The 121,896-nt window shown below is 42.2% G+C and overlaps 1 protein-coding gene across 1 annotated transcript; it reads left to right on the forward strand.

Annotated features, from left to right (window-relative positions):
- Positions 1 to 49,090: 49,090 nt before the first annotated feature.
- LOC306706210 (neuropilin-1a-like) lies at positions 49,091 to 121,584 on the forward strand (the record flags this gene model as incomplete). The annotated part of the gene is made up of 18 exons (XM_079173185.1): positions 49,091 to 49,181; positions 50,065 to 50,239; positions 71,960 to 72,141; positions 80,006 to 80,233; positions 85,053 to 85,223; positions 90,666 to 90,832; positions 99,096 to 99,251; positions 100,189 to 100,333; positions 103,040 to 103,215; positions 103,453 to 103,608; positions 107,024 to 107,168; positions 112,069 to 112,254; positions 113,441 to 113,485; positions 117,200 to 117,337; positions 118,874 to 119,187; positions 120,111 to 120,207; positions 120,298 to 120,342; positions 121,310 to 121,584. The coding sequence occupies 18 exons, from the start codon at positions 49,091 to 49,093 to the stop codon at positions 121,582 to 121,584; spliced, it is 2,892 nt and encodes a 963-aa protein (XP_079029311.1).
- Positions 121,585 to 121,896: the final 312 nt, after the last annotated feature.

Here is a 121,896-nt window from a genome sequence, read left to right on the forward strand (position 1 = left end):
GCGGCATCAAAGCCGGATCTGGATAGGTCCACGGCGGGCTGGTCAACGGAGTCTGAGCTGAAGGAGTTTCTGTTGAACCTGCATGATACTCGTTTAATTTCGCTGGGAAGCGGACCCAGTGGCACCGATGATGAGCATTAGCAATAACTATATAGAAATAGCAAATCACTTCGCTGATGGTCTGTTTTAGCTTTCCTCGTGTCGAAGGATAATCCTCAAGTCTGTGAAGCTTGTGCTGTAGCACTGGGGTCCCAGAGCTTGTTGTAATCTTCATTCAGGAAACACTTCCCGATCTGATGTCCCCAGACACCACAGTTCCTCCCGTTTCAACGACTACGGTAGTGTAGCCGCTCATTACTTCTCTGCCTTCCTCTTAATGTGTTTAAATAAACATTTAACCTCCACCATCAAGAGTAGCTTTGTCCAACCCCCCAAAAACCTTGATAAAGGGATGACTGCAGGTCTTTGATCTCAAAGTCCAGACGGTTTCCTGTCCCAAGAAGGCAAACACAGGAAGTGTTGTATTTGGGGCTTTGACACTGTGGCAACAATAAGGGCAGAGTAAATCAGTGCTTCGTGGCAGCAGCTCCTAAAAGACCCATGGGAAACTTCCATAGCTGCAGAAAGGAAACCGTGACATCGATGTAATTATATCACTAAACATGTTACTAGCTAAGGAAGAAACACTGGTCTGAAAGACATCAAATATGGTTAAACTTTAGAAAAGAAAAGGAAAATAACAAAGTAATACTTTGCTAATAAACTGTACAAACATTTGTGTTGGGAAAATGTGCTTTGCATCTGTTTTGGAACACATCCACCAAAACCACCATCTTCTCTCACTGACCTCTTGCCTTGCCAAAAGGCGACGATTAGTCTTAATGATGATTATTATATCGTATAATGGAATGAGCTTTGAATACTTAAGGAGTTTTAAAATCCCTCCTTAATGTAGCAAGCATCCTAACAGCTGTCGCTCCATAGCAGCACTCATTAACCGATGTCACCGTGTAATCTGGAAGCACACCTGGTCTGTGTAATGTGAACAGTATATTGATTTCACATCTGTTTCCTTCATCTGTCAATGGGTTTGAATCCAAACGGACAGCTACAGTAATAGAGCGCTCCCTTATTATCTGAATTGACACGGAACATCACTTTCATTACTTTTGTGCTTTTAAATCAAAGCCAGATAATTGGCACAGTGAGGTTGATTTGACCCTTCTTACTGATTTATGGGTAAATAAGAAGGCAGAGAACTCAAATGTATATTAACTGTATCATTGCCTTATTCAGGGGGCATTGTGATATCTTTGTTTTTTAATGTATTTAAAACTGAAAAAAGCGAGCCAGTGTCTGGTTTGTCCACTCAGGGCTACTGTAGAAACACGGCGGTGCAACATGACGAACTCTCAATCTTACAGAAAATGCAAGGTTCAGGTGCTTAGACACTACAGAAAACATACTTTAATTCATTTTATTAAGTTAATTAATATTTTATTTAATTGCTGCCACTAGATCCTCCTAAATCCGTCACACTGGGCCTTTAAATACTGTGACCCATGAAGCTGTCAAACCCTTTAACCTTGCCAGTGTGGGTGTCAGGGTGCATCCATTTAGCTACAACCAAAGTGATAACCTCCACTTTCGACACAACCTATTCACATTTGTACAAATACCAGGCTGTTTAATGTCAAGTGCATGCAAAAAGGCCCTTGACCTCAGGGTCATGCATGGCTTATGTGCATGTAGTGACTCTCCACAATATATGGAGCGTATTCACTATAGGTTAGTGTGCAGGGACTGCGTGGATTTAGTTTAGAGATGAAAGAGCCAGCAAACATGCAGTTTAGACCAATCTTTCCCTAACATTAGGATTCAGACACAGTCGTGTGAGAAGAACCAACACGAATCTTCAATTGAAGGTCTGACATTCACAGAGGCTCATATGATTTCATTTCTCAGCACGAGACTCTGCAACGAAGTAACCGGACAAATGGAGGATGTGAGGCCTTCAGTTTGCACAAGAACCATTTTAAATCTTTGATTACGATCAAAGCTCTTTAATACACTACGATGCATTCAAAAAGAGAAGGGAAAAAAACGTACCCAACCACAAATCGGCAACTCTTCTGCCTTCCTTGTGACTCAAATGTTGAAAGAGCAAAGACAAGTGTTGTTTGTGAAAGCCCCGTCATGACACGCACAACGCTGACCAGCTCCCATGCTTGCGTGAGCCGAGGCTGACGGCCGACTAATGACTCCCGACGAGGGTTTTCGCTGCAAACGGCATCATGAATTAGTCATCGCGTTCCCTCGAACCTGCGCATTGATACAATCTCAGCCGGCCGCCGCAGCCTCCCGAGGGCCGCAGAGGTTACGTAAGTTGAGAGATAGCAGACTGAGGCGAAGACGTCTCGCAGTCAAGAGCTGCAGACTTGTGATTTATGGTTTGCAATCTGTTAACTTGCTGGTTCTGTTCCTATGTAAATATATTTGATGCACTGGAATTAAGTGACACACTGCAGATGTTGGATTTGTTGGATTCCTCACTGAATCAACATCTGTGTGCTTTTATGAGCAATTAAACATTCGCAACGATTAATAAACCGTGACCGCGCAACAACAATACTTTAACCGTTTAACCATAACACTGCCTGCATGTGCCGCGGGTTTTGCCGCAATCATACCTCAGTTCAGATTTATTCCACAGGACATATTTGCAAAGTGAAATGGTTTTAAGGAAGTGTAGAGGAGGAATCCGGTGCTGTGTATGGGATGGATATATAACTCTTCACTAAATCACACTAAATTCAACACCATTTGTAGTGAAGTGAAGTCTTGTGTTGCTGACTATAAATCTTAACAAAGTCTTGCAATTTCCTTTAACTTCAATCAATCAATCTTACAAATATAGTATATTCATTTTCTTTTTTTTGGCATCTTGTGCTCGTGAAAATACTTCATCACTTGCTTTATAAATACGAGAGGTCTACCACATCTTTAAACTCAATTACTAAAACAATATGCCACGCTAATGGAAAAATACTCACTAATTCATTACCGGCTTGTGTTTTATGATGCCTGCAATAATGACTGCACATTACAATGTTACCAAAGGCCCTTAATGAACAGAATCTAATGTAAAGGAGTCCACAGAGTACAACATGAAGTGTAATTACTTTGTCCTGCAGTGAAGAATGATGCTCATGGACACAAAATGGCAAACGGGGTCAGGTTTTTGCCGCACAATATAATTCACAATCAATGAAGTTATTTCCCCAGTGCTTTTAAAATAATAATCGGTATATTTCCATAAACATAAATATCTCTAGTGCGGTAATCCACACTAGAGATTCATTATTTAACCTGCTGATAGTATGCTCTGAAATGAAGGCTTTCACATTTGTTGTTCGTACCCTAGTTTATTGTAATACACGAGGAGCTAGCATGTAGCATTAGCAGAGAAGTGTCCCCTGTAGAAACAAAACTGAATCAAATTATAGCGCCATGAATCCATATTTTTTTTCTTTCCCGACATTGAATCAAATGAGTTTGAGTAATCTGAAAAGTTTCAGCTATAGTCTTAAAATCAGGAGAATCATTTCTTAACTCATTCCACTTTTTCATTCCTTAAAAGTGAAGCCAATGCCAAAATGCCTTTAACCTGCATTCTCTCTAATGTCCACCAGGGGGCGACTCCTCTGGTTGTATAGAAGTCTATGAGAAAATGACTCTACTTCTCTCTTGATTTATTACCTCAGTAAACATTGTAAACATGAGTTTATGGTCTCAATCTCTAGTTTCAAGTCTTCTTCAATACAGCATGATGTTCATTTAGTAAATGATGGTCCATTTAGAGTCAAACAGACCATAAAGCAGGGGATGCTTTAGGGCGGGGCTACACAGTGATTGTCAGGTTGCTGCCTGTTTTCGTCTTTCACAGTGTTTTTAGTTCATGAAAGTAAATTTCTGCCTAAAAGACAAGATGGCGGTGGCCAAAATGCTGAACTCAAGGCTTTAAAACCTTTGTCTGCAAACTAAGGGGTGACGACATGCTGACATATGTCCAATTCTTATATACAGTCCATGCTTTTAGCTCATTGTTTTGTTTTGTTTTCAGGGTTCAGTCTCGCTGCTCTCAGCTCGGTTGCAGCATCAGTCTTTAGCAAATCGGTCGGATAGATTCACTGTCAGCTGCGCAGAACTGCCGGTGGAGACTAAACCAGAGATGAAAAGGAAAGTGAATAATAAACTGACTATTTATTAGTTGGACAAAAATATGACTCCAAATGAATGCTAATGTTGCTCCACTCTATAAGGTGAAATGTAAGGGCTGAGTTTCTATCGTCTCGTTTGGGAGTTCTTCTGCACCGAGTACCACGCTGGGAAGTGTAGTGCAGAAACACCAAGGCAGTGAATCTTTAGCACTAGAGATGTCACGGAAAACGAGGGGTGCACAGATACTAAGCACTTATCACAGAGACAAGTAAGCATTGTCTGTAGTCCTGGCTCTCTCCGGTTTATGTATATATAACCACAAGATATAGATTTGTTGGTTTGAATACTGAAGATAATGCTGGACTGGTCCCACTTGTCCCCATGACTTCGTATCAAAGCGTGAAGTCATGTCTTGACTGCATAGTGGGTAAAAAGGGTGACACATTTATCACAGATTGTGAGATACCCAACTGAGCATTCATGCACTCGCCGCATTCTCACATCCAGAAACGGGTCATATGGGACGTGGGACCGCTGAATCTAGAGAGGGCATCGCGACCCGCTGTGCCTGCGAAGTCACATAAGAGTCACAATCTGTGCCGCTTCTGCTTCGCAAAGGCATCGGTGGGCTCGGACAGATGGGAGGGAGAGCGGCGTCGTCTGGTCACGCCGTGGCAAGAGGGGTGCCAGGGCGACCTTTGTGTAATTGGATAGATGGTCTCTGCGTGACGCTGAAACCTGTAGAGCTGTGGGCCAATGAAATAATACTGAGCTCTGCATTAAAGCAACAGGTGTTATCCTAATCTTTCACCTGCTCCAATAAAGTATGAATTAACATGCTAACTGCTTTAGACGAAGATACATTTTAGTGTCGGTTTTATCGCAGAACAGACGACATTCACAGTGATTTCATCAATAACTGTTTCTCAAGTTAAATTATTTTTATTTGCCAAAACGTTCAATAAACGTTTTGTCAAAAAGCATTCGTGTTCTTTATACAACCAAGATTTTGTACGTTTTGGTCTGAAATATTTAAGTGGTTGTTACTTGGCCAGTTTTTAATATTCACTGTCGTCCTCTTGTCAATAACAGAGACAGATTTCTAAACGACCTGGATTGGTGAACCTCTGCAATTGAGCCGAACATATTCAAGGTTTTAATAAAACAAGGTTATTTTATGCTATTGCCTTCAAGATTTATATACCTCTCTGATGAGTTGAATTATCCTCCAGGGACCAATCCTATCATTAGTTTGTCGCTTGGCTCGGTTTTAATTTTGGACGCTGGATTGTGTCCATATCAATTTCCGTCTACATTCGTCATCTTCACTTTACGCTGGTGGCCAAAACGTGAACTCTCACGGTGACTTTTAAAATCTGCGGCTTTCTCTGCGTTTCTTCTCCTGCCTTTGTTCCGTCTCTTTCTCTGATTTGGATAAGGAGGGTTAAGGAGGGCACAGAGGGGGGGGGGGGCCCCCCCAGTAGATGTGATTAAAACCAGATGGATCGGGGAAATTGGGGGTTGAAGAGAGTGAGACATGGAAGAAGGGACAGACAGGCAGAGCGAGAGAGAGAGAGAGAGAGAGAGAGAGAGAGAGAGACTGCTGGATGAGGGTTATGGCACTGCATTATGCATCTCAGATCATCAGCCCGGGTAGCTTGTTTTATGGGTTGGTGTCAGGGGTGCCACTCCTGCCTCGCACTCGGTGGCGATGGGCCTGTTGCCATGGCAGCAGCAAAGCCATGCTCATTAGCATGGCCCCACGGAGAAAGACAAAAAGGTGCCGACTTTGACGGACGGCATGGCGTCAAATATTAGGTTTACTGTTGACAGAGGCCGCCGACATATGAAAAACTCTGCAGGAATGAGAAGATGGAATGGGACGTGTGCATGTGAAGGGAATTCATTTCATATGCACATTGATCTCTGCTCATTGAGATCCAGCCACTCTACATTTATAAGGCCTCTTGTGCTACTAGACTGTCATTTGAGAATATATTATACACCCAGAATTTCATTTTCCAAGAAAGCTGCCTCAAAATGATTACTCACTGGAAGCATGTTGTGTCTGTGTGTGTGTGTGTGGTGTTTTCTTCAACTATCAATTTCAGTTTCAATTTCAAAACTTTGTTTTATATTTTTCTTATCTTATAAGAAAATCTTCCAAAATCTACAATGTTTTAAGGCTGGACTAATGGCAACACGTGAGGTGCCTGCCACCAGCGAGACGGGGCCAGACCTTATTTTGGCATAAACGTTGATAACAAAACAGACTCTTCCCGTCATGGTATTATATTACATTACGGTCATTTAGCTGATGCTTTTATCCAAAGCGACTTACAAATCTACGGCTACGGGAAAAATGTTGGGGTTAAATGTCTTGCTCAAGGACACATCAACATGCCACCAGTGGCGCCGGAGCCGGGGTTTGAACCGCCAACCTTCTGGTTGAAAGACGGCCCTGCTCTCCACTCAGGCACGAAAAGGATGGAAGGACTGTAGTCTTTTGTCGACTTCCCTACCCTTTTCTGTGGCACTAAGCCCTAAGCTCACTATCCTACTGAAGATGTAAATCTTTAAAAATGTCTCACAAATACATAGTTTTACTGTCAAAAAAAGCTCTGAAATTCCCTTAAACAGCTGGGGGCACTGTGGGCACGAGCGTGACACAAACAGAAATAGTTTCCACATTAGTTTGGGACTATTTTCAGCTGTGGATTAATCCACATTTCATGCGCTAGAGAGAATTCCCAATAGCGGGACAGTGTGTGGGGGGATTGATTTAAAATAAGCTGAAGTGTGAGTGTTCATGGTGAGGAAGGAACATGGTGCCCTGGTGCAAACTCATCAAGGTGTCAAGAGTTGATCCCCCTACGGGGAAGGCGTGCATGAGGACTTAGGCTACGGTCTGGTTTTTCCTCGCCCCGGTAAATTGGCACATCTGGGTGATACCATTGAATGTGCGTTAGTATGTCGGATGTGTTTTCTATTTACACACCCTATGACGGTCTTACACACAACTCTCTCTCTCTCTGTTGCTGTTGTAGCTGACTGGGAACCGTTTCGTTTTGCGCTCAGCATTTCTTGCACAACAAGCCGCTGTTGTTGGCAGCTTACGGCTAAAGGTTTCCGAGCTGAACTGGCACGTACTGGCTGTAAAAGTAATCTGACTACGACAGGACAGAACCAGAGGGTAAACAGGTTGGTTGTGGATGTTGACTTTCTTGTTGTTCACACAATACGTTGCGTGAATGGGAGTTTAAAGTCATTGGACTCGTTGTAATATAAATGATCATTATAAAGTATGCATGCTATGATTCTTCGTCATTTGCATCGTACCTTTGTATGTTGTGTGTTGCCGGTGATTGACAAGAGCCTTTCGCTGTTTGTGACCTAAATAAATTTTTCAGGAAGGAAGATGAATAAAAATACCAATTTTCGTAAAGCGTCAAAATTTGAAATATCATCGGGTCATTGACGTCAACCAACACAGACTGTGACCTTCAAAACTTTTGCTTAAAGGAAGCAAAAGCACAAAAAATTGCTGCTTTCTTCTTCTTCTACAGGCATGATTGACGGCTTTGCACGGCCCTCCGCTCTGCTGCAGCAGTGCAGCGTGGGAAACGGCGGAGAGTCTTCAATACCAGGTGATCACGGCCGGGCAAACAACATCAAACCATAACACCCGAGCGCCAGAACATCCAGAACAACCGTCCCTTCAGTCTCACGATCACACTTCAGTACGTACAGCTCGGAAAAAGAAAAAGAAACAGAGCCTCTCCCCGGGTGTGTGATCCTTCTAATGGAAAATGGTGTATAATCGAGAAGAGAGCCGGTGAGCTAATGAAAAGGGTAGCGAGGTGACATTTTCATAGTGACGTCTGAAGTAGGATGACATTTACAGAGAAGAAGCCCCAAAGACAGTCTTTGAGAAAGGGCCTCTGTATATTATAGAGGAGCAGCTCAGGACGACGTGGATGTGAAGCTGATATCAACATGACTCAGGCTCTTTGGCGCAGCTGTCAGTTTCCTCTCCGGGTAGGTCGTATCATTCGGCTGGGTAGTGTTGCACAGATGGTTTTTTCATGTTTGCTGTTAAAAGTGAAGGATTGTTTCTCAAATGTCATACATTCAATTTAAGAAAAAAAATCGGACTTTTATTGCACAGTATCTACATGCCAGCAATGAGTACATTATTTTTTTTTTGTTGATGAATTTAGAAATAACTATGGAAGCCCATTCCCTCCAGCAAAAAATAAAATAAAAATCCACCCAAAAAAAAACAAAAAACATTATGACGTTTTTTTAGAATTTATTTTATTTTATTTAACTGGGAAAAAGTTAAAATAAAAAAAAGATCATGATGATTTTTTTTTATTATTTTATTTTATTTAACCGGAAAAAAGTAAAAAAAACAAAAAAACATCATGATCTTTTTTTTTTTTTTTTACTTTTTTCCGGTTAAATAAAATAAAATAAATGAAAAAAAAACGTCATAATCTTTTTTTTTTTTTTTTTTTTTGGGTGGATTTTTTTTTTTTTTTTTGCTGGCGGGAATGGGCTTCCATAAATATCAAACCAAATTGTCTTGGTTTAGTCTGCAAGTATGCAAAGGAAATGACTTTCTGTGGAGCAATAGATCAAACTGACTCAATGAATCCGTGTGAAATCTTGTTGAATATGGAAGATGATTTAACCTTTTTATTTTCTCCACAGGTTTGAAGCGCCGATGGGTCAAACAATGCATGACAACAAATTACCTTCAAAGCGTCGGTTCCAGGTAAGTTGATGGCGAATGGATTCTGCTGTGAGAACTCTAAAGCCACACAAACAATACATTTTAGCAAAGTCAACAATACCGCAAGTTTATCTCATAAAGAGGAGGTGGAGGATGGAGCTGCAGCAAAGTACCAGTGTCATGTTATACTTGCCTGCATAATACACCTGAGAATATAATTGGACGTCGCCAATCAGCTGGTAGCCAAGCCGCTGAATGGGCCAGCGATTGTGAAGAAAGAATGAAACAGCTGATGCCAATCAGCTAATGCAAGCACAAGGTAATTCTATTCTATGCTTCTGCTTCTTGTACTGTAGACTAAATGTCCATGACATGCTGCCACTCAATGTTACATGAATGCACGACACCAGAAAGCCCCAAAATAAGGAACAACAAGTAGTAGTGGTAGAGTAAGGGTGTAGGAGCTGTTTGTAACTACAACGTGGGAGTCTGTGGCATGATGTAGGAGAATGATTAACCCAGTCTCCAGTAAAAATGATGACATAGTAGATTTCTGCAAACCACAGAATACGTCGAATGTCAAAAATGTTTAACCAAAAATATGTTTCATAAATACGTTTCATATCAGCCTCGAATCACTCTTGCAGAAATGCACAATGCCACTTGGTTAACGCTGTGAAATGATTGGTTTGGTTTGGTTTTGGTTTAGTTTTAACAATGTAATGCAACAGAACAGGACACAAACAGTGGTTTCCTGGGTTAAAGTCCTATATGCTTGATTGACCCCTCCACCCAAATAATTCACTTTTTTTTGCTTGTTATAATCCTTACTATAACCTTCATAATTATATCGCTCGTTGTACGATGGCACTTGCTCTGACCGAATGAAACAACGTCAATATTCTACGTATTCCTGGTTTGCAGAAAACAGCCAACAGTTTTTCCTGCCGACTGGGCTGGAGTAACTGATGCTTGTTTAATTATGTAAACTTTTCACATCAAGTCAGTTAACATCTCATATTAATGGAATATTCATATTTTGTACTGTAAATGTATTCATGTGTATATCTACGTGAAGAGCAAACCATGGAATCGTACACTCTTTTTCAATATAGACTGAAACTATGACCTTATAAGTGAAAGGTATTGAAACACACATACAACCACACCTTTCACATATAAAGGGCATTCACTTTAATCGTCTCCCTCGAGAGCGTCCTTTACCCCGAAACCTTTATCCCGCACAACGTTTCCAGTCAGAACTTTGACATTTCTTCGACATCAAAACTGAATATATTCGTCGTGATCCAACTTAAAAAAAAGCAAAAAACTAAAAAGTATAAGGTCAAACCAAGAGCACCACAGTAAAAACTTTGTGAAACAGAGGCATTAAAAGTCCAACCACCTCTGGTCTGGCATGACATTTTGCTCATCGTCAAATGTGACTTGAGTCGCGTGAAATCTTCGCAGAGGAGCGCGAGACATTTTCTCACAGAGGACACGTCCACGGGGGGAGAACCGGGTCATTTGAGAGACACAGATCAAGGGAGGGAACATTTCTCTGCCGCATGGGGGACTTAATCAGGACAGCTTTTTTTGAGACTGTGATCCTTCTCTGGAGGATGGAGGATGGCGGGGTTGGAATCTTTGATGTCCCTGCCAGCCGACTATCCGTGTATTCTCCTTGGTGATAAATGAAGTAATAAGCATGTAATGACACTGGCTTGCTTGAGCGGGATATGCGACAGATGTTTTCTTAAATCTTTATTTGCTTTTGTGGGATTGGCTGGTTTGAACGGGAAGAATTTCTTACATGGTTTATAGGGCTTTACCGTGAGTGGAGGCCGGAGTGTTAACAGAGTAAAACCCAGTTGTATTAATATAAATGCTAACCTTTATTTTAAGTGATGGAGGAAAAATATAGAGTTTATTTCTGCTGCATTACTTGTGGTGTTGTGTTTCATTGTGTTGATGCAGCTTTAGATAACCTCTGCTATGCGGATGACAATACGGAGCTTAGCTGCTTAACATCGCTGCGCTAATTAAATCTGGTTCCTCTCACACTGGCTTACGACTTTCGGCTCACTTGACTCGATATGTTGTTTTGAGTTCAATACCTTTATCCTCACCTGTTCTTAGTGCTCTTAAGTGTTTATGGTTCAGCTAAAATACTAAATCTACCTGTACTGCTAATGAGTTGGGGACAGGATACAGCATCCCTGTAGTTTTTCACAATAAAAGCATGCTGTTGGTTCGTCATGAATGATGACTGACTGGAAGTTGTATGTCAACATTAGTTGTATCTTTACACAGAGATATGTCTGAGAATCTCATATAAGGAGTGTTTTGGAATGCTGTGTTACCGTAAAAGGGAGAAAAATGAAATTATTAGTCATTTGATTATCTCCTTATTTAGGTCTGGTAATATTATGCAAATATGGAAATGAATGCATAAATATATTATCCTTCATTCATTTGTATTTTATAAATAATTCCCTTTATAGAAACCACAACCAAGACATAAACAACCGTTATTGCATGACTACTGGAACACCTGCATGTGTTCCTGCGAGGGGAAGAAGTAAACAGAATGTCAACCATCTCTCAGCTCTCTGGAGATTTGGCCCCAAGAGGTGATCTGGCCGACACCACGGTGTGAACCCAGCAGCAAACACGGAGCTAGCGCCCGGACTGAGCACATCCCTATAAGCTCCTCTACAGCGAGGGTGTTTCTGTGTACCAGACTCTTTTTATTATATATCCTTTTTAGTGTGTGTGCGTGTGTGTGTGTCTGCACTTTCAGCCAGGTGACTCTACAGGGATTCAATTAGAGGCAAAAGGTTGCTTTGTATGCGCGTATATATATATTTATTTCTCTGGTCGGCAGACAAAGACCTGAGCGTTTATAAGCGCTCCCTTACACACACACACACACACACACACACACTGTATCATCAGTCTCAAAGTCTTCTCTTGCACAATCAATATATTGCTGTGTCTCTCCATCAATAAGTGAACAATTGGCTCAATGCTACGGCTTCGGCAGAAACTGACAACATGACATTTACATGAACGATGACACGTAATGGTTTATGTCTCCCTGTACTATTTTTGATAGATGTGACACGCGCTGCCGTCTGCAGCTCTGCGGTTATGGCATCTCTCCATCTTATTGTCTCATAAGTCATCAAGCTTTTGAAGGGCTCTTGCCGCCGTTCTCATGCCTCTGTGTGACTCTGCTGTGTTTGTGCTCGCTTTGAACAGATAGTTTGTTTTTTATTTATCTATATAAAGACTCTCTCTCAGACCTTGAATACGTTTTTCTTTCCTCCGTGGCTGGATTTGTCGGTCGACCTGTCACTTTCTGACACATGCAAACATGAACGCTGACGTGAACGCACACACCCATGTGTTCATACTGCTTTCATGGGCACATACAGGCACACATGCTCTTTCACCCCATCCCTCTTTTTGTCTCTTTTTGTCTTTTTTTCGCCCTCCTGCACCCTTTGTCTCTTTGTCTTTTACTCTCTCCTTCACTCTCCCTGTCAACTGCCACTGACTCGCTGTCTTTCTATATTCCGCTCTCCGGCAACAGTAAAACCATTTCAAGGTCCTCCGGTCTTAAAACACTGGTAAGCTGTCATGTCTGCTGCACGGAGGTAGAGAGGAGTGGAGCTTGTTTACTGCAGACCAAAAGACTGAGGCATATAGACACATGCGTTTTATGTGCACACACACACACAGTCAGATACGTGGACTTGGACATGCATGCTGTTGACACGCGGATGCATTTGCAGAGACATAAACATGTGTGCTGCCAAAATGCACAACATGTTCTGCCAAGATGTACATAAATATGCCCATACCGCATATCACTAACCTGTGCGCCAGTTGGGAATACTGTGGACATACTCATGATGATAACCCCACACAGACACATTCTGTCCAAATAATTGTGTGCATTGAACATCATCTTGAGTGATTTGATAGCTTTACAATGTAGAAATAAGCTGCATCAGTCCCCCCAAAAAACACACAAATAATTGTCTCTTACTACTTATTTCAATCAGGTTTTTAAATATTGACGTCCCAACATTAAAAAAAAGCAACTTGCCTTTCCAGAATTGATGTCACGGTTACTTTTGGAACAACTATCTGGCAAAGAAATGGTGAAAATGGTGAAAACTATTCACTGTGACTTAATGAGAGAATGTTTCTGGAAAGACTCACTGATTTCATCTTTCTACCGAGATAATTAAAATATAGTGATGTGAAAAGCATGGATACAGTGCTGACTCACTGTTGCATAAATAATTTTTAAATCAACATATTTCTTTGATCAATGTGAAAAACTTTTAACAGCTCTGTAAAAATGGCGTCCGCGGGGCAGGTACGTCACTCGCTGTACATTAATAACCTGACGCACCAGATGGTTTGGTAAATAGAACCGTCAGAGGAAGCCTTCATTCCAAACAGCAGGCGCTTTCAAAAAGATGAACCGTGTCGTCAATCAAACGCTGAGCAAAGCCAGTCGGGAGAAGAGCAGAAACCTCTTCTCCATGTAGAAAAAGCCTTGAGCGCCGGTCTTTGCTCTTCTTTCAGTTCTGATGTAGCTGATGCTATTGCAGCATCTACGCTAACCTCTTTAGGAGCCACCATCTTATTGAACACACACACACACACGTAAAGCACACCCGTATGCCAGTAGCTCCTCACAGGACGCTGATTGGTCCAAACGGCTGTTATCCGGACAAAAACACATTAATGAAGCCTGATGAGACGGATTTTTGTGTTACGCAATATCACAGAAATCCAGCCTCCCTGCAGCGTGAATACGTTGAAACCAATATCAGGCAGAATGAATGAAGTGAACAAAAATGTAAATTCAGTCTGATTGTCAAGCTACTTCCATATAAGATTTCTTATTTCATGCTGAAGTAACTTCATCTGTCACCACATTTTATAACCACATCACTGTGGCCTCAATACTGTCAAGTACGTAAAGTACATTTTGTGCCACGAAAGTGTCGTGAAGTGTCACCAAAGTGCATCGCGACCCCAAGTGTTGCAAATGAATGTATGATAATGACATGGTAATTATATTATAATCATAACCAGTTCATTTTCTTCATTTTGTTGCATCAGATGGCACGGGATCGGGATACTTGGCGCCCCGAGGTGCATTTTGTGCACATAATGCATTCCGTGCCATGAAATATACATTTTGTGTTCGGGACATACTGTGCACGAAATGCAGCGTGAGACATTTGGTGCTCCGTATTAAAGCAACTCCATCTGAGGAGTGCAGCGAGAAAATGGTGACTTCATAGATGAGGGGTGACGAGCAGAGTTATGTTTTACACTGTCCTCCACTTCAGTGTCCATCATCACCATGTTTTCAGACAGAGAGTCACTGTGTGGCGCTTTCATGGGTTTGTCCCTGGCAAAGTAAATTTCGTAGCAATTTGTTCCAGCCTCGTCTTTATCACATTGTTTCTAATGAGACTTTGGTCTTTCCCCAGCCGAAGGCTTGCTTGCAAGACAAGTGAAAACAACTGTAATTACTGTGGTTTCTCCCTTTTTGTTTTAACCATCTATTGTTGTGTCAATTATCACCTTCAGTCCCTTTAGTGACCTTTCTCCACGGCTTACCGCAATAATTTTACATACATTTTTCTGCGGCTGAGAGTTCATGTGTGTCAAGCGGGAAGAAATTATTTCTAATATAGGTCAACAAGCCTTAGGAGTCACAGGACCACTTGGCTGTGGGTATTTTCTGGCCATACTTCACGGTTAAAAGTAAAATGATTTCCAACTTTTGGTTTTTGGGGCACTTCGCTGCAGAATCAAAACTCGCTGAGCTCGGAGAGGTCGCCGCAGCTTTCCGAAGACATTGCACGGCAGTTCTCCACTGGCCACACTTGGTGTGTTTTCGGCGTATAAGGCATAACATATTTCTCTGTGTTTATCCTCTTCCTCTAACAGTTTCATATGGTGCACATTAATCAATATATTTTGTGATCCTTACTGGCCTTTCTGTCAGAAGATGTGAGCCAGTTTCTTTGACGCGGTCGATGTCGCATCTTTAAATATAAATATAAAACAAATAACACAAAAGACTACTTTGGCACATTTTACCGTCCAACAGAAGTCTTTAACCTCTTTCAGCACTTCTTGTATGTGTTTCTTAAATTTAAGACGTCTATAAAAGCTTATTTAATGATTGTGAATCATAACATAAAATGTTTATTTGCAAATACTTTCCTGCTTGACCAGCTCATATTCCAATAAAGAGGGCTGCTGAGTTTTGGGGCATCTATGTCCACATTACACAGAACTCAAATGGTTTTTCCACAATGTATCCATTCAACACTTTTGTTTTGGCTTTTCAGGTTTTTACATTTTTTAATAAAAAATACCCCTGAAATCATGATGTAATGACTATTATAAAATGTACTAAATGATTATCTGCAGGTATTAAATCAACTGTTTTCACAACATAAACCTGTTTCCTCATATTCACAACTAGCGGAGAGCGTGCAGCTTTTTCCAGTCAAAGGTTTTCCTCACATGCTGGAAGTCAAGTTTCATTGCTCTTCACTTCTTCGTCTGCAAACTTTTTGTAATTAAGTAGTCTGACACGATGATAACCGTGCAACCTGCGGATACATAGTGATAAATGCAGTGTTAGGCTGCCCACATGAATCATGGTTATCATAATTGTCCGGGTACATGCCCCCACTCTCCCAAGAAATGTATAATCGAGTCAGTCGTACAAAACAATATTTACGTTCACACATCCTTCATATAGCCTATAAAGAAAACACTAATTCACTTGCCTCAGTGGCTCCTTCAAATGAGCACTTATTAAAATCTGAGGAATAACTCAGTAACTCAGAATATGTTCCTCTCCAAATTTACTCTGAGGAATTGTTAATATCCTCTTCTGTTTATCTCGACGGTCGTTATTTGTGTCAGACAATTTTGGCTCGGAGGTGAATTCCGGGCACAATGTGCCACAGAAGCCACACTGTCAGGGACGATCACGAAATTTGATGGCGAAGGTTTCCCCCCGGGATGTCATTACTTTAAACCCTCCTGCAATACATCAATTTCTAATTAACATTTGCATACTAGATCATCGGGGGGGTGCCTGCAAGGAGAGGAGGGAGGGAGGGAGGGAGGGAGGGAGGGTGCTGAAACTCGCACACATACATTTATGCTAATTAATTGAAATAAAAAAGAGCCCGGAGCCTAAGCTGGGGCGGAGCAATGGAAATGCTTCAACACCCAATGGGAGGAGCAGGGTGGATGCTCGAGCGCTGTCAGCGACACCCGGTGCATCCAAAAACACCATCTCTCTGGAGACCTGTGGCAGGAGTGTGTCGGGTATGTTCTGTGTGTTGGAGGATGTTTGTTTGTTCCATTATGTCCCAGATAGCATGTGGGCCAGATCAGGGATATCTCTTAAAGTACTAACAACGTTCATATGAGCCACATATGGCCAATATGCAACCAGGAAGTTTATGGTATTGCTGGTACTGCTGCTTGCACCGCTGTCGGAGGGCGGTCGGTGCTGTTCGGAGCCGACCAATTGCTTTGGCTCATCGCTCATCAACACCAACGATGTGAAGAGGAGTCTGGTTGTAATGCTAGTATATCCAGCATCCAGCAGAAAAAAATGTAACTGCAGTTCAATGAGCCACAACCCTGAAGCCCCGCCCCCGCTGCTGCACAGAACGCCATTCACCGGTTTATTCAAAGTTCATTAATAGTGTTGCATGTCTTGAGATATTGTGAAGGACACACGCAAACAGTCAGAGATTCCCTGCTTTATAGTTGGATGCTTCTTTGCAATGCAAAAAGTCTCCCCCCCCCCCCTCGGGCCGATCCCTATAATGTAGAAAATGCTGGAGCTGAGCATTTATACATCATTCCACAAATTGTCATTAAAATCCAGTCAACAGCATTCCGCTGATAAACAGACTGAGGCTGATCCATCATTTTTTTTTTCATCTTGGGAACAATAAGCCACCAGCGCAGCAATATAATTTTACCGATATTATCTTGAAATAAAGTAGGAGGATTGGATGTATGGCCTCAGCGTCTTTCTGCCTGTGTTGTGTTATGTGCAAGGCAGCGCATGTGTTTGTGCGAGATGATGGTTGGAGGAGACGACAAGACAAGTGAGGTGTCATGACTTTGCTCCAAGCCGAAGGTCTGCCGGAAACAGACGTATAAGCCTCGTCCTCAAGTTGTTATTGTTGCCTCATATGAGTGTAACGTGGAGTTCGGAGCAAAGCGGATGATATATTTCTACTTTGTATGCAGATGAGCCAATGCAAGCAATTTAAAGTCTCGAGACCTTGAGATTTGCACTCAAGGCAAACTCATTCTGAAGCCGTTTTGGTTTATGGAGTAAGGAGGTTACAAAAGCAACCCAAACTCATCTTCAGTGATACAGACACTAGGATGGTGGACCACCAAGCTATTTTCAGTGAGTCTAAGTCAGCCTCCATACCGCATGCAGCAGCCAATTGTTTTCACCAAACAGACAAAGGTCGTGACTAATCGGTGAAAGTAGTGGGGCATTTGGTAGCTTAATGGTGCCCTGTGTGGAATGTATCATCTATCATGTATCATCTTCCTCAGAAAACATTTTCAAATGTGAGTTTTTGAACTAAATTGTGTACATTTACTAGCTAGCAACAACTCAAAAGGTGTGAATCTCTAAAAGGTCCTTCAGCTTACAATCAACAATGAGGAAAAAAAGAGATTAACTGTGGATAGACAGACACACACACACACACACACACACACACACACACACACACACACACACACACACACACACACACACAGGATCAAAAGCATGATTTACCCAAAAGCTTACGCCTGGCGGAGATAATAAACCACACTCTAGTAATATCTATCATTTTGAGTGGTGTTGCTCCAGCTCTGCCAAACTAGGGTAAGAAAATATTCGTATTTTGAATCATATTTTCATACGACTTCAAATATTTTTGTATCTGAATCTGTCCAAAAACATCCGTCTATGTGATTAATAAGGAAAAAAACCTCCTCGGCTTCTGCTGCCTTGAGTGTGACTGACCTCAGGCTGCTGCTTACAATCGATCATTTTAACAAGGCAACCATATCGAGGGTCAAGATATTTACATCATTATTTGGCCGTGATTGTCAGCTCGCTGCGTTGAAGGTCACGTAAAAACAAGCGTAACGCCTTCACACACGAGTAGTACGGAGATATATCGGGATCCCCTCCTTTCACAGTGCTGACACATGTGGTTCAAGGACAACAAGACCCTTTTCAGAATAATGCTCCTAAAAATGATTCACCCCCCTTGTACTGTGATGAATCTACTCTCCCTTTGGGATGAAATTACATGTTGTGTGTCAAGCTGAGGCAGAGTAATGTGCTCTGATTATCAAGCAATGCACCGAATCTTCGGCTATCTCCAAGGAATGCTAATCACTCTTCTATTGGATTTCTTCTGTGACGCCTGCCATTAATCCTCACCACGTTTCTCGTGTGATGAAATTGCGGCACTCTTTTTGAGCGTAATTAACTCCCATGATCGCTTTTGAACCCCACTGCATCGAGTGCTCTGATCGAGAGGAATTACACCGGGCTACTGCGAGTATTTAATGGACCCACGAGTGTCAATTAATGTAGAGAAGCTTTTCATGGCACTTTCTTTTCATGTCCAGTAGCCCAGGTTTTTATTAAAAAGCACTTATCCCGAGTCTGTGCTTTAGAAATGAACAGCCTTCTAAGGCATCACAATGAGCCGGGTCCTGTTGTGATTAGCCTGAGGGTGCTAGACCTCCATCACTTTAGACCCAACTCCGCCTCTGGTTTGAATTCACTGCTTTGTGTCAGGATTTGCGATGAGATGAGAACAAGTCGTACACTTCCAGCAAGTTCGACCAACTCTGATATTCTGGCCTTGAACAAAGATGTATTTGTGAAGAAACATTTGACCAGATTCCCCAAAACATCTGCTGACTGCTGAAGTGATAGAAAACTACTTTAAAGTTTCTCTGAGGTCATGAAACAGTCTCAATGTAATGCTGATGCCTCTATATGACTAAGTAAACAAGACCATCAGAGGTCTATTTCTATAAAGTTATTCTGAATGTTTGTTATCGTTCCAGCGGGTCAGATCCTGACGTAATCAGATGAAATCATGCAGGTTCACCAGAAACTCCACCTCATGAAGGGTATCTGACTCCAGAACACTGGTTGTCGAGGGGTTAAGACACTTTAAGACACTGACCACGAACCGCGAAGTACTGCGCCACTTTCCCCAACTCTCGCTCCAAAAGTAGTGAAAATAAGTTGACTTTGGAAAAGGGACACCACTTGTTGACATCATTAGAAGTCAGAAGGGATGTTGGGGGTCAGATTTGATCCTCTGCTCCTTGTTTAATATCCTAATTTCAGCATCTACTCTTGATTTAGTTTTTTCTTGTGCTGTTTGTAAAGTGTTATGGGAAGCTCTCGATGCCTAGTGTGGTGATGGAGTTCAAGGAAAAACTTCCAAGAAGTGTGTTTTTGAACCGGCACATGAACTCAAAGATGTTGGGGATGGAGGTTCATGCGTGACCTAATAGTTTAAACAGAATGTGCAACACAATAATCGTGACTCAAAGGGTTCACGTACCAGCGTTTTCTGAACTTTTACTTTTGATGACAGGCAGCTGAGAGTTTTGACTTTCAGATTGGTTCGTCACACAACAAAATGTGTTGTTTGTCACTGCATTAGAGGAAACCTATGTTGACAGTACTTTACACACCCATTCATTCACCGCAGCTACCTCCCTGTAATGTTTCGCCGGCCTACAACAATGTCCCATAACTTCCTGTTGTGCACGGAAACACGGGGCGTTGTAAGCTGTTTAGTAAAACAACCAACCTTTTTTGTTTCTCTGGACAGTCTCGTGTCGAGACACTGCTACATGTGAAGTGCCCTCATAAATACCGTATATGGGTGAGTTCAGGCTAAAGATGAGAAGAAGCATGAGGTGGTCCTACGACAGCTCCAGCCATCAACCTCAGAACCACTGGAGTGATGCACTCAAGCTTCCCCGTCTGCTAACGTGTCTGTTTTTATTCATGCTCCGGTGATGAGCACCGACATCACAGCATCTGGCTGAACAATTATCCCCACAATACCCAGAGGAGCATGAGATTATCCCCCCCCCCCCCCCCCCCCCCCCCATTGAGTACTCTCTGATTCAGTGTCTCCAGAGGGTGGCGAGGTGCTGGAAACGCAGCGTCGTAGCAGCAGATTGTGCTAAATGACAGGTTGCTGGATGCTGACTTTCAGCAGGAATTATTATTTTATTTATTGGTTTCTATAAGAACTGAGTAATTCTCTCTCATTCGGTGTCAGTCGATTTGGGCCCTTTTTATTGGAATCGATTTTGGTTCGTCTCAACTCTGTGGCGTTACATCCACTCACTTCTGGGACATTAACCAGGATAACCACACCGCTGGTCACCACGCAGTTCAAAGCAATTAGGGGTGAAAGTGTTAATTAAGGCCGCGCTCAAAGGACGCTTGAAGGCACCTGTCGATTAAGGAGAGAGTGTGTCTGCTGAGCTTTTCCAGTCCAGGTTTCTGTTGCCAGGTAGCTGCAGCCCTGAATCCTCTTCTGTTACCTCAAGGCTAATAAAAGTCCGCTGACTATAGCCCCGGGGTCGCACGAGCTGCACCGACTGAAGACTCCAAACCGAATAACAGCTGCAGTGAGGATGGATGTCATCTGTAATATCTTGCTCTATCTTTTCAGGGATTTGTTTAATAGGAGGTTTGCAACCATTGTTTAATGAAGTGACATTTATTTGCCACCATATTCCTCTTTGGTTTGCTGCCAACTTATTAACTACACTGAAAAGACTTTCAAAAATACTTTTATATATACTTTTAATATGAAAACCATGGGATTTTAAAGGGATAGTTCAGGTGCTTTGAAGTGGGATTGAATGAGGTACTTATTCATATCCAGTGTATAGACGATGGTCAGCACACCCCACGTTTGGAGACATTAGTACCAGAACGGAGCCAAAGCAACACAGGATGCTGCTTTGGATGCCGCATATAAATATCTGTATCATTTCAAGTGCTTAGTGTAGTTTAAGTTCATATTGGGAACTGAACTGAAAGAGAAACTATACTGTTATTTTGTTTGTCACAGTTTGAGTCTGGTGGCTTCGAGTAGAGCGTAGAGAAGTCGTAAAGGGCCGTCTGACGGTGAAAACAGTGGACCCTTAAACTGATAGTGACATTTTTAGGTGTCTAAAATAAATGCTAAAAGTACTTTGCTTTGCTCCCGTGCCGGTACTTCTGTCCCGCTCTTCCAAACTGGAGGCGTGCCAACCGCCGTGTTTTGGTAAAACACTGACTATGTATAAGTATCTCATACAAACCCCCACTTCAGAACCACCTCACTGTCCCTTTAACGGGAGATACAAAGGTACAGATCTATAACGTCTATGAAGTGGACAGGGGTTCAAAAAGGGGGTGAATTAGAGGCAAATTGTGTAGTTCTTTGAATAAAAGCATTTTTATTTAAATCCTACTGTGACCGTGATGAACCAAGTCGACCTAACGAGGAAAATCTGTTTTTGAATTTGTGGTGCAGCGAACAAGTGTGATTCTATGAGGGAGGTTTATCATGGAGCAATGTGGATGAATAGGCAGTAGCTTTTGGAGCTCCTGATATGGCCAAATGCATTCTAGGTGTGTGTGTGTGTGTGTGTGTGTGTGTGCATGTGTGTATTTGTGTCGGGGGGGGGGGGGGGGGTGATGGGGCGCCAGGCACTGGCAAGCGTTTAAAAGATAATTGTTAAATATTCACCAAATCACTCTTCCAGAGTTTGCCCAGCCTCTAATCAAAAAGCGTGGTGGGCATCTTGAGTAATTGATGCATAGCTAATGACTTGGTGATTAATAGCCTGGCACTCCGCTCGCATGAAATGTGGCTGATCGAAAGATGGGGAAGGGGGGGGGGTTGAAAACAAAGACCCTGCAATGTTCTGTGACGCGTTCAAGGCCACGGAACAGTGTCGAGCCGTCGCTCGTATAAAAGCCATCTAATTAGAGAAGAAAAGCACAGTGCTGCGAGTGTTAATAAGTGATGGGTGTTAATTAGGTTTGTCCAGGCATATGGAGATTTGCTCTCTGGATTAGCATGGCTGTGAATGACGACAGAAGGGGCAGGGAGTGTTGGTTTAGTTCACCGAGCTCTCATTGGCTGCGAGGCCGCTGCGACGGCGGTGTGTCCGATCTCCGGTTGGTGTTTTGGATGAATAAGAATCGGTGAAAAGTCTTTTCAGATTTGTAAAGGTCACAGTTTTGTTCCCTCTCGACAGTGGGGTGCCCGGGTTTCACCTTCCACTCAACAAGTGCCAGCCAAGAGAAGAAAGGACACTAATTACTGACATCCTGTCCGCGCTAATACCCTTCTCATTCAAATCAGGCTCAACGCTTTCCCTCCTCTGTACGCCGAGCTACACAAAAGCAGCTATTAAATAACCAAGAACATGTCCTCTGCCAGGTCACGCGAGCAGATAGATGAGATCTGCGGCTGCATTTGAGGATCCCCCCGATGTGAGGAACAGCAGTACCCGATGCCATTATCCCATGCTGTGTGACAAGCGAAGACAGATGGGCCTGGGGGACCGGCGAAGCGTCGCCATCGGTCTCTCTCTCTCTCTCTCTCTCCCCGAAGAGGCTATTGGTGGATCCAGCATTGTGCTGGGCTAATATTAGCCACAGATAAGGACACCTGCAGAGTGAGGACATGTGGCACCAACCAGAGATATAAGGGGGAAACCTTGAGTGCAGCTATATTTAGCCTGGAGAGATGAGAGGAAGAGGCATGCTGCGATGCTCTCTGTGTTGCAACTGTCGCAAATTTGCATCGCTTCCTGCATGAATAGTTTTGGTGCCAAATATTAGCGGGCGTGTGTTTTGCATTCTGACAGTTTATTCGTTACGCCTCCAGTGTTATGGCCTTTAGTTTGTCCAATCCACCCCCCCCCCCCCTGCTGCCTTTAGAAGACCTCTCACTCTTAAATATTACATTTTCTTTGCTCTGAGCCTCTAACAATGACACGGATGGGTTTGCATTGTAGTTAGTTGAAACCCTGGTGCGTCTCATACTGTACAGACACGAAAAAGTTTCCCTGTGCGTCGGTATCAAGACTGCCCATGGGTCGTGTGTTTTTTTCAGTGGTCAGGTCACTAATTTCAGGATATCGATTGGCTGTTTTTATATTATAATATCATTCAAAACAATGGTTCGTTGATGTATATGTGTGATGTGAGAGAACGTCCTTCACCCAGAGGACGTTGGGTGTTCATCACCACGTCTCTACCCCCCAAGCTGTGCCTTGTTTCAGACGCATTCTGCTGTTGCAGACGTGCGATGCTGTTCATCAAACGGGTACACCAGACTGGAAGCACAGGTTGGCTGTCACCTGAAGCACACCTAGCCTGTAATCAGTGTAGCGCTCCTCTTCTCCTGCGTGCATGTTAATCTAAGGCAGGATTGAGCCAATGATGGGGGGAGATGTAAAGAGGGGTTCACTACTGTTGTGGTCGTCAATCTTTTTTTTGGCCAAAAACAGGTGCACATTTGTAGCTTTTTTTTTTTTTGATATCATTTAGCTAACATGTTAGGAATATGTTAATGGCCACAGACACAGGGTGCATGATGGACAATGTGCAGAAGACTCGCACAATGGTATTAAAATCAATACAACATATGTCCTCTCAATATGAAGGGACGCCTTTAACGAGCAATTTTCATTGATGTTCAATTTTAAATATGTGTAATTAAAAGATAGAACAAACCATACGATTAATAATCGACATATCCTCTCCTGTCAAGACATTTCGGCTCTGTTGCAAGACTCTCTTGTTTTATTTTCACACACTGAACTCCTCATTAAAGGCAATACATGCATGGAAATAGAAACAGAATAGATGTTGCTCTGTTTTGGTGACAAGTGGCCAGAGAATGGACAGCAAATTAAATATGTTATATGACCCATGGACGCTCAAATAGTAAAGCTCACAGCTTCTAACTGCTTCACTATTTGAGCGTCTTCTGTGATTTATTGGCCTTTTATGAGCAGTTGGTACAAAGTGGATTAACATGACAGACGCCTCTCCCTGTGGTCATTGAGCTTATGTGTCACAGTGTTGCTATTTGACACAAACTCAACTTTAAATTCATGTTTAAGGACATCAAAAGAAAATTATCTTAATATAGTATGCCATTAAAATGGTGTTAAGCTGTTTGCCTGATAATCACACAGAACAGTGTAGTTCACAAGCATCATGCCCCGACATGATCCCTGTTCATAGTGCGTAGCTCAGTGGGTGAACATGGCATGTTGGGTCGGGGACTAATGCTATAAACATGCTCTCAATGTGCATTGGCACAAACATTCACCAAAATGCTGTGTTTTTGTTTCATGAATATTATTTATTTGGCTTTGGATATGCATTTGAAACAAACATACAGATGTAAATCTTTGACCCATAAACTGCATTTCAATGTTCTGAATTATCAAACGGGTGAACTTTGACCGTACCATGAGAATATCAATCAGTAGAATATTCAAGCTGCGGAGCACATTTCACACGATGTTTGAAATTTTAAAGTGCGTCAGAATGATAAAAAAAAAACACTTGCAAAAAGATCACATGCCATCAAGTACAAATAGTTTATATATCACTTAGGAATGAGAAAATACAGAACATTTCCACTTGTCAGCTGTAATCAGCGGTTGGTGATCATATCAAATGTTTCGCCCACATGCAATTATGGTGTGTGATATTTTCCTCGTCTTGTTTTCTCTTGCACTCTTTCGTGCCTGTCACTTTTAGATTATTTTTTTCCTGGAATGTGTGATTTATGTGTGAGGGGGTGCGCGTCCTCACACATTATCAGCACACCTGAGGGTGTGCATATGTGTGTTAAAGACGTGTTTACCCTTGTTGTCAACATGAAGTGTGTGAGTGAGTAGTAATGGGTGAGGATTAGGACTTGATGAAATTGATGTTTCATCTATGTTAAGTTTCAGTGAGAGATGAGATTAGACACGTAATGTAGACAGAACAAGGACAAAATTACAATGTTCCCCTGAGGGTAGACGTCAAGAGAAGTGATTGAAACTACAGTGTGTCATACATATATACATATATATTGTAATTTGCTACACAAGCTCCTGTCCTGAACACACATTAGCTGTAGTTCTAATTTTCATAATGGTGAACATATGTTAGCACAGCTGTTAGCTAATAACTGCGACAAGTTCAGGTTCTGCAAGTTGAACGACCGATTCTACGTGTTGCAAGTTTACATCCTGAGGTTGAGATTTTCGCAATTCATTAAGGAGGATAAGTCATGTTTATATAGTTATTGGAAATACCATATCTCTCTTTTAACCATTGACTGTATATAAGAAGTGGACGTAGTCGTCGTAGCGTCACCCATTGGTTTGTGGACTCCCGTTTTGAAGCCACGAGTTTGACGATTTCGCCGTCGCCATCTTGAATTACCATGTTGTTGTTTTTTTCCGCAAAAATTGAACCGAAGTTACCATATTTAGAATGAGGGGGAGTGACGTAGAGACACCGTATATGTCTCTGGTAGGGACCTGTCAATCACAGTAAGCCCCGCCCCTAAAGCATCCCCTGCTTTATGGTCTGTGTTACTCTAAATGGACCATCATTTACTAAATGAACATCATGCTGTATTGAAGAAGACTTGAAACTAGAGATTGAGACCATAAACTCATGTTTACAATGTTTACTGAGGGAATAAATCAAGAGAGAAGTAGAGTCATTTTCTCATAGACTTCTATACAACCAGACTTCTTTTTGCAACTAGAGAGAATGCAAGTTTTCGCACTTCCGCATTGGCTTCACTCGTCAGAAGAGAAGGAGGTTGCCGCCTGCTGTCACCATACACAAGTGTGAGAAGATGAATGCATTCAGTGAACGTGCTCATGATGAACCAGACATGTGTGCTCTTGCATTGTTCTTGTCGAGCATCATGTTCGATCATCTCCCTGCTTGGCTACATGTAGCTCGGGCCTGCATGTAGTCTGCCTCATCTTAACCACACACTCCTACACACACACACACACACACCGTCTGCTCACCGGCTGCTATCATCTGCTGGCATGAGCACACACCAGCTCGTGCCCTCCGGGGGGTCGGAGAGTTGTGGGTGGGAGGGCAGGTTTTTTTCTGGCGGGGCCCTCCGCTCCTCACCCCGTACACTGGGCTGTCTGTCTCAAACTTCCCTCCTGTCAACTCAAGGACTCCTCTATCAAGTGTCTGTCACTATCGCTCCAGGTCTGTCTCTGCAGATAGATAACAGATGTCCAAGTCGGGAGTCGGTGAGTGACACACCGCCGCGGCGATGGGTGGGTGGGATTATGCAGCGTGTAACAGGATTACAAGTGAAATGCTAGCTGTTGTGTGCTGCTGTTGGTGTGCGAGGCACAGTAGCCTACTCGGATTACCAGCAGTGTTGAGAGCATGTCACGCTTTAAAGTGAAATCTACATTGACAAACCTCAGAGGAATGACCGTGCCTTTCGGAGAGTTTAGCTCAAACGTCTTTAAAGGGATTCTTAAAGCAGAAGAATCCATTTTCTCCATTTTCTCCGTTTCATGTGAAAGTGTTTTTTTGGTCCTGGATGTTTACATTACTCTTTCCTTCCTTCGTGTTCGAAATCCACATTATTTCTTTGATTGTGTTTGTTGTTATAGCTATCCCAGATATCAGAGGAAACCTGAACCTTTTAGTCATTCATAGCATATGTTCTAGGAAGTATTGTCTTAGTAACTTACTAAAAAGCACAGCTCCCGAACTGAATTCTGTACTCCAAAACAGGTGCAGTCGCTGCTGAAGCTGTGCTTTTTTTTGTGGTTTCCATTATTTCGCCACCATCTCTCCAAAATAAAATGGTACTACAGTAATGTCATTACAAAACAAACATGGACTGTAATGTGCGTAATGTGATTTGGATCCTTGTAGAATTGTGAAATTGCATGTTGAGTTATTTGTCTAAGAAAATGATGCATGTGAATCTCACAATAACTCATTTATCAACCTTTTTGTGCAATTTGGGAAAATGAATCACACTCTTCAATGGTTCATTTTGTTTTTTGACTCTTGAAATGGAAAAACGGACGGAGTGCGGAATAGACTGACCCAACTTCTGACAAGATTCAAGTATGCCACTTAAAATAGCTGATGTTTTCACTGAGGGGAGACAAAGATTCTGCACATATGCTGAGACAAGATGACAGAAAGAACATTTGAAGGTGAAGAAATCATATTGTATATTTGCTCTTCTTGGGGGAAACGGAAATGCACGTACAACTCCTGCACAATGTTAAAAACAAGTACTGCGTATGACAGCTGCAATATTCTCTGCACAAATGGTTTATTCCAAAAAATGACTGTGAGATACAAACTCAAAGCGACATTAGCATTGACATAGTGCACAGTCTCCTGCGTTATGAATCATTACACTCGGGAGGCAAAAGCCTCTAGATATTAGCCGAGATGTAAAAAGTAAATGTTATGTCATTGTTATCTCTCGTGCAGAAGCTTTTCTTTTCCTCGTTTTGACATTCACGCTTTTTTTATTTTATTATTATGTTGATAATCCTCATGAAACCTATAATTACGTGTTGAATGGATCTTCACCCCACCAGGGAAATCAATTAAATCTCAAAGGCTTTTTTGTTTAATTTATGAGATGGGATTTTAATTCCACTGGCTAATGAAAACTTCCATTCAGATTTCAGTCATAGATCAGCATATCAATAGCATTGATGCAAGGCATTTTACTACATTAACCGGCTCGATTTGGAGCACGTGTCTCTGTGTTTATGCATCAGAGATCCCTTATCAAATATCACTATCCAGCTTGTCAACACATCCTATTTGCACCATCATTTACATTTCTTTAGCTTAAGCTCGTACACAGAACAATACGCCAGGAGGTAGATTCGGATCGTTCAGTTGTTCTTTCAGGGCTGTTGATGGACACGTTTGGGGTTGCAGTTTGAACTTTCAGCTCACAGGGTTGCCCTCGAACCACAAAACCATCCTTCAAAGTAGTGTATTTCAAAGCAGCCGATGATCTTCAACAGCAAGTGTAATTTATGGGTCACACTATATTAACTCTGAGACTTGATGCGGGGCATTGCCAGTGACTGGGGCGAGCTGAATGAATTGTTGAATGGACTCCCCTCGCTCGTTGCAGGTGGAAGTGAATTCTAATCCGACCGTAGTGCTGCCCAGCTTACTAATAACCCGCTCGGAGTGCAGGATGGAGACCCCCCGAGCATCCCTGCCTGCTGTGCCCTGAGCAGTGAATAAAGACCAGGACCAAGGCCAAAGCCTGAAACCAGACTCGGAGGTTCCGACCTTGAGGTTGCAAACTCTCCAAGTGTACTCGCTGAGAATAATAATAACTAGTCTTTGTGTGTGTTCTAGGTCACGCTGCTGCTGCTGCTACTAATACAAGTACATCATTGGTCTCATCCACTCAAATGATCAGCATCCTCTCAGTACTGTACACGTTTTACTTGAAGTACTAGGATTCTGAACACCTTCTCAATCTAGTCAGGAATATCCATGCAGATTACTCACACATACTGCAACTTTAAAGGAATATATTTTGGGGGGAGGGGGGGGGGGGGGGGGGGCATTGTTGCCTTTATTGGATAGGAAACAATAGAGAGGTGAAATGTTAAAGGGGGAAGAGAGATGAAGGGGAAGACGTGCAACAAATATAACTGGACTCCAATCAGGAATGTAGCGATTACACGGGGAGCATCTTAAACCCCGACACCTCGCCTACACACACACGACGCCATCTCCAACGTGGAACTGAAGGCCTCACATCGCTCTACTCAGAGCCACATCAGACTCTATTACCCCACAGAACACTGGAGTATAGATACAACCCCAAATTCACCCAACACCTTGTCAAAACATGTTTGGTTTTTACTTACCACGTAAACAAATGTATCTTTTCACAATGCCCACATGTGTATGTGTGTTTGTGGATATGCTGCATGTACATATATCCCTCCAAGCCATTCACAGTTTGAAACCAGTGTATTATACTTGACAGTCAGATCTCATAAGAAATGTGTGTATTTTTGTAAAAACCTGTGACATTTGCTTGGCATTTGAATCCACCTCCACGTCGCCGTCACGCAGGACGTTCAGGAATCAGATTAGCCATTTATATTGGATTCAAATCTCAGGATCAGAATTTCCCTCTTAAAACACCCTCGAGTTGAATTCCCGTTGACATTTACGTCCGGCGATTGCTATTTCAGATAGACGTGACACCTATAGCATGTCATTTAGATGTCATTTGGATAGCGGATTGCGTTTCAACTTCCACAAAGATTACTGTTGAAATTCCCCCTCGCCTCTTCTAGATGGAATTGAGAAGATGCGAGCCTCGGTGACGCTGCCTGGCAGACTGACGCGTCCGTTACATGTAATGTTGTGACAGTGGGGAGTCAGTTGCAAATGAGAGCCTGCATATGTGAGAGTGTGTACTTTTGTGTGATTAGGATTAGATGAGATCAGTTTAAGTGCATGTGTGTGTGTGTGTGTGTGTGTGTGTGTGTGTGCATGTGTGTTTGCAGATTTATTTTTGTGTTCTTAAATGTCTTTATCTGTGTTTATGTGTATGTGTCATAACAAATCATGGGAAACATGTTTGAGCTCATTCTGTGTTCACACGTCCATCACTGCCTCACAAATAGAAGCGTCTCGTCTCTGGGTGACAGCAAGCAAACGGCCTCTCTTGTTTACGAAATGATTATGTTGTGCAATCAATCATTTATTTCTTGAATGGCCTACAATGTCGCCTACATATTATATGTATGTGTCACTAACTTGTTCTTTGCAATTTTATTTTAAGAGCAGAAGGAGGAAAATTGTGATCCTTTGCCCTTTGTTAGCACAAAAAAACATGTAAAAGTGCCCTCTAGGATTCCCAAAGTCAAGATTGTCAAGTCGAGTTGTTGCAGAAACATGCTGAGAGAGTTGCACATTCTGCAAGGACAACAAGGCGCTACAAGCAGTTGCATACGGCGTTGACATTAAAGCATTCCTTTCACAAACATCAGGTTTACCAGTGAAAATCTGCAGTTTCACAGCATTTCCTGAATCCGAGCGATGATGGACGAACACCCAGAGGATCAACCCAATAAATTAGCGTAACGGCAGCCTAATCATGTTAGCGATACCCACAGACATCTGGTAAACACTTCAGCCGGAACCATGCAAATGAACTCTGGCATAATGGACGGCCAATTAGGATTTTGACTGATGGGGCGAGCAGGGGGGGGGGGGGGTTGATGCATTTGTGTGTTTATGAGAGAGACGTGCGTGTGTTTGATTACATTTTTTTTATAAAAACAACATACTGTGTGTAAAACTTGAGTGTGTTGTTTGTAGAGATTGTATATCTTTGGATGTACACACGGTTACTGTACACGCCGCTCTGTCTGCATGCAGACGTATGATGTGCGTTCATTGCTGTTTGCATGCACGTCACCTTCATATTCTCATATGTATTTTTTCTGCGTCTGCGTGTGTCCAAAGGCTATAATGCATATGTAGAAAGTATGTTAATACAGACACTTGGCTGAATACAGAAAACGTGCAGAAAGGTCTGTGGGTGTGTTTTTGTATTTGTGTGCACACGTGCACACCCCTGCAGACTCGCTCGTCTGCGTGTGACAGCGTTACAAATTTACATTACAGAGCTCACCTGTTGACGTGCAGGGGGTGTGTGTGGAAGAGGGGGGGAGATAACTATCAAAATTGCCATGGTAACTGTCGCCCTGCCGTTCCCGGTGACCCACAATGCAGAGAATGTGAGGGGGGGGGGGGGGGGGGTGTAGCGCTGTTGCTTGTGGGGGTTGGATGTTCTTTTCCAGAGGTATAGTTGGCGACGCAGCGGGTAGGTGACAGGGATTACAGCCTCAGCCGGTGGTAAATAATGCGGCCATGCTGCTCGTCCCCGCTGCGGAGAAGGCTTCTCCGTATTTCTGAGTGGTTGCCTAGGCAACTAGGAGCAGAGAGTGGCCCTAATTTTTGTGTGTTGGACTCCCGGAGACAGATGAGCCGTGCAGCGCGTTGAGGAGGGCTGTCCGTGTATGTTTGTATTGGGAAAAAGGAAAAGATACAGTGAGACGTGGTGGATACAGCTCACTCGTATACGTACGTGAGTTATGTGTGATGTTTCATCTCAACTGAACTCTCTGTGTGTGTGTGTGTGTGTGTGCGTACTCTTCCACGAGGAGGTCAGAGGTCAGCGGGCCGGCTTCGGCAGGATGGAAGTTTGCCAATTACGCTGACAGTCGACTCGCCGCAATCTGCTGCTTCTGCTCCGTTATTGACTGAGGCTTCGTTCTCAGTTTAAATCATTTGTTGCTTTGATAACAAATGCTTTGGGATTTTGAACAAAATCCTGGTTACAAGTGAATAAATTGGAAGTTAATTAACCCCAATTCTCCAATGTACAAATTCATAAAACTGCAACTGTAAAATAGCGTACGATATGGACGCAAATACAAGCTGAGTGGACAGTTGGAGACAAATATTGTCTTAATTAATGTATTCTGGATTCTTGGGTCCTACCCCCGGTATCAGCTAAATGCCAAACACACCTGCCACGTCGCAGAGCATCCTGTCAGCGGCCAGATGTGTTCTACAGGCAGGAAAAGTCAGGGTACAGTATCTGGGATGTTACATAATTGGACAGCGGATGTGATGTATGTCCAGATGCCGCCAATGTGTGTTTTTACATTTTTTTTTTTTTAAAACAGGAGGCCGCTGTCGAGAAGTCATCGTTGATTATGTTTTGGTCACGTAACTTCTGTACCCATAGTTATTTTAACCCAAACCACAATCTCTTCTTAAACCTAAATATGTAGTTTTGTTTCCCAAACCTAATGAAGTTATTCCCTGTGAGGACGGAGGTTTATTTTAAAAAGACTGTGTACATGTAACAAGCGTAAATTGATGCTTGTTGCCGGACTTTTGAAGGAAAATGCACAATCATTTGTAGTCGCTTTTTGCAACGATAGAACCGTATGTGGATACATTTCACTGTGACATGTAAACTCCATATGCAGGTGTCTTTCTGCTCATGTGCATCGGTGCACCCTCAGAATTATGAGGTAATTAAACAATAAAACAAATCCAGAGTCTAAAGGTGTGTTCAGACGGGATACGTGCAAACCTTTCTCTATTGCACGGACACACCGTTGCCTATTGTCGCACTGCCCTGCAGAGTTTACATCCACCAAAAGTGTTTGCATTGAAAAGTAGTAGTGTAGGTCTCGTCTTCTGTTACCAGTGATCAGATAGATCTGTCACATTCAGCTGGGACATAAATGTCTGGATATCCAGAAGTCTGTGTTCTACATCTAAACGTCACATCCCAAATATTATAAGACTCAGAATGAGTTCACTTGTGTGTAAACCTAACTCCTCTATATTATCCTCCACAAAAACAAAGAATACCCTACGTCGCTCTTTTGTCCTAAGAAGACAATAAGACGAACTGAAAGATGCCGGGCTAATTTAAATTTTTAAAGAGTCAATATGTTGCCTAGGAGACAGTAATGCACTGCCCAGTGTCTCATCTCCCACACTCAATAATTAATGTGCTTCATACTCATCAACAAACAACCTTGAGTGGTGGAAGTGAGTCGTTATTTTACTTTCCAAAATGTTAAACTGGTTTAGTGTCGGCACAGAGGGAAAGACTATTTTATCCCATCTTGTTGGTAGACGCCATCCATCCATCCATCTATATATATATATACTGTGTGTGTATATATATATGTGTGTCTTTGCTCAACAAATAAATTATGGGGATGACATTTTGACAACAACAACAAACAAGTTCAGTAACATTAATAATATCTTTCACTTTCTGTCTCTCTTCTTCCCCTCCTTCTCACCGGCTCAATATTTCCCTGTCCCTCTCTGAGCATCTTTCTCTCGGCCTCTCTGTCATGTGGTGGACAATAAATCAATAGTGTATCATTGAAGGAGACATCTGTGGGAAAGTGAGGGAAATGGGAGACCTCAGGGTTGAGGGAGGAGAGAGGCCGGGCATTTGGATCATCAAATGAAGTCTGTCCCTCTGTCTTTCTCCCGTGTGTGTGTGTGTGTGTGTGTGTGTGTGTGTGTCTGTGTGTGTGTGCGCGCGTTTCATGGGGAGCCATAAACTGTCTCAATAAGAGATGAGATAAAAAATGTTACTGCTGTGCGTGTGTGACTCTGTCTGTGTTATGATGTGAGCCAGAACTGTCAAACTGAGAGATGACTTAAAAATGTGACGTGTGTGTGTGTGTGTGTGTGTGTGTGTGTGTGTGTGTGTGTGTGTGTCTGTCTGTTTGGGAGAGACAAAAATGAATAATGGGATGATTTAATGAAAGAATCGTACTTTCATACACAGCATGCGTGCACACATGACTTTGTGTCCGTCCATCTAATGCATCTCTCTCTCTCTGTCTGTTATTTTGTCTCTTTGATGGAAGGTGGGCTTCATTCATAATGCATCACTGAGGGGAGTGCATATAAAACATTACCAGACCCCATCAAATGCCAGACAGTAAACTGTCTGGCATCGGTCCCACTAGCACCGCCCAAGGCAGCCTGACAAACACACACACACACACACACACACACACACACACACACACTCACATGGGAGTAAACCAAAGTACTTGTATTCAAATATTGATCCGCAGGCTTCTGTTTCCAATGCAGCCACACTTATGAAATTCACTTCCAAATACTTCAAAGAGAGACATCGGCCGAGGGTGATGAGCTGCAGCAAGAAAAGACACGTGTTGCTTTACGGTAAAAGGGTGTGTGTGTGTGTGTGTGTGTGTGTGTGTGTGTGTGTGTGTGTGTGTGTGTGTGTGTGTGTGTGTGTGTGTGTGTGTGTGTGTGTATGTTTGGGAAGGGAGGGGGGCGTATTTTTGCACGTCCCTTAAATAGATTTTATGTTGTATCCAGAATCAGCATGACGATTTAGTTGTTGGTTCATTTTTGTGTTGAAATCTGCAGTTATAAAGTGTGTTGTGTAACTTTTTCCACAGTTACATCGGTTTGTTTTTTTAGCCTGTTTCACAACATTTGCATGAAACAAGGGAATTTGTGACAATCATGAATAAGTGATCGTCCAATCATAGCTCAGCAACCCTAACTCGGGTCGGCAGGTCTGTCAAGCTTTCTCCACATGCTGAAGCTCTGACTCCTCAGTATAGGAGTTTGGTTCCAAAACCAAGACACAAAAGTAGAAGTGTAGGGATTAGATTATGTTTTTATCTGCTTTAGTTGCATACATTGCAGCTGTTAGCATGCCCAGCTAACTAGCGTACGACCTACTAACCTAGTGTTCGTTAAAAGGGTAAGTTATTCTGTTAGGTGAGCTTAAAGGTGAGTGAAATAGTCATGGTGCTCACATGTTGTAGTTCAGGCTGTTCTCCTTCACTGTTCGCATTTGTGCCTTCGAAAGCTAATGCACTGTAATTATTTTATAACCCATGAAATCGTGAGCCAGGAGGTACGTTTGTTTTAATTTTTATTTAAAGTCCTCTTTCTGTGTGTTACAGGCTGTACAAGTTAGCCCTCGTATCATAGTAAACGATGCTTCTATTTCATATCCATATCCAATGTAGATCATCAGCTGGTGGAGAGAATTTTCAACCAACTTCAGGAGTTTTTAACGATACACTAGCTAGCTTGTCATTACAGGCTACAAAATCCCAAACCCTCTTTTTTTCATATTTCAAGAGGATAATATGTCACATTATCTTGAAAGAAGTCATGTTGGCCTTAATTGAATCTGATATCAATCATGTAGTTTTAGTTGCCAAAACATAACTATACTTTAATGCAGATGCAATATGACAATGTTATTGAATGAATCATGTTGAAAATGATCATAAATGTCCGATAGTCCAGGATCTTGATCTGAATTCAGAATCATCCGCTATCAACATTCTGCTTTAGTCGAGTGATTATTGTCGTATACATTGAAAGTACAGTTTTACATTCAAATGCAATGAAATGCATCTGCCCCGGTTCTCTCATCCCTCAAAAACAATATATGATAAGAATAAATAAGAGACAACAATGAGACATTTATTCAAACTAATTAATAAATCCTTTATTCATTTTAAAAGGTTGTGGGTTTCTTTAAAGTGCTCGCCGTTCAGTCGTCGAACCACCAACAATAATTAATAACGGCCGCAATGGTCATAAAAGATATCAGATAATAAAGCTGTAATGTCTCCAAAGGGAGTAATAGAATCTGGCTTGAGAGCGGTTGGCAGTTAATTCCATTTAAAAGATGCATGAATGCAGTCCTGCCAAGATTGGTACATAAACAAGGAGTATAGTCGTTGAGTAATTATTGGGTCTTGTACCGTTATTGCACCATTTAAATGAGAGAGACATTTGCGGTAGCTTGTAAATGTTGGCGCTGGATAAATATAAGATTTACATGTATATATATATATTTACATTTTTGAGTACAGGCACAACACTGGTATGTCAGGGTTATGTCTCAGCACTGACTGAGTGAGAGAAAGACTTTTGCTGTTGTTAAATGATCGTTAAATGATCTATCATGCCCACCTTCCACAGCTCATTGCTTCCACCATTGGTGCTTTTAACATAAGTTGTGAACTACAGATTCACCCGATGTAAACACAAGTCCTATGAGGAGACCGAGCGGACATGCTAACACATGCTCAGACGGTTGGTGTTTGCACAGGAGTCATGCGTGTCTTATTTTTTTACGCCCACAGACAAGCTGACCTGTTTAGGACGTGTGATGCATTAGCGTATAGATTTATACACGTTTGCAAGCGACCACGCTTCCTAAACTCCCCGACTGAACAGAATAAATGTCTGCTTTCATTCATTTCTGTGTGTGTTTGTGTGTGTGTGTGTGTTAGTTGTGATTGTAATTTGCTCCAACTATTGATTGGCCTGTAAACAATCGTCTGGTCTGACCAAATAATCAATGTGATGGAGTGACGGTGTCTCCGCTGACAGACCAGCTACTTTCTCAATGAGCCATTGTCTGCCTCCGAATCCAAAGATAACACCGTCGTACATCAGTCGTCTCCTCCTCCTGCCCTCAGCAGGCTTCATCCAGGTGGATGGATATGTTTCTAGCGATGAGGTCAATTTTGTGGAAGAAGTTAAAAACCCTAAAACGCTGCAAAAAGTATCCACATTAACGACGGTGGCCTGATTCTGCTTCTAAATAACTTTTGGACCTCAAAACCCCACGTTGCCTAAGCGCAGCCTCGACTCAGTTTTGTCTTCATTCATATGAACACTTTAAGACTAAAAATTGCTTGTTTTAAAAATTCCTTATTCCGCTGTACATTTGACCATTTTGATAGATATCTTCACTTGTGTTTTTTTACACTGGCGATAGAATGCTGCTGCAGAATCAAAATGTACTTTTTCATCACATATCTTTTCAAGAACTGAAATGGGCTTAAAACACAAAAACTGTAATTTGTAATGATTTTCTGGGGAAAATCAAAGTCTTTTCTAAGGACGTCTGGATTCGATGTCTGAAATAGACTTGTTTGTACTTTCTAGGCCCCCCCCCCCCCCCCCCCCCGCTGCTCTTGGATCCTTTTCAGACCAAGGTGTCCACTGATGGATAGCGCTCTTTGTCCACCCCCATCACCTTCACCTCCACATCCCAGATATCCACATGTGGCACCTCTCTGCACTGCAAAACATGTCAACCAGGACATTTACTGTCGAGTCCTTGAATCCTGTTTTAATTCGAAAATACAGAAAACGAGATTCCAACGCAAGCTCTTGTCAAGACTTAATTAAAGAAACAGATCCTGCAGCAGGCTGTGCTCGAGGAGGGAACCATATTGTCTCACGGTTTCTCTGCTTCTAATCCAACTCGACATGTTTCTAGAACTTTAATCAAGTGGAAAGGTTCCGACGGTCTTGTGGAGTGATCTGTTGTGTTTAAAGGAAATCTACTGGAGAAATCTGCATTTCCACATATTAAGGGATTTTTTTTTTGGCAGATTAAACGACTTGTTGAGATGGATTTTTCTCTTCAGCCGTGTTGGCGGCGAGCTGAACCCAAAGCCTGTCTCAGGGAGGAGAACAAATCGGCTCCTTCATGGCCCAGTGAACCATCGACTCGGTAACCAGCAGAGTCCTTCAGATAGAAAAGATGCATGGTGCTTTAAACCATTGCAGCCCTCTGCTCTCTTGCCCCCCACCCACCGTCTTTCCATTCCCCGCGCTCGGGCTTGAAACCGCTGCTCCATGACACGGGGGCATCACACGAAGAATAAAAATGAGGTGAGGCGGCTGGAAAATTGAACATGTTGTCAGGACGCCACCGCTGTTTTTGGTGATTTAGGAACTGCAGGCAGGCTGCAGTCGATTAGGGTCATTCATTTAGGGTAATGTAAATACAGCGATACGGGGTTGGTCATGTGAAGAAGGGGAATGTTTGCTGAGGTTATTGGTAATGGGAGTGCTACAGTGTGGTATTTTTCAAAATGGTGGTCAATGGGTTTTCTGTATATAGACTGGCAGGATTATTACAGTGTAGCTTTTTTAAAATATAGGCCGTACAAGGAGAAAAACCACTTGACGTCTGCCACTTTCATATCAGCCAAGTTGTGCGGTCGTGCATACGTTCCGGTCATAGACGGCACCAGTGGGAATTCAAATTTGTAACCCGAGCAGTGCTGGTGCCTTGCTCGCTTAAGCCATAAAGTAAATTATACTCTGAAATGTTTTAGAAGCCGAGTAAGGCAGATATACAGGGTAATGTATAGGTTTTCACCTTAATCAGGGCGTATTATACTTGATTTACACTCGCACACAAAATACAAGTCTAGAAAGTGACGACACAATAGAAATATCTTCCTTCTGATCTCTGGTGTTCTTTTTTTTTTTTTCACTCACAAATGTTTTCCCCCACAAATGAAAACAAATATCAGCAGATTATCTTAATGCGGCGGCTGCAAAGCGAGCGGCTTACACACAATCTTTTATCTGCGTTTTGTGTCGTTGCCTTTGGTTTAACAGGAGAAAACAAACGAGCGCTCAAAAAGCCAGTTCCCAGATATAAAAGGCTGCATATTTCCCAGCTTTATTACAGATGTGAAATAATTGCTTTTTTTTTTCCAACCATAGTACAGCCGAATCTCTGCAGTGCTTCAAAATTAGATGTGACCATGCATTAATTAAACTTTACAGTGTTCCAGTCAATTTCCTCAGTTAACCGTGTTGATCATGTGAATTCACAAAGAATCTTTCTTTCTTGTAAAGAACGGATCAATCCATATGTATGAAATGGAAGTGTGCTGCAGCCGGATAATTGTGTTTTTATATTTACATAATGATCATTATGTCAAATCATCTCACAGTCATCGTTTTGCTTTGAGGTTAATATTTACTTTGATTATTTTTCCAGTTTATTTGAATGTTTTGTATCGGTTTCTATAGAAGAATCTGACTTTTATTCAGATGTTGCTTCAATTCAATTAAACCTGTTATTATACTTGTGCAGAACAAAGAGTCTTGTCATTCCAGGAAAATGCAAATTGCTATAGATAATAAGAAATATATTAATTAAACATACAGAACAAACAAAGTAAAGTAATTACTAACAAGATCAAATAATATCCTTGCTGTGGGTGCATTTGTTTTGCAGAGTGATGATCTGAAATACAGAAAAGTTCATTATTTGAACTGATGGAACGTAACCGATCAGAAGCAGCCTGCAGGGTGTGTGCGTTCTCATGGTTTCCTCTCATATAAATGTTAAACATTAAAGGAAAGTAAATCACTTGAGTGAACGACCTGCTGGAATGTCCAATAAAACAACAGACGGCGGTCGTGACTCGCTGTCCCTCACTCGGGTCGTTAGAAGTCGACCTCGCTGCTCGGGGGCCGACCTTTGACACCTTGATGGCCGCCACGCTGTAATTTTCGTGTTGGCGTCTCGGGCTGGTTGGAGCATGTTTGAAAAGGACTGTGATAATATCTTATCTGTCTGACACACACACACAAACAAACCTCTCTCTCTCACACTTTGCCTTCACACATAATACACAAGCTTAAACACACACACACACACACACACACACACACACAGTTTCGTTGTTACACAACTTCTCAGTCACCCACTTTCCTGTATTGCAAACACATGGTGCACAAACTCCCACATGTCTCATCACCCCTCTTATCTTCGTCCTTCTCTGTTGTAATGACACACACACACACACACACACACACACACACACGCTCCCCAAATGAGTAACAGCCCCCCGACTGCCGCTCCGGGTCACTGATCACACGCTCCGTGACCTTTTAGGTAATGATACTTTAACTTTCCTTTTCCTTTCATTGATCAATTTCGATCCGTTTGACTTCCTTTTTAATGAGAAACTATATCTTCCGGAAATCTTTACAAGTATTTCAAAAGCTGCTTTAATTAGATTTTTTGTCACATAGTGAAAATATAGAGTTCCTTCTAAAGAAGTAACATTTATCATACGAGCAAAACTGACCAGTATTTCACTGAAATCATTTTAGTTCGTTTTTGTTTATTTTTGTTTGTAATCTCCTTTTGTTTGATATTTAGCTGTTTGTTCTATTTGCTTTTGGACGTAGTTATCTTATTGTCTTAAAACTTGTATTTCTCTGTGAAACATCTTTAGTTTTATATTAGACTTTAGAGTTAAACTCAGTTAATGTGCCTAAATCAGGACTGCGTGGGTTTGGTTAGATCAGACTCAGCTGCAAAAATAAGCAAAGAAACACACACGCGTCGACACATTTTAAGGCAAACATTGCTCAACTCTTATTGGTGCACGGAGAAACATGACATCACCCTTTTCCCCCGCTGACCCCCCGGACACACAAGCCAAAAAAACACAAAGAATAAAAAGTGTGCGTCGATGTTGGAATGGACTGAAATAAACTAAAAGTAATTCAACTAAACAAAACAGAAACTCCCTTCAGTGAAGTAGATCATAGAGAGTTGTGAGATGAACTAATTAGATTCTCAGAAAAGAGAATTACCAAGAAAAGTTGTTCTTTCAGTGAAAGAGGAACTCCTGGAAATAGCTCACATCTCTGTCGATTCACAGTTTTGAAAAGTGACTCCATGTTTTCAGTGTCCTGTCAAATCAGATCATGTTATTGTAGAATATACGGTGCTGTGTAATGTATTGTAAGCTTTCTACAGATGTAATCCAACACCACAGACTGCCCTCCTCCCGCTCTCCTCCCGCACTAACAGAGACGTGGGACAGCGTTTTCTCTCTTTGACGAGCAGCGGCTCTTCTATCACGTGACAAAGTATCAGCGTTTGTAGAAGTGTCAGATTTTGGGACGTGCACTTAAGCCTCCCCCCCCCCGTATATAGCCGCTCAGTGCCAAAGCGAGAGCTTAGGCTAAATCGGCGAGGACTGTGCCAAGAGAGCGAACGAGAGGGAAGATTTCAAACAGCTGCCCCTGAAAATAAGAGCGGCGAACATCATTCAGAGCAGAAATGTGTGAGGAAACGCGAGTGGTGTTATTTTCACTGGAAAACCTGATCTGGATACTGTAAGAGGATCAAAATCTCAGCCGAGGACTTAAGCGATGACTTTACGTCCCAGTGTTGAAAAAAAAGTTTGACTCCAAATTTATATATATATTTGTATATGTATATCATAAAAATGATTTTAATTTTAACAGTTTAAAAGAAAACAAAAGTATTGCTGGAGGTACTTATAACTCCTGGAATGTATATCTTAAAATGAAAACCAACATCTTAAAGTGTATTAAATACACGAGGAGCACTTACTGTTATTATATAATAATATGTTGTATTATATTATACATGATGGGACAAATTCTTCAAAAAATGAGTACATTTCAGGTGAAATAAAATCTGCAGGCTATTAAAATGTGTAGGTTTACCTTCTGTTATCATGAAACAAACGATCTGTAATTACGGTGGATTAAAACACTTTAATACAGGATTAGATTTGCCTTTGCCTGTCTGCTGAATGCTGCTCCAGTGAACCTTGTTTGCTGAAGCTGTTGCTTAATATATTTGGCTTGATCTGGTAAACACTGACTCACTGTAATGTTGCTGTTGTTGGATGGAAACCCTCTCTACATGAAGCACATGTGGGCCCACTGAGTTATGGAGCCCAAATCCCACAGACAGGCGGAGAAGGTGAGACTTTCAGCTGCCTGTGACACAGATGTGACTCAGCGTCTAATGTCACGCCTCTTTAGATCAGGGACAAAGTTGACGGAAATCATATTTTTTTTTGCAACAGCCTTGAAAATCTCTGATTTGTTCTGCGATGGGGAAAAGGTGATTCTTGAGTTCGTAACATTGAGGAGAGTTTTACTTTCTGAGTTTGTGTCGTGTTCTTTCTCTGACTGAACAGATTTCACATTTTCAGGCAAACCGAGAGGTCGAAGACGACAAATGATCAGAATCAGCTTTATTGGCCCGGTGTGAGCACACACACCAGGAATAGGATGTACTCAATGTACTTCTACAGAAATAGAAATACAGCTAAAATACAGAATAGTCATTTATATAATATAGACACTTCTTGGGCCGGGTCAATACTGTGAAGGTATAGAATGCAAACTGTATTTAAGGGTTAAGACGTCAAATATTATGGTTTACGTAATATTTACTCACGAGCAAACTGTCAGTGGTGTGAAATAAATGTGTCCTCTGCTTCCTTGTGTGTGCTTATGTGCTCTTGTATGTTTTCTTTAATGCCATCAACCTGAATTTCAGTCCCAATGCACCCACACTTTTATTTACCACGACAGCTGGACGATGGCAACGTCGTCCTTTTTCAAAATCGCCTCCTTGGTAATGACGGTAATTATCATAATCTGAGTCCTCAAACAAGGCGTTTTTGGCCAGCGTCGTCGTCCATTTCACTCCTCAATCCAGAGCCTCATCAGTGGGTCCTTTGGGAGGTGTAACTGGCAAGGCCACTCCAGAGCCAGGCTCTTTGTGTGTTTGAGTGTGAGTGTGTGTGTCTGTGAGAGAGAGAGAGAGGGAGAGAGAGAGAGAGAGAGAGAGAGAGAGAGAGAGACACAGCACAAAAGCTTGCTTGAGGTCCCAGAGCGTGAACCAGAGAAGGCCGTCTGGAACAGTGCCAGGCGGTGAGATCTTATCGGCTCTGCCATGACCTCGTGTTGTGTTGAAATATCTTTTCCAAATGTGTGTATTTTGTGCGTGTGTATCTGTGCATGCGTCTACATAAGTGTGTGTGTGTGTGTGTGTGTGGAATCACGGGGTGTTGACGCATGTGTTCTCGAGCTATGTTTCAGTTTGGGTGGTTTAATTCATGGAGGAGAGCTCTGAGTGGAGTCGGGCTGAGGGTTGTGTGCATCTGTGACTGTGCACATTTCGGCATGTTTTTGTGACGACGTGATCTTTTATGTGATCTTGCGTTCATTCACACATGCATGTGCACACTTCCATGTGTCATTGCGTGTGTGTGTGTGTTTCTCTTTGTATACGTATTGGTCTTTTGTTTCTATTGTATCTCTGCGCTCTGACAGGTATGTGTGTTTTTTAATATAAGAAAATGAATTGAAACGTATTCATCGCGAAGGACATTTGGTGCCAAGGATGCTCACAATATACAATAAAATATACGTATACATTGTAAATGTATACTATCATAGAATAATTTGAAAGCAAATCATCTTTACATGACGTAATATATTTGCATTTATGTTACGATATGACAATATTACCATCAACGAACTTCAAAGAGGTACATCAGCTGCACAAGCATGCTGTCATTTCATAAACGGTATTAATAGGTGCATCACACAGCAAGAAGCAGATATGAAGAGAACGATCTGAGGCACTGCTTTATGTATTGTGCACCCTTTATGCGTAACATATGCGGGAATTTGAGAATGCGGCGTGTAAAGAATATATGTTTCAGTGCACGTGCGTGTGTGAGTGCATAATGACAGGATACGTGAACGCAGCACTCCGTAGCTTTGAGGCCCAGTGTTGGCCAAGCATGTAGCTGCTGTTGCTCTCAGCCCACCGCAGCAGGCTAATAGATCACTGTCAGTTTCTCCTGTAATTACAGAGATATGACTGTGTCATTATAGAAATACCGCCCCTCCTCCGTCATTCCATGGCCATTAGACGCATGTGCGTGCATGTGTGTGTGTGGGGGCTTCTGCTCGAGCGTGTAGGTAGACGTTAAACTGTGAGTGTTCATGTGTAACTGCACGGGCGCTACAAAGTGAAGGCAGTTATCATTGATAATATATTCAACCTGTTTTGGAGCTGCACACGAGGCTTTGAAAGTATGTTAGGTAGGTATAGAGGGCAGAAAACCCCCCCCTGTTCTCGCTAGCATCTGTTCCACTAGCTTCTGTAACTCAACAGTTCTGGATGCGATCTATTGTTTTACTGGAAGTTAAACAAAGCTACAAGCTCCTGTCCATTGGAGGTAGTTAAGTTTACTACAAGCTACCCAAAGAAAGCAGCTTAAGACCGCAAAGACAAAATGCAGCAAAATCAATGCAATGTAGCATTTTGTCGCGATAGCATGCTACTTTTGCGTGCTAAAAATTAGCAAGCTACTGGAAACTCAACATGATATTGAAAATAAATAAGCTCCATGAGAGATACCTGGAAATGTACTGTAAACGTGTTGCGTTACTTCTCTGGAACAATGTGAACTGGACCACATGACTTGAACACCTCTTTATATTTATATGAAAGAGAAAAACGTATTATTAGTTTGTTAGCATTCCACAAGTCTTTGACAGTGTGCTAATGGATACGATTCATAGTTGAAGCTAATAAAATAAGCATAAAATCCCTTTAAATTCCTATTTAATGTAGCTGAATAAAAAGACTTGAGGATAAAAAATTAAATAAAAAACCGTGACTGGTTCTTTAAGTATTTTCCTCGACTGTAAATTCTCACTTTATCTGGATGGTATGTTGCTCAACATAGAAACAGGGTCCTGAATAACTTGACAGTTCTTTAGGTTTGTATTATGGTTATTATATATTTGGCATTTTTATGTTACGATATCGCAGATGGGTCTTGATGAGAGGAGAAGAACATCGTCACATGTGCCATCTTATGCAGTATTTAGCTTTTACTACGCTAGCAGCAAACGCAAATCAGATTTTAGGATGTGAAGCTAATTGATTAGATATTTCTTACTGAACTGCTCATTTGGCATCACAGTTGACTTCTCTCCTTGTGTTTTTGTACACACAGGGGTTTTTTCTTTGTAGTGTTTTTTTCAAAGATATTTTCCAACACATTTTCTCACCTTTCATTCTGATGATTCAGCCAAAGGGAGCTCTCTTTATCCAGCCAAGATTTTGGAAGAACTCCAACTGCTGGTCACCTAATATCGTCTATAAGAACATGAAGAGGACTTTTACTTCTGGAACCCTTGACGTGCTTAACAGATGAAAAATATCAAAATAAAGGAAAACGGATGCAGTTAAGGGAAATTGCCGTTTCTAGACAACACCTCTTTGACAGGTTTAGAAATCTATATATATATATTAACATAAAGAATATCCTTTGATTAACATACATTCTCATTGTCACACAAACATACGGTTGCGGTTTTAAAAGCCCACTCAACACATGCCCCACTCTCTGCATCTCACTCCCCGTCCTCTAACACTCACCCACACGCTCAAATTCGCCTCAATGCAAACACACTCCCTATAATTAATGAACATGAACGAGCATTAAAGTGATTTATTGAGCTGTTATTGGCCCTTTTATTAAATCCTGATTAATGGCTCTGAATACTTGGAAGTACTCTGCATGAAAAATACCAAGTTGAATGTTTGAACGAGAACATCAGCATCAGCGTCAATACGAAAGGAAAGTGTTGTCATCAGTCCTCAAAAGCTCCGATTTGTTTTTCATCAACAAGTTCTGTTCTCACTTTAGTGTTTGCGTCACTAACATGTACTATGCCACTGATGCTATTTCAGTCATGCTTGGCAGTGCTGTGAGTTGCGTTGTGCTGCCAAAGATCCTTTTTATTGTCTCCACTCCCGACACGTATACAAGTGCAGCGAGACCAAATCCGGAATCTCAATGAGCATCTTGTTGGAAACGCTGACTGGAAAACATTAAAGTCTGTTGTGATTTTCGGATCGTAAGACATACTGTTTCTGAGAAGTGAGCCGTGTTGTCTCCTCGCTCTCTGCCAGACCCACTCGGTTGCTCATTTGCTGATCTCTTACTGTTTTCGTGTCACTCAATCACTCCCTCACGCTCGCTCTCGCTCACTCACTCACTCCATCATCCTCTCTGTTTGCGTTCATATTCTCACACACAATGTACTTGTCTTTCTTTGGAGCGTGACAGACATTATTTTTAGATCCTTTATGTGACAGTGTGTTGAAGCAGATGAACGTCGCTAAACTTTACTGCAGGGACCATGTTAAGAGTATTTCCAATACGTTACAAAATCTCACAGTTTACAGCCATTTTCAATTTTGATGAAGCAAAGCCATAGAAAGCCTGACAAAGGAGTCAACGGATTAGTAATGCAGGGGTTTCACGAGGTTGTTGTCTGAAATCCCGGCGGTATTACTTTTATAGACCAGCTGCTGGTCTGTCAGCTAGCAACTGCTCCTGTTGCTGCTGTGTTCATTTATTCTTTTTTTGGGGGTTTCACATTTCTTCATGATTCATAATGCGTTTGTTCACATTTTGTTGGCGAGTTGAAATGTCTTTCTATTTTGACGATATTCCTGAAAAGGCAAGTTGTTTCATAGATTTAGATTCTACAAATTGTTGACAGGACTTCTCTATTGAAGGTGTTCTTTAAGCTGGTTTATGGTAGTAAACAATAAGGTTAGGCATTGCAATCAAATGGGTAAGGTTTGGTGTTGACCTTACGTTAAGGCTTACATCATGTGAAACCTGGAGGTTTTTATGGTAGTCCCCCTTGTGGAGTCCTCCAGTAACACACGTAGTACATATAGGCATGTGAACAAATCCGTTCACGACGCAGACGGTTGTGAACCTGCTTGTTAAAATGCAAGTATATCTCCGGTTTCCAGGATGGGCCAAGGGTGCCACAGTTCCCAAATGACTGTGGCTATTACTCTGTGTTTCACCATAAAGATGAGGTGACACTGACATTAGCTACATTTTTACATTACTTGTTCATACAGACAGCAGCAATGAACATTGGAATAGCCACATTAAAAACCCTGATAAATATGTTGTTATACCGTAGCAAAGATGGGTGACATGACAGCTCTTAATTGCCGGTCGCTGGTGAGATTTGATAATGTGGAGCTCAACCTCACTGCTCAAATTGGACACACACACACACACACACACACACACAGAGACACACACACTCACTACCCCAAACACCCGACTGAATTCATCCTGATGATCATTATAATTAGGCTACTTAGGCTTGTCTTTGGCAGTAAGTTTATTTGTATAAATGTCATGGAAACTGGTCTTCTTGGTTTATTTATGCTTTGTGCACTCAGTGTGTATATATACAGTACTGGGTTTGTGAGTGGTGTGTTTTTTGTAACGTTTTGTACCATTAGAAACCTATATCCTCCTATATATAACATCATATCTTCATGAGGTAATAAGAACAGGTTTGCATTGTTCAGACAATCCAATAGGTTCTCAGCCCATACAAATCACCACATTTGGAGATGAGTGGATTTCATTGGACGGCGACGCTATGCTTATTTCTGCCAAAATATTTAAGTATAATCAACTTATATTTGGCCCTAATTTTACATACAATTCACCGCTGTTGTTATTCTCTTGTTTAAATCTCCCCGAGACGGCGGCCTTAATCTGAACAACTGCTGAAGTGATTAAGCTGCAGACAGCAGACCCTGTAGAGGATGTGAGTGCTGACATTCAGGAGGACCATCAGCTCCTGTTTGCTAACAAGTTTTCTTAAATGTGCCGTTATAATGAATTACACTGCAGTAGTACAGTGTGGCGAGTCATTAGCAGCTCTTATATGTGTCTAATAATCACATTTTTATCTTTATTTAGCCAGGAAAGTTGTTGAACGAGCACGCTCTAATTAATAATATGCAGTTACACCTGGGAGATGTGTGGCTGTTTACCACAGACAGGCTTTAGAAACGCTGAGGTCATTAGAAATGTTATTATTGTATGAATATTTCCCTCATTTTATCCATTATTTCATCTTTCAATTGTATGTTTGGTATATTTGTATCTGTATTTCTTCATTTATATTTGAAATGATGACTTAAAAACGTAAAGATAGTCTCAAAATCACCCTTCAACAATGTTTTGTATAAACTGTGTGCAATTGCGGCATAAACTCTGAAAACTCCCAAATGTCCAAAAACAATAAGGACACCTTCTCAGTGTCCTGGAGCTAAACTTACGTTGCCCGGGGACACCTTCTGCTTGTCTTGTCTCCTCTTATGTTATGAACCTGCAGCTTTTGATACAAAATGCAACATGCTATGTATTGATTAAGCGCATGAAATGCTTCATCTTCAATATCGCTACAGGCAAAACAGTGAACATTACGGAACGATACAACTTGATAACCGTCATAACGATCCATCTTCCTTTGCACTCAGCTCTTCCCTCTCGGTCACTGTTCAGCCTTCTTCACTCTGTATAATGTCATGATGTGGCTCTAAAGATAACCCAATGCTCTCCTGTCACACGTCATCGTTATGTCAGAGAGCATTATTGATTCTTTGTTGAGGTTAAAAATGGAGAGAGCACAAAATCCATCGCAGGTCATTAAAATCATAGTAGTGATTTCTCGGTTTCCAGGACACTTCATATCTATTTTGGAATATAACTTGTTTTTGTATCTCTATAAATGTACAAGATTACGTTTTACTTTTGGCAAATTCATTTAGGGATTCGTTGGTAAAACGGAAACCAATGCAATTGACAAAAATAGGATCCAGCATGCACCTCCAAACCGGAATATTGTGGACTATATTCTGCATTTACATCTCCAAAACAACCAAAACCGATGTGAAATCAGAGTGAACGCATTCGGTCTGTGGGACAAACTATCACATGTAGATCAACCCAAAACAATAGAACGAATGCATCTCTCTAGAATCGTTTGCTCCTCGTGTGGACAAAGCTCAGATGCGGACTCGCGCCCGCTTGGTGGACACTGCCCACACCTTGTACCAGACTCACACGCCAGCGGGGAGTTTGCGTGCGCAGTTTTCTCTCTCTCTCTCTCGCTCTCTCTCGCTCTCGCATGCGTCGGGAGCGCACAGAGGGCGCACCGGGTTGTCAGTTTGCTCCGGCTCCTTGTCGCGGTCGGTCGGTCTGTTGAACGCTGCTTGGTTGCGCGCAGTGGCGTCTCGCAGCAGGAATTTGGGGAGTGGAAATTCCTCTGTTACTTTCACGGCTCGACTCCTATTCCTGACATTTCTGCTGTGACGGTCAGTCAGTCGCTGCGAACAGAGAGAGAGAGAGAGAGAGAAAGAGAGAGAGAGAGAGAGAGGTGGAGAAAGAGCTGGACTGAAATAAGGAGCGAAGATCTTGGAGAGCAGCGCTCAGATGTTCCTCGCAGTTCGTTTTCACAGAATACCGCTGAACTACTGATTTCTCCTTTTCTTTTGGGTAAATTCTCCTCTTGGAAGTACGATTATCGATCCTGTTTGGTGTTTGATAAAGAACCGAGGGCGCACAGCTGCCACTTCTTGCGAACGGATTTTTTTGATTCTTGTTTTCTGCTTTTGGATTATTATCTTTTTTTTATTATTCCAGGAGATGGCAAGTTGTTCCCCGACAGGCGCAGGGATCTGGTGCTGAAGCTCGCAGGATGCTGGGGACCCTACAACAAGCAGATCTCTCACTTTGAGACAATTATTTTCTCTCTTTTGGACGTAAACCCCACTGGACGTTTTCTTGCGTGTCTTTATTTTCTTTTACATAATGTCTGTGTCGTACAATCTAAGGATGCGTAGTGGATTGCTATTGTTCCTTTTCACCCAAGTCATCCTGGTTGCTTCGTTGACTCAGACCGGTAGGTGTTTGGTTGTGTGTGGATACGTTGTGGCTTGACAACAGGCAGGCTGGTTTAAACATTGATCCGCTTTTGCATCATTTTTGCACCATTGTTGCCTCTCACCTGTTATGCATCGGCTTTCCCTCTGAGAGCACGTCTGCAGGGGTTCAACACTGTTTGCACTATAATTACGCTAGGTGAATAATAATTAAGGATATAATACAAAATAAACCAAAAAACGGATTATATTTAGCAAAATATGCATAAAGTACCTTACAATCACTACAAACTGACAATGTATTATCACAGATAGGTACTTACTATGTGAAGATGTCCTGATTGTAATACAAATATTACACATTTTCGCGCTTCAGCCGTTCAAAAACGCATTTTCTGGAGCTTTTGCCGCCTTGCCACTGAAGCCTGATATGGGCTACAAGCAATTTCATAAATCATTCATTGAGAAAATTAAATTGAATCACACCGCCCGTTTGCGGGAGGAGCAGCAGCCAGCTCACCTCACCTTCATGTGCGTAATCACACCGTGTGGCAGGCGCATACCTTACTTTATACCCCACCTTTTCTATAATAAAAATAAAAATAGTGTAACTGAGTTTTATCACCTTCTTGAGGCTGATGGAATCATACGGGATGTGGATTTATAGTCACAATGCGTGGAGGCGAAGAAATCAGTGCTTTCCTGTCAACATCATTTCTGCTCTGGTGGATATATGGATTTATGGTGATCCCCCAGCTGGAGGTCTTACTATCCTCACTCCCTTGCTGATGCAGTTTAAGCTTTCACACTAAAATGTGCTGTCAGTCAACATCCTGAGTGCCCAGGAAAGTCCATTTCTCTCTCCATTAACTGCACAACTTTCTTCCTTCTCTTGCGGCGCAGATAAATGCGGGGGGACTATAGAGATACACACCGCGGACTACCTGACCTCCCCGGGCTATCCGGGCGCTTACCCACCCTCCCAGCAGTGCGTGTGGGTGATAACAGCCCCGGAGCCTGGTCAGAAGATCCTCATCAACTTCAATCCGCATTTTGATCTGGAGGACAGAGACTGCAAGTAAGATTTCAACCCCTCACACTCTCTCTCCCTCTCTCTCCCTCTCTCTCTCTCTCTATTCTCCTTCTCTCCTCAACCCTGCCCGGATACAGTGTGAAACTCTGCCACCTATTGGTCAAGGAGTTCTACATCTGCTCCCAGGGAGCTGGAGGTATGAGGATGAGATGGGGCTACTGGAAATTACTTCAGAGGAAGTGGGATTTGTTGGGTTTTGCATTTCACACTCGATGAGGAGGGTGTTTGTCTTACGGGCATTTGGGTTTTTGGCACGAAATAAGTGATTGCACCAGCTTTGTATTGATGGAGTTCAGTTTGCTCATAGAAAAATGGTGTTTGCTTTTCATTTGGAGGCAGAGCTTACCTGTTTGTGTTTGGAGGAGGAATAGAGTTTGTCTGGCTCGTTTGTTTGCAGGAATAGAACCTTCAAGGATCTAATTTGATTTTTACAAATTGTTGGAAGTGCTGCTGTCAGGTCTTTGTGAGTCTGAGGATGTTTGAGACACAAACGTGAGCCGAGGATTTAGTCTGAAGCAGTTATCTCGCCTTGTGCTTGATCATCCACCTTCACTATTTTTATTATAAGTATAAGTATTATTTTTATCATTATCTCTGCCAGGAGATACTGAGATTGGTTGTGTGAGTGTGTGCTTGTGAGTATTTGAGCTTGTGCGTCTCTGCGTCTGTCCACGGCTATTCTTACATGCTGCTGCACCAAACCGCACAAAATGTGGGTTTCTCGTTTATGTCTGAATGCTCAAGGACATCTCGTGGTTGCGGGGATTCACACTTCTTCATAACACCTTTTATTGCCCGTTTGATACCGCCGTTGATTGACTGCCGATTGCTCACTCACTACTCTTACTAAAATGAGAGTGTCTGTTGTGTGAGTGAGAAACGCGTCTGTTACACTTGCAGTCTAGACGGGGGGTTAGCCAATTTTGGGTTGAATACATTTTAGTCAAACATTAGAGCTGTGGTAGCTGCAGACACATCCGTTAGAGATCTGCACTCTATTGAGTGCAACAATCTACTATTTACAATTGCAGTTGCACTGAGGAGTCGATTAATCGATTGCCAGGGAATTAATTGGCAACAATTTTGGTAATTGATTCATCGTTTAGGTCATTTTGGGCCTGAATTGCCGATCACTTGTTCCAGCAAGACTTTGTGCTTAATTTGTCTTTTATCTTCGTAAAGCTATTTTATTTGTTTTTGTCAAACAAAACCAGTGATTTGAGGACATCACTATGAGCGCTGGAAACTTGTGAGGGACATTTATGTCTGTTTTCTTGCATTTTATAGGCAATTGATGGAGAAAGCAACTGTCAGATGAATCTGGCTCTGCACTGGCCAAAGCAATGGCTGGCTTTTGGTTAAAAAAACATTCTTACAAGACATTCACTTTTCCATACAGACACTCAAACGTGCATCACAAATCATTCCTACACACGTCTGATGGTGTTTTCCTGAGCGTTACTCCACTAAACCTGTAAAAAAAACGCCCCCATGCAAACACACACACACACACACACACACACACAGACACCCGTCTCTCTGACCCAGAGACACACACTGGATTGTGTGCATCCACACAACAGCCCATGTGTTGCTCTCTCTTCCATAAATAAGCCTGTTTTTATGTCGGCTCCTCTGTCTTTTTTAAAAGCTCCATAAACGGCTCCTGTGTAAATCAGGGCCGGCTGTCCAGCGCCGTCTCACAGATGGGGTCCTCCAATACTATTGGATCATGTTGCACCACCAGGGGACTAATAAACCACGAGGACATTAGAGCCACTCTGGACAGATAGTGGATATTGTGTGTCTTTCAGGGGATAACGGGCCCTCCTCAGTGTTGTAAGCAAACGTTCAGGAAAGCTTTCTTCGGGGAAAACCTCATTCTGCAATGAACTTATTTTGTGTGGTAGCCCAGGGAGCAGTATAAGTTTGTAATGACGCTGTTTAAGTGCTTAATGAAATGTAATAAATCTTGGTCATAAAATTTTAGCCAGCGGTTGGCACTGTAGTCACACCACCAACAGAGTATTATTGTCTGCTTAAATTACTCTTCCATAGGTTAATGTGCTGGAATAAGGCAGTTGTAAAGTGAAATATGAAGGTTTAGTCAGTTTAGTGATATGTTCTTATCCATTATGAGAGATGAAAAGATTCTTGGAGCCGCCAAAGAACCAGAGGAGGGTTTTCAGGATGTCAAAATGTATCTTTTTAATGCATTTAAAGAGGCTCTTCTAGTTCTTTGTCAGCGTCCAGGCTCTTTGTTTGAATGTAATGAGGCTGTAAGCGTGCAGTCAAGAGAAATACTTCCACATTAAGATTGAAATCTACAGGATTCAAACCCGTGACCGTTCAACGGCCCGGCCGACCCGGCAGCCAGCTTAACATGTCATTTGGCGGTTTTGGTTTTCTTCGGGGGCCTCCGTTTTGCTCGGTTGGTTTCATTATTTGTTGTGTGAGTTTATGTTGGACGATGGCGGGGTGTAGCTCATAGCTCTCTGAATTGGCAGCAGCAGTGTTGTTTTTGGGAGCGAGTCAAATGTTCGAAATATGCCCATTGAGGGGGGCCTTGAGCCTTTGGCGAGACCGCAGACCCTCTTAAAAATTTTCCTGAGATGATATTTAAGAGTTTTATTTCACTGTTTGATGCCAAAAGGCGCAACGTCAGCTTCAAAACATGGTACTGCAGTCAGTCCCGGTCCAATCCCGGCCTGTGTTTGGAAACAACAGCAGAATATAATGTTTTAAGGTTGTGCATTAACCTCTGCTGGTAGACCGGAGAGACATGGGACAACCAGCATCTGCTCTGCTGAAGTGTCCATGAGCATGACCTCGGCTCCCAGTTCCAGATCTGACCCTTGACCTCTGATTTCTCTGCAGAGAGGAGTGATTGTACTGGAAATGTATTCCTCAAGAATCAAATGAAGACTGGACGACTTGACAGAAAGTTAATCTGCAGCAATTTTGACATCACTTAATGCTTTAGGTAATTAATTAAGCCGACATATTCAAACATTCTCTGGTTCCAGCCTCTGAAATGTGAGGATTTTCTGCATTTCCCTGTTTCATATCATCGTTAAGTGAACATCTTTGGGTTTTGGACTGTTGCTTGGACAAAACAAGACAATTTGAAGATGCCACTTCGGGTTTCGTACATTTTTTTTTTTTATGGGAATTTTAGCCAAACGATGAATCAAATTATTCAAGAAAGTATTTGGGCTTATTGATCTATATTGAAAATGATTGTTAATTGCAGCCCTTATTTATATGTGTGAGGTTCATTAAGTATGAATTCAGCTCACAAACTCAATTTCAACATATAATCAACCAAAAAAACATGCTTTAAGTTTGGACGGTGGTAAAACATGGGTTTTCAGTGCTTTACTTTTTGAATAAAGTGTTTCATCCGTAGAATGTCAGAAAATAGTGAAAAATGCCAGAGCACAAGGTGACATCTCCAAGTTGCTCTTTTTTACAACCAACAGTCCAAAACCCAACAAATAAAATGTACTATCAGAAGAAAAGCAACAAATCCTCATAATTTGGAGGCCGAAACCAGTGGATATACAGTATATGTATATATTTTTCCTTCAGGCCTTATATGTGACATGAAAATCTAAGCGATGATCAGAATTTGTGTTGAATTCTTGTCTACCATTAAAACAAATCCACTTATCTTTTCAGCTCTAGATAAAATGCTATCTAAGGAGCCGTGTGTATTTAGCTTAGCTCCTATGAGCCTGTTGGATTTCAGTGTCTGCAGGGAAATCAAGCCAGTGGCCTTTAGGTTACAGGACACGTTCAATAACACTACCATCCCACAGTTTTCATTCATATATACTCTCCTGATTGAAATTTATTGTTGGGATGACACCCCCCCCCCCCCCCCCCCCCCCTCCATCAGATAGCTTGTCGCTGCTTGCCCATTTCTCCCAGTCCCGTAATTAAATTACTGGACCAAAATGGCACAAACACGTTCCAGTGCTGAGAAACATGTCTGCAATTCAGCAGCCAAACAAAGGAGCCATATCGCTGGCTTCCAAAAGCAAACGCAGGCTACATTTCCGGCATCTGTGTGACAAAATATCTTGCCGGTGCACCCTCATGACCCAGGGTTTGTAATTATGATCCCTAATTACAGCGCTTTTAAAAATACACATTTGTCAGCCAGGGAAATGTCTTCTGCTGGTGTGATTCATGAAGGAGGGAAGTTTGGGGGAGTTTTGTACTAAAAGTAGTCAGTTTGGAAACAATGACACAATATCACAAGAAAAACAACAATATAAGATATAACATAAAGTGTTGCTCCATGGCGCCAGATAAATAACCCAAATGTACTGGTTCATAAACTTGTAATTCCCAAAAAATAGCATCTTTCAAGATGGACTTGGGGGTTGAATAGATTAATTTGTGGTTCACGAGGCCTTCGGAAGCTTCTGTAAAAGCAGACAGTCTGGGTGATGATTCCATCCACAACCTTTGACTTCCACAAAAGTGACACAATCTGCGCTCAGTGAACAGACGTTGTTTTTTTTTCGACGAGAACCAGTAACACTTTTTGTTCAGACACCCCGAGATCCATCGGCTCTGCCTCCGTAGCCAATCTGGATGGGCACCAGAACAAGCCTTGTCTCACGTCCACGTCTGAAATAGCGCGGCCGATAAAGTGAATCCCCGTGGAGCGCGGTAAAATAGAGCAGAGGCATCAGCAAGGAACATGCGTCGGTGGACGGGATAATTTGGGACATCTTTTTAGGAGTTGGCTGAACTGTTTCCTCCCACATGAGCCTGTACTGGCACAGTCCTCACCTCACACATACAAGACACACACACACACACACACACACACACACACAGCAACCTAACTTTCTGTCATTTGTAGTATGCTTCATGTGCACTCTGTGGTGCAAACACAGCTACAGTGTGCATGCTCTTGGGCAGTTTTGTGCCCACAGGGACACAAAGAGACACAGAAAATAACACTCAAGGGAAAATCTAAGAAAAGAAATTGCTATGGCCGTCACAGTCACCAAATCTCAACCCAACACCTATTATGGGAGATTTTGGAGCGCTGTTTCGACCAAACACAGACTGATTAAACATCCTTTTCAACGTATGTGTTCATCCAGAATTTAATATACTTGTAGAATATATGCAAAGGAGAAATTAAGTCAGTATTAGTAAAAGAATAACAAAAACGTTTTCCGAAGCAGAGGCACAGTCACAGGACCGCAGCCTGGAGTCTTCACATGAATGGAAACACACATTTGGAAGGCATTTGCGTGGGTCTGTGTGTATGTGTGGGAGCTGTGTTGTTTACAAAGTCAGTTGTTCATTTGGCCTTTCAATCATTTCGTGTTTTCAAAGTTCATCTGACTCTGCTTATCAAGAAAACTTGAACAAATCAAGCATTTTTGAAGTATTTCAAATATACAGTATTTTCTGTTGAGGTATGGTAAAAAGAACGGATGGATGAATAGATTGCTGGATGATAATGGATAGATGGCAGGATTGATAGGTCGGTCCATAGATGGATAGATGGATTGCAATTGGATGGTGGCTGTGGATGGATGGATCTGCAAATAGATGAATGAATAAATGGACGGATGAATCGAAAGAGTTTTCTATGGAAGGTAGGATTTTGACAGTCAGCAGATGGCGAGATGGATTCATGGATCAACTGAACAACGAACTGATAGATGGATGGACGATTGCATTGGTTGCTAGCTGAAGGATGAAATTGATTGTTGGACCATGGATTTAAGGATTTGGGGGTGATTTTGGGGGATTGAATTTCATGGATGATAGATAGGGATGGATGATGGATGAATGGATTGCTGGGTGATAGATGGCGCTATGGTGAGGATTGCTGGATGAGAGATGAATGGATTGCTGGATGATAATGGATGGATGATTGGATGAATAAATCAATTTGTGGATGATGGGTAGAATGATGGCCGACCGGAGGGCTGACTCAAAGGGATCGATTGAAGAATGGACGTATTGTTGAATGATAGATGGAAGAATTGCAGGACAGATGGAAGGATTGTGGGACGGGAGTACGGACTGCTGAACGGATGGATATACATTTGGACAAACTTCAGCTCCCAGTTCATTCCTGATCACCTCTTCTTGTGAAAGTGCGAAACAAGCAACTCTGCCGTCAGTTGTTTAGTCTCGTGTTTGTGCCGCAGCAAAAGAAATTCTGATGAATCGCAGCCTTTATGTGGCTTTATTTCACCAGCGGTCCTTTGCTCAGCATTCAGTCTGACTTTGCCAGTTTCAAAGACAAATAAAAGCACCCCTTCCAGATGGTTGTATTTTTCAGTTCCAAAGCCGCCGCACAAAACAGGAAGACTAAATGTGCTGCTGTCACAGATCGGTTAGCCCGTGGCGCGCTCCCAAGGAAAGTTAAGGCGTGAGCCATCAAAAATAATTTGGTTGTTTGTTCTGTGTTTTGCAGCGATGTGTTTTTTTCTATTTGTTACTTTGGAGTAAAAAACAGCCGTGAGAATTAGGTCAATGGCAGACGGATATTTGTTTTGCTTTCTTGTTTGTAGTCTCAATGAGCAAATGTCCTGTCTTATGTAATATCAGTTCCATTTTTTACTTCCGTATTAAACTGTAAACATTTGTAATTTCTCATGAACTGACAAAACATATTTCTGCTCTGTTTGGTTCGGTTTGGTTCCACTGTGATTGTTAAAAATAGAGGTCTTACCAATTTGTGAAACAGCCATTAAAAAAATGCTCACAGGATTTGGGTAGAAGAACAAGAGATTAACAGATCTACAGATCAACATACCTCTCCCTTTTCTCACGCCATCTTTGCTTTCCAAAGCCACTTCATTCCCCACGCTGCAATGGGGCCTCGGTTGGGGAGTCGCTCCTGCTGAGTTTAAACTACTCAAACAGAGGACATGAGTTTAATCATAATTTGCGTCATTCGGTGTGATGAGAGCTTGGATCATTAAAGGGAACGAGACAACAAGAAAAAGTGACAGATGTAGAGGAAAGGAAGAAATAGAGGGGTGGAAAGAGAGAGCAGACGAGTACAGACAGACTCGGAGTATAGAGGGCTTCAGGCTGGTCGGCATGGTCAATCTCATCCTGACCTCGGTGACAGACCTCTCGCTGTCTCTCTCTTCCTCCTCCACCCTCAGGCTGTTTTGTCGTTTTTTTCAGACTGTCACCTCCTGCACCATCACTTTCCCCCTCTCTCTCTCTCTCTCTCTCTCTCTCTCTCTCTCTCTCTCTGTCTCTTCTCACTCTATGAACTCCATGTGCACCCGTTATGTTTTCATTCCCTTTTTTTTTCTCCACTGCTCCTCCATTTAGATAGACGATGCTGAATCCTTTCGGTTTATATTTGAACCAACATTATCAGCAAAGACTTGTTTGAAACATTTCATTCTGCTAAAATAATTAGCTTGAAAAAGGCTAAAGATACTTAGTAAAGTTACTCAGTATAGTGACTGAATAATTGGACACTTGAGGGAAGAACTCCACAAAAAGCTGAAATACAATGGCCTAAAAGCATCGCTAACATTTTAGCAAACGATTGCCTTTCAGACATCCAGCCGAGAGCAACATTAGCATTCATGTGAAGTCATGTTTCTGAGGAAAACGAACTGGGTCTTTAGCTGCTAAACACTCTCTATGCTCATAGTCAATAAGTGTTACAGGCAAGTGGGTTACAACTGATTTATTTTCTCCAGAAAATAGCTGCCTGCTTCATCTGAGTGATGATAAAACCTGGAGCTAAACATGTGAGGTTGAACCAGACGTGTTGAACTTCCCTGACGTAGAATTGAGCAATTCCTCCAGCTGTTAAATCTGACATTACTGGCTTTAAATATCTACTCGTTACATTCAATGTATCAACTGAAATAACGGTACCAAGTGGAATTGAAGCTTCTTCATGCAAACAATACATGCATTTGATCCTTTCGGGATCTCAAACATAGTGACTATTGCCAATCAGCTCAATCATGTCAATGCGCCGTGTGATTGGCCCACTCAGCAGCTACATCTCTTACACTCTGTGGTGTGGTGAATATATTTGATGGAGTCGGCAGTTCAGCGTTGGTATCATAGTTTTTAAATGATACCCAGCACTAGCCAGGATTTTAGTCAGTTAAGCTAGTAGTCAACAGCTTGGTGGAAGACGGAATTACATTTTAGCATTTACATTATTTAGTTAACTTCAGATTTCCTCTATAAGATCATGCACATTTGATTAAACTGTTGGGTTTTCCTTTATGTAAAGCAAAGGAAAGCCAAACTAAATGTTTGAAAGCATCAAAATGAACTTACAGTGTTGTATTTATCCCTTTTATTCATTTGACGTGGTTGTAGAATATATCGATCAATGAATGAATCATTTCTGGTTTCCACCATTAAATAGATCCGAGTAAGAATAGAGTTCAAACAGTGGCTGACTTTCACCAGCTGACTCTTGTCTCTCAGCAGCAAATATTTGTCCAGCGGAAAGGAAGGGTGAACTTTGAATCCTGCTATTGTTTCTCTGATGCAACTCCACATTGTTTGGACTTGCTTTTCTAAACAATTATAGATCCAAACTCTGCGTCCCACATGAATCGGCTCACACATGTGGAACACACATGTACACATACAAAGGCTGACTAAATAAGACGCACACGGAAAGATACTCTCTCTATATAAATATGTGGACAAGCAATACAAAAATGCTCACACACACACAATAAAACTATAAAATTGCTGTAGAAGTAATCAGACCTGTTGTGGATTCGCTGCTCATCAGTGAGTCGCACATGTACACACACTTACACTTTCACACACAAATGAAAACACATGTCAGATTAGATCCTTAACGAGCAGAGTTCGGCGATGTGCGTGTGTGTGTGTGGTGGTGGGGGGGGGGGGGATTATGATGAGGGAAACCCAGTCAGCAACGTCATGCACAGCTGCAATCCCAGGATTTACAGGACCCCACTCACTGATGCACTCCAGATGTCCCAGAAGCAACACACACACACACTCTTGTGCACGATAAGGGGGCATCTTTTAGAGTCAACATTTGGAATTAATAGTGACGATAAAGCTTGTTTTGGCTCAGCCTATTTCAATCCACTTGGAGCATTGGATGTACAGTAAGCAGGGAAACGACCGAGATGAGTGAGCGGATGGATTGCAGGATTGATTGGATGGAGATGTTAGGAGGATTTATCCACCCTGGCACGGGCATCTCATTTAATGTGATGACGGTTGGACGTGGCTAGTTTTAAATCGTCGGGGTCTTTGGAGTTTTCAGACTCAGGCTTCATCCGTACTTTGTCTTTTTTTTTTATATCATCGTTACTTCGGTCCTGATCCCACATAAAAGTAATCAGTAATGCCTTGATGCATGCGTGGCATGTCCTAATGCTGCATCACCTTCAGACGAGAAACAGCTCAGAACAACGCAGATGTTCACCAGATGTGTACTTTCAGCGTAAAGCGTGTTCTTAGGATAATGCTTGCTGTATTTTTCTGTACCAATAGCACTAAAATGACACCAATGATGTTGCTCAACTTGGAGTTTTGAAGTACTTGGCTTTTACGCTTGCTTTGGACTCCATGGGAATCTACTTTGGACGTTTTTTCCTGGAGCTACAGCAGCTTTGACGCCTCAGCGAAGCTCTCAGGGAAAACAGCCTCCGGTCCAGAAAAAACCTGTCCAATTGGCTCAAGTGTGAAAATGGTCTTACATGAACTTTAACAGGATTAAGATATCTCTAAATGTATTGTATTATAGGAATTCAATATGGCTTTGCTTTCTTTTTCCCCGACAGTTTTTAATGTAGATCATAGATGGAAAAGATTGATCGATCTACTGACAAGCCTTGACCTACTTTCTCTATGAAATGCAGAAAATAAGTTGCATGTGTTTGAGCAACACGTTCTCCTTTCATCTCATCACATACTGACTCTTGGTTAGAACCCTTGGCGTCTCATAGCTCCACTGCAGTCGCAGTAAACAGCTGGTTAACGTTGGGAATTCAAACAAAAACAATTCAGTTTAGGCAGCAAAACTACTTAGCTGGGTTTAGGAAAAACATCACAGCTGGGCTTAAAATATGTACGTAAACAAGCATGAGTATGGAAAACGCACCGTAAACTTCACTTTAAAATTACTCAACAGCACTGAACACCCGTCTCCTGGTTGACGGCCCTGTGTTTGTCTGACCCACATACCCTGTTTTTGGTATTTATACTACGTCATCACACTCCCAGAGTGTCAAATAATGACGCGGGTGGGTTAACACTGTACTTAAAAAAGTCTGGTGCAGTTCATTCAGACGCTTAAGTGCACCTTGTGCGTCGATGTCAGATGCTGAAGAGCGTTACAAAGCATCGGCATACGACGTCCTGGAAATGTGATGGACTGGTTTTAGAGTCGCGAAAGTCAAAATAAATAATTCCACTAGTAATCCACCAAATATAAATGACTGTGACTTCCCTTTCGTTCATCGGATTCCCAAAACCTGCCTCCTTGTGAACTTTAAAAGGCCCGTGAAAACTCAATGTCACGCTACGGACAGTTCACCGCCAGGATACGACGGTCAGAGGTCGGTCAGGAGGCCAAACTGTGTTTTGACCTTCTCCTGGGAGGATGAGTCGGCCTGGGAGGCTTTGTCCTTTTCTAAATATGCGCGACGGGAAAGCCGCCCCCATTGGAGCAAAAATGGCTGTTCATTAGCAGCATGGACAATAAAGTCTTTTTCTTTCACAGCTTGTAGAGGAATGCGTTGTATCTGTCTGGGTAGAAACGCCCCAGGGTGACCTCCCATTGAGATGTATGTAGAAGATACACACACACACACATCTTGTGGGCAGATGATGAACAGATTAAAATGTGTGGGAGGCACACACACACACACACACACACACACACACACACAGATATGCATACAAAACAAAAATGAAACGCTCATACATGGAAGTAACAGACATGAATGTTTTCAGTCTGATGACCCAAATCTGTGTCATGAGCTCCAAGTTATTTTGAATCAGACTGCTGACTGAAGGAAACGCAGGAAATGGGTGTGTTACTCAAGTGTTGAGAGCAAAACCATCAGTGTGTCACTGGAACACCATTTGTTCTGGTGTTCTAGGCCAACACTTTAATATAGTGCACACCAAAATGAGTGAGGAGCGGTGGTGTTTCGATCCTTTCCCAACGTAGTAGCCCAATGTTGCAATTATCAATTAGAAGTGAAATTTCTGCATTAGAGTCCTGTTGTATATTAACAGCTTTAAAAAGAAAGGATCTTTATTATGACAAATGTTTGATAGTTAAATCAGTGGAAATGTTTTCTATTTATTAAAGTTTAAACAGTTTACAGATAAACACAAGGTAAAAACTACAATATTTTTCTGTGAAGTCTAGAAAAGTATAAAGTTGCACAATATAGAAATACTGTACTAACACAAACACCTCAAACAAGTTCATAACAAAATGCAGAAATGCAGAAAAAACATGACAAAACATGAATTTTTTTAATTTGCATGAGGAAGAATGCAAACAGCAGCATCGCCATCTTTACGTAATACAGAATTTAATGTAATTATCTAATTTCAACTCCGACATGACACTGAAATATGTTCCAGATGCTGCAGCAATATGAAGTTGCTAGTGCGTCCTCATGATGCTAAAGTGTTAGCCTGGAGCTCCAAAATCAGGGATTCACAAAGAACAGAAGACTCATTCTGTTTTTTTTTGTGACTGAAAAGCTCATTTGGCAAATGTGCTTATCCTCTTCTAACTCGGTTTATTTCTCAAAAGCAGCTCGTTAAGTTACAACACCAGCAGGCATTTCTGCGTAATATCATCATTCTCTGAAATGAAGGCTTTTTTTACAAGCTCCAACTGCTCTTTATCTTTCTGTCTGTCTGTCAACTAGACTCTCTGCACTGCCAAAGTGAAGCAATCCCTGCAGGGCATTTCTACATGTGTGTCTGAATAGAGCTAGCTAATTAATGTCACATGTTCTTTTGGGGGAACAAAAGAGGCGAACGTACGGCCTCTCCGTGAATGCAGACGAACTTGTCGAGGGCCAACACATGTCAGAGTGCAGTGGAAGTGACACAGTGTTTATTGCTTTGCCCCTAACTCACTTTGGAGAGGTGTGGATTGAGTGTCGCTTGACAAAGGGCCTTTTTCCTCCCAAGATCTCACAGGTACAGCCGGAGACATTCGGCATTTCTCTCAATTCAGATTAAGAAATAGCCTTCTGTGTTTGTGTAGGTCGAAAGTTTACCAGACAGACTCTGTGGTGACATAGATTACGTTGCAATTACACCTGGATTCTTGTATTTTTTGTAGTTGCAACACTTTGACCCCCGAAGAAACTTCTCTGCTCCCCAAAATGGCGACTTTGACGTTCGTTCTCCTCAACCTTCTTCACAATAAACCCCCCTAATTTTCCACCTCATTTCATCCTTCAGGTTTCCTAAACAGTCTGTCTAAGAAAGAAAGGGGGGGGGGGGAATAGTGTTCTCCTTCTCGTCTGTGTCTGTTCCTAAATGAGACCAAATTCCGCCTCTTCCCCGTCTCCGTTTTAATTTCCCAGCAGGATTGTGCATCCGTGTGGCTTTGTATCTGCACGGCCGAGGTGAAGGATGAGGATATTCATACTTTTTCTGCTTGGCCCAATTTATTATTTGGGGGCAGAGCGGGGGAATTTGTTGTCGCTGTTACTCGTTTTAATAGGATTTGCTTGAAAACATTTTCGTTTTTGGAAGCGTACTGTAGATATTGAGTTTACCAAATAACGCATCACTTAATCAAGGTTTGAATGTTTTTGTTTGTTATTGCTTCTGATAAACCTCATGGCCATAAAATGAAATGTGTGTGGGTGGATGGATGGCACTAGTAAAAGTGAGTGTGTGCTGTGAGTGTGTGTACTTTTTGTGTACGAGAAAATGGCTTCTCATGAGTGCTCATGGCTCTAATGAGTAGCTCTGCAAACAGTGAGTGTGTGTTTGCTCTTGTACTTATATCTTTGAGGGGACCATTGTTTTGATGTTGAGAGTGAGGACTATTTTACCCAAAGGGCTATGTCAGGGTTTAGACTAGGTTTTAGGGTCAGATTTAGGTTAGGGGCAAGGACTGAGTTATGGTAAAGAAATTCAGAACACCAATTTGTCCCAGTCTCATCGGGAGTGACAAAACTCACAAGCCAACCGTGTCTTGTTGAAATTACTTATTTATATCTCACTAATTTTCCACAGCAAATGTGTTGCGCAGAACACAGAATGCTAACCCCGCTCTCCAAAGTCAAAATCCCAAAATGTAGCACGTCACTCACTTAAAGGAATATAACTTAGGCAACAAATGACCATTTAATGAACCTAGTTTTGAGTAGACGGGTTTGCACAAGCAACCATTGCTCATTAGCTATCATTGTGTAAATAAGCAACCTGCCAGTTTCTCCAACCCTTTCCATGACTTTGTGTCAAGCAGCGCTTCCTATTTGTTTGTACCTGTAATCATGAAGGAAAGCGTCACATAAAGGAGGAAGGATTTTAGCGAATACATATAAAACTTCCAGGTAACGCAACATTTAACCTCTTTTCTTGTGTCTGAGCTCAAGCCCAGCTGATATCCCATAGTGCTTTGAGAAGCAGTAGCATCCCATAAAAAATGAATAGGGGCTGCGTCACATCCAGTGGCTCTCAACACTTACAGAAAAGTAGGTCCTCACAAGCACAGAAGTACCAACTTGGATTTTTTTTTTTATGAATAATAAAAGTGAGTAGTTATGCAAATATTTGTGTGAGCAGGAAGCTGAGTATTATTTGTGAGAAGACAATATGAGATGCATTCAGGTGTGTGTGTGTGTGTGTGTGTGTGTGTGTGTGTGTGTGTGTGTGTGTGTGTGTGTGTGTGTGTGTGTGTGTGTGTGTGTGTGTGTGTGTGTGTGTGTGTGTGTGTGTGTGTGTGAGTGAGTGAGTAAGAAAGCCAGAGGGAGATGATGTAGATTTTTTGGTTAATACGGGGGAGGTGAGAAACGGGGAGTGATGGACTGGTGTGTGTGATGGCAGGTGGCGTCGTAGTGTGTTTTCTGCTCAGACACACGGATGCAACACACACACACACACACACACACACACACACACACACACGCACACGCACACGCACACACACATGTGCCATCTGTAGCCTCCCAGCAGAGCACAGAACGACTGGTCAGGCTGAGCTTATCAGCACCAAAACACAGAAACCACTCGAGTATTACAAAATCTGAACATTGTTGCCTACGGCTTCTCAAATATGTGAGTGTGCGTGGACTTGTATTACTAACAATGTGGGGACTTAAATCTGTATACCCTGTAATATGGTGACCGTTTAACCATTGAGGAGTTTCGCCCAATTTCATAGTAGCACACTAACAAAGTGGGATTTCATTGGCTCACTGGACACTTTTCACTGTACACACACATGTGTGTATGATTGTCCCAGTATGATTGAATGTGCAACAAAGCCTGCACGAAAGAGTCACAGAGCAACCAGGTTATAGTCCTTATAATAATAAACTTTATTTATAGAGCAATTTTCAAAACAAAGGTTACAAACTGCTTCACCAGATAGCAATGGAAGACAAACGATGATACAAAACACATTCAAATTGTATTGTGTTCGTATACTGTTTGATTTACATGAAGCTGTCGTAGCACCTGCACATGAATGTTTTTGTTGGATGTTAAGAACTTGAGAGACATTAACTTGTGTTGTCTGCGTAGTAAATTCATACTGAATGTGCAAACTCAGCGCGCTCAGTGATTTAAGATTCTACCTGCCGGAGCTTTCACAACACAAATGACAAACTACTGGAAACAGGAAGTCACAGAAGAGGAGTTCACCCTAAAACTGCTGTTGGCATGTTTTGAAACTTGTATTTTGAACAAAGGAAGACTCCCTTCTTCCACATTGGAACAACACTCTCTCTTATGTTATTGGCACAATTGCTTTTCCTGTCAACAACTCGTTAACACCTTTTTCCGGACCTTGTTGAAAGCCATTCTCGATAAGGAAGAAAAATAAGGCAGAAGTAAATTACAATACTTGATCAAACTTTAAACTCCTGAAAATGTGGTTTGGGTGTATCAAAAGTGGAATGTTTCATGTTTAAAGCCACATGGTTGACAGAGAAGTTTTTTTTGGCGGAATCTTTTAATGTCTGGAGAGGAAGTTGGAGAGCAGACAGTGTTTGCACTGACAGATCCAGATGAAAGGAAAAAGACGTGGATGGAATAAATGGACGACGGAGGGAGAGGGGTGTGACGCTGCTCTGCAGAAACACTGTGTCACTCCCAACTTTAGCTTTCCTTTGCAGGAGGTGAACGTAACAAACAGCCCAGACTTCACCCCGTAAACGCTCCCGTGATACCTTCCAGATGTGTGTTAAGAGGTTAGCCGGCGGGGCGGGGGTGGGATTGGGGGGGGGGGGGGGGGGGGATGCAACACAACACACCGCGAGCATGTTAACAAGCCGTAGTGTTTGAGCGGAGCAGGGTGAGGGCGTCGGCTTGTAGCGCAGTACTCCGGTAGCTTGGGAAGGAGGCGGGAAAGGAATGCGGGGCTGTGTGAAAATTCCCCTTCTCCGTCTGGATCTGATTTATTTATAGAGATAATCTTCCACATCCCCATTTGTGTTAAATATGGTAATGTCGTCAGTGCCAGGTGGTCACTGCTTTAGTCAGTTTGCTTTGCACTTATTTACTGTGTCAGAACTTTTAATGTGATTTTCACTCTATTTTATTTCTGTGGGTTAAAGGCCTTCACACACTGTTTTTTTTGTTTAATTAATTCTCACGTCAATATATTATATTTGTAAAGTCCCTAGAAGTGGATGATCTTCTAAAAGAAAATGCTATAAATTGTAATATCGAATCGCAATACTTAAAAATCCCAATATATGATGAATCGACAACAAAGTATTGTGATGTTATCAAATCGGGATTGAAGCATATCAGCCCAGCCCAACTGTTTAGTGAGAATTTAGTGAGTAAAACGTAACCGTGTAATTGTAACTGAGCGGCACATTCCTCCCTCATAACTGGAGGAAATTGCACCCTCGGGCAGAGAACATTAGATCTCACGGTCAAGGGCGTGTTTCTCGGTAGAAAATGCGAATTTAAAAGCTTTGTAAATGAACTGATTTGGTGTGTTTTGTTTCAGCTAGTGGTATAGAATTCCTCCATCAACATTTCTTTCCTCCAGATTTCTAGTTTAACCAACAATCCTTCAAGATGCAGCAGTGATTTTATATATCTCTTGACCTTCCGTGGCACTTCCTGCCACTGGTTGCTTATTAGGTTTGACATTTAGCCCACTTGCACTTGCTGTTGCTGGCTAAGAGTGCCAGTTAACGGCGTAAAATGTTAATTCAAACATCTGCTCTCGGAGTGGGGCCCCCCCAGATGGAATGGCGATTGTTTCGCCCTTGAGCAAGGCATTCGCTACGGACAGCTGCACTTGGAGGGCATGAGCCGGTGTGGTTTAATGAGTGTTGTGAGGAGATGGGAGAGGAGGCTGCAGGGCTGCAGACCGAGCGACTCTCCTTAACTAGAGTGTGAAGACACAGACCCCACTTCATTAAACGGGCCTGTCTCGGTAAACACCGACTGCCTCCAGGACCGGCTGGAGTGACTGAGTGAGCGAGTGTAGCCATCTGCATGCCGACAGACACACACACACACACACACACACACACACACACACACACACACACACACACACACACACACACTCCATCTCTGGCGCTCTCTCTCTCTCCCTATGGCTCTTATTTTATGATCTGACATGGCAGGTGGGGGGGGAGGTTTCATGCTATGAATAAAAATGCCATCACCTAAACATCACCGTCGGCGCTAAGACTTCACAAGTGAGCACACTTAAGTCCATTTCTCACTGGGCGTGTAAAGCTTTCTGCGAACACAAGGAGAACAAGACTGAGAGGGAAAATCAAGTCAGCGACGCAGAGATGAAAAGAGAACGGATTTTCTTTTTTTTCCTACACCTCCTGCTCAAATACCTCGATTTAAACATCAAGAACACTGTTTATGCCCTGAGCTGTCAGCGCTGATGGTACGTTATAAGTGTAAACAGACTTGCCTGAGAATAACTGTATGTTCGACACGACAGCGATGTTGTTTGATAATTTTAATAGATATTTTCACAGGATGTTGTTGCAGTAATCTGCAGGTTATTTAAATAAATGACTTGCAGCATGTTAGTTTACACCAGGGCGTATAGACAACAGTCAAGTTTACAATGTTTCTTGGTCTTTATGGGTTTGGTAGCTACTTGTTATTGACTGCTGATGACATTTCATTCGTGGTGAGTTTGCTACGAGCAACTTCTCCGGTATGATTGTGTTAGAGTCTGATGTTTTGATAAAGTGTCTCAGAGGGAAACATCTTTTTCTGCTGGTTTTCTGATGACAGTGAAAGAAACGTTTTGCTATTTAGAGTTTCCGCCGGGCCTGCAGCATCAGGGACACTTTCTTAAAATGCATTTCTTTAACCAAAATGTGTTCTTCAAGTAGCGAACTCTTTTAAGGACTAACTCGATAAAGAGTGTGTGTGAAATAACATTTATTTTTACAATCAAACACTTGAAATGATGAAGGCGCTTGCAAATGACAAGGAAGTACACAATGTAAACCATAAGGGCCCTGAACGTTGGCGACAACTTCGACTCGGGCTCACTTCAGGTGAACTGACCTTTTTAAGCTTTTCTCATTTTAATGATTAGCCGCTCCTTAACAGCAACTTGTCCGGCGGGAACAGTGCTAACTGTTCTTTTAGTATTACCGAGGGGTGTCTTTGTGGCCTATTATGGTCCAAGACCAATACCATTTAACACCAATGCCCCTGGCTCGATTCAGGCCCGGGACCTTCTTTGCATGGCCCCTCTCTCTAGTTCCTGTCTGCCTCTTCATGCCGGCGGCATTATGTGTTCTGGCTGTCTATCCGTCCGGTCCATACCTCAGGAACGCCAGGAGGGAATTTCTCAAAATTTGGCACAGACATCCACCCAGACTCAAGGATGAACTAGTTGTATTTTGGTGATGAAAGGTCCCTGTGAACTCTTTGGCCATAATGAAATTCATATGCTAATTATGCATAAAGCATTAAAAGACTTGAGGATTGTGACACACCTGCTCAAGACCTCAGAAACCTGTAAGTGGTAATCCTTTAGATTTCACTCCTGGTTCATTTCACAACCTATTTGCTGGTGGTGACAGCAAATGTAAAAGAAGCTGGAGGAGTCGCCTGCAGCTCTTCGTCTCACAGCGACTGCTCCATTACTCCCTGCAAGATTTCACACTGATCCGCTGTCAAAACATATCGAAAATGACCGCTGTCTTGTCTTGTAGATGCATTTTGGATGCGGTCAATGTCAAGCTCACTGACAAACACATCGCGTTACCTGTGATATTTTGAGATATACTGTATCTGTGTCCAGCAGAGAGAGACTCCATACAAACGCCATTAAATCAAGATGTCTGTGAGAGATTTTAAGGAAGAAAAGCAAGATTTCCCACGTCAAACTCATGAAGAGACTCTTTGAGAAACCGCCGCTTAACAATCCGTCCATCTGCACGCTAACGTTGTTAGCCGTGAGAGAGAAATCAGCAGTCGGACGGCTGAATTCCTCAAGTCCGAGATGAGACGGCTGTCTGAGCTTTGGTCCGAACTCGCCGAGGAAGTCGCTGACCGTGTGGGGACACTGTGGGTGTTTTTGTCGAGTTCAGCTGTAGCAAAAATGTTCAAACCTAGCTCTGTTGTTTATCTGGTTACGTCAGGAGCTCCGTTTAGTTTTTTTGTGTGTATTTCTGTCTCATTGGACACACATTCCACACATTCTTACCTGAGAGCTTTCACCGCTGATCAGCAAGCCGCCGTGCTGAAGGAGTATTTTGATACTCTACCCAGCTTCCTTAGGAATACTCTCTGTTCTCTTGTCAGGAAAAGGTCAGAGGTCAGCTTTAACACGGTGACCCCCAAAGCTGGTATGGAGTTTCTGTCTTGCTCAGGTCCAGGCTGTCCGTACTTTACCCTTTTCAGCTAAAGATACTCGTCAGGCAGAGTTGTTTCCACAGCTGGTTGCAAGAAGAAGAAACTTGTTATATCACTTAACATGTTATATAGAATATGATTTATTGGTATAGTACTTTTAAAAAACAGTCACAAAGTGCAATAACAGAAAGCAACTGTCCAAACAAGGAGAATGTCAGATGGGAAAGTCAAGGTCAAGGAATGCCAACGAAACAGCGAGATGAAGACTTTAAACATAGTTTTTAGAAGATTCTTATAGACATGAGATGTTCCAGAGTCTCACTGTCTGAGACATCGTAGACTACATCCACTGGCTTTTCCCATCGTGTTCCGTCAAGAGGGGGAATCTGAGGCTGGGTGGGCAGCACAGATTATCCGTCCAAACATGTCTGATATGTGTGACCTGGTACGTCTGAACAAGTCCTGCAGTGTGAAGGGAAAACAGACAGACCATAAGTGGCTTTTTCCAAGTCCAGACAACCGCATACTATTGCAATTATCGTGACAGAAAAAAAAGCATGTGAGGGTTGTCTGTGTGTCTGTCACCATTCATGCTTTTTGCGGCGTGTTTATAGTCTGCAATACAAACACACACATGTGACTACGCTCAGAGCTACATATATGTAGTGTGAAAAGTGAAAAAGACTACATGTGGTGGGTGTGAATGTTATTTACTTAGTTTACATACTTATTTTAAGCCCGACCGTGATGTTTTTCCAAAACCTAACTAAGTGTTTTTTGGCCTAAATCTAAACGTAAAGGGACATGCAACAAAAATAAAACAAATGTTGTCATGACGTGTGGAATATCTTTTAAATGTGCTATTTTTACGCCTTCATTAGTCATGTTTGCTAGCTGGAATTGTTGTTGTTGTTGTGACTCACTTTCCTTTTGTTTATGTGGATAGAACACAAATAGTTATCATTCAAGTGCATTTTTCAGAAATATCCCTTATTCCGCTATGTCAGCTGCTACATCAGAGTTATTTCCTACAGAATTACATGAGAGCAAACTATTTAGTTAGGTTTAGACCAAAAAACGACTTAGTTAGGTTTAGGAAAGTGGTTTGGGTTTAAATAACTGTGGAAGTGGGGTTAATTAGTGACAAAATAATGTAACGTTTAACGGAAAAAACAGTGTTTGTTAGACTGATTCACGTGCCCTGTGTGACTTCAAGTTATATACTTTACTGGTTAATGATTACGTAAATCACATACGATTTGATTTGATATTTATTGTATTATATCTAAAAATGACGGTGCATTCATTTTTCGCAACGGCCTGCTCAAACACATCAAGTATGCCTGCAGAAGCTGCACACGAGGCACTTGTTTTTGCAAAACAAAACTGCATGTACGAAGCATAGATACGAGTACAGACTTGCTCACACTTGAGACGTTGTGGAGCGGACAGTGGGTGGACAGACGGGGTGTCGGCGGGTAAAAGATGAGGTGCTGCAGCGGTGGTGGGAGGTCCGCACAGACAGCAGCGACTGATGAGGTCTCTCAGTGCGCTCAGTGGGATCCTCAGAGCCTCACCGCGCTTCATATTCCTGTCATCGCTGTCTGTCTCTCTCTCTCTGTCTCTCTGTCTCTCTTTCTCTGTCTCTCTCTCTCTGTCGCTCTCTCTCTCTCTCTCTGCCCGTCGCTTTCTCACCCCTAGAAAGAAGAGTAGCTTCTGCTTCAATCTCCGTTCACACTGCACTATACAAAATCTGATTTATTTTCTCTTATTTCCCAGCGCACAGTTGAGACGGAGTTGTTTTCTTATCAGCATGAAAAGCAAAGAAAACATGCACACGAGGTGATTCCTCACTTCGGATGTGGACTATAGTGGATATATGGAAGAAAATATGTGCTCGGATGTCTTACTTGTGGGAAACAAATCAGATTGTATCTGAACGTGAACACAATCTCGAGACGCACACTCGCACGTTCTTAGACTCTTTGACAATAAATACGACCTAAGAATATTGATATTTGCAATATAGAAGAGCACATGTTACGTTTCCCCCCCAGCATACATTGAATTATTCACCATACAGCTGCTCGATCTGCTCAGAAGAGCTAAAAAGGCCAATCAGCTGACCTAAATTGGTATTTGGGGAAACGCCTCAAATAAGTCCCCGGTGTCCAAATCATGTCTGAGAAAAACAGATATGAGATCTTTTGTTGTGGTTTCAGGGTTCGGGTGTGTCTTTTAGGCTTCACTGGCTTGTGACAAAGTGCATTCAAGAATAGATTTGAATTGATGACATATTAGAGTCAAATGTTTTTACTGAGGGAATCTTAGATTTCTCTTTGTATCAACAGCCGTCAAAACTCTAAATGTACCAGTGCATGAAAAACAATGTTTGTGCCTCCTCTTAAACATTTGTAGTAAATTGATTTCTGGACGAATAAAAATCCGTCTCAGACACATAAACTACTCGTGCATATGTTCAACATCTGTGTGCATTTAAGCAAAGACGTGTAAAACACGTGCTCTCTCTCAGCCATTAGGGCATGTTCATCAATAACAACAAAAAGTAATAATTATGAGCTCATATTCATCCAAAGATCAGCACATCTGTCATTAGCACCATCCTAAACCTGTGTCTCCTCTCTCCTCCTCCAGGTACGACTACGTGGAGGTTTACAACGGCGGGGACGAGCTGTCGCCCATGTTGGGGAAGTTCTGCGGGAAGATCGCGCCGTCCCCGATCATCTCCAGCGGCAGCCAGCTCCTCATCAAGTTCGTCTCTGACTACGAGACACACGGGGCGGGATTCTCTGTTCGCTACGAGGTCTTCAAGACAGGTGTGTTAGCTCAGTGGCCTCGTTACGAACCCGCTGAAATGCCCTTGTTGTTGTTGTTGTTGCTGCTGCTGCTGCTGCTGCTGCTGCTGCTGCTGCTCGGGCATCGGGCTGCAGCTAAAAGCCAGAAGCGGAGCTGCAGTTGCTCCGCTGTGTTCTACACGCTCCGCTGAATGTGATGAATCGCCTCATGGAAAGCAGCCAATTTAAATTCAATTGTAGTTTAGCCAGGTTTCCACAGGTTTGTTCTGTTGCTTTATGGATCAATGGCGTGCTCCATATTGCTACTGTGAGAAATAATCAGCAGTTCATTTATTTATTTTTACATATTTTACATGTTTCAAGAGGCTGGCAGGGGATGAAAACAAATCAAATACACTTACGTTTTGTGAATTCCTGTCCTCTGTGACTTAAAGGGAAATCTGGGGCCATATATTCTGCAGAGTTTTGGTTCTGTGCAAGTTATCTGATCACTAAAAAGATGCCTGAGGGGAGAAGAAACATATTAGTTGTAAACAAACTCTACAGGTTAGCTGAAAGAGGAAAACTGTAAAATGATTCCCATAGCTGTGGGAATCTTTCAGGGACGGGATGAAAACAACCACCACTTAAAAATATGAATAAGTATTATGACATGCTGTCCTCATACTGTGTTCGTAGCCAAACGTATGTAATCCACGTGATCATTAACCAGGAAGTATAAAGACAGCACAAAGTCAACGTCCATTTATTTGGCACATTACTTCCGTACTTACGTAACACCGCTTCCGTAGATATTTTAACCCAAACGACGATCTTTTCCGAAACCTAACCAAGTCGTTGTCGTGCCTGAACTTACGTTTATTTTGAAAAGAGTAACGACCTGAAATTGCCACGTGTTGCTGGACAAAACATGAGGAATAACTTTTCGTAAGATATCATACTAAGGGTTGCACACGTCAATGTGAAAGCTGCGTGTTAAAACATGTGACGGTCCTCGTGCAGTCGAACTACTGCGGAAATGTGAATGATTCTTTACGCCACATGAATTTCACGCACAACAAAAAAACATCCGCTTTCTTCCGAGCTCCTAAAATACCCTTTCAGAGAATAAAGTCCGAGGTTGTCCAAACAGCCCGAGCAGAACCTGAACCTCTGGCACGCTGACCCCTAAAGCCTGCAAGTTACATAAACCCAAAGACCCAGAATGCCATTGGAGGAACAGCGCGTTCTTAGCTGGGGCAGGATGCAAGCGGGACAGACCTACATAAACACTGGCCGGGCCGAGGAAGGAACCTTGTCCTACATTTGTATTTGCTCTTCTCTCCTGGGTCCACTTGAGTCTCTGCCAAACGGCGAGTCTCCGGTGACCACTTCAGTTTCCACCAATGGGGGTTGGAGATAAATCAGATAAAGAAAAGAGGGACATGCGATTACGTGAGATTCCTCTTCTTCATTTTATTTCAGTTGTTTGCACCCCTGAGGGCAATAACCATTCACAGAATCACAGGATCCAGGAATAAGTATTCCCAGGAGGACTTGTGTTGAAAGTATTGTAAGATAAAAAATGGAAAGGCAAGAGCTTTTTTTTTTTTGTATTTAAATGAGGAGCCGGGCAGTAAAATGAGTGAGGTCAGGAGCTCCTGCAGACTCTGCACTAACGTCTGTTAGTCACTGTCGACACTACAAAGCGTGGCCCCACTTCTGTTCAACCTTTTTAAATCTGCTCGTATCGACTTTAATTTCAGGGTGCAAAGTGGAGTCGAATGACAGGATGTTATTAGAGAGTCAGTGTAATAAATCTTTAAAAGTAGGTCAGCAGAGTTATCGGCTTAGAAGCGGCGTTGGTCCCGAACATTTTCCCCGGTGGAATTTGTCTTTTTTTTTCTTTTCAAATGTAGCTTCCACATAGATCTGTGATGATTCATATTGGAGCTCCAATCGCTGATATAATGATCACATTTATAGTGCATTCATACTGCAGTCTGGGTCACCATGACTTTTACTTTCTGAAAAGATCCAACTTCTTATTTTCTTTTCATATTTGAATAGACAGCTGTGATGGTGGCGTGTCATCATGGCACAACGTTGTCCTGAAGACACCGACTGCACGTGGAACGACCACAGAAGCACTTTTTGAGTTCTGGCATCTGGAATGTTGGCAGCGCGATGGAGTCACAACCGTGCACGATGCAGTCAAGAACCTTTACAGATGTGTCGTTGGGATCAAAAGAAGTTTTTTGAAGATGGGTGGTGTGGTGCGAGAGCAGGAAGTAGGGCGGTCGGGTGCCATTGTTGTTGTTTTGTTTGTGAAGCGCTTACTGAACAATCAGCTGATGAGGATCATGTGATCTGATGAACGCAATGCTCCATCTGAAAGTCGAGATATTTCATTTAGAATATTCAAATCGTCTCTTTGTGGATCGCCGCTTTGACTTTCTTGTCTTGAAGCAGTTAGTCGATGAATAGAATCCTTTAATGTTGGGTTTGAACGAGGTATAAACGAGGCGTTTCTCCTCACGCCGCTGCTCCTCTCCCTCCTCGTGTTTGTGGGAGAAACAGAGCAACTTGTTTTCCTGTTGTTGTTAAGAACGTCCGGCCGCCGTCTCCTCTTTACCGTCTGCAGTTCAGCTTCAGGACGAGCTGGGAATCTTCTGTGTGTGTGTGTGTGTGTGAACGTGTGTGTGTGTGTGTGTGTGTGTGTGTGTGTGTGTGTGTGTGTGTGTGTGTGTGTGTGTGTGTGTGTGTGTGTGTGTGTGTGTGTGTGTGTGTGTGTGTGTGTGTGTGTGAACGTGTGTGTGGCTTCATCGACCCTTTCTGTGTGTTTACACTGGTTATCTTTTCATGTCTTTTGTTTGTCTTGTGTTGCTATGAGCCTGTAGCTGTCAGTCTGTTTTTTTGCAATTCAATGTGTATCTGGTTTCCATTGTATGTGTGTGTGTGTGTGTGTGTGTGTGTGTGCCTGCAAAAGACAGGTGCACAGGACCCCAGGCTCATTTAGCTAATGGGCTGTTTGTCCTTGGAGGCAACAGGGGTGACCCGCAGATGAGATGGATGCTCTGGCACAGAAGAGGGGGTTCGAAACTAGGACAGCACGTGTGTGTGTGTGTGTGTGTGTGTGTGTTGGCCTCAATATGGGTCCTCTCCCCTCTAACAAGTTAAAAACAGCGCGTGTACTCACTCAGGTAATCCCCCTGCCATGTTACTGCCTCTTTTCTCTCCACATTTCAAATCCATTACAGCCAGAGCAGCATGATGAAAGTCGCTGCTAAATGGAGCCGCTGCTCTTGTTACAAACAGGCCTTCCACTCTATTGAGATCTCCCTATTTGTCTCCCCCTCTCTCTCTCTCTCTCTCTCTCTCTCTCTCTCTCTCTCTCTCTCTCTCTCTCTCTCTCTCTCTCTCTCTCTGCATCTATTTGCATCTCATAGTGAATCAAATATTAATCCTTGAAGTATCGGAATTTGATAACAATTACGACATTTTAGATATTTCAGACGTAGAGATTCAGATATTTTTTACATTTTAAATATTTAAATATTACAATTATATATTTCAATACAAATAATGAAATAATGATCTAAAAGAATGAGTTATTCAGTTTAAAGTCTGCTTGGTTTGACATGTTTCTACATTCCTTTGTGTATCTGTCTGTGGCATCGTTCCTCCCTCGCTCTCTACCTCTCCTCCCTTCTGTCCGTCTCTCTCCTCCACCGTCTGTCATTACGTTGAAAATAACGACGACCGAAACCGCACCGCGAGAGGCCGTAACCCTCGCTCAGACGACAATCTCCGCCTGGCTGTAAAGATAGCGCTCTGCAGCATTTGTGGGTAAATCTCTGGATTAATGAGCGTTGGCTTTGTAAAGCTCTGGCACATCCACCTCTCATAACCATAACCATAACTCCACCCTCCGCTGACCACGGAACACACATCATTCATAAATGATAGCCAAGTGAGCCCTTCTTCAGCGACCTGGAACTATATTTGCACCAACTGTCTCGTTTTATTGCAGGTTTTCAAACGAAACACACCAGCTGATGGAAGGGCCGTTGAAAAAAAAAAGAAAAAAAAGATGAAAGAAAACAAAGATGGATGGACAGAATGAGAGATGAGAGCAATGTACCATGTTGAAAGTGAGGAAAGTGACATGAGGCGATCTACAGATGTGCTCGAACGCACGATATTATGCGGCGTCTTTGAACAAATGCGTTCAAATATGCAAACAGGCTGGCACGCTTGATGCTTTTGGGGTGTAACTTTGTCTTTTTGAGACATTTAAACAGCGAGAATGGTTTTTTCGTTCATCCAAGGAAGTGATTTTTATGTCTTTGTTTGCAGCTTTTTAGTTTTTTTACAGATAAAATGTACTTTGTCGGACAGTTCAAGCAACAGACCAAGGAGCAAAGTATTGCTGCTAGGATTTCACAACATGTTCAAACAATTTATACAAATTATTATGACTTCACACACTTTGAATTTGAACAAAGCAGCCAATCACAAGTCATGTCAGAGGGAGGGCGTTCCAGACGCACGTCCCCTCAGTGAAAGCCTGCAGGAAAAGTTGCTGTTCCTGTTGCATTGGCCACCACGACATAGAAGTAAAACTAAAGTTAGGCTATAAAGGAACTTCACCACGGTCACATGAGTGCGAGTACACACAACGAGGCCTGGAAGGCGGAGTAGTCGGCGTGATGACGTTTTGTCGTCTCATTTAGCCTTTTTAAAGTCACTTCAAAGATTCAAAATTCACTTGAGGGGTATTTACTCTTACTTATTTTATATCTTAGAATAAAGCAATAGAATCTTGTAAGCTTGTGTTAAGCACAGACCTTATTTGAGGCATCGAAACAAAAACATTTAAGACGAGGGAACCAGAAGTGTAAAAATGTTACGTTATTTCCGGGTTTCAGGATTCGTTCCTGCAGCACTCTGTAATGTTAGCATTCTGCTAACCGTAGCCGGCCCCAGCTTTAGTGCATTAGAGCAAAAAATGTGTGTTGTTAGTTTTTTTATTTTCCTATATGAACTTCAAGGATATTTTTGCCCTGAAATCTCATTTATTTCTGACCTTGATAGACACGCAGCAGCCTAGATTTCCCATGAGGATTTCTAGATTTACTCAGCCCATCTGCACATTCGACCCACACACGCACACACACACACACACACACACACACACACACACACACACACACACACACACACACACACACACACACACACACACACTAGAAAGTGTGCCAGCTGAGCAGGATCGAAGCCTGCCTCATCTCTTCCACATCATTCATCATGTCGCCCTTTTAACGACACCACCTGTGTCAACAGCATGGGGTCCACTGGAGTGTGTGTGTCTGTATGAGGATTCATGTTTACAGGCACGCCCGGATAACATGCAGGTCACATCTGGCCTGGCAACATAAGAACCCCAAACACACACACACACACACACACACACACACACACACACACACACACACACACACACACACACACACACACCTCATGCCTCCAAGGGATGCCTGACCCTCGTCCACGCCTCGCGTCGTCTTTCACCCGCAGAGATCAGTCGGCGTCTCGTAACATCGCTCATGTCACTTTACGACAAGAGAGGTGTGAACCGCCGGTTGACTGATGCGAGCCGACGCACAGATTTTTCACGAGCCGGTATCGACTGCAGCGTGGATGTGACTGTGGAGAAAACAACTCGTGTACAAAAGGACGACGATGGCACAACAGCTGCCGCGTAACCCCGCCGCTCTGTTTGTACTTTTATCAGGAGACGCTTGGTGTTGTATGTCACTGCAGGCTTTATTAGTGCAGGTTTTATTTCATCATTTACAGATGAAAGATAGCCAGGAATGTTTTACTAATGTGCACTGTCCCACACCAAATATACCAATAAATAAATCTTGCAATCTAGAGGAGCATGTGACGCTTTCGGGGGAATGTTTGAGGTTTTCGTGCAGCTAAAAAGTGAAACAAGATATTTGCAAAGTCTCTCTTGCAAAACGCTCTTAAATGTTATTACTTCAATGTTATTATTAAAACAGTTTTCACAGTATATCATCACAAGCTGCATGGCAACCTCCAACTGTCCTCCCACTGTATGTTGCAGATTTATGCACAGAAATAAATAAACTAATGTTGCTCTATGTCACATACGGATTGAATGTAAACAGAGCGGAGAAAGTGAGAACCGTTCAGCCGAAGAGAAGAATTTAAGCTGACAGAAACGCAGCATTCACTTTAATGAGAAGGCGATCAAAATATATACGAACTCAAAATTCGAGGAATTGTCTCAACCTCGTTCATGATGGAGCGCAACAAGCTCACGCTACCACACAACAATGGTGAGATGAATATAAAAAAAGTGAGAGATGTAAACACCGCACAGCTGAGGATTTTATCACCTGAAGGTGTTACGTGCAAAATGCATGAATGAAAGTGTGAGGAATGAAACATCATCGTCCGAGGGTGCAACAATAACAGCAGAGGCGATGTTTGTGTTTTTTTTTTTGCTTCTTTTGTGTGAATAAGCAAGTAAATCGTTATTCATGCAGCAGTTTTCATAAATCTGGGTTACACAGAGACTCGTGGTTACACACGGTGAATTATAAAGGCTGTGCATTCTTACAAGAAGTCAGAGCAAGAGAGCTTCATTAAAAAGCCTCAGAGAAAAAAATATAGGCCTTCTAGATAATATTACAGAGTATACAACAGCAGTGATATTTGGCTTCACTGTGAATACAAATTCTGAGGTCGTGGTTGAATGATTATGTAGGGTAGAGTTCGTGTGCATTTGGATGTGTCTAATGAGCCAACAGGGTTGTATTTGTCCGTGTATCAGTGTGTGTTGTTGTTGTTTGTTGACCATGATTGGTTGTAAACAGCCTCTCAGTGTCCGGGACTGTCAATGAGCTCCCCCCCCCCACACACACACACACACACACACACACACACACCCGTCACAACACAGACTCAGACGGCTCCGACAGGCGAGGGGACCAGGTTATGTTTGAACGAGTCATTTGATCTTTTCCCGGGTGTATAGGAGTAAATGTGGGTCATTATGCTTTTTCACAACCGCAAGTTTGAAACGCATGTTTATCAGAGGAAAAGAAATCTGCAAAATTACACTAAAGTTTAAAAAACTGAAATGATCAAATTTTGGACGATCCTTGAACGGGTCGCTTCCATCAGGCCAAATCACATCTAAGCCTGTAAAATAAATAATGACATTTCATCAAAATCACTTCATTCTACATGTCTCAATTATAATTCTGACTTTAATTTTTAATTGCATGAGAAAAACGAGGCCACAGTGAGTAAAATGTGACGGGATTCTTTCATGATACTGTCATTAGCTCCTTCTCAACAGTAGTGAAACAACATTGGGAAAACATTTTCCCTGAATCTCCATCATTGTTTAGGAGAAAATCTAGTTTGTAGACTCACAAGGTAATCTTTATTCTGTTGTATTATTTATTCACAGCTGTACAAGAAAGGTCAAAAACAGATTTTGGTCTATGTCTGCATTTCCAAAATGTCTATGTCCTTATTTTTGCAGTAGGAAAAATATACAATACAGACTATAAAGTAAACGGCATCAATCCAGACGTTCACAAAGGTTTCTTGAAAGGATGTTCTGGCAGATTCGACACTGAAAGACGTGCCGCATGGAGCAGCTATGAATAGACAAAGTCGGTGTCTCAGCTTTCAGGACCACAAACGACTCATTTTGCAAAAGAAATGCTGGAAGCCACTTTAATGTGTGAACACCGACCCCTCAGAGTTCACACCTCTGTCCGAGCGACAATTAGTCACTCTGTCCAAACACGTCTTGACACTTTAAACAACTCATCAGCGTCTCTTTTTCTCCTCGCAGGTCCAGAATGTTCCCGGAACTTTACGGCCCCCAGAGGCATCGTCAGGACGCCGGGCTTCCCCGAGAAGTACCCCAACAACCTGGACTGCACCTTCATGATCTTCGCCCCAAAGATGTCCGAGATCGTGGTGGAGTTCGACAGCTTCGACATGGAGCCGGACACCACGCCGCCGCCGGGCGCCCTCTGCCGATACGACTGGCTGGAGATCTGGGACGGCTTCCCCGCAGGTGAGGAGAGAGAGAGAGAGAGAGAGAGAGAGAGAGAGAGAGAGAGAGAGAGAGAGAGAGAGAGAGAGAGAGAGAGAGAGAGAGAGAGAGAGAGAGAGAGAGAGATGTTTTCACTTGTTTTACCTCCTTAAACATTCATCTTTAAGATTGTTACTGTGGAACACATTTCCTCCAGCAGCAACACTGAAAAAGAAACACTAAAAAGATGTTTCTTTTGGCGACTAAACTTTAATTTTATGAGCATTTTATGAACTATTAAGACCCTTTCCTTAAGACATACATTCTAATGGGTATTTTTTGCTCGCTTCATTTTCATTTCTGAAGCATTTTCCGAACACTTTTCCCATTTTTTGTCTCAGAAAAAAACTCTTATGGCTCAAAAACATAACATAATAAGACTGGATGCATTTCCAAGATAGAGCAGTGAGATCAAATGGGGGGGGGGGGGGGGGGGGGGGGGGGGGGGTGAAAGGTGAGAGAATTGAAGGAGAAACAACGAGACAGCTTCTCCGCAGGTGAAGGGTAAGAACGGGGATAATGGGATGCAGATGCAGATGCAGAGGGTAGATGTGCGGAGCTGTGGAGCGGAAAGAGAGAAAAGAGGATGAGAGGCGCTCGAGGACGGCCTCCCCCTGCAGATGTTGACAGAAAACAGACAGAGACGTGTGGAGGTGAAGGGGAGGAGGAGGAGGAGGAGGAGGAGGAGAACAAAGGATGGATGGCTTCCCCGCAGGTGGGACGAGCTCTGATTGAGCGATGGAGGCGAACGAGGAGAGCGGAGGCGGAAAAAAAAAATAGACACAGACGAGAGGAAGACGTGGGCTGAAGTAGGGGAGCGGAGGAAGGGTTTGTGCTTCCACCTGTTTCATTTTTGGGACACAACGCGTGTTGTGCATACATCAGCAACAACAGGAGACATTTGCACTTTTGAAGTAAATGTTCTCCTGTAATTTAAGAACCTTCAGAATTCTTGTTTTCTACAGAATTTAGGAGAAAAACAAAACTTTAAAAGGTTGTGATTTTCAAAATAAAATCAAAACTCTGCCGGTAGTCAGCACGTCAGCGTTCTGGATAGATATATATAATGGGAAATAAGAGATTTTAAATGGTTTTCACTAAACTCGGTTACGACAGTTTGATCAGAGTTCTTAACGAGCTGCGTCAGAGAGAGTTCTTCTTTGGGGGAATCTTGGGTCAGGATTATGCCACTAAAAAGGAGAAAACGTAACCAGATTTCTTTTGACAGATTAAATGTTTCATGCACTACTGTCAGGGTCGAGCAAATATGACAAAAAGTACTTTTTATAAAAGTTACCGCCTGCAGCTTTAAACCAACCGTGGATAATATTCATTAATGGCTCCGTTGTTCCTCAGTTGTGTTAATTTCAGTCTTGAGACCGTGCACACATGGAGGGTTGATGTACTGACAGAGACTTCCTCACAGCTTGCTCATTGTTCCCTCACCGACCACATTTTTGGGAAAAATCCGTCTCTCTGCACACGAATGACGGCGCCATGTCCTGCTCTTCCCTCTGTTCACACTCCTCCCCTCGGTTGGACAGCGTTTTCTCGGGCTGCCATTGTTGTCCAATTAGCCGTACAGTGTGCGGATAATGGTGAGAGCTGCACATACCTTGGACGGGGCCCGAGCGGGCTGCCAGGGATGCTCACAATACTCGCTGCTGTGCCCGAAGCGTCGCCTGGTTATTGCCAGGGAGGAGACTGGCATGGGAACACGAGGGACACAGAGACTGGCACAGGTAGACAGACAGTGACACACACTTTAAAGCCGTGCCAGCATACATAACATGCCAGGGCTCTTTCTCCAGTCAAACGATCTGTGTGTGCGTTTGTGCATTCAGGTGTCTGTTTGCATCAATGTGTGTGTGTGTGTGTGTGTGTGAGGCCACAAAGCACCGTATTCCTGTGTTTGCTTGGTGAACATGTGTGTCGGCACAGATAACAAAGCAGGGTGAAGACCAGGATGTTTTCTTCATCCCATCAAACGCATTCGCAATGTTTAACACGAGCATCAAGCGTTCCCATCATGCACTGCTGCTGCTGTTGCTGTTTCGTTTTTCTTTGAGAGCTTTAAATATGTTCTTCAAAAATGATTTTCTTTTCTTTGGGGATTTAATCAGACAAACAAACATTTAGATGTCAATATTATTATATTATATTCTTCAAAATAAGAATCTAATAATTGGATTTAGGTTTTTTTTTACAGATTTGTCCGCCAAAAAAAACCATAACAATGGAAAATGATGAACCTAATAAATATCCTAAATAGAGAGCTGTTTCTTTGTTGTTGTTTTTTACAAGGAACTGGTTCCTTTGTTTGGTTTTTACGGAGCTTTCAGGTGGTTTAAAGCAAAAACACAGTAAGTGAACCTGAAGAATGTTCTGTTCTCTTTAGAAAGGACCTTAAAAAAGCTTTAAATCTTTACACTCATACGTACGAGTCCTGGAAATCTTCCTCTACTTTTATTTCAGATACGACCGTTTCCTAGATAAATGTAAATGCAGCCTGAAGGACTTTTTCCGTTTTATAGCTGATTGCATTGACAGCAGCGAGACCATTTCACGCTGCGATAAAGCTGGAATATTTCAACATGTAATCCGTCGCAGATTGTCGACTAGCTGCTTTAAACTGAAACTGATAAACATAATCCACCAGATTACACAAAACTCAGCATTCCAATGTGGGGGGGTTTTTTTGTGCATATTTTGCCTCAAATTGCTAGAAAAGTGTAATTTTTGCAACATGTATGACTTCACTCTGCACTGAATGTTCCCTTTCTCGAGTCCTCGAGAGGCTGCAGATAAAGTGTCTCCATGAAACAGGAGGCACCACAAAGCCTGGCATTGTTTCTCACGGATAAGAACACGGAGGAAATGGCCAGCAAACTGTGGGCAGGCAGCGACGCAGCGTTGGAGACACGAGGCAGTCTGTCGTATAAGGATATGAGGAGATGATGATGTTACGGTGCAGGGTAGCCCCGGTTTGTGTGTCTCATGTTGCGTTTTAGTCACAGAGCTCAGCATCTCTCTTTTCCTGAGAGATAAATCCACAGCAGTGCTCCAAAAAAATAAAAAACGTCCGTATGACGACGCAAAGAAGAGAATATCGGTCCTGTGCACAATGAACAGGATTTAACAAACTCTTATAATCGTCTATTTTCATCTGTATCAATATTATCTTCCAGTATTTGTCGTGCATATTAAGAAAGGAGATGTCACGATCGCTTTTACGGCTCTGAGCGGTATCAATTTTGGAAATGAGCCCAAATGTCTTTTATTGTGCAGCTGATGGACTGTTTCTGGTAGCGTTTTGTTTTACAGATCCATAATTTACGAGCCAATTATCTTTCTGAAAAAAAAAAGGAACGGCATTATTTGGCACTTATAGGGAAAATAGAGAAAGTTAATTTAATTTGGTACACTTACAATTAATGAAAATATACTAAATAGTAAGTCATTGCGAGCATGTCCACTGAGCATTCATGTGAGATTAGTCTACAGGCAAGCGTAGCGTTCAACAGATGGAAAATACACTTTCCTTTTATAAAATGAACATTCATTAATGGAGGCTTTCAGTACATATCTTCTCTATAATTAGTACCTAATTACACTTACACAAGAATTGAGGAATCACGAACCCTTACAATAAAGCAATACTTGCGTGTTTGGAGGATTCTGCAGAAGTGGACGGTGTGTTGTAAACTTTGGGGATAGATTGCTGGAGACTTATCTCTGTGAGGAGTGGAGGCTTCGCTCTGTGACTCGAATGTGAAGACAGAAACATGAGAGGGAAAAGCTGGGAGCAAATGTCGTCTGGTCGACTTCTTTCTTGAGACATTCAGAGTTTTCTGACTTCATATTAACAGAATATGAAGTATTGAAGTCTTGTATGAAGTCTTTTTGAGGCTTTTTTCTATCTGCAGTACTTCACTCTTCTCACAACGCTGTGTCTGATCATCTCAGAACTTCACGTTTTCAAAACAGTATATAACACCATTGTTGTAATTGTATGTCAGTTGTTCCGTAACAAAGAGTCTTGAGAGAGATGAAGCAAACACTGGGCTTTCCCCAGGAGGCCGCTGTACGTGCCCCGTACGAAACCTAAAATAATTGCTGACTTTGCGTAAATCAGGAAGTGCCCTGAAGGCGTTTGTTTACGGTAGTTACGTTGTTTTAACAGAAACTATGATGTTTCTTTTGTAACTTTAAGCGAACCAATCGTTTCACAGCGTTAACAACGTGGCGTTTCTGCAGCCGTGATACGAGCCGGATACATAATTTTGGTTCAGAAACTTTTTTCTGGCTCCTGGATTGAAATGAGAGCTTAACAACATACAGCTTTAACACGATATCCTTCACTGTCGCTAGATAAAGGAGATATTCTTTGCTGCACCTGACGTGATTTTATGCATCCAGTTTATTTATAGTGTTGGGATAATAAGTGTCAATGCAATACGTTGTGGAGATAAGCGTTTGTGCTATCTCAGCTTTATTCCCGTCTCAAAGGTGTCCGCTGACAGGAGATCAGCTGCTCTTTGTGTTTGTCTGAGGACTCCTAACAACACAGCAGATTAAACAAACTCACTTCACGTTTTGGGGGCTTTTCAATCTAAATTTAGTTTGAGGGCAGAAAAGGACAGAGTGAATAATAAAAGCACTCTGCAGTTGATGAGTGATGACGCTGACGTTCTCCTTCTGGTCTCTCCTCTCCCTTTCTCTTCTCTTATTTTCCTTTTCTCCTCCCTCCTTTCCACTTGAATCCTCTCCTCTCCATCTTCCGCTCCCTCCCTCCCTTCAGTGGGTCCCCACATTGGCCGGTACTGTGGCCAGACGTCCCCGGGCCGTGTGGTCTCCTACACCGGCATCCTGTCCATGACCATCACCACCGACAACGCCATCGCCAGAGAGGGTTTCGCCGCCAACTACACCATCCGCGAGAGGAACCTCCCCCCGGGACACGAAGACGAGGGTGAGCAGCTGGAGTAGTGATGGGAAATTGAGGCGTGAGGCGTGGGGGGTGGGGGGTGGGGGTTGATGTGAAGGTTAGACATGTGATCTGGCATTCGGGAGGACCAGGGTTCATTTCCTGGATGTTTCTGTGTCTCGTTTGTCTTTTACTGAATCCTTCAGCAAGAAGCCGAATCTCTGTCGGCTACAGGCGCTGGTCTGCGTGTGACCTCTGACCTCCGTGTTACAGGGAAAGCAAGCAGAGAATTTCTCCGTTTTATAGCATGCAGTAAAGAAAGAATGTGACTTTTTCTTGTGGACGGCCGTGTCCTGAGTTCGTGGTTTAAGGGGAAGAAATAGACGTGATGGCCCTCCATCAATAATTCATCAAAAATAAATCAATTCGTTTTTTCATCCGTAAAATGCAAATAAATAATGAATTAGTAGCATCATAATGTCCAAGGTGACATCTGCACAGCTTGTTTTTGTCCAGAACCCACAGATGTTAAATTTACAATCATATAAAATAAGTAATTCCTCACAAATGATCAAAATTGATGTAATTTCTGGGTAATTTTGTAGTTACAATTATATATTTCAATGGTTATAGACAATTTATTTATATTTGCCTGCTCCTTTGTCACAGTTAATTTCAATTATTTCAGACTCCTGAAGAAATAAAACTATTTTTGTATCTAATTTTTAACAAAATAGAACAGTTATTGACATAAGACTTATATATATATATATATATATATAGATAATAGCAATCATAATAGTACTAATAATTGAACAGGAAGTGATATATATAATAATATATATACCCCTACATATATACAGTGTGTGTATATATATACACACGTACAGCATACCCATACATATACTTTCCCACATATACACACTCATGTACACAAAAGATAATTATAAGAGGAAGAAGGAAAAAAGAATAATACAAAATATATATATATATATATATAACAAAATAAATGGAAATAAAATAAATAAAGAAGTATTTCACAAGTTAAACGGTCGTAAAGCTTCGTGTATCACCTCACAACCACCCTGATTTATCTTTAGACCCCCTGGGGGGTCCTGAACCTCAGGTTGCAGACCACGGCTCTGAACTATTCTAGACTATGTTGAAACATGTTTGCTGGCTGACGGGAGGTTTCGGGTTTCTGCACATGTCAGTCCAATAAATGTAAGAAAATATAGAAAAAGGAACGCAAATCAGTCGTGTCAATCGTATGTCGATGTTTCTCCTGCACCTTCATCACGTGATCCTGATGCGAGTAAACTCGCCCCTCTGGTGTTCTGATGCAGGATCTGAATTTAACCACACAATAAGTTTAATCTTATTTCATAGCTGTAACTTTTAATTTAAAATGTGATAAAAAAGCAGCTTATATTTCCATCAGTTTGACCCACTTTTATCATCTTCTGTTGAACAATGAATTAGGCCGATTCCACACATCGGGATGTTATCGTGAGACGAAGAGTTTCTCATGCTCGGTTATAGACGGAGTTCTTTGTTGCGTTGAGTCCACGTGGTCTTTTAAAGAGCCGGTTTTTCTGCACCAGTCGACCCCGTGGAGAGTTCAGTTATGTCGGGCCCGTATGGTTCCTGCACTCTTGTAACCTCGACCCCTGCGGTCACCCGTTTAGGAATGTGAGTGTGAGTAGAGAGGTGAGTTTACGTAAGGTCCCGTGGGGGATAACACGGGCACTTTGGGGAGAAATTAACGTAAAATTCCTCATTTTACTGCTCTAAATTGAAACACAATCACTTAAACAGAAAATACAAACACAGTCAACTGACTTTGAGTCATGGTTATCTTTTATCTGAGGCTTCACATTCCTCGACTGCACACAGTCGTCAATTAAGCTTTTTATTTATTGTCCTCGTGTAAAATAGCAAAATTCTCAATGTGTTGCGGCAATAAATGCATGATAGACAACGTACACGGGCTTTAAAAACTGAGCTATTCAAAGTATGAGTCGTGTGAAGTTATGTCAAACCAATATTACCTTTCAGTAAATGTTCTGGAGCTTTCAATCGTATCAAATGATCTTCATCAGCAGATGGAGTATCCAGTTAATAGAAAAGAGCAAATGTGAGTTAAAATGCTTATAATGACAAAGAAGTTGTGTTCTAAGTCGGTATGTACGTTGAGCTAAAGATATTTTTATTTACCTTTTTAATATGAAAAAGTAGATATTTGATGCCACATCATTCAATCACAGCACAATGCATTGACCTGGATGATGTTCTGAATCACACATGTATGAAGACGTTTCCCCAGAGGGGCTTTCAGTTGTCTTGTTTTGTTTTTTTGCCTTGAGCAGAACATGTGGGTGATGTTGGGCTGTATGCATCGTGTGTGTGTGTGTGTGTGTGTGTGTGTGTGTGTGTGTGTGTGAGAGACATCCACTGTTGATGGTGAGCGTTAATGACAAGTAACATGGATGTAGTCTATATTTATCAAATGTGTCTGTACTGTATGCGTGTGTGTGTGTGTGTGTGTGTGTGTGTGTGTGTGTGTGTGTGTGTGTGTGTGTGTGTGTGTGTGTGTGTGTGTGTGTGTGTGTGTGTGTGTGTGCGTGCGAGAGAGATAAATCTGTCCCTCTAGTCATAACTGGGATGACTGAGAGCATCACTGGTGTTAAACAAAGCTTTAATTGTCTTAGCTTAAGTAACATGCTCACACACTCACACACTCAATTACTTGCCTACAGAGCTCAGCAGATTGAATTAAATATCCTCGCCACACCAAATCACATTGTCCTTTCAGCCAAGTGATTGTACTTGTGGACCCCATTTCCACACATTGAGGCAGCAGTTGAAATAGTTCAGCTGGCAAAATAAATGGATAAGTTGGCTAAAAGTCTTTGTTAAATGGTTGAGATTTCCAGATATGAACACTCCGAGTGGTAGTAGGCCTGGAGGCCTGGAGGCAAAAGACACGTTTTTTTGCTTTAACTTATTATTATGAAGTACTTTTTTACTGCTCAATTTAACGACTATAGAATGACACCATGTGCTTGCACTACGCAATTCTGTCTGCCCCCAAGGTTTCGATCTCCCTGGAAAATGAAAGGCTCAGCCGCCGCTGCAGAATGCATATAACGGAAACACTGGGGGTGTTTTACTCTGCCTTTATCACAGCACTGAGATCAGGGTTTGGGATTCTTCCGGCTGCTAGCGGTAGCCACGTGGCTAGTGCTAGCAGCCAGAAAATGAGGAAGCGAGGACCATCAGAGACAAACATCTACGTTGGTTTCTGGCACAAAAGAAACAACTGTGTTTGTTTTCTGTATGTTAGCATTAACCATGTCGCTAACCCTAGCTATGCTGGAATGAACAGTGGTGTAACTCTTTGTTCTGTCACATCTGATCCGCTTGTCTTTACATCGCTTACAAAACAATAATATCACTCAGAAACAGGAGGGGGGAGTTGAAAAGTGGTTCAAAATTTCATGACATTATTCTTGCTTTATAATAGCGTTAAAGAAAACAGCGTTTTACAATCCAATCAATTAAACAACTTTTGAACATGACATAGAAGGTTGGTAACCACAACTTTTTATAATCCAATTTATTTCGATTTTTACATCAATGTAAAAAGCATAGTATAAAATTCCTCCTCTTGAGAATTTCATCAGGAACTTCCATTGAAGCAGATCTCACCAGCCTCTGAGGATTCAGACTCTGACGTCCTGCAGTGAATTAACGATTGTCTCTCGCTCCGTCCCGGCCATCACCTTCAGAAACGGCCTCCAGCCGGTCCTTTGATCAGCTTTACGATCGATGAGGGGGGGGGGGGTGTCATTTTACGTCCTTTCTTTCTTTTTGTGACGGAGAGGTGGAGGAACTCGTCTCTCATGCCCACTGTGATGGAGACACGGAGGGCTGTCTCATGAATTTAAATGAGAAAAGAGCAAAAGAGAAGTTTTTTGGATCGAAGGCTGAGGCGGGAAGAAAAACAGAAAAGTGAGAGAGTTTCTTGTTAAAGTGATGTATCGGCTGGCTGAAGTCCAGCGGTGTTTCACGTCCTCGTTGTCTCGCCTCCAATTTCAGAACATTTTCTGGCAAGAGAAGAGGGAGGAAGCGCTGAATTGGATGATTTGGGCCTGAAATTTCTCAAGATAACAAATATAGATGATGAGTGTCTCTGCAGGCTTTTGGTGATGTCGCAAGAAAACTTTCTCCCTTAGTTTATTTGTGGAACTTGGAATGATGTAAGTGTGTTTGTGTCTGTCTGGTAGACCTTGTGTCTCCAGACAGGCCTCCCACACACATAAATACTCACGTTTCCTTTTGTCCACCCCCCCCTCTTCCTCCCCTGCTGTTACAGAGTGGACGCAGAGACACTGACATGTAGTTTAAGTTTGTCCGAATGCTGTTAATGAAACAGTTTCGTCACCCTAAAGGATTGTCTCGGTCTGCGGAGGAGTGCATCGTCCTTTAGTTTGAGAGTGATGAAATGAAAATCCTCTAAATTAGAGCAGAAATCCAAACATTACATCATCTGCAGAATGCGCCTGTGTGGGTTTCTGTGTATTGTATGTGAGCATATACACACAGAATAAAAACATTATGTCAAAGATGAAATGATTCACGATCTGCAGGAAATTAATTTGGATAATCGGATGATCCTTCAAAGTAGAAATAAAACATTCTCATGTGAAGATTTGCTACTTTTGTTCTGTTTTGTATCATTTTAAATTGATTTATTTAGTGTTGGTGGAAAAAAGCAGGCTGAACAGCAGCTGTGATGGTTTTTTAACTACTTTTTAAAATGTGGATTAAATAATTCATGGTCTTAATGAGAGAACGGATCATACATTATTATATACTGCAGCATCAGGACAGAATAGTGGTTTGAGAGAAGCTGTGAGTTTAGCTGTAAAGTTATTCTTTATGGGGTTATTAGCGGTTATTCTGTTGTATTGACTCTTTACTCCGGCACATTGGATTTGAAACAATAACCATGAGGTTAACGTGCTGACTTTCAGCTGTTTGCATCCATATACTATTGTTATATTATCAGCCCATCGTGGCCTTTCCTGCAACAAAACATGTTTTTGAGATTAAAACGTAATTTGGTGACAAATTATCAGTTTTCAGCTGCAAATATCTGCACGCAGAGTAAAGCCCCTTTCCCACCTATTCTCCTTATCAAACATAAAAAAACAACTGTACACCTTCTGAATTCAGGTTTCTCTCCCTAAAGCACACTTCATTCAAACACCACAGAAACACTTCTCTGAGCTGCTTCTCTGCCGGCGAAGCAGAACCATTAAATTAGCAAAATAAAATGACGAAACCACCAAAAAAAAACCTTTCTTTTAACCCATCTTTCCACGTCAGAAGCTGTTGGTTTGTAAAAGTGATTTAAAAAAAAAATAACAATCAGGACTCTTGTTGAACTCTTGTTAATGGAGTTTTTCTTGTCTTCGGCAGACTTCGCCTGCATGGAGCCGCTGGGAATGGAGTCGGGGGAAATTTCCTCAGAGCAGATCAGCGCCTCGTCCCAGTACAACTCCAACTGGTCCCCCGAACGCTCGCGTCTCAACTACCAGGAGAACGGCTGGACGCCCTCAGACGACACCGTCAGGGAGTGGGTACAGGTCAGTCACGTTTCGTATTTGTGTCACACTGGTCCTCGTTTTAGAGTCTTGAGCTCAAAACGTTTGCGTTTGCTCGTTCATGGAGAAACGGCGTTCCTCGGTTTGAACTCCACGGTACCGCTGAGATCTTGCTCACATCTGGTCTGAATATTGTTCACTCATTTGTACCACTTTCTCTGCACGTTAGAGGGACACGGAATGGTGGAAAAAAAAATAAGCCGACATGCATTATTTATTCTAATCGGCCCTCTCCAGCACAGTCGACTTCTCCTGTCTTCGTTGTGAAATCTGACGTAGCCTGAAATCACTGAATGTGGAAACAGAGCAGACCACTGTTTCATTTAAACACATTTCATATCTTTTTTTTTCGATATTCAGTTTGATGAACTAACTGCTGTTCAGGTTTGAGAAGAAGGAAGCGCTGATAAGTTGACTCCTAAGTTGTGTTGGGCTCATTACGGTCTTCAAGATTAGTCAAAACTCTTTGGCATAAGTTGTTTCCTGCGTTCATGAACAAACATGCAGAAGAGTGCAGTCCATCACGTTCAGCAAAATCTACAGGAACCAGAATCTGATTTGTTTGGATTCCGCTTGAATTTAGAGTCCTGGCTCTCTGACCTATTGTTGACCTTTGTAAACAACAAGCATGTGCTTTTCTTTATCTAGTTTAGACCGAATAAAACCCACCCTACGGTGAGACAGATGGAACCTGTAAGGTGCGGCTGGAGTCCCGGACTGTCCCATTGTCCAGGACAGGAACTCGTAGAGGAAGACTCACAATGGCCCTCGCAGTAAGAACAGACCCTCACTTCCTTCCTGTGGAGGTTACGACAGGAAGTAGGCAGGAAGACGGCATCGGCGCTGGATTATTAGTATAGTGGCTCTCTATTGTCTGTCTGGGGACTTCTTTTAGCTACCGGGCTGCAGCCGAACCCTCCGGGATGTCATGATATGAAGCATAGAGGTTGATGGGTTTATAGGTGGACAGAGCCTGAACCCAATACGCTTAAAATATGTAGCTTATTTACATCGGGTTCGTTTTGACTCCAATTTACAGAAAGCTGAAATATCCCTGCCAATAATGTGTATTGTAAATCAAAATAATTTCATTTTGGTTTGATGAACAAACGCTCCTTCTGTATGCAAATCAAATTTTCCTGATTTTACTGTTCTGAGGCCTGGAATAAAAACAAACCAAGTCTTTGGATACTTTTGAAGTGAAGTAAAGTGGCCCACACACACTTCATTCCCATTTCTAAAAATAAAATGCAGAAGTGAAACACCTGGTAGAGTTTGCTGAGCTTGGATTTGCCTCCTCGGCAACACTGGGGCCTCCCCGCCGTTGGCCTCCGACCTTCTCTCAGTGTTTCCTCACTCGGACCCACTTACACTGTAGATACTGAAGCAGGGGACGACGCTCCTCATTCAGATCGGGCCGTCATGAGATTTGCACCGGCAACTCGTCAGTCACACGCTCCCTCTCGTCACGCCCGCGGCTAGAAGCGATACCGGGTCCAGTTTGTTGTGTGTGTGGACAGATTTCTATATGTGTGTGTGTTCTTCTGGTGTTCAAGTAAAGCTTTGTCGGCAGTCCCTCCTGCAGACCGTCCCCCTGCCACAATGATTTATAGCCTCAGAACCGGTGCTGTTGCTCACCCTCTCCCCGACTCGGTGAGGCGTTTGAGTTATGACTGGTGGTTTTTGTGAAGAGAATTTTCCATTTGATTTGATTAAGTGTGGTGCGGGGCCAACTCCGCACAGCGGGGTTTGCCTTACGGCTTTCCATTCATCTTGCTTGAGAAGAAAATTATGACGTTGTTAATTCTTGCACGCCCGCCTCCTCCCCTGCAAACACCTCTATTATTCATTCAACGGCATTTATATTTTATTGATACTATTTTCAGGTTACTATTCATAATGTTTCCCGGTGGCAGCAGACAGTGAGATCATTATCTAGCTTTTGTTATATATATCTGTAATCATATTACGCACTGTAGTGACTCGTTTCATGCACGCTGGAATGTCTGCAATAAAATGGAAACCACATATCTGTAAACCACCTTTTAAAGATTGACAGAGGAATTAAAGCAGGGCTGGTATCCTCTTAGATTGTCATATTGTAATATGGCAGTTTTGTCTTTTCCTGGTTTGGAAGCCTGAATTACAATAATGTAAGTAATAGACTGTACTAGCTGTTATATGTTTTGCCTTTACCCACTTAGTCCTTATATCCACATGACTGATGGTTATTATAAAAAATCTCATTGATGGAGAGGTATTTGGAGAAAATTATTGTGATATTTGATTTTCTCCATGTTGCCCAGCTCTATGCTCAGGAAGAAATGCTACAATGTTTCGTGTGCAGCAACAAAATCTCCGAAGTAGAAGGTTGTACAAAGAAAAAATTGAAATGGAAATTAAAGCTACTACGCAGAACTTTAATTTTGTGTTGATGTTGGCGGTCCCTGTGGACAAAAGCGGTATTGTTTCCGAGCACCAGAGTCCCTTTAGAAAACCTCTCATTTTTACTGCAGCAGAGTCTTTGCTCACTCAATCCTGGTTCTAGAGCGGCGAGGCGAAGCTTTGCTCCGAGTCCAGGTCTTATGAGGCAGGGTTGGAGGCACAGCTGGAGTTTGAGCTGAAGGATTTTTTCGCGAGAGCCTGCAATCAGAAAACAGTTTTGGCTATTGTGGCGGGGAATCGGACTTAATGACAATTAAGCACTAAGAATAATATATAGAAATAGCCAATCTTCTTGCTGATGGTTTCGTTTGCTTATGTAGGTCATGTAGAGGCATCACAATTAAATTCAAACGGTTTCATAACCAGTTAAAAGTTCCATTTAGTAACTTTTAAGTACCTGCACTAACTCCATCTTAAACGTACATCTTAAAAGTAAAATTACTTTTAAAAATGCTCCAAATATCTGATCAGATACAAAAATGACAACGTTGCATTCAAGCCTCATTTGAACGAATGTGGCTCCTAAATGGCCGGTAAGTGCATCTTTACAAGTGAATTGACTTTATTGGCTATCATGATGTAAGCCCAGGAAAGGCTTCCTTCCCCTCCTGCCTCCAGGTATTTATAGACGCCCTGCCGTTTGTCTTCAGGATCTGTCTGACGCCACAGGAAGAGCTCAGCTACGTGCATCTGGAGAACACATTTGGGCCTCGTGTGAGCGGGGTTTGTTGTCGTAGCCGGAGCAAGAGGGGGGGGACCTTAAAGACAAAAGATCCCCCAGAGAGCGCTAAAGGGTCTCGTTATCCACTGGTAAACCTCTGGGGGAATGCTTCAGATAACTTCCAAACCCAGGAAATGTCAATAACACAAATCAGACTAACATGGAGACGTATGTGTGAGGCCTTGTCTGAGGTTTTGTTTTAGCACTTTGGTGGCTGTGGTGAAAGAAGTCAAGTGTCTACGCATTGTGCGAATCATACATTACATTTATTACGCAGTGAGCGGGTAGAAACAAAAAAAGAGTGATGAAATGAGAGCTATGTCATTCATCAAAGAACATAAAGCCCCAGAACCAAGTAGATCTAATTAGTCCGATGTTCATTCTGGATAGAAACCTCGAGGCCACTAAAAGAAAGTATTTCAGAAACGAGAACAAAATTACTTATTTTTCATCAATGCCGAGGAGTCATTTAGAAGGTTTCTAATGAGGCTTTATGGGCCCAGCGCTTCTCAAAGTCACTCAGCAGACACAACTGTGTCAAAGTTCCAAACAAAAACAATGCTATGTGCAATGCAATGCTCTCTAATTAGCTGTGATTTCATGTATTTTTTAGGAGACAGGGTTGTCTAATTAGTTTGTTGCAGGGGGATGAAAGCCTCAAGGCTGCAAAAACGGAAGTATTTCTGAAATCAGAAAAAGACGTCCTACTTTCTGATTAATAGAAAGGAGTCGTTTTGAATCTCAGCAATTTAACTTTAATAGTTTTTAAGATGTAAAAGTCATTCAAAAGATACACATGAACCCTGATTCAGATATGTCTGCCATTGTGCTCACTGATGGCTGTTTCTGCTAGTTGGAGAAATAACAAACAGTGTTGATAGTGCAGAGGATTAAGAACCTGGATGGCAGCTTCCAACATAGCTACTTCAACTCAGCCATGAAAAATAGCAACATAAAAATGGAAAAGACCAAGTTGTTGGAAGTCAATTTACAGAAATAATACCTCATGACATATTTTTTTTATCAGGTTTTAAGCTCCTAGCTATGTGTCAACTAAAAAAGGCGATGACGTCACTCTGTACTGACTGAAAATAAAAGAAATAAAACCTTCAAGAAATCTGCTAACACGAACACAAAGACATGTCGAATGAATGAAATGAAACGGCAAACAAGTCTTAGGCTAATATAAATCCTGCAAGGTTGTATCTTTAGTGAGCACCAAAGCAGACCGGAGCATTTTATAAGTTAAAGAAAAATGTGTGCATGTGGTGAAAACGTGCATCCCCAGAGCGCAGGACTTCCTTAAGTAAACACTGAAACCTCCGATGAGAATTGACTAATTGGGGCTCTTTCTTTTACTATCACTGTGAAGGCAGAGTCCTGTTTTTGGCAGGAAGTAGCAACGTTTTTTATTTATTTTTTTTCAATCTCATTTCACAACACTTGACTGAATTATGTCCCCCTTCCTGCAGTTTGTTCTCTTCATTACGAAAAGCTCTAAATGTGACTGTTTGCTGTGGCATTAGCGTAGGCACTGCCAAGTGTTGAGTAATTAGAAGATGGAAGAGCAATTAGCTTTATTTGATAGAGAGTGATCGGAGAACGGAGCTTTGACCGACTGTAACGGCTGGCCAGTGGATTACTGTAAAAGTCTTTTCCTGTTTAATCTGGGGAAACATCATCAACTCTCAAAATAATGTTTTCTGACTTTTCTCTAAAAGGCCTTCAAATAAATCAAACTAAGCTAGAAACATCACTCTTCGGTTAAACTGCTCTGAACTCGTGTCCACATCAAGGACATGACTTGTGATTCATTGCATCATTTTAAGAGGTCACAATGACTAGAAGCCACTTTACTGAAACTTGTATCTGTTGATGCTTCTCTGAACAAAAACAAATCTTCTAGCAGCTTGTTTATCCCATCTCACAACAAAACTTACTATACACTGTGTATGTGTTACATACAGTGCGTGTTGCGTTGGGAGGACGCAATCTCATGGGAATGTAGATTAGAAGGCAGCTGGGAACGTCAGGCAGGCGATCCCACGAAACACGGTTTCCCAGGGGTCTCCCTGTCAGTCCCGGAGCCCACACAAACCCACGGGACGCTATTTTCTTCTTCTTCTCATGAAAATAAAGCAACAGTGGGAGAAGTTAAATAATGGCCTCTGGTCCCTTCCCATGTACAGTGTCGCAGCGGTGGCGTCTTTATGGTAATATATAATTACACGCCATATATTACAGGCATCCCACATACTGGAGCGCTGTGTATTTTTGGTATGCAACTGATCATTTCCAAACTCAACAAACAGGCAATTTCTTTTGGTTGTAGTGGAATGAAGTCAAATGGAGTGTCACCTTATTTATTACACAAAAAACGATTTATAGTTAATGACCTAATGCAGTTTGGAAGAAGTTAATGTGATAAATGTACATGGAGCTATATATAGTATATAAAGAGGATACTTAATTTGAGATATTTAAGCGTTTGTAGATAGAATATATGTGATTTAAAACGAGCACTGTAAGGCTTCCTGTTATCACGGCTGCTCTCTTTGATGATAACTATCTTTTTATGAATCTTTTCTTTTATTATCTTTAACAGTCTTGTTTCCGGACGCTTCTTTGCTGCAGTGAGATAAAAATAACTCGGCCATCTGAACAAGCCTTTTTTTTTATCTGTTATTTAGCCCTAAGATCATAATTTCATGAGGAAACTTGGGGAAGTATAGCCACGAGATGAGATAATATCACTGTAATTTCACTTGGAGTTACTTATCTTAAGAATGGCTTTGAACTGCTGGTGAAATATATGCTTATGCATAAGTTTATTCAATTAAAAAAGTTATACTTTTTTACTCCTTTGTCAGATTCTTAAAACCAAAAAGAAAATTAAAACATACATTTTATAAGGTTGAACTTTTAGGATGTCTGGTGACTCAATCACAGACACAGCGGTCAGCCATGAGAGATGTTGTTTAGCTATTTCAAGCTTTAACAATTAATCGCATTGCTTTAGCTGAAGAACACCGTTACCTGTACAGTTTCTAGGACTTAAACACAAGAAAAACCAAATGGCAGTTGGAGGTTGAGTGAAGTTACCAGCAGTGCTGTTTGAATATAGTTTACTAATAAAGTAGTATTTAAGATGGTAACCCTTAAACCTGCATTAACATAGCTATGCTTTGATTAATATCCATATGTACTTTATGTCTGTAGGCTTCACTGATTTTGCAAACAGAATGAATACAGAACAAGCTAATGGCTAACAACCGAGTTTAACATTAGTTTGTTCTGGTTCCTTTGTGTGTTTCTTTTTGGCTAACTTTTGTATTTTTACCATATTATGAGCTGAACCATCAGCACAAAATGTAAGTATTGTTGCTGTTTTCTGTGTCCACATTAGCCTGCTAGCTTGTTACGCTAGCTAGAACATTAGGTACATTAGACAGAGCTAAGCTAACTTTTGACAGAGTTAAGCTAGCAGTAACGTTTGGCAGAGCTAAGCTAACTTTTGACAGAGCTAAGCTAGCAGTAACGTTTGACAGAGCTAAGCTAACTTTTGACAGAGCTAAGCTAGCAGTTTCCCCCTGCTTGCAGTCTTTGTGCTAAGCTAGGCTGGACCTCTCAGTAGTGGACACACCAAGATTAAAATGATACTTATTTACTCAAATTTAATGTAAAAATAAAACTACTTTTGTTGGGTTTTTCAGTCTATATTTCGTCCTTATTTGCTCTCTCAAAATCTGTTGTTGGCCTGAAACAACCTCTTAACCTAGAGAGTTACAAACACACACACGCACATACACACCACAGGTCACACACTAGTCATTAGTGATGCAGGTGGACAACCGTAAAATTGGTCCTGAGCTGGTTCCCACACACTCACAAACACAGACTCTTCTGGACATTCTTTTGGATCGGCAGCCCCGAGGCTCAAACCTCAGCGTATCATTGACTCAACAGGCTCTAATTAAACACATGACCTAAATCACATGTCACGCTCCATCTATTTCTGGTGAAAGGAGATTGTCTTGTTGATAATAAGATGTCAATAAATAGCACAAAGAGAATCACCTCAGAAATATTTATGAGAAGTGTTCACGTTTCATACAATTTCCTGTCTTATCTACAGTAAGTTTCAAATTAGAAAACAATTCCGCTGTTCACATCGAAGCCATAATGGAGAAATGCCCGAGAGAGGACTTTAAAAGGTGTTTCAACTGTCAGCATCTCACCTCAAGTGGGTATTTTAAAAAGGCAATGATTAGGGAGAGTACTCATCACACTAACACTAAATCCAGTGTCGTAGTGGAGAACACTGACTGCATGATGTTCCTGTAAAGGTCTTCGTTTTGTGGTAGAGAGGCTGTCGTCTTAAACGGTGCTACCCATGTCTCCAGCGTCCTGCTCTGATTTTTCACTGTCTGCTTATGGAGGGATCGCGGCATAATTAATAACGTCTGAGCCTCTTGTTTCCCATATGCGTCATGTGAAACAAGGTGCAAGACGGTGTTGTATCTGATGCTGTGGCTCTTGGTTGGCACGTTAAAACGTTCGTATCATATTTAGTCAAAGAAAAACTCCAGAATGTGTTTATTTGATGCAGTTGCAATCGAGAACGAATACAATTATGCTTGAGCAGACTGCGGTTAAATCAGGCTTTACAAATTCAAAACTTTTGCATCTTCAGGCTCTCATTTCCTTTCTTAAGTGATTTTTCACAGTACTTGTTGTAAGCAGCGTCATTTACTGTCTCCAACTAGATTTCCAGCTATATACTTCAACCTTTTATACATAACTTTAAGCCTACCATTTGTACAGTAAGCTATAGATTCCAATCATTTTTACATGTATACTTGAACCATTTATACATTACCTTTAGCTATATACTTTAACTGTTTATCCATTGTTTTTTCATGCACTCTCATTTGTTACATGTTGTGTTCCGGCGTTACAGCTGACTAAATATGTTAAAGAATGTTTTAGAAGTACAGACGCACCTCCTGGGGACCATTGCATTTAATCCTGTCTGAACCTGTCCTTTGACCCTGTGTCTTGTACTTTCTGTGTTTCCAGGTGGACTTGGGATTCCTCCGATTCGTCACAGCCATCGGGACGCAGGGAGCGATCTCAAAGGAGACCAAGAAGCACTACTACGTTCGCTCGTACAAAGTGGACCTGAGCTCCAACGGAGAGGACTGGGTCACCGTGAAGGAGGGCTCAAAGCAGAAGGTAACGACGAGTCGTTTTTTCGTGCTGTAACAAACTCCTCGTGTATCTAATATTGATGAGTAATGAAGGACTCTGCATTCTAATCAAAGGGGACATGAGGATGGCTGAATCAATGTTTTCCCAGGCTGACAGTATTTGGCAGCGTCCCTAATTTAAGCCTCGGCTAAAACGAGTTCGCTGAAAGTCTCAATCAACAACAATTTCTTTCGGGAGAACGCTGGTCTCAAAGTTGTCTCGGTGACATCGGTGCAGAGATAAATGGATAGCTTCCAGTGTTTCTCATGAAGGCACATATTGACGTGGTACAAGTACATATGCTAGCGTCAAACAAATCATGTCGAGTGCTGTTAAATTGAGCATGAAGAGTTTTCCAGGGTGCTACATTTGGCTCCGATGCCTCATGTTGAACAGCCAGTTTCAATATATGTACTGCGTAAATGACGGTTCAAGTAAAGTCTCTTTGGTCACGAGTAGAAGAGATTTGGGTCAGTGGTGGTAGTTGCTGTACTAGCAGTTGTACTAGAAGTATAATGAGCAGTAGTAGTACAGTTGTACTGAGAAGGTGCTGGTGTTATGTGTAGCAGTATTAGCATTTGCTTAATTTGCAATAATAGTGGCAGTGGTAGTAAAAGTACTGGTAGTAGTAATAGTAATGGCCGGTAGTAATATTAAATGTAGTAGAGGTAGTAGTAGCAGAGGCAGTGTTAGTAAAAGTGTGGTGCTGGTGAAAGTAGTTGTATTTAACAATACTTGTAGTAATTTCAGTTGCAGTAAAAGCAGTGGTAGAAGCAGTAGTAGTACTAGTAGTAATAGTAGTAGATAACAGCAGTTGTGCCAGTTTCAGTTGCAGTAACAGCAGCGTCAGCGATAACATCAGTAGAAGAAGTAACAAAGTAACAGGAGCACTAACTGTGGTACTTTTTCCTCTTGTCCTCAGATCTTCCAGGGGAACCTCAACCCGACAGACGAGGCTCGTTGTATTCTCCCCAAACAGACTCTGGCTCGATACATCCGCGTCCGCCCCATGTCCTGGGAGCAAGGCATCTGCATGCGCTTTGAGATCTACGGCTGCAGAACGTCAGGTAGCGATAGCGAAATACCTCCAGTACACAAACTCACGCGTACCAGTACGTGATACGAGGCTACGCTTGAACTCTCGATCGCATTGATTCATGTTTTTAAATAACTTCTGTCAGTACTGGAATATTTCATGCACATCCTTTCTTAATTACCTTCCCCCTGTCCCCGCATGGATCCTTCACGTTTAATGTTATCTAAATCTTATCTAATCCAACACACACACACACACACACATATGTAGTGCGGGCATGTGCTCTCACACACACACACACACACGCTCATTAGATTTCCCTCTTTCACTTCCATTTTCTAAGTTATTACAAAACATGTACATGATTCATTGTTACACAAATGAAATATATGTACTCTCTATTTGAACATTTTCTTTTTGGTTTATTTATAACAATATACATTATTTAACTTAATGTAACTTTCAAATTTAAACGATACATGAGGTGCAAAGAACTCGTTTTTTCTTTTTCTTTGTCCTGAATTTTAACTTTCTTAACAATCAGTGAACCTTTTGTTTGTCTGCCAACCTTTATCAGATGTAAAATCCACTGTCTCAAACATTTTATACAATTCTACAGAGAGAAACAGTCTGACAGACATTACATGGGTCTTACACTAACACTAAATGTATCTTTACGAAGGGAAAAGATAAAGTAATGTTCACACCTCATGTAAAAAACAAAATGAGTGACAGTTAAGAAGACTTCTTGACAAGTTTTATCTGTTCTTTTCAGACCGCGCGCTCTCCCGTTAATAGCTTTTTCTCACTTTTACACATCGTGAATCAAACCAACATCTTTTTGGCTGCAGGACGAGAACCTCCTGCTGCTCTCTGTTGATTTAAAATAATCACCGCTTCCAAGGCGAACGCAGACTCCCACAGAAGGACACCGTTATTCATTACTGAGGAGCGAAGGAACATCATGCCGCCTCATTACTCATCCCCTAACATTATATAAACCTCAGTCCTTGATGTGCTACAAGCAACTCTCGGTAGGAGAGCGCTCATAACGTAGATATTAGACTCTAACTCACAGGAGAACAGGCTGTAAAGTGCTAGACAGGTGATTCAGGAGATATAATGACACAGTTGGGAAAACGTGTGTGTGTGTGTGTGTGTGTGTGTGTGTAAGTACGCAACATGAGACTGAACTGTCATTCACTCCAAAACCCGTAACCTTAAGCTTTATCACCGTTTTTTTTTTTACTTAAATTTAATCCAATTTCTGTATTTAATCCTACACTAAACTCCTAATCCAAATCATGCATTTTAAAGAAGTAATAAAATACAGGAACGAAAAGCTCCCTTTTGCCCATTCAACCCATTATTTTTTATCCCTGGGAGGATATTTGATAATCGTAAAAGTAGCACAGACAAACGGGAACACACGCAGACAGCACTCCGGGGCTGTAACTTCACATTGCGGAGGAATTTACGTCCTCGGGGAGCTGTTGTTAATCCACTGATGTGACTCTGGAAGCATTTGTCAAATACAAATATCTCACTGAGACGACGACTGTTTGAGTCCGGATATTAGATCTAACTCGTTGTGGATAATGGATTTAACTTGGCTCGCTGTGTCTGGACCATTGTGTCCACATATTCTAAGAGTTTAATTAAGTTATTCCGAGAAAAAAAGGGAAGCACAGCTAAAAGTTTATTTCCTAATACTTGAACAGACTGGCTTTGTTGGTCAAAGGATTGTCTCATAGCCTGAAGGTCCCATGTAGCATTCCCCCTTTAGTAAACAGAGCTTCCATTTCTGAGTGCTCATAGTTATATCAGTATTAAAAACTATTCACACAACCCGCCCACAGGTTTGAAAGGCAGGTTTTCTTTAGAGAAATCACCAGAAATACACTGTTTATCACAGCCAGAAACTGTAAAAACTGAGTTTATCGTTGGATTTTCAAATCGCTGTTGGTCCTCGAACAAATCATGTGTGATGAAAACAACCAAATCTAAGGTTTAAATAGTCATATTTCATCATTTCGTTCTGCACGTCTCATTAAACATTTTAAATCGTTTGCAGTAACCACATCCTGTTCAAAACAATCAATTCTTCGCTCCATGCCATGATTGGCTGATATGAATGTATATATTTAGCACTTCAATAGATCATGAGGATTCTTATAGTGGCAACACTGTTGTGGACTATACTCTCAGATTATCAGATTTCTTTTTTATGATTTATGGCATTAAAACTGTTATTCTGCACACAAGTCATGTTGTGCTATGATGGTGCTGTTTCCATAGAGGTGCAGGACTCATATGTTGCAGTGAAAAATGAGGCCACAGTGAGTAAAATGTGATTAAAAAACGTCCGTTTCAGAAACGGCGTTCAGAGGGTTAATAGTAGTAATAGTAGAGCTAAAGGTAAAACGATAAGCTAAAGTCTTTCATCCAAAAGAAATGCAAAATGGAATCAGTCCTCATGCTTATGCTTATACACACAAATCATTCCCTGTTGAAACTAACTCCACCCCGAGATGGTGAACGGCTCTCTGGTGTTTCCTCTCTTGAGTTTAAACGCTGCAGCAGCGCCCAGAGGGCGTCAACTAAAACCGCTGACTAAAGCAGCGACAAGATAAGGACGTTTCTTATCGTACTATACCCCGATTCAAACGTTTCTTATCTTTTCCGCCACTGTTTCCCCCCCTCTCTCTCCCCCCCTCTCTCCCCCCCCTCTGTACAGACTACCCCTGCTCGGGGATGCTGGGGATGGTGTCCGGTCAGATCTCAGATGCTCAGATCGTCGCCTCGTCGTACGCCGACCGAGGCTGGGTGGCGGAAAACGCCCGCTTGTTGACGGGGAGGTCGGGCTGGACCGGCCAGCAAACCAAGCAGCCCTTCAGGAACGAGTGGCTGCAGGTGGGGGTCTGACACTGAGCTTTAAAAAGTTGAATGAGCGGGGTTTATTAATCAAACCACTGTCCGGGTTCAATCCCTCTATACCTTGTGTTTTTTTTATGGTGTGATGGGATTTAGTTTCATTCTTTCTGCAAGAAACGGTGTACGGTACAATCATTTATCAATAAGTCTATCAGCCAGTCAGTGAGTCAAACCAACCTTTTTTTTGTTGTTCCCCTTCCTCGTCCTCCCTGGCAGGTGGATCTGGGTCAGGACAAGATGGTGAGCGGCGTGGTGATCCAGGGAGGGAAACACCGCGACAGGAACGTCTTCATGAAGAGGTTCAAGGTGGGACACAGCCTGGACGGAGAGGAGTGGACCACCATCAAGGAGGAAAACACCACCAAGCCCAAGGTTGGTCTGGCACGTCGAGGCATGAAGCTGCGTTTCACACGCAACAGAATAACATTTACAGAAAAATGTTTAGATGTCAGTTAAACGTTCTTTTAGGATGTAGAATTCAGAGAACATATGTTTCTTGCAAGCCAATCAGAGCAGACTTGGCTTTTTGGGGAAGGGGACGAGAGAAACGGAGAGTTTCAGACAGAGGATGAATAAAGGTGTATTCACACAGACAGAATAAGAAAATGAATGTGTTATTTGAACATTTAAATATGTAAACATGTTCCAGTAGAAACTGGAATGAGCATGATGAAGTAGATGTGATACCCAATCTGTAAGTAGCACTTTTAACAGTAAGTTGTTGTAAAGAAAATAGTTTAAATTTATCTGTAATACATCTTTTTAAGGTATTGATTTATTTATAAGAAACTAAAGATTGACACTAAAACGCTTTTAGGATGTGAAAGGTCTCGTATGAACTCCACCGCTGAAATGGTTCTTTTTCCTTCCTTCGTCGTTCGCTCATGCTCTCCGTCTCATTCTGTGGCAGTTTGGTGACAAACACAGATTGACAGAAACTAAATTACACAGAAGACAGATAAAAGTCTGCCGGCATCAAAAAAACCTCCTCTCGCTGTAATTTGTAATTCCTGGAAACCATCAGACAGGCGCTCGACCCGGCCGCAACGCCGCTGCTTGAACGAAATGTGAAACAAATTATAGGCTATTCATGTGAACTCTTGTCCGCTGTTTGTCGGAGGCTTTTGTCTGCAAACTCGTCGGAGCAAATATCACCACATGTGGGACTCAACGAGGAAATATTGACTAGAAAATGAAAAATAAAGGTTTAAGAGGTAAGGGGGTAGGATTTAGTCTGTGTTCCAGACCTCATCATTTCATTATTCTAACAGCTCGCTTCCTCATTCATTTATTCTTCCATATTGTGTTTTTATCTTTAGCATTGGCTGTGGGTGTTGAAATTATTGTATTTGTGTTAATGATTTCTTTATGCAATATTCTTTGACTTGATAACACCACAAAACTCCATAGATATGTAAAATAACACCTGGTTTAACTGAATTAATGGGATTTACTCCCTAAAATCTCTCTAACTGCCATAAATCCAGATGAGACAAGAGCAGAACATTAATTACGTTTAATTATTCACAACTATTGTGCTTCGCCGGCTCCGGGTTCCACCTCAGGTAACACTGTTAGAGGTTGTTGGCGCTGTATGCAGGCATACGACTCGGGGCTAAGAATGTCCAATCGTCTCTGCTGTGTGTTCAAGTGGAGAAAAATACAGAAAATCAATCAAAGGTATAAGATAGAATATAAGGCTTTATTGATCCCAAGAGGGGGAATTCAGAAATAAGTACAGATGAAGAGAAATCAATAAATAATAATAATAAGAGGTGTAAACAACTAGAATAAGAAGTAACAGGTTACAATAACGTACTTAAAGCACAGGGATTTTTGTAGTGAAGACAGAAATATACAACATTTATCATCAAGTACCACGACTATAAAGAAAACTCTTCATGATTTTAAAAGAGTTATTCTGTTCATCTGAAGCCATTTTCCCTCCCTTTGTATCCAAAATACATACACATACAACTTCAGGCTGTTCAGTTTGTTCAGAATAAACAGAGGAAGACTTCTGTGGATGATAATCCAACAAGCTACAGTCTCGGTTTTCTAACCTCCTCTTGGCGATTTAAGCGCCTTTGATTTTTGATCCTCAAGAGGAAATTCGTGTCGTTGCTTCCCGAGGCCCCGCTTCCTCTCCATCGGCCGGCCTCGTCGGTGCGACATCCTCTCTCTATGCCTTCCAGATGGCCGGGAGGCGGACGGGGTTGACCGTCAGACTCCCGCTGATTTACTGCAGACGGAGATCTAGATGCTTCGCCGTTCTCTCTCGCTAAATCCTCTCTGCTCGGTTTCCTGTCTTTTTATAAAAACAACCCTCTTCAAAAAGACGAGGCTGGAAGGCTCAGCGAGGCCCTGGCCGGGTACATGAGTGGATACACGTCTTGGCTCGCACATGGACAACACCGTGCACAGCACATATGCTCGTGCATGAATATGAGTGAACATGTACAGCGGGAGCCTGATGGTCATCATGAGCATAAGCACCAAAGGATTCTGATCGTATGTTGAGAGAAGCGGTGATGACCTGAATCCAGGATTGTAATTGTCCTGTAGTTTCATAAACTAGCTCACGCTGGTGTATCCGGGTTATTTTGGAACTGAACTTAAGTTGGTTTCATTATTTATATTATTCAACAAGCCTTGTCTGCAAAAAATTATGATGATTACGATGTTACGTGACTCATGGTTGCAGCTCTTAGCATTATGCATTAGCATAATCATTGAACTGATACTCTATTTATTTTATAGTTACTGCCAAAATACTGAACTTTACTGTCAACATACTACATACAGTGATCAATGTTTATGACAAGAATGCTCATTGATAAACTGTACTGTAAAAAACTGTGCATGAGCCAGAGTTAGCTTGAAAAGGCTTGTTTCCATCTGTTGTCCCGAGCCATATGTTCAAATACCAAAACCCTGAAAGTAGAATAAAGCAACATACAAAGCTGACGTGTTCAAAGGAGCATTACAAAACAGAACAGTACGCATGCACCAATAAATAATGCAACAACAAAACAAGTGTATTTGGTAAAGGTAAATGCTAAAGAGTTAGCGACAGACTTCCCTGCTACCCATAATGCCCCACTGCAGCGGGAACGCACGAGGCGAAAAGGAAACTTCAGCACTTCAGACAGGCAGAATATTCTTTTGGGTGTTTTGTTTCCCACCTCTCGGCTCCCGGTGTGACGCAAACCATTTTCATCTGTGCTGCTTCCAGGTTGGACTTACGAGACGGATCTGACTCTGGTTCTGATTTCCTGGCTTTTGTCTTTGTTTTTCCCTCCATTCACTTTGTTTCAGCTTTTTTTTAATGTTTGATCAGAAGCAGACTTGCATCAGAACAGAGTATGTTATTGTTTGTGTAGTTGTCGGCGGCGTGGACGGGCTTTGACTGTGCTGCAGAGTTTCAACAATACAGGAAAGAGCAGTCAGACGTGTCCGGGATTTACTAACTGATCATTTACCTGTTGAGAGGAAATCAATTTAAATGAAACACAGCCTACACTTACACTGTAGAGCTGATCTCTCTATCACGATTTTTGTAGTTTCACATTCTTTTAATAAGCAAAACTGGTCTTAAAGTCCTTCTTACTCATGCTAGAAGGTCTTTGAACTTTGTTCTTTGATGACATTTGCTGAACACATTTTCTTCTGATACTCTACGTAAAACCGACGCAAATAACTATTGGCTGCGAGAGTTACAGAGTTACACTCAGGTGACGTACATTCAGGTCCTGACACGTCTCTCTCTCTTGTCTTCTGCCTTCAGATATTCCTCGGGAATCAGAACCACGACACCCCGGAGCTGAGGTCGATGGGTCCCCTCCTGACCCGCTTCGTCAGGATCTACCCGGAGAGAGCCACCATCGAGGGCCTGGGCCTCCGTCTGGAGCTGCTGGGCTGCGAACTGGACGGTGAGTTCCAGTAATAATCAAGAGGTTGTCCTGTTGACTCCATATAAAGATGCGTTTAAAAGATTAAGACATTTTTAGGTGACCAACACATCACAATACATTTTCATGTCTTGAAATCACACTGTGAACGGGTCGGAGTTCTAAGACATAAACACGGTCCACTTCGTGGCAGCGACCTGTCAATCACTGTGTAGCCCCGCCCCTAAGTATCCCCTGCTTTATGGTCTGTTTGACTCTAAATGGACCATCATTTACTAAATGAACATCATGCTGTATTGAAGAAGACTTGAAACTAGAGATTGAGACCATAAACTCATGTTTACAATGTTTACTGAGGTAATAAATCAAGAGAGAAGTAGAGTCATTTTCTCATAGACTTCTATACAACCAGAGGAGTCGCCCCCTGCTGGACATTAGAGAGAATGCAGCTTTAAGACACTTACACATTGGCCGGATGAACACAGTCCTACTTTATGTGTCTAAAACCTTTAAATGTTACCAACATTGCAGACGAACACTAAAGCAAAAAGAGCAAGTATAAACCGGATCAAGTGACTCTGGGAAACTTGACTGTCATTCCCCGAGGCGAGGCGAGGCGATATCACATGAAGGGTTGTATTAAAGCAGAACACTCCTGTGGTTTCTGGCTCTGGCAGCAGTTGCTCTCTCAGCTCAGCTTTCACAAAGGCAGCTGAATGAGCTCAATGAGTAAATCTGTAGGTTAGTTTAAGCATCCTCACTCTAAAATAGCAACCTTAGAATTAACTTAACTAAAATGAACAGGGAATAACAATTTCACCGTATTTAATATGCTAATAAAGATTCCAATGTCCAAACCCAGACATTGTGTCTGGTGATTGAACTAGCAGTTAGTCGAAATGACAAGAGAACTACACAGTGAGATGATAATAATACATTTTATTTCAGAGCTTTCAAAGGTACTCAAAGGCACTTTACATGGTACAAACAGAGACAATAAAAGCAATTAGAATGCATAACCGTAAGGAACAAAAACTAAAACACACATAACTAGCAGCTTATGATGCTAATGTTGTCTGTGTAAGCCCAGACGGCATTAAAGTACCCATCATCACGGGTTGATACACGTTTACCTTGTATTTCCCCAAAATCGAAGCACATTCACGCTCCAGAAAAGCTGCAGAAAAGCCCAGTTTTACCACATCTCAGCTCCTCTACCTCACTGTAACTTCTTCTTCTGCACTTTTACATTGTGTACTACAGCAGTCGAATGATGCGTCGCTGCATGGAGGAGTGTTTATTGCCCTTAAGGCTCGAGTAGCCAGACGAGGAGGTTTAAATATCATCGTACACTTTATCCGGGAAACACACAAACGGCATTTCCAGATGTTTTTTGCATTAATTTGTGTTTTGTGTTAACCAGTCAGTCATTAAACAGTGAACTGCTTACACTACGGGCTGCTTATCTGCAGTGTTTGGTGTTATATGAGAGAGAGAGAGAGAGAGAGAGGACATGAAAGGCTGACGCATGCCATGGCAGGCTACTATCTCTACTGCAGCAGTGGTCAGAGCTGGATGCTGTGTGTGTGTGTGTGTGTGTGTGTGTGTGTGTGTGTGTGTGTGTGTGTGTGTGTGTGTGTGTGTGTGTGTGTGTGAGAGAGAGAGGGCTCAACCTCCCGCAGTAGGTGAGGGAGGAACAGATGAAGGGAGGAGGGAGGCTCTCTGGCTGAGTCGGAGTATCTGGTTGCTCTGCAGGAGGAACGATAAGGATCAGCCAGAGCGGGCGAGGTTGCAGAGTGGACGATGACAGAACAGTGTTTGTGTGAGAGAGGAGAGAAGTGGAGGATGGAAGAAGAGCAGGAGAGAGGAGAGGATGAGAACGACGAGAGGAGAAACGGAGACGGATCTCAGGAGGTCTGAGATTCTCTATAATTAACTCATAAGAACCCCTGAAAAAAATCTTGAAATCTAGTTTTTGGGGGTCTCAAACAAATCCAGAGCTCCCAGCAGCAGCCAATCGTTTTTCCATTTATCTTTACGGTGAAGTTTATTTGAAGCAGCACAGAGAATGTGACCGTACACAAGGCAGCTAATGTACAGCTGGCGTAGATATAACAGCAGCAGTACATATGCAAAATAAGAAAGAGTCCATAAATACTCATTAAACAAACACATTTAGATACAAATTGAACATTGAAAAATGACTTCAGAAAAGACTCAAATGCTGTTTGATTGTGTTGTATTGTTGTATAGACGCCTGGATGAAGTGGCTGACTGTGTATTTTGCACACAGAGTTAAAGGATAGAAAGATTGTGTGTGTGTGTGTGTGTGTGTGTGTGTGTGTGTGTGTGTGTGTGTGTGTGTGTGTGTGTGTGTGTGTGTGTGTGTGTGTGTGTGTGTGTGTGTGTGTGTGTGTGTGTGTGTGTGTGTGTGTGTGCGTATGGAGAGGACGTGAAAAGAGTGAGACCAAAGTAAAACAGGAAAAACAGGGAGAAACGTGTGGCGTTTGAAGCAGCGCGTCTGTGTCAGAACCAGATGAACCGAGTTTCACTTCAAAAGGAGGAAACTATGACAACACACACCGAAATGCACGCAAACCATGTGTGTACACTGGAAAAGGCAAACAGATCATACAGATACAGAGAAGCTCACGCCCACAAATATGTCCACATTATGTCCAATTATCCAAACCACAGCCCTCTCGTACCTCCAGTGCATCTCTTCATTAATGCACATAATGATAAAGCTTTGACCTCGAGTGCTCTTATCAGCTGAACAAGCTGATTTCATGCTATTAAATCATCAAAATGTACCAAAGTTGATATCAAAAGGCTTTTTGACAAACAGCTCTAAACATAAGATCACTTAACCAGCAGTTCATTTGGATTTATTGAACAACTTCTTTTAAAAAAAGCGTTTCTGTCGATTCATCAAACAGCCATATTGGGCCAAAAAAAAAAGCCTCTTCCTGTTTCTACAAAAACATCAAGATGCCAACTTGAGCTCACAAGAGAGAAACTAACAAGCTCACGACACGCCTGCAGATCAGTTTCAGCAGTTTAATCAGGTTTCTCTCTGGCTCACCGCTGGTGCTGCTTCGAGCTTTGAGTTAATTCATCGGCTTACATCCACGCTGTTGTGAGAGCGAACCTCCGTCCCACTCAAAACGCTGCAAACACGTTTCCTTACAAAGTTTAATTACATGCAGACCATCTGGGGTTTTTCGCAAAGCCTACATATGCTAATTCAAGTTCAATTTGCTGCATTTCCATAAATAAAAAAAAAACACACACAACGCATCACCAGACTGTAGAATTCAACAAGAAGCAGGAGTTTCTGTCGTTATTATGACTTTGGTCCTTGATGGGAGAGAAGACTGCCGGCTCTTTAATCTGCGGACAAATCCAGATCTGTGTTGTCAAAGAGAGCGTTTTGTATTCAACCTCATGTCTTTTAACCCAAATGAGTCACAGTTCTCCGGCATAAATAAGGCCAAAGGTTTCATGAAGCGTCTGAAGTTATTACAGTCATGGATGTTTTGCTCAACGGGCCAACCGGGCACATGTTGGCCCAGGGGCCCGAGGGGTTGGGGGGGAGAGTCACTTTAAAATTGTTGCTGAAAAACAAACACAAAAGGATCACAAAATGACAGAAAATAGACCCACAAAAAAACTAAATAATGACATTACAGCGACAAACGACTCAAAGTTGCTGCAAAGCCACGCAAAACGACTTAAATAAGATGCAAAACCACCAAAAAGAGACAAAAGTACCATAACTAGATACAAAACGACTGCACAGAGACGTAAAATAGATACAAAGTGACTTCAAAAAGACAGAAAATAACCATAAATAGATGCAAATTGACTATAAAAGAATGCTAAATGACCAGAAATGGATAAAACGACTACAAAGACACACAAAACGACTAACAATAAATGCATAAAGCACCACAAACTAATGCAAATTGACCAAGAACAGATACAAACGATTACAGAGGCACGCAAAGTGACCAAAGATGGATACAAAACAATTGCAAAGAGACACAAAATTGACTTCAAACAGACCCAAAATGCCTAAAAGCAGACTGTGAGACTTTGAGTTTGGGAGTCTTGTTCCGATGTAGACAGGGTGGGGGGGCCTCCCACATGTCTGTGCCCAGGGGCCCACGGTCTCATAATCCATCCATGATTACAATGTCTCTTAAATAGATTTTGTTTAAGCACATTTCACTGTGTGGTGATAAAAACCTGTCTCCAAAGTAGCAATGCTCTCTGAGCTCCTTGTTATTTTTCAGTACCCTTTTTTTAAGGAGGCCCATCAAATAAATCAGGAAATAAAAAGTTCCTCTTGCTCATTCCTGCTGTTCCACCGCAACTTAGGTCTGGAGAAGACGAGGAAGGATTAATAACCAGTATGTGAAGAGACAGTTTTCCTTTGAGAAGCATGTGAGGAGACACTGAGAAGACTCTTTTTCATGTTGTTTTTTGAGTGCGTTACGTAACCGTCGAACAGTTGGCAAATAAAGTCAAGTCAGCAACTCTTAAAGCTGCCAAACTTATAGCTTTTAGGCCGTCAGAAAATACTTCTCCCTCAGCAGGGACGTTTTACAGCCCGGTTCCTCTTCTGGAAGGAGAAGTTAAGTTGCTGAGCTTCGAAATAGTTTTCTGGGTTCCTGGAAGTGTTGTTGCTGTGGAAAAGGCCGTAAGTTATTGTGCAGTAAAATTCCTGGACACAATAAGGAAAACAGACTGGAGAACATTATCTGCTCTAACGACATGTAAAAGCCACGCTCTGCTACGCACGCTGCAAACCCCCGAGTATATCTGGTTTATAATAGATCAACATGGGAGTTGTTTCTATCTTTTAATGTTATTAAATGCAAAGACAAACTGTTTGTTATCCTGTCTATCCATCCAGACATCACAACCACGGCTCCTCCCACCACGCCCGTCGCCTCTACGCTTCCCATGACCACGTTTGGAGCGACCACCACGGCGCCGACCACCGTCCCCGGGACCACGACCCCGACCGCGGACTGCGAGGACGGACGACAGGACTGCGGCGGCGAGACCGAGGCTCCCGATGACTACGACTCCGTGACGGGTAAACTCAGCTCCCGATGACTACGTTACACACAAGTATTGTTCAAAAGAACACGGTTTGGTCACACTTTCTATGACGCCCGAAGTCTATAATGCATTATAATCTGCTTATAGTATAGTTATATATCAATATTCACAATGCTTTATAACAATAATCATAAACTATAAAGACTTTTATAATGACTTAAAGGGTCAAGAGTCATAATATCTCATAATTGCTGGTTACTCGTTGACTGGATCATAGTGTCATTATAATTCCCATCATTATAACACATTATAATCACTGTTATAATGCATTATTATGTGATTATACTTTATTTAAATGTTACTGCTTTTTGTGTGTCCTTGAATAGATTTAATGATATTGTTTCACTTTGCTGAAAGCAATTTATAATCCCGTTATAATTGATTATAACGTGTTCTAAAGAAAGATTCGGATGCATTACACCAGTGAGAAATATAATACAGTATGATCTTTGCAAAAAGAAATTCAGTGAGGAATTTAAAGTATTAAAATACGTTTGAATCAATATAAAATGCTCTATAACGTGTTATGATTGTTGTTATAAAGCATTATGAATAGTCATGAGTGCTATAATTCTACGGCGCTATAAGCAGATTATAACACATTATACGTATGTTAATAATGTGTTATAATCAGATTATAACACATTATACGTATGTTAATGTGTTACAGAAAGTGCACCTTTTGCATTAGAATCCTTTGTGTAAATCTGCTTTCAGAGTCTGTTTTAAGAAGTGATACGACACAAAACACTCGTCTCGTTCCTCCTGCAGCTCTCGTCTCTTTCATGTCTGCGATCGTATTTCTTCTTGACTTTGACAGAACTTAAACTCGTTGGACTGAGACCATGAAAAATTCCCCCTCATCTTCCTTCTCACTACAAGTTTTGACCAAAATGTGTATTTTCTTTTTTTCTGTTTAACTTGCAACATTAAAAATCAAACAGCCCCGTACACGATAAAGATTCTCCTTTATTTCCTCTTTACTGTCAAATCTGATCAAATCACATTTTCTCTGAAGCGTTTTTTCGTCTCTTAGTGCACAGCAACACGAAAGCTTGCTGTCGCTTTCTTCGAGTGTGTGTTTATGTGTTGGCATCTGTGTGGGTGGGACCAAACCACCTGACCTCTGACCCCACCCTGACTCTCCCATCTGTTTACAGCAGGAGGCGCCACAGCGGCCGACCCCATCATGGACTTCATACCAGGTGAGGACGTCCGCCGGCAATCTGCTTCCACGTTTGCTGTTCTCCTCTCGCGTTTCATTCACGCCTCCTCTTCTTTCCTCTTTCTTTCAATCCCGTCTTCTCTTCTCTAAATCGCACCGTAACTTTAAAGTCCAGGCGAACCATTTTACAGAAAGCCGGGATTCTGGGTTGCCAGATCGGCACATTAATTCAGCCGACGGTCCCATCATTCACTGTCACCAAAGAGTATCGAGTCACGGAGAACAATGAAACCAGGCTTTCATGGGAGCAAATGGCTTTTTCATCGCCTCGGTTCACAAATGAGACTTTTCTTTTTTCCGCCCGGTGAAGCTCGGCTCTGACACACGACTGGACTGGAGGGAGAAATGCTGATGGCTTCGCTCTGAAATGCATCATGTTTTGGGGGGTTTATGAGAAAGGAGAGAATCATAAAAGAGAAATAAAATAAACATTTTACTGAGAGGGAAAAGTGAAGAGAAAGAAACAAAAAAAACAAGACGTCTTTGTTTTTGCAGTTAAAGCAATAAAACTTTGTCAACAGACAGACGTCATGTTCTACATCGCAGTCGTGAGAAATGTAAGATTTGACGATGATTTCTTTAGTCGATTAGTCTTTCTTTATGCTTTTTTTTTCATGCTGAATGACTTATTTCCAAGAAACAACATCTCTATCAAACACGAGATTTAAAGAGCTGCTGTCGATTAAATCAAGTAATCTGTGTAGCTGTGGTTACCGGTCTGCTTTACTTGTGACACCATAAAAGGAAGCAATGTTCTCCTTCCCTTTCACTGGTCATGGCCTTGTGTTTTTGAGGGTTTTTTTCTTTCTCGTGCTTCATTTTGAGGATTTTTAAGGCCTAAAGAGGTGAAGCTATCACATATTTCACAAGATCAGATAAGATAAGAAGAGATGAATCTTTATCGGAGGGTACATTTGGGCGAAATGAGTACAGGTCAAATATATAACGAATAAAAAGTATATAACGTAGGAATAGAGAACAATAATAACACGATGACAACAAGAAGAAAGCAACAAAGTTCAAGTTTAAAGCTAATTAATGTGGCAGTAATGTATTTCTCTTTCTTAATTCCTTTCATCATCTTCTTCATAATCCTTCAGATTTGTCTTTAACCTCGTAGTGATCAGTGAGGCTCAGGGGATTTCGGGTTTCGACCTCATGACCTCATGACCTCGTGACCTCATGACCTCATGTATTTCAAACTGACTCTGTACTTTGTGGAAAACTGGGAGATATGGTTTCAACCCTTTTTAACACATGCTTCAAAAAGCCACCTATTAGAATATAGTCACAATCACATTGTTTGACCAAGTGCTGGTGTTGGTGCATTGAGGGAACATGAATGTCGATGAGGCTGCGTTCGCTCCACATTCAAAGTCCGCACTCGTCACCAGCTTGTCGTCCCTCGTGAATGCACCCAAATTCTGTTCATTCGGAGCAAACTGCCAACCAGTGAGGAGAGGGATGAGCCGGCTGAAAGGTGGAAAGAGAGTAGCGGCGACGGAGAGACGGAGAGGAATATAAAATGAGACAAAGAGGACAGGAAGAGGAAAAGGAGAGTGGAGGTAAAAAGAGAGCAGCGGAGACAGAGAGAGAATAAAGGCCTCTTGGGTCTCAATTAGCCGAGACGAAACATCGCGTGAAGACAGCTTGAGGTTGCGGGCGGGGGGGGAGACTACCGGCTCCACGGTCATCTCTGCATCCTATTAGCCTCTCAGAACACAACATGTCCAGCGTCCAGAGATGTCTGCATCCATTTGGATGCTGCGGTGAACCACCACCACCGCCAGTCGCTGCCAGTCGCCTGCTGGCTCCGGTAGAAAGGAGGGACGTTGATGTCGGGTTTCTGTTCTTCTGAGGCCACATCCGCATGTTGGTGGTACCGCGCCTCTCTCCGTGGAAGGTCCCTCCATTCCTCTCTCTCTTGATGTCCTGATCCCAAACATCTGTACGCTGTGGCCCTGCAGCGCCGCACGACATATACACAGTTACAACTGTCTCTCTGCACAAGGCCCCCTTCTTTTGTTTTTCGGGCGCGATATGTTTTCCACAAGCTATACAATTCATAGTGCGTGTACAATAAAGCAGGAACAGCTTTCTGATATTGATGTTACAAGACTTTCTTCCTCGGGCTGTCTCCGCTAAACTGGAGCCAATTTAGCGGTGGAACACGTCACAGGATCGCCGCCTTCAGCCTGGATTCACAGCGTCAGAGAGGAGGCAGCAGTGTTTTCTTAGAAAGTGGTTGGAAAACAGAGAATTGGTTGTGACATCTCAACATGTAAAGGAATACCTCACCCACAACATGCTCCTTTTTGCATATCAGTTACTTACCTTTAAGTTCTTGAAGAAAACGTTGCTTTTGTCCGCACGGTGAACGGAGAATCAAAAAGCAATGAAGTCCTGATGAATTCAAGTTAAGTTAAGTTTGGGAGGCAAAATGATGTGAAAACATCTGTTTGCAAACTCTCACATTATGTCAGCAGTGTGAACCACGTCTCTTTAATCCAGTGTGCTCACTACTTCCCAAACACATGCATCTGTTTTTAAATAGTATGTTTTTAATGAAGATCCAGTAGTGAAGTAGTGAGCGTACGACTGGATGAATGAGATTTGGATTACACTGCCTGGGTTGTGTGAGAGTTTAATATTGATTTGCTGTTGTTAAACTTGGCCCCTATTTCCTTCAATTAATCGAGAGTTGAAGGTAACTAACACCAGATGAGTAATAGATATACAAATAGGTCATGTTGTGAGTGACTCCTTCCTTTATGAAGTGAGCAGCTAATAATATTTGATCGGCTTTCTGGGTCGTCGTACAGGAACAGACGAGGGTTGATTAAGGGTTCTGTTTAGGCTATTTTGTTGCTGAAAGTGAATATAGCGAATAATATCATAAAGAAAAAGTTGTGTAAAGGATGAAAAGAGAGAATTTTTCAAATGCAGCATTCATTCTCACTTTCACACAGCCGGCCGATCGCTGACCTTGATCATCGGACCGACGGTTCGCTTTGATTCTGAGTTCAGAAAGACGCTTTCAGACGCCAGTCAAGCGCAGCGAGGCCTCGACTGTGTCAGCTAGAAATAAAACTACTTTCACAACTGATCACAGCGCGTGGTGCTTGATTCCATTTCAAGGATACTCGCTCCTCTCCGGTTGTTGTTGTTGTTGTCGTTTTTTCTAAAAACCTTTTGAAACTCTGCTCGGTGCCTCAGCTCTGATACGTATGAAAGAAACATGGACGCCAGTGAGGAATCAGTGTGTTCTTGTGAATTAACTCCACGTACTCAGAGAGCTTCTTGCTACGGGATGAAAAGAAGGGACCTGAAACAGAACAACAACTAAATAAGGCCAAATATATGAAGGTTCTGTCTTCTACTTTGTGAGGCTTTTCTCTTATCGTGTCACTTTAAGCTGAATTGGGAGTTTTCACCAAAAAAGCATCTGAAAGACTTTGACTCTGGCATCTTGTGGAGGCGATTTTTCCCACTTTTCTGCTGTTGTAAAGACCAAACAACAGGGGAACAGTTGACATTTTGTGGGCATGGGGTATTTACCAAACAGTGACGACGTGCTGGAAGCCGTACGGCGTTGCTCCTTCAGCTCACGTAACAAAACCAGGAAACATCTTTTAACTTGAAGACCTCCTCTAGCTACAAACTCACCTCCCTCTGCTCTCTCCTCTCGTTGCAGCGTACGTTTGGTTCGCCTGCAACTTTGACTTCTCGTCGTTCTGCGGCTGGACCAGGGAGACCGGGACGGGGGCCGAGTGGCTCATCCAGAGCAACGGGGCTCCTGCCGTCCACCGGGGGCCGACCCTCGACCACACAGGTAAGAAGATGAGCGCTCGACCTTTGTGTTTGGACCAGCAGCCCTCGACAGACGCTCTGCGGGAGCTCTCCGTGTTACTATGCAGCTGTTGAAAGCCGGTCTGAAAGAGTTTTAACCACCGTTAGCTTTAAATAACACGCCGTGCTGCTGGGAATTCACAACAAATGAGGAAAAAGATGCCCGCGATGTACTTAGAAATTCCCGTCGGACACATAACCTCATTCCCCGCTGTGGATGACAAAGAGTTTGTGAAAACGTCACAAAGTTGTGTTGTTCTGCTCGCGGGCGCTTCTCCAGGCATAAACACCAAGGTGACATTCATTCAGAGGGAGGCCGATGCAGAGTGCAAATGAAGGAACGTAGGAGCGGTATTGTTTAGAAATGAGCATGTTTTACAGGATTAAATGAGATCGAAATCAAGCACATCCTCGGTCAATAATTAGACGTCCCATCCAAGATTGGATGGTTCTTTTTAACAATATAGTTTAATGTTTTTATTGATTTTTTTGGTGTGTTTCGGTCTTCAGCATTGGTTGATTAGGGGATTAATGGGAGCACTATCATTTCAGTGTTTTCTTATGGATGAATACATTGAACTGGACTTAGTGCACGACATTGAACAAACAATAAGTTGTTCTTTATTTAACTAGAATTAGATTAACTAGAAGATTAAAACTCTTTGTTGAGTGTCTTGGTCGTGATGTGCAGCCATAACAGAGTTACAAACGGGCACCAAGAAAATCTGAATTTAGCAGAAAAACCATCGTGAAATCAGGACTAACGTGTTGAATCAATCACGACCTAAACGGCACCTTTAACACCTGAGAGACTATTCTCACCTGTGTGTGAATATGCTGTGTCGTCAGCACTGCATACAAACATTTAAAATGGATGGATGGCCTTGAAAAACTTGGGACTTATTAAAGAATCCGGCGCTCAGATTTATCCGTGCGCCTCAGCTGTCTGACCTTCCCTCCATTCAAACCTCCAGTGATGGATGGTTTTTTTCGTGGAGACGGCAGCCGCTTCGAAAAAAATAAATAAATGAATAAATGACTTCAACCTTGATTTCTTGACTTGAACCAGATCACAAGTGAAACAAATGAGCCCTTTGTGTTGTCAAGTCACACCGTCTCCTGAAGCGTGCCGATGTCGAGTCCTTTTGTTTTTCGGCGCTGTAAACATCCTTGAATGTGATGGGAGTGTGTGAAGCTCGATACGGGACAATTAACGCTGACATTTGCAGTTCATGAAAAGACAGAGAAACCTCTTGAAAACAGGTATTTACATTCAATTGAACGCGGTAAAAGTGGATGCATAATGAACCCTTGAGGGGTTTTTGGAAAGCTTCCATTGCTTGATATCAATCATATCAACTCCTGTTTTCATTCAAAATGTACGGAAATCTTTATTACTGATTCTTTGAGGTCTTAATTTGAATTTATGGTGCAATAGAGTCAACATGTCTGCAGTGAGGGGCCCTCGAACGCAGCCGCACCAGCCGCCTCTTACCTTGTCTTTTGCTGCCCCCTGCAGGCGGACCAGGGAACTTCATCTACATGCAGCTGGGGGAACCGGACGCGCCGAGCAAGACGGGCGAGGACGGAGGCGCTGAGGAGGAGAAGGAGGAGAAGGTGGCGAGCTTGGCCAGCCTGCCCATCACGTCGCCGGACGCAGACCTCTGCATGTCCTTCTGGTACCACATGTTCGGTGAACACGCCGGGGCGCTGCACATCAAGCAGAGGAAGGAGGCCGAGGGGGGCCAGATCCTGTGGATGGTCAGCGGGCACCAGGGCAGCCGGTGGAGGGAGGGACGAGTCCGACTGCCGCACTCCAGTGTCTCATATCAGGTAACACGAGACTGTGAAGGACTCTTAGAGGGGATTCCTTCTATTTCTAAGTTTATTGTTATTTCTAGATCCTTCCTTCACTCTTTGGACTGTTTTTATCTTTTTTTTAAACAACATCTGCAGAGATTTAATGTTTATTAAAGAAAAAAGACAAGAAAATTATGATTTAAAAACAAGAAAAATAACTGATTTGGGAACCAAAACACAGGGAACTCTAATGTGCCCTGTGATTGACTTGTGACTTTTTTGGGGGGGGGGGGGGTTCCTGCCTGTGGCAAAATGCATGCTGGGAGAACATCAGGATTACTTTGTATAGAAAATGGATAAAAATCTCTTTTTATTTTAGCAGTCCATACTTGATCCTGAACACGATGTGTTTCGGTAAATAAGCAAAACTATTTTAATGTATCAGTTAAACAGAAGTTCCCAAACTATTTGGCTTGTAGCTCCTTTAAAAATAAGCATTTTATGCTTTTATTGGAGAAGACAGTAGAGACATGACAGGAAGCACGAGGGAGCGGTCTCTCTAAACATACTTTAATCTTTTTTTTTTGTTGATTTGTTTCAGTTTTTATGTATTTTTCCTTTTTCTCATTTGTTTTTCCTTATTATTTTTATTTTCTTATCTTATTTTACTGGAATTGGTTTCATGTTTATACTATTTTATCTGTTAAAAAGTAGAAGAAATAAACAGAATGTTGTGTAGCAAATAGGTTTTTTATGTTATTACCCCTCAGATGTATCTTGCAACCGTTTGTCGGGTCACATCCCAAAGGGATGAAAAACACTGATGTAAAACCAACTTATTGTCATTTCATCAGGGATTTGATATTATTACCTGAAGTGATTCAGCTTGCAGCATCGCAGCTCTCAGAGTGCCTCCTGTTTCATTGAGTGTTTGTGTGTTTGTGATGTGTGTGTAGGTGGTCGTGGAAGGCGTCGCAGACAGACGCAGTGCCGGTCACATAGCCGTGGACAACATCCAGATCATAGATGGACTCAACGCTGAGGACTGCAAGGGTGCGTATTGTCTTATTATGGTATATTCTTTGTTTTGTTTGACTTTATTGTTTTAATTGAATCTAACGGACGCCGGTTTTCTTCCTCCAGATCCAGAAGCTCCGACGTCTCCGCCAACTGAGATCTTCATCCTGCGTAAGTTACATCACGACTCCAGTTTAGTTATTAAAGTGTCAATGTGTTTATTTATGTTGCACATTCTCTCGTGTGGACCCGTCTCCACAGCCCTTCTTTGCCTCTGCACAGAATGCTGTTGATTTCAAAGGACCGCATCAGTGGATTTCCATGTTTTTGGAAATAAACTACGCGTACTTAAAGGGACAGGTCACCCCAAATTCAACATATGTTCCCTCTTACCTGTAGTGCTATTCATCAGTCCAGATCGTTTTGTTTTGAGTTTGAGATGTCTTCCTTCTGTTCAATATGATGGAACTATAAGACACTCGGATTGTGCTGCTCAAAGCATCAGATCCACAGACACAGTTCCTCCATTAAAGTAACCGTGTTGTGACTTCTAGAAAGAGACTTTGCTGTTGAGTTTTTCCAAATGTATTTTTTTGGCGCTTTAAAAACCACAAGCTGAGCCTCATATAGTCTCATTATATTGGACAGAAGGCAGACATCTCTACAGCTGATACCTCCAAAACTATAGGCAACTCGCACCAGAACAGTCGAGATAGATAAACAGCGCTACAGGCGAGAGGAAGTATACGTATTTCTGATTTGTGGGTGACCTGTCCCTTGAACATTACTCCTGACCAGTTTTCCAAAGCGCACCATATATTTTCTATATGAATCACTGTTAATTTGAACTTGAGCTGAGACAGACAGACGGGCCATGACAGCAGTTGTGTCGTCCGTGTTGAAGCCTGTTCTCTGGTGGTGCGTTCACAGAAAACATGAGTCTGCAGCTAAAAAGGAAACCACAACATTCACAAGTTATAATTCTAGGAAACCCAAACCAATAAAGAAACAGGGACGCAGTGAGAGGAAAGGTTTGGTCATGTCTGGAAAATGTTGCCTTTTTGTACTTTACGATCCAGAACCGTGAAGCCTGTAATCTCAAAGTGATTTGAACGCAGCGTGATTTTCTCTCTTGCAGCGATGGACTCCCTCTCTCAGGAGACCAGCGAGCTCGGGGGCCCGGGCAACATGCTGAAGACCCTGGACCCCATCCTCATCACCATCATCGCCATGTCCGCGCTGGGCGTCTTCCTGGGCGCCATCTGCGGCGTCGTCCTGTACTGCGCCTGCTCGCAGGGCAGCATGACGGACAGGAACTTATCCGCCCTGGAAAACTATAACTTTGAGCTGGTGGACGGCGTGAAGCTAAAGAAGGACAAGATGAACGGACAGACTAACTACTCAGAGGCGTGAGGGCGGGGGGGAGGGAGGGAGGGAGGAGGGGGAGGAGGAAGAGAGACGGGAGCTGCGAATGCTCCCCGCGGACACGTGATGCAACCAATCAAGTGGGAGGAACCACCGATGGGACGGCAGGGTGGGCTGAAAGTGAGCCAATGTCATTTGTTTTTGTTCTCAGGAGCGGCAGTGGAAGGGACTGACCTGTAGGGGGCACTGTGTATAAAGAATCTGTACAGCGGAGAGGGGAAAAAAACCACAGAAGAAGAAAACTTTAGGATTCTATTTGTTTTTTCGGTGCGCTTTGTTGAGTTCACGTAATCACATGCT

This window comes from Pholis gunnellus (assembly GCF_910591455.1).
Source record: "Pholis gunnellus genome assembly, chromosome: 14".
NCBI lineage: Eukaryota > Metazoa > Chordata > Actinopteri > Perciformes > Pholidae > Pholis > Pholis gunnellus.